Raw genomic sequence first — 144179 nt, forward strand, 5'->3', positions numbered from 1 at the left:
TTCACATGACATGGACTCCTGCAAGCTATTTTCTCTTGGATCCAGAGAAGCAGCCTGGGTAAGAAGAACGAATACTCCAGAACTGACCTCCTCACTCACACACCTTCCTCTTTAAATGCCCCAGTCAGCTGCTGGCCAAGAACCAAGGAGCAGGTATCTGCAGTTACTGGCATTTCTGCAGCTGTTGTTCCTGGTCCCAAATTAAGCTGGTTTGTCTTTTGGGTTTTTTTCCATTTGTTTTTCAAGAGAGAAAAGGCAGGACAATGGCAAGGTCAAAAGAGCAGCAAGGCAGGTGTTATAATAGTGTGTCAAAGGAAAGTACACAGCATTCTGGCAGCAGGGGTTAGTCTTCTCTGTTAGGAAGTAACACTAAAATTTTTGGTTGATTTCTGAGCTTGGGTGGGGGTTTTTTAATGGTCTGTACAAACCTCTGTTTACTTATTTATTTATGGCTTACTGCTACAATATGTGTTTAAGGACAGATTCAGTTTAGACTTCAAGTATACATTGCAGTGAGCAGACTGACCTCTTTTCAGGTGGGAGAAAGAGGTGGCAAAGGTGGGAGAGAGAGGTGGCACTGCTGGTGGGCAGGAATCATCAAGCATATCATTGTTGGTGCCAGGCAACATTAGCATATGCAATTAACACTTCATTTCCAGTACTAAGTAAAATCCTATTTTCTCTCCCTTGTGTAATAGGAATTTAGGCCAGGCTGCATGGAACTCTGAGCAATCTGCTCTAGTGAAATGTGTCCCTGCCCACAGCAGGGGGTTTGGAACCGCATGATCTGTAAGTTCCCTTCCAAGCCAAACCATTCTATGATTCTGTAAGAACTCACAGTCAGTAAGCTGTGGTTTTGCTTTGAAAAAGCAGTTGACTAACTCAGTAAGCGAACTGCATGGCTGATGATTCTCATAACATTTTTTTTCCCTAAAGACATTTTTTCTTATGTTTGTGAAGAAGTGTAGTAGCCAACAGTCATTGCCAAAGACCAGCTTCCTTCCTAACAATCTTATCTGGACCTCAGCCATGTTCCTTCCCTGTTACTCTCTCATTTCCCTGAAACTGTTTTGCTCATTCTGCTTCCTTTTGGTTGCAAATACTGTTAATGAGAGAGTGAAGCTCTTAAAGAATATGTAAAACTCCATTATGTTTACTTCATGCTCTGATCAAAACAGCAAAGCTGCACCATTTTATAACAATTAATTACAGCCTTTTGAAACAATGAAATTTGAGTTGAAGTGTTTCTGCTGAGTTTAACAGGACATAAGGGCACCTAGGAAAAATGCAACGAACAATCAGTAACTAATCAATTCTGCTAGCATTCCTTTACTTCAGGGTAGTAGGAAGGATTAAATCAGACTAAGAAAATAGATGCCTCTCCTGACATCTTGAAAATATATCATTGCAGGTTGCTCACATTAAAAAGTAAAAATGTTTACATGAGCTCCCCTATGCTACTTTGTTGGTAATGTTCATTTTTAGAAACGAAACCCTTTGCTCCTTATCTATGAATCACTTTGGTTACCCTTGAATTTTATAAATAATGTCTTGCTCTCTGCTGGTCAGATAGCCTACTTTCAGATCAGGAGAGCAAGAGCAATGTTCCTATGATGTAAAATAAAACTTGCAAAAATTGCTAGCTGCTTTCCTTTTAGTTTCTAGGTGACTTCTGAAACTCAACTGATATCAAAAAGTGATGTAAGAATTGTTTTAAAAAATGAAGGAACTGCTTTCCCCACAGCATTTTAAGTTTAATCATGTCCTGATTTTTCCTTTGTAACCAGAAGCATTGATCAGCTTTGATTCATGTAAAAATCATCTTCTGGCATGCTTCTTTCTTGTGATGTGATGGATATAGCCTACTTTTCTAAAACCCAATATGCTTGTTTACAAGCAGAAGTTTCTTTCTTCATTCTTGCTCCACTCCAGCCCCTACCCCCCAAATGTGTACATTTCCTCTGTTCAGCAATCAAACATAACATTTGCAGCAATATGTGCCATAGCCTAGCTTCATGGTCAGGGTATAGTGATCCTGATGTTATGATCACAGACAGGTCTGGGACTATGACATGATTTTCCTTTTCCTCTCTGAGGCCAGATATGAATAAAGTCCTGAATTCATTTCTCATACATCATAGGGTCACGGTCTGGAAAAAACAAGGATCACCACTGAATAATGCAAAGAGAGGTCATGAGTAACACCACTGTCAAAAATGAGGCGGTAAATATGCTGTCTTTAATAATGAAGCACACTTAAGTTTCTCATCCTGAAGTTCCTTCTGTCCCTTCCTCTCTCCTTGCCCCCCCCCCCAACTTTTCTCAATCAGATCACTAAAATAGAGTAAGTTTCAAAAAAATGGGTCTTGGAGGAGAAAATGTTACTTTTAACCTGGACACAGACAACTATGCATCATGAACATCTAACAGCTTACTGCTACTAAGAGGGGACAGCAAATAACGGTATTACCATGTGTGTATGAAAGGGATAATTTATTAAGCCTGTTTCACCTTCAAATATATTTTATCACGGATGTACTCTATGAAAATTGTGTGCCCAACTACTTAAGGTCTCTGCATTTAAAACAAGAAGAGACAAATGTTATCCTTGGTGTTGTTGTAAAATTCAAAATGCCCTTGACATTTATTATACTAGAATTATGATGAGTCTAATTTGTAGTAGACTTGTCAAAGTCTTGAAAAGCATACATCATTCCAGTAATATTTTCTCTAGGCTTTTAATAAGACATCCACATTCTAGATCTAGATTCCTCATAGGAAATAAAAAGGACACAGACGTCGCTCAAAAAGACACAGACCTCACTCATTCTATTGTTTCTCCCAAGCTTTGCTGCTCATGAAGTTTCTTTCTGTAAGAACACCTTGTCTCTTCCTCAGCCTTAAGACACATTAAAATACTTTTTATAACCCAATATATTGCCAGCAAGAACTCCTTGTTCCAACTGGAAGGCAAAGCAGATGAATTCCACATCACTGAGTATATTCCTAGAGCATGAATACTTTTACAATCCCATTTGAGACTCTATATAGTACTTTTTATTTGAGCAAGTCTAGTGATGCAACTTTTTTCCTGGTAATATATTCACTTCCTTATTGCCTGACACAATTTTGCTGCTATCTGCAAGTCCTACATGAAAGTGCCATGAGCAATTTCTTTGCCACGATGTTTTGCCATTTTTGAGAATATTGGGTTTAGGCCTCATTTTTTCAAATCAGTTAACAGTTTGAGATGTCCAACCCAAACCTCTCTACATGTCTTATTTCAGAGGAAGGCAGATGATATTTTCTAAGACTATCAGCAGCTTATCAAGATAAAAGAAGTTAACATAGGCCATGAACAGGCAATGAATTTGTCATTCAACTGTAACAATTCATGTACATACTTTGCCTCTTATAAACATTTTTTTTCAAGAGTCAGTGAGAAAGGGTAATCAATCATTCACTGAGGTGGCTGGTGTGGGGTCTGTAGCTCAGACCCAGGAAGCTGTGACTGGTCCGGAGAGATGGTCCCATGAGGAACCGTCTTCCCAAGGCCCGGTGTCTTCCCTCAGCTGTAGCTGGAGTGCCTGTGCAGAGAGGCTGTCAGCTCTTTACTGATTCTCAGCTCGTGATTTCAGCTCTTGCTCTGCGAGGCAATCTCCAGGCCAGACCAGGAGGAGAGAGACGAGAGACCCATAGAACAGTTCCGCATGGGGCAGCTTTATTAGTCCGCACCCCACGAAGGGGAGGCCAGGGACGAGCTCTCTCTGCCCTCGCAGGGGCAGAGGGCTAGATCTTATAGGGATACAGGGGGTGGGTGTCAGAGGGTAAAATCCAATGGGTTACAAAGGATCTGCGTAGGGTCTCCCAGAGGATTCTGGGTCTGCCTTCTTCTCACCATAACTGAAAGTGGTTGCCTTTCCAGGGGAGTTCTCCCTGGAAGTTATGCAATCTCCTTATCTCAGCAGGCCTCCCTCCAGGGCAGAGGCTGGGCGTACCCCACAATTCACTTGTTTCTAGATAAGAGCAGAGTTTTTGGCAGCTATTGAACAATCTGCTATGCTACAAATTAACAGATGAATTCCATAGTGACTTCTCTATAGGTCCATACCTTCGCAACAAAAATGCTCTGTATTTGCCACCCTGAAAGATAGGAACCCAAAATTATCAGAAAAAGTCTACATATGGGAAGCCTACTACTCATGCTCAAAGTGTTTCAATGGCTAGCCATATCCTCATGAGTCTCAGGCCTTAATTTCCAGACAACAAAAAGTGATGTGAAAACTTCAACTAGATGAACAGAAATTAGTTTTGGAAATGTTACGCAGTGCTGTTGGGCTTCAGGAAAGAACAGATTTTCAGCTTTATCAATAGGCATATGGAAATGTAATATACATGTGGGAAATTGACATAACAGAGCAAGAACAAGGTAATCTCTTAGTGCACATGATGTCTAGCTTTGTGTTATGCTGTATCAAAACAGCATTATGTGAAAGAATGCCGAAATTTAAGTAGTTAGATAACCACCTCAAAATCATCTCAGACTTTGGAGAAATCAATCTACAATCTAAAACTTTGGGGTACCTTATGAAAGTCAAATAACAGTCCTATTATCTGTCTGTGGGTTACAGTATCTTTCAGCCTGTGGATCTCCTCAGCTTTTCCAGTAGATCTTTGTGTCACTTTAAATTTTCATATTCATTGTGTTATTGCATAACAAATACTGCTTATACTGCAAATCCTTACTAAGTGATCTATATATCTGTAGCTTGCTCTTAACTGCAGAGCACCCTTTTATCTTGTTTTGTTATGTTTTGAACAGTCTGACAAAGTTGCTGACTCTTCTTAGAGGTTTCATTGTATTCTGATGATCCAAATATATTTTATCTCTGTCTTGATGAAAGAGAAATTAGAATCCAACTTCAAACAACTGAAAAGTAAATGGGTTAATCTTTAGTGCTCCCAAGTCTCCCATATGCCATTTACCTTCTTCCTTATAATCCATTCCTGAATTTTTTTCCATTTAATATTAGCTGGCCCATAATAATTACTAGCTTCACTAGAATTGCATAAAAGATTAATTTGGTCTCTCATGACCAAAAATATATGATGAGCAATAGAAACAATCAAAATGGGTTTGCTCTACTTGAACATAAATGGACATTTACCTAACATGTCAGTTGTTCCTTTGCTGCTTTCCTACAACCTACTTGGATATGTACTGAGAGTTAACACTTAGTTCTGCTGCACTTCTTCCACCATTTACTGTGATAACAGGTTAGCTAAGCAGAGCTGGAAGTATGCAAAACCTTTTTGCAGTTCTTAGTCTAGATGCTGTTCAAACGTATCTGAAAAAGAGGGGGGAAATGGACAAACAGAATTAAATCAATTTTCAGGATCAATCATTTTATTAGAGTGTACCACACAAAAAGGCATTAAATAATAAGAATTCCAGTCAACTCTATCAGTAACTTTTGTAAATGCTGCACTAAAAAAACTAAGTGTTTTGTAGCATTCTGGAAGACCGCATTCCTAGTAGTAAACTATTCACAGAATTTTAGAATATCCCAAGTTGGAAGGGACCCATAAAGATCATTGCATTCAACTCCCTGCTCCTCACAGAACAATAAAATTAACCATATGACTAAGAGCATCGACCAGGCACTCCTTCAACTTTGTTAGGCTTAGTGCTGTGACCACTTCCCTCAGGAGCCTGTTCCAGTAACCAACCACCCTCTCAGACCCTTTTCCTAAGTCCAGTCTGAACTTCCCTTGACACAGCTTCATTCCACTTCCATGTGTCCTATTGCTGGTCACCAGAGAGAGATAAGCATTTCACTCTCTGCTGCCTGCCTTGAGAAAGGTTTAGATTGCCAAGAGGTCACCTTTCCAGGTTCTTCTCCAGGCCAAACAAGCCAAGTGATCTCAGCTGCTTCTCCTAAGTCTTGCCCTCAAGAACTTTCAGTGTCCCTGGTCGCCCTTGCCTGGAGACTCTCTAATACTTTGATGTCCTTCTCATATTGAGATACACAAAACTGAACACAATAGTGTGGGGGCTGCAGCAGTGAAGTGTTGAGAAGGACAATCACCTCCCTTGAGTGGCTGGCAGTGCTGTTCCTGATGCACCCCAGGACACAGTTCACCCTTTCAGCTTCCAGGGCACTACTGACTCATATTTAACTTGCCATCATCAGTGTTGAAAACAGGCAAAAAAAGGTATTAAACGTTTCTTCTTTGTCTATGTCCCTGCTTAGGAGGTGACTGACCCCAACAGCAACAGACCAATATTACTTCAGATTCTCCTTTTGCTATTAACGTATTTTTGAAAGCCCTTTTTGTTGCCCTTCCAAACTCTAATCAAGATTTGGTAACAAGAATTTTATCCCTACAGTGGTGACCATCATCTCTGTACTCCTCCCATGTTGCCTGTCCTTATCTCCAATGGCCATACATTTTCCTCCTCTTCCTAAGATCTAGAAGAAATCCCTGTTCAGCCAAGCCAGCCCTCTGTGCCACTTGACTTCTGACATTTTGAAATTGCCTGCCCTGCCTGTCTGTCCTGAAAAGCCTGTAACTGTCCGTCGCAGCACCCCAGTCATAGGACTCATCCCAACATGTTTATCTTATGCCAGTGATTTCATATATATGGGACAGGGTCAAAGCTTCTATTTCTTCTTTCTTATTCCTCAGGCTGTGCACATTTGTATAAGGACATTTCAAATGTACTCCATGTAATGAGCACATCATGGACCTCATCAGCACATGGTCCTTCAAAACTTGGCATGCCACCCCTCCACTTATCTCTAAGGAGACTGGTTTTATCCCCTTCCCATTTTAAATCTAGTTTAAAGCTCATTCAGTGAGCTCTGCAAACTGCTATGCAAAGATCATTTTCCCCTTTGTGACAGGTGTATGCCATCTGTTGCCAGCAGGCTCAGTGTCATGTAGACAAACCCAAAATTCTGCCAGTGACACCAGGCTCAGAGCCAGGTACTGATTTGCTGGTTCTTCCAGTTTCTTCCCTCATCATTTCCTGCAACTGGAATGATTATGAACACTACTTCTGCTCCTGATCCCTTAATTTGTTGTGCCAAGGCCCTGAAGTCTCTCCTGATTGCCCTCAGGCTCCTTGTTGCAAGCTCACCATTGCCTACATGAAAAATCAGTAAATGATCTGAGAGTCATACCAGGGTATGAAGTTTTCTCATCACATCACAACCCAGGTCCCAGAAATGCAGCAGGCCTGTTCTTCTCTACAAGATCGGGTTGCAGGTGGTTTTGTTCCAGGTGTTTTGTTCCACCTTTAGAACACTGTCCTGGTCTACAGCACAAGGTGAAAGATGGCATGGACCAGTTCCACAACACCTTACACTGGTCCAAGTCAGATGAGCTTCCGCTCCTGCTTTGATAATGTGGCCCTGTCCCCTGCTTTGCACAGGCTCAGAAAGTCATGCACTGACTTAATTCAGGGAGGTGATCTAATTCCTAGAATTAAAGGATAAATCCAGTTGGAAGGGATCTCGGGAATTTGTCTAGTCAGGTACAATACTGAGATAATATTTGCTTGGGTCTTTGTGCACTGTGCTCTCGAACACTTCCAAGAACAGATATTCCACAACCCCTCTGGGCAACCTGCTCCATTGCTTGGCCCAGTTACCTCAGTCTCTCCTCAAAGGACAAAGGTTACAGTCATCCTGATGCCCTTTCACTGAACTTACTCCCATTTCCCCATGTCTTCCCTGTACAGAAAGAACCCAAACCACACTTTATTATTGCCAGAAGTCCTTCCTGTTCAGGTGCAGGACTTTGGATCCTTGCTCAATTTAACAAGGTTCCCATCAGCCCATTCAAGTCCCTCTGAATGGCAGTCTTAAACTCAGGAGTACTGACATTACTCCTCAGTTGGAGTCACTCACAAACTTAATGAATTCCTTTCTTACAGCATCAAGGCTCTCACAACCTGAAACTTTGAAAATGCCAAAATATGTATTCCCAGTCAGAGTTTATCTAACCTAGTATCCTGTCTCAGAGTTTCAACCTATTTATGGTTTCAGGATTTCCTGAACTAAGCATTATGTGAAATACTTAGTAACCCACCTGAATTCTGTGACCACTTCTGTCAGCCACAACACCCAGGTGCTAGGAGTTCTACTGTTTAAGTTCCTCTTGTGTGGAAAAAACCCCCACCTTTTTGTTATGAATATGACTTCTACTGACTTCTTTTGATGCCTGTATGTTATTGGGAAAAGAGAGCAAACAGCCTCTCCCCAGTATCCTTATCCAGGTCACTCATCAGTTTGTACACCCCTTTTTACACACCCACCCCCACTTAGCTGTTTTCCAGACAATACTGAGGCCTGCTAAACCATACAGAATCTATCACATACCTCTGCTCACACCAGTCACCCTTCTCTGAACCTGAATTCTACTATATCCTACTTAACTTGGGAGACAAGTTTTGTTGACAGGATGTAGGCAAACTATAGTTACAAGTATAGTAATATTCCTTGTTTTGCTGCCTATTCCCAAAGAGACAGTAACAGAAAGCTCCTTTCCTGTGTATACCACTTCATCCTTAGTACAAGCTAGAAGATCTAGTTGGCAAGTAAAGCACTTCAGATGCCTTTAAATGAGATTTGGTCATTCATGTCAGGGAGATATAAGTTCACACCATTGTTCTCTTTGCTGTGTCCACTGCTTCTGGATCTGAGTCAGCTGCAGCAAATGTGAGTCCTGCTTCAGTTCACAGCCTGAACTCCAAATTTACCCTACCATCACTTTTCCTGAGACTCAGTAAGCTGTGGAGCTCACAGTAGGAGATGGAAACCTTAAATTGCTCTCACATATTCAAGCAAGACCTGCCTAAACATATGCAAGAGGACCGTGTTTTTAAACAGTATCTTTTGGGCTGCTTTGCCAAGTGTGAGTAAGATCATGAAGCATTGGGGATACTCGTTGTTAATGCTGTCCTCAGACCTGCATCTCCATCAGAGATGTAAGAAAAGCAAGAAGCCTGTGTTCAGTAGTCCAGTTCTATATTGCTTGGGAAAATCACAAAGCTTCACAGCAGAATTTTAGTACAAAGGTTAGATAAACTGGCTTTTCCACCCCTTCACAGCTGCAGTCTTAGCCTGAACTGCAGGCAGTGAAAACTGCTCAGAGGGGAAATGCATAAGCCTTCCATGCCATCATGAACAACACAGACACCTGCTTATCAGCATGTTGTTGAGTCATACTCTCAATTACATGATGGGCTGCTGTTTTTTCAGCATGTTGCTGTCTTTTTCTTCCACAATAGGCCTTTGGGGTCAGAGTGCGTCAAAGAAATTGTCTTACTGGGTGAGTTAAAACTTAACAAGGATAGGTCTCTATCTTAGTATCACTGTTTCACAAACGCAAAATAAAGCTGGTGCTGTGTCAGCACATTAGCTGTGGATATAAAAACAGTGATTTCTTAAATTACAGGGTAGAAAAAGAAAATAAAATTGGTCACTGCCTCAGCTGAAAGAAAAAAGTATTAACTGCTTTTTCATTTCCTGAAAAAGGTCTCATACTTCCTTCACATCATCTTCTTAATCATGAACTTCACATTGGAAAATGAACAAAATCATCTCATCGATGAGAGCATTCAACAATTTCATAAGACTACGCAATCCATAATGTTACACTTTCTTTGTGACAGGAAATAAATGTCCCTCATAATTTTTCCCATGTTCCGTAAAACACAAATAAGGACTGAGAGTAGCAGTAAAGGTTTTTTGACAATGACAAATACACATACATCTGACAAGCATATGCAACTTTTTTTTCCAAATATTGCTCACAATGGCTATTAGAAAGCTGTTTTTTCTTTGGGTTTTTTTCTTACTAATATGTACTAATAGTCTACATAATATATACTAACATAAACAGGGAAAATATGAGATAGGAATTTCTTCTTGTCTGTTTATAATGAACTTCTGCAAAACAGAAGTGGAAAGTTAAAACATGCCCATCAGCCAGCCAAAGGAGGAAAACAGGAAAACAGGAAGAAAACAAGCCACTGTCGGCAATCTCAGGAGGCATTCTGCTTGTGGAGAGGGAAAGAGACTGGAATGCCTCTGAGGCTACTGAGGTGTGACTCCTCTATCCTGTTGTCCTGGTTTAAAAGACAGGTGTCTGCCAAGGAAGGCAGGAACCTTACTGGAATGGAAAACGTGACCCCCTTCCCTCCAAATTATTATAACTTTGAAATTATGGGGCTTTCAGGCAAGGATATAGGCAAAGGAATAATAGTTCTTTACTAGAATACATATAACAAGACAAACAAACAACAATAACACCAGCAACAACAAACAAAACTGGAGACCCAACCACAGCCCTCTCGGCCATCAAGCAACCTCACCTTGGGTGCAGTTACGGTCACAGCCAGCAGGGGCGCTGGTGGCTCCCGGCCGGGCAGGGCAGGTGCGATGATTCCCCCACACCTGCAGGCGGCACTGTGGCGCGAGCTCAGCCACATCTCCACACGGGTGATGGCAGGCGTAGCTGGGGGGAGAGATGGAAAAGGGCTTCCTTTACTAATTGGAAACTAATAAACAAACAGCTACAATCCTGGAGCTCATGAGCTGGAAAAATTAGTCCATCACAGAATAGGTATGTGGTCCTGAGAAAAGGATCCTGGGGGGAAGTATGTAAAGTATATCTGTCAGTCCAGTATTACTGGCACAGAACACGGCCGCCAAAACACTGCACAGTTTTGTATGCTACTTTAAAAATCCACACTCAAACTGAAACAGGCATAGACAAGAACTGTTAGGCTTACTGAGAAAATGAGGAGTCTACCTTGTCAGAGGAGACAATGACAGTTGATGTGGACAATCAGAGCTGATTTCTGCAGCTTCCTCCATGAAGGCAGCATGCAAATTTGTACCTGGTCCAAGCACTTCTTCCACCTCCGCATCTGGAATGGTCAAGTGGCATTGTAGAGATGATAACTCCAGTTTTTATACAAGTGTTTAGGTCTTAAATACACAAACTGACTGACAGGGATTTACTACTTTAGAGGAAGCAGCTGTCTATCTGGGAGATAACTCACACTTGGAAATTTAAGATTAAAAAAAATAAATACAAAAGGTTAAAGCTGTTGTTTGCACAAACTGGAAATAGGCTCATAAATCCACCCAACCAAATAAACAAACAAACGCTACCCAATAATCAATATACAAAATCAGATTTTACTTAATAATAGCAAACCTCCTCATTTGTTCTAGGAATCTTTCATATGCTTAATGTCAAGTCCCAGGGAGTAATACATAGCCCACCATCTGAACTCTATGCCTGAGAAATTGTTTCTGTGATACAGCTTTACAAAATACCATCCCAAAGTTCACACCCAATTTATGGCAATAAATTAAGGGCTGGCTGAGAAGGAATCTTTTGAATTACCAAAGAAACACTTGAGAATACAGCCCTTTTTTATATTTTACCTAAATCTGGAAAATGACTGAATTGCTGGATTTTATTTTTTAGCTTTTCAAGACTGTTTGGATGGCTAGGAAACATTTATGTGTTTATACGACTTTTACTTTTTTGGGACTATTACTTCTTTTTGATTAAGAGGTCAACTGAAATGTAACTTTCACAGTTCCTTCCTTTCTCAACATAATTAACCTGTAAAACTCTTTCTTCCTAGTGCAGCATTCTATAACCTGTATGTCCTAGTAAGTACTGACTGTAGAGAAATCATGTCAATATAATACTTAATGCTATATTCCTAGCTTTATAGACACCATGAAATTGCATATCATCAAGCCAAATAACAAGGCTATTTAGAGGGCATTTACATTATGTTTACTTAATGTAAATAAGCCCCATTCATTGCCACTTTCAGGAGTTCACTGTGGTATGAAAGCTAAAACACCCTGATGTATTCAAACCGGCAAAATAGCAGCTGTAAAAATATAGTGCTGCTTTCTGTAAGTACTAGAGGATGATAAATGCTGAGGAGTAACTGACAGCAAGACAATACTGGCACAAGAACAGACAACTATGAACTACCAGTGGAATTCTGAAAGTTTAGTCACCATCTGAGAATTAAGTTCTTGCAAACCCTAAAGTAAGTCTGAGGTCAAAACTCCAACCATTTAAGACAAAACTGTACAACTGTGGGACAGTTTCAGTATTCTGTGTATTCATTTCCATGATAAAAAGGTGGACATCCCAAACCCAGTGTTCTCATGAGTAGTCCTAGTCTGCTCTGATAATGAATTACATCTTCTTGCAATTACTACTCTTCATTGTCTCTCAGTGTAGAATCAGAGCATACAGGTATAATTGCACGTTTCAGCATATTTGCCTTTAGCATCTATAAAACCTGCTACTACCTTTCAGCTAAAGGCTCAAACACAGCCTGTGGGTTTTTTACGAGGGTTGTCATGTACATTTAAATCTTCCCCCACCTCCACTTCTGGAATTGCCTTCAGATCAGTGTTCATAGACACTGCATTAAGACAAGACTCCCTTTTCCTTGAGGCACAGTTGAGAACCTCGGTAAAAATATTTTATTATCTGCTAGCAAAGAACTGTGTAACATACTGACAGAAGTACAAAGGATACATAAATACAAACAAACATATATATGTAGATTGACTGGTTACTTTATACACAGAGTGAATACATAAATGAAAGAAAGTCTGTCGCACATTCAGCAGAGGAAGCACCCAAGAACTAATGCTCAACACTTGCCACAGGTCTAGTGCCATACCAATGCCCTCAAAATTAAACAAATTATCAATGCCAAAATATTGCATACTAGACTAACATATCTTAAAAAGCATTAGTATAGCCATCTGCTTGGTAGATTCCTAGGAGTCAAGATCTGAGTCTCTCCACAAAAGTAAGAATGGGCATAATGGACCACACCAAAACCTCTTTAGGTCAGCACTGTCTCTCCAGTGGAAAATTACTGAAAAAAAAAAAAGAGAGGAAAGAAAAAACCAAAGTATTCCCTTTACCTTCTCAGAGTCCAGCAATATACAGTTCAGGGCTTTACTGAGGGAAAGGTGGTTTTGTACATTTTTGATAGTCTTAAAATGGTTTTCAAATATTTGCTGGATTTGCTTCAGAAACCATGTAGTTTGCCAGCACTCTGAACACTTCCACAACCTCATGAGGTGCAATGTGGAAATACACGTTCTGAGAAGACCCCATCTGGTAGTCTCTTTTGGTGCTCACTGGCTCTTTTTGGGAATGCTCCATGTTCGCCTTCTGCACATACTCATGATTTTAAGGACCTCAAGTACATCCCCCTTCCACCATTTCTTTTCCAAGCTGACAAGTCCTTGTCTGAATAGCAATTTCTCATACGGAAATCATTTAGTATCCTTGTTTTGCATCTCTGTTGTTCTTCCATGTCAGCTACATTATTTTTCAGATGAGGAAATTAGCATTACACATTAAAGAATTCAGAACAGCACCAATTTGTACAACCATATAGTAACTCCTGAGCTCCGTGAGTTGCATAATAAAGCTGTGCAGCACCATTTTCCTTGATGTGCTCCTTCTTTCTCACGATAAATCTCCTTACACTCACTAATTCCCTTACTTTATTATACATTTTACCATTTTTCCCTGGGGAAGTCATGAGTTTTTCTCTAACTTCCCTCTAGTATCATGTTTGCTACACTCCACTCTTCAAGCACAAAAGCCAGTTAGGGTTCCCTGACCACAGTTAATAGTACAGTTGCGCTCAAGCAGTTTTACATGCTTTGGTAAATACTGCCTCACAGTGCTCTTTGCTAACCCCTATTTTGCTGGCTTTTTCTGTTGTTTTCTCACTTCAGACACTGCAGTTTGGGCCACCAGAGAGTTGAGAGACCAGCAGTTCTCTGATCCACTTTCCTACAAACTAAAATTCTTCAGGACTGCCTCTTTGGGACTCCTTATGGTGACCAGTGACACAGAAAATTCATTTGGTATTTGGCTTTGTCAAACCTTCATGGCATCCTGGCCTCTGTCAGCAGTAGTGTGGCCAGCAGGACCAGGACCAGTGATTCTCCCCCTGTACTGAGCACGGGTGAGGCCACACCTTGAGTGCTGCGTCCAGGTCTGGGCCCCTCAATTCAGAAACGACATTGAGGTGCTGGAGTGACTCCATAGAAGGAGAGCAGAGCTGGTGAAGTGTCTGGACCACAAGTCCTGTGTGGAGCGCCTGAGGGAGCTGGGGGTGTTTAGTCTGGAGGAGGCTCAGGAGGGACCTTATTGCTCTCTACAACTACCTGAAAGGAGGTTATAGCCACCCGAGGGTTGGTCTCTTGTCCCAGGAACTAGTGACAGGATGCGAGGACATAGTCTTAAACTGTGCCAGGGGCAGTTTAGGCTTAATATTAGGAAGAATTTTTTAATAGGAAGGGTGATTAGATATTGGAATGGGCTGCCCAGGGAAGTGGTGGAGTTACTGTCCCTGGAGATGTTTACGGAAAGACTCAATGCCATGGTCTAGTTCACCAGGTGGTGTTGGGTCATAGGTTGGACTCGATGATCTCAGAGGTCTTTTCCAACCTAATTAACTCTGTGACACTGTATCCAGCAGCATTCGGCTGTGCCAAGCCTCCACCGGCGCCGGGCAGGGCCGGAGCTAGGCCGAGCACGCCCCATTTCCGACCAGGCCCACGGGACGGCACAGCCGCTCCGCGCCCCGCAGCTGTACGGGCACGGCCGGGCCGCCGCCCGCCCCTTCTGCGCAGGCGCAGCAGGGCCGTGCGCGGAGGCGGGTTTGAACTGTGGCGGGCGCTGTAAGCAGCCGGGCTGTGCCGCCAATGGAGCCCGTCCTGAAAGGTACCGGCTTGGCCGCCGTGCGGTGGCTTCTCCCGGCGCGGGCTCCGCGCTGCCCCTGCCCCCTGTCTCCTTGCGGCCCTTGTCTTGGCGCTTCCCGGCAGGGCGGGTGACGGGCCGCTGTGGGGGCCCGGCCCGCCGTCGCGGAGTAGTCAGGGCTCCCCCGCGGGCTGCTCTGACTCGCCGCGAACCCGCCCGATCCCGGCGGCGCGGCCTGGTCGGCCCCGGCTGGAAGCGGCTGTGCCCGGGCGCAGGGGCGGGCAGGGCCGGGCTCTTGCCTCCGCTCGGGCTGCCCCTTTAGGGTGGCTCCCAGTGGGGCACTGCCTGGCGACCCCTCTGCTCTTCCCACCCCGGTCGATCGTGGCTTTCTTCTGCATCTCAAAATTTCTGCCTCCCCAAGTTGCCCTCTCATGGCCATTTTCCTCTGCGATCACCGCCTTCTCTGAGACCTTCTAAGGCTGGCGTTTACAAGAACCCATCTCTACTCAGAGCTCTTCTAGTTCAAAAAAGCGCCCAGCACTTCCACATTTTTCTTTCCATCAACTGTACAAAAACTCCTGTCTTTTGCTGGAATATATTTGATTAGCTAAAATAGTCTAATTATTGTAAAATACACATTTGATCCTACTGCATGTGCATGGAGCTTTGAAGTAGCATCCCTTTAAGTTCCTAGTTAGACCTTTACTGAAATGTTCCGATCTGTTTTCCTAGGAGAATTTTAGCTGTGAAAGTTCTAAAATATTTGATGTAAGAGGAAGATACTATCTTTTCAAATGCAAGTGAAATGTTTTTCACAATTGAACAATCAAGAGAAAAAGCAACTCTGGCAGAATCTGCCCCAGTCTAGTAGTAGAATGAATACAGTTAAAAGCACATTGGAGCAGACTTGTCTTAAATTCCCATTTATATCTGAAGTACTGATAATAAGATTTTTCCCAGTGCTTTGTGTGAAGCAGTGGTTTATGTTTCATATTTCTCTTGTATGACAAAAATGTTTCTAGTAATTGTAAAAATATTTTAATCTTTGTAAAAGATACTTCTATTATTGGAGCATTATTCTGGTTTTCATTTATAAAGAAGACAGATGAGACTGCATAATAATTAATCAGAAGAACATGCTTAATTATCTTAGTAGCTAAGATAATTAAGCAATATTTGCTAAGGATGACCCTTTTAAATTGAAACTCTCAGTTTTATTCATGAGTTCTGAGAGTTGCCTGGCCTGCAGTTTGCATGAAGTTGTTTTTCCTGAACTGCCATTTCTCCAGTTTTTGGAATTTTCCTGATTTGTCATTCAAAATGGGAAAGTGGCATGGCCAGTGGAACTGTAGGTCACTTTAGTGCCTGTCCTATGTAAAATCAATGAAGGGATTGTTATGAGTTTTATTTGCTTATCCCTCCTTGTCAGTACTTCTGTCTTTGGTTGGTTGGTTGAAGATATTCTCAACCAAGGCTGATTTGATCCCTTGAAGAGTTTATTAGTCTGCTTAATAAAGCAAGCTAATTAAATCTGAATACCTAAAGTTGCATAAGGCAACAGACATTAAATTTTATTAGTTGCTGTTGTATGAACTTAATTTTGGGTGTTTCAATACAAATAAAGTGACAATTGAAGCCAATTGGAAACTGTTACATGATATTTCTGCAAAATTTTCTGGGAGTTTGGGCAAGGAATAATTCTATTGTGGTGATTCTATTTTGTTCTGTAAGTTGTGTTATATCAACTAGTTTTCAAATTTTTAATTAAAGATTAACAGTGATTAAATAATGGTAAGGCTGAGCAGTCAGGTAAAGATAACGTATTGCTTGTTAAGCTGGTAGTGTGTTTTAAACAGATGAAGTGAAAAGTCAGACTTCTAAGTTATTTCCATTACAACTAATTTAGGGGACATAAATACACTAAAAAAATTCTGCTGCTAAAATCTGACACTCAGTTTACTAAAAGCTGTATTTGCAACTGAATGTGATCTGTATAAAAGAAACTTCTATTGAAAAGGCAGTTTGACCAGTTTTACCATGGTATGTGCTTCATAAGTTGTTGTGTTCTCTCTTCTGATCCAGGTATTTCTGCATTTGTGGAAGTTTGGTCATCTAGCAGAACAGAAAATTACTCAAAAACCTTCGAACAGCAACTTCTTGATATGGGAGCAAAAGTAAGGAGACTATTTTGAAATAAATAGAATAGGAAAGATCTTAATTATAAATTAGCGTGCTTGTTCTGCTTGTCACGTATATTTCTATTTAATATGAGTTTTTAAAGGGCAGGAAGGGAGAAAATCAGAGACCTTAGAATAGACCAACATACTGTAAAATTCTTGCTACTGACGGATGGGAAATGCATCTAGAGCCTTTCTACATCTACAGACCTCTTTGCATATTAATGTGATAGCATGCATTTCTTGGGAAGTATTGGGTTTGCCACATACTGTGGGCAAAGCAAATCTAAGTGTTGAAAACCTGTGGTTTACAAGTATGTACCTTATATTGTTCTGTTTTCATCCACTTGTAAGCAGCTGTTCTGCTATTAGTACAATATTTTCTAACTCAAGTACCATGATGTTTTATTCTTCCATTCACTCGCCCACATATTTGGATCAATTCCAGAAAGTGCTAGTAAAAATACATCTAAGAGTTTCAGTATATGTCTCAATGATTTTTTCCATACCAGATATAGTTGACTTGTAGGTGCAAAACATGTTTAATTGCCAGCTGTAACATTTCAACCAGAGACCAAAGTCAAACTGGCATCTTCCCTTCTTGCACATTATCACTGGTTAAGGGAGATTTTTACAACCCACATCATGCTCTAAAAATTACTTGTGTGGACTCCCAGAGCTCTTTAAATGGGCATGTTTAGATGTCTCTTACAGTAATTTAGGAAATCATGCTGATCTCCCTCCCCAAATCCTCTTTCTGTATGAAGTTAGCTGAGTGAGTGTGACCAGAACAGTAGGATAACTGGTTTTATTATTAAAGCAAACATGACTCTCAATAAATCACTTGAGTGAAAAGAACAAGAAATATTTCTATGCTGTACTATCAGACCTGTGTAATTCTATTCTGATGATGCTAGATTTTTTCTCACAGAAAATATGGCAGAAGCATAAGGCTTCAAAATTCTTCAAAATGATCAAAATAACCAAATATGGTGCAGGCAGGTGATACAAATGAGCCTGTTTAGCAGATCCCTATGACTGAATAGGGATGGTCATGCCCCTTCCCTATTCCAGACACTTCCCTGTTCTTGGCTGAGCACATGATAGTAAGCTGCCTTGGTTCGCTATGTCAGGAAATTAAATTCTAAATTAGTTTTTCACTAGATTGTTGATTCAGACATCTCAAAGTAAGTTCAGCTGAGCAGCAGAAGATGCGCAGCGTAAGGAGAAGAGGTGGGAAAGGAGAGAAGGAGGTGTAGGGTGGTGCTTCTCCATAATTTGGAGGCAAAGCTGCATCAGTCATCCTTAGGACATGGACTGTGAGGCAGATACTGGTAAAAGTAAGCAAGCAATTGCAGCTGGAGTCATAATTTATTGTATAAGAGATTAATGGATCATTGTATACCTAGATACTTAAATATCATGGGGTTTTATCTTCTAAGAAGTCATAATCAGCTTGCCACCAGCAATGTTTAGAAAAGACAAATAGTTTTCTTAAAGCTAAGCACAGACCCAGCATGCTGTAAGCCAAGTATAATGATGCAACTGAGGGTGCAACAGAAAGCTGCGGAGCCATTTCCATTTGCTGGGGGAGATGCCGCAGTAAAAAATGAGTTCTTTAGATCTCGCCAGGTCAAAAATCTCAACTGATCAAGCAGTTCTGTGTAGGGTCCTTAGTCTCCACAAAGGAAACCTTGTTTGTGAAGAATGGAGTACTTAGAACTGAAAACATCACTTGCCTATGGAGGCTGATAACTGAAAATTTGATCATCTGTGCTACTTTAATTTTCTGTATTTCCCATTTTTCAAAGCATTCCCATTTAATTTTTGTTTGTAGTATCTTCAGCCTTCCCTCAAAACAAAAAGTGATTTTTATTGACAAAAATTAGTTTAAAAATTGAGGTTATCTGTACTCTTTAAGCCTGAGTTCTTTACTGCCTAAAAGATATTTTGTTATTTCTTTGGATAGTGGCATCTGCTTTCTATACTGGCTGATGCATGAGAAATTATGTTGCACTACATAAATAAACATGTTGCAAAATTAGTAATACACATAGAGTAGGAAGTTGAAAACAGTAACCTCGGGCAGTTTGAAAACAAAAGGCTACTCCATGTCTTTAGCCTGCATCAGCTTGACTAATGAGACTGGAGTTTTTATTGCTTGAGTCTTTGTGTGAATTTGGGAAAGATCAAAAGAGTCCTTGACATAATGTTTAAAATAAATTTTTACGCTAATGGTTTATACACTAAAACTGGACTACACTAGCTGGTTTCATTAGCATTTTCCAATTATCAGACTTAAATATGAGCTCTCTGTGTATTTCTGCAGGTTTCAAAAACTTTGAACAAGCATGTGACCCATGTAGTCTTCAAAGATGGACGTTTGACTACATGGAAAAAGGCACAGAAGATGGGTGTAAAAATAGTTTCTGTACTCTGGGTGGAAAAGTGAGTACTCGTGGTTATAATGAATATGGCCTATTTCAGAGATAATAGATTCTAGTATTGGTTTATTGAAAAACTTAAATACGGAAACCATTTTATTAATGTACTTGAAATAGTGATAAATATATGAGTAAATTACAACTTTCCTTTGACATTATTCCTATTATAAACCATGTGACTCACATAAAAAGGTAAAACGTTAACTCTTAAAAAATGAATGTGTTCAACTAATTTCATAGTATATTTGTTAACAGTGTTCTGCTCCTGTACTCTCAGATTGTATGCATAGGCAATGAAGGCCATACTTATATTGAATAGAATTCTTCCATTTTCATAAGAAAAAGCACATTTCACCAAGGGCATTGTATTGTTTCTATACTTAAATCCTGTAAACAGAATATATCCTAGCAAGACAGAAGAAGATCCTTATATATGCTGGTTTTTAAGGTATTTGGCAAGTTCAGGACAGAACCACATGAAGATTCTCTACTACCATATGGAAAAAGTTAAATTTATTTTTTAAAAAATTAAAGAAAAATTTAATCTGTGCAACCAGTCCTTTAGAATTTGCTACTCCATAGCTGCGTCTCTGAGTTTACAAAGTGCTTGTGAGGCCTAACTAAAATTTCAAATGAAGTGTAAAACACAGTTTATGAATATGCATGTGTTAAACACTCCAATCGATAAATCAATGAGATGATGGAAATTAGAATATAAATCAAGTAAAGAGGGCCTTACCTATACCAATTGTAATATGCATGGAGTGGTCTAAGTGCAAACATTTTGGGCTTGTTTTTTTTTAAAAAGTGTGGGCACAAGGAGGGAGGGCAAATCTGGGGTCTACAGGCACTTAAATGTAGGCCAGTACAACTCGAAAACTTGTGATGCAAGTCTGTTAGCCAAAAAAGAAATTCATGCAGATCTGCAGAAGAAGGATTTTTCTTTTTTTTTTTAAGTGTGTCAAATAGAGAAGCTTCAGCCACACAGCCCAGCCAGCTTTAACACCAAGCAAGAAATACCTTTAGTTCCCTAAAATGAGGGCAATGCAAAATTTTATTTATGTGAATGTATCTTTCTGGGACCTGGTGCTGTTTGAATGTGTGACAATGATGAGGATTTCAATGCAGTTGTAAAATTAAATATGCTCTTCAAGTGGCAAAGTGTATAAATACAGAATTTGAAATCTTAGTCACATGAACTATAAACTATTTGAGGACTTGGATGTGCTGTAGTAAAAAGGATCTCATGAAAGTCCAGGTGAATAGAATCAGCAATGGAAGAATGAGAGTGCTTTACAGGGGAGAGTCTAGGATATGTCATACAGAAACACTCTTTCTGTAATAGCAATGCCACCACAAGAATCTCCTCTGCATGGCTGTAAGGCATTGAGTGGATGAACTCTGTAGAAAGCTGAAGCATAGAAACAACTGAATGTGTGATACTCTAGGGGACAGCATGGAGCTTTGAAATCCAGTTGTAAAAGCCTCAAGAAACTTTAAATTTTGCTGGATAACAGCAACAAAGGAAAAGACAAGAGAAAGCATCTAGAGGGAAAACTTAGGCTGTTTGGTAGGAAACAGAAGGCTAGCATCTTCCTGGTATTTTTCAAGTGTTCCTATCATCACTTTCTGACCAAAGCAAGGTCTTGGTGCATGGCTTAGAAGATGAAGTTTGTTGGAACTGGGGGAATCATCTGAAATAGATGTATTTTATTGCAGAGGAGGACCCAAGCTGTGAATTATGATTGAACTTCTCTGTAATTTTTTTCTTCTGCCCTTCAGTTTAAGGTAAATGCCAAAAGGTACAGATGAACATACAGCTTAGATTGGTGTATACTGTAAGCAGAATTCATGAAAATATCATGTCCTTGGACAAAGTATAGGTTAGGAGCAGTAGATGCTTATATAAGTGATAGTAATGAATATTCTTACTGGTCATGGGGTTATTCAAATGAGGCACAGGCAGTACAAAGTTAAAATGAATCTGTGCTAGTATACATGCGAATTTTTGGTTTTTGTAATAAGATGAGAGAACCACAATGCCTGACTAAATTACATGTCTAGTATATCCATGTCTCAAACATGGATATACTAGACTGGTAGGCAGAAGACAGTCTATTGAACCCTGGAACAATATAAATAGGAAGGACTGAATAATATGTACCAGTAAAATTGTGGTCCTGTGTGAATGGAAACTTAGTTTGAACCTGATAACTGTGTAAGCAAATCATGCAGGGTTCCTATGAGTTTTATTCTTGCTAAAAAAGATGGCTTGATTAACCAGCTGCTTCATTCAGTAGCAAGCGGAATATTCTCAAAAAGGTCAGAAATGCTGTGAAATGTTATCTCAGCAAATGTAATACTATGTGTCAACTTTCTGGTGTAGACTGGGGGTTGGTGACTCCTGTAGAGTGCAGTGCAAAACCAAGTATGTTAATTATTGCTTGGTCTTAATTGGTTTGTGGATTGTTGTTCAAACTATGTCAGAGGACCTTCTCGTAAGTATGTCTACAGTATAAAATAGGTGTTCCTACTGGAACACCAAACCCAAGAAATTCTATGAATGCTTAAATTTTAAAAGGAGTCTACTTAAAATGGAAGAAGTACTGTTAAGAAGCTAAGACTGAAGGGAATAAAATTCTTGCTGATGTCAAGGAGACTGTTTAAAGCAGTCCTCTTAAGCATATCAGAAAGATGGTCGTCACACTTTGGGACTTAGAGTAGACATTTTCATAGCATTGTCACCTCATCAGTAGTCAAAAGTCAAATTAAATAGAACATAAAGCTTCGTATAGTGGAATGACGGCATTTTATTGTGGCTATATTGGGAATGTTGCCAGAGGATGGCAATGAGCTTGACTGAAGTTGTAAAATAGTTTTCTTACAAGATGTGATTGAAGAGACAGTCTGGAAAAGAAGTAGGAGTGGAGGAGGCAGTCTACTGTGATGACAAAGGTTTGTGTAGAGAGGCTGAATGGGAAATGAATGTATATTTTCCTTTCCAGCAGAAGAATCGGAAAGTGTTACATCAATACACATGGAGACAGATTCAGAGAAAACAGTAAATGATGGGGTTTTAATAACACAGGGTTAGGCTATAGAACTCCTTGTTGCAGAATCATAGTGAGCAAAGATTTTCATGGGTTTAAAAAATTGCTGAAGCAATTAAACAGTTCATTTTATCAAAACCCAAATATAGTATTGCATCTGACCATCTGACAACCAGAAATCTGTGGAACACAGTAAACTGAGAATGTTTGGCTGTGTTTTTATGTTCTTACATGCACTTGGGAATCTTGATATTGGAGGATATTGCAGGATGCTGCGGTATATGATATTTAATCTGGATGCTACTTTTTGATGTTTGAAAATACCAGACAAGGAAGGAAATAATATATACAATTATTCCAGCATTTTCTGGTTCTTCCGCTTTGTGGAAAATACTCTCGCATTTAACAGCTAGTGGACCCCTACTTCCAACCTGTTAGACTTAGACCCTAGTGTTGCCTTCCCCTGAGCAGTGCTTGAGCCTCTCAGAGGAATATGCCCTATGAGCTGAAAAGTGCTGTAATACTTAGATTTCTCCATAAAAGCCTGAAACGTTTGAATGGTTTGTGCAGTATTTAGTGATCATTGCCTTGTTGAACTCTTACTGGATTTCTAGTGCTCTCTCCAATGATCTGCCTCAAACTTTTATTGGAAGCTTCTGCTCTATAGTACAAGCATCTATTTGAGCCTAAACTGTGTATGCAGTTCTACAGTTTAGGAAGTAATTTGAGAAGACAACTCTTTAAGATGAAAATTGAAAATCAAAAAAATTCGTAACTGCAGAGTAAAGTTATTTTAATTTTCTTTTTAAATTGTTAATACATATGTCTAACTTTAAAAATAGCAAACAAAAGTCATGGACTTGCTGTCATGCAAATAAATTTAAAGTTTAGTGCAAAATGAGTGACAGCTTTACAATCACTGAGAAAAAGTTTTTTACTGCTTCTTCAACACAAACACTTCAGTGAGCATCCTAAAATAAAAATCAAAACCCAGAACAAAAAGAACCTGATATAAGATGAAATTGCAACAATCTGTCCAAATTATGAACACTTAATACTTCCACATCAAACACATAATTGTGAAGCTCTACCTGTGTTTTCTTAGTAGGGTAACTCATCCCACAAATAAGTTAAAGAAATCATTTACATTCAAATTTTTCTGCGAAGTAAAGAATTCTTAGATTTAATGGTAAATTTTTCATCACTTTAGATTCTCTGAATCAATAAAATCTCTGAATTAATGTAACTTTTCATGTAGTCTACATCTGTGCTGATTATTATCCAGAATTTAATAACTGTCACTGAAGTCCAGCTGCTGAATCTCTGTCTTTGATGCTCCTGAGAACTCTAAATTCAGTGAGTTTGACAAATACTTGCAGTGGTTTGTCCTTCTCATCCATTCAAACGCAAGTAAGGATGAGGCTGTAACTACAGTGCAGGCTCACACTGTGTAGCAGTTCCATCGCTAGGTGTCACCAGAGCCACACGAGCGGCTGCTGGGAGCACAGTCCGAAAACTTGGAAAGGTGTGGAAAATAACGAGTGGGAATCTTGCTGTTTCAGAACTGCAATTTGGAGGGCATCATTGGCACAAAAAATTGTATCACATATTTGGCGTGTAATAAACAGAAGCAGAGAGTGAGGGTAATATTATGGTACTTACCTTAAAAGTTACACACTTAAGAAGAGCTGGTGTTTCATTATCGGAGGGCTTAAAGAACTCTTCTTGCAATAAAGGTCTCATTCTTAAAACCAAACAAAACCAAGAGACAAAACCTCCACCAAACCTTCTTTAATTTGTTGTGCAGGTGTCAAGAAACTGGAGTCCATGTTGATGAATCCCTATTTCCTGCAGTAGACACTAATAAAGGATTTCTACTACCAATCAAAAAAGTAAGTGTCTGATTTTTTTTTTTTTTTAATGGGCCTAGAATAATAAACTTTAAAGTTTGAACTTGACTTTTTGACCTCAGACATTTGAACTGTTTATTTTCAGAACATTCTGTAAACCCTACCTATCCATCTGAGTAAGAGTTTAAAGATAGTCTATTGCTGTACTCATGTGACATCTTATCTGAAGAAAGTATACTAAAAATCACGTTTCTGTATTGGTGATTTAAAAAATGAAGATTTAAATTCAAATTATATAATGATGACTAATCAGAAAAACATGACTACTATGTGGCTTATGTTTCACAGAGTTGCAACAAATACTAGTATTTAAAAAACTACCTTTAAATCTTTAACTTTGCCACAAGCAAAAAAAAAGATTTGTTAGGGTCTTTCTTATTTAATATTAAAGCTTATTTTGCAAAATGTTAACTTCTATAATTACCTGTGACTCTCAAGGAGGTGATAAGCGGGATAAATATCAATAATAAATACTGTGACAAAGTGATAGGCAAAATAGGAGGTGTAGTTATTTTGACAGTTTTATACATATAATTAATAGTTTTGCCTGTCTTGTAGCACAAATGTATGCAGCCAAAAGACTATGTTGAAAAAACTCCAGAAAATAATAGAAAGCTTCAGAGAAGACTGAGCCAAATAGCTAAAGAATTGGCTCTACAAAAAACAGCAGTTAATGCTGGTAAGAACTATTTTTTACTAAGATTCAAATATGTGAAGTTATTTCTTTAAAGCACTTGATGGGGTCTTGGTGTTTGTTGGCTGGGGGTTTTTTTGAGTCTTGCATCTTGCCATGAGAAATGAAGTTGATGTAATTTTTACAGAGTTCTTTGCAATTCTGTTGTGTTAAGGCATCTGTAATGATCTTAGATCTAAGAAAACTCTTTATTTTTGGCAAGTTTTTTTGAAAAAAGAAAAGAGACTTCATCTGAAGCTGTTACAGTATTTAAATATTAATACATAAATACAATTTCTTTGTGTAGAAACAGATGTACCGGTTTTATTGTTTGAAGACAACGGTTCACTTATATACAGCCCTGTTAATAAGATAAAAGATCAATGCAATGCAATGGAAAGAAGAATAAAGGATATGAGGGAAAGAAGAGAGAATCCTTCTACTGGTAAGAAGTTAAATTTTACTTACTTATGAAGATGCACAAATGGCTGCTGGTTTTATCGCTGACTTTTTTGTGTGCTTGTTGTGCTCTCGCCTTTAGAATTTTTTAATATCTTGATTTCATGTCTGGAGCACAGTGGTTGCAAAATAATTTTTTTATCACTAGTCTGCTCAAGAGGACTAATGTTTAAGCTAGACTTTCTAGCTGTGTAAATTGATATTATCACCTCTTGATTAAACTTTACAGCGAGACACTAAATCTTGTTTCCTGTTAAAGTATAAATTTTATTACTCCCACATCAACAGTTTAAAAAGTAGCCCAAAACTGATGCGGTATCTGTCCAGGTGCTGAAGAATGGGACTTAAAAAAGAAATAAATTTGATTAACCTAATTAAATAAATCTAGTTGATTTTTAAATGCATATTCTGATAAACTAAATCCAGATTGTAGTTTTCGGATATTTTTTTGGTGTTTGCATTACCTTACTGAGAAAATATTAGGGTCTAAGTTATTAGGTTTTGCCAGTTACTATAAAAAGTGTTGAATGTGGAACATCTTTTGGTGGGGGGAGGAAACTGTAGTACTCGAAGTTTTAAGATGCACATGTCAGCTAGACTGTCAATTTCTAATTTCAAAAACAGTTGTGAAAGTAATGAAACAGTAATACATGGATGAAAAATTAAATATCAGTTTATTTTAGTGAGGCTTGTATTTATTTTCTGTTTGAATTTTAAGGTAAACCTTTAAAAATTTTAAAAGCATTTTTGCTATATCAAGACTTGGCTGCCAGTTGCAAGTTTTCACAGATTATTTAGTGAAATGCCTCAGCAGGCCTTAAAAATATCAGTAATAATTTCTAAATGGTTTGACATCATTCTTTCCTTTCAGAAAAATGTGCTGCTGAGTTACCTAGAAAAAATGCTTGCAAATATCTCATTGGTTTTTTGTATTCCTAGGTTCACAAATGACTCAAACACTTCCAAGTAGCTTACCAGGAGACTGCCCACTTTCTACTTGTGTCTTAACTAATTCAGAAGATGTGCTGCTACCAGGTAACTAACACAACTTGATATATATTACAGAAATTACAAATAATTCATGGCCTTTATATCTTACTTTGGAAAGTACAGTATACTGAAATGGGAACTGTAGCTATTTTCTCTTTTATATTTAAAGCTGAATTATCTTAGTTTTTCTTAACTAAAGAAAGTATGTTGTACTAAGAACTCGAGAAAAATGGAGCAAGAGGAATACCACTGGATAAATATTCTGCCTTACTGCTGTATTGCCTGCCTCACTGCATCCTCTTTACTCATACCATTCCCTGTTAATAACTTCTTGTCCTGACATGGTCTCAATCTTCTCTGCTCTTAGCAGTGATCATATATATAACACAGAGTGCACATCAAATAGTGTGATGTGAGAAGCTAAAAAGAGATCTGAATGAGGGTAAGACCACAAAGAACTGAAATGTCTTCCAAATTTTCAATTGAAAAACTCAAATTTGAAAGTTAGCCTAATGTATTTTTCAGCTTAAGTAGTCGGGTTTGAAGAAAAACAAGAGTAAAAATAAATTGGCTTTTTAAATGTTTTATGGTTTCAGATGGATTAAAATAATTTGTTAGCAAGGTAAGAACCTCATAAAGTTATTCTTGTAAAGTTAGGGGTTTGTTCCTGTGTTTTGGTGTATTAGCAGGGCATAGGAGAGAAGATTATTGTGAAGTCTGTTGAGCTGCATCAGTGAACAGCTCATTAATCTTAATAGTATTGATTATGTAGGCGATTGGTGTGTGCTTCAAACCTCGTGTCATCTGTCAGTCACAGGGACAAAAAGCGCAAGTCAGATGCTGGCCTTAATCTCAATAGAAGAATAAGTAGAAGGGAGTCTTTAGAATTTGTAATGAGGGCCACTAGAGCAGTTTCTCTGCAGCTTTTGTAATACAGTTTTAAAAGTCCTTCAAGAAAATGTTTAAGTCATAGACTGTAATATTTCAGTCTCTGACAGGATACAATAGCTAAAACTGTTGCAGGTTCTTATAGAATTTGCTTTGTTTCTAATCCATTTTCTGTTTAGTTTTTGTTGACTTGCCATATAATATCCAGAGAAGTGACTAAATCTTTGTTTCTTCAGTTCAGGAATTCCATATATATTTCACTAAGAAATTGCTACACTTTTTGTTTGGTTTAATACATTTATATTGCCACTTTTTTGTTTTGCAGAAGAACAAATGGAAGACTGCTTGAACTCAAGTTGTGATTATCTTTGCGGAACTGAGAAATCAAAGAGACAGAGGACAGAGGTAGCAAAACATGCCTGTCATACTTGGACTGATATTCATATATCCATGAGCGCATCAGTGAATTCTCCGTCGCATGGCAATGAGCAGAAGAGCTTAACACCAAAACGACATGCCAGAAGTTTAACAAAGAAACAGATTATACAGCACACTTTGGATGACAGATTGTCTTTAGGAAAGAAACATTTAAAGTTTCCAAAGAAAAATCAGAAAAATGAGACATGCAAGACTACTTCAATTGCAAATGAAAGTTCTCTTCTTGAGGGCTTTGGTCATATTAGTCCTTCCAAAAAAATAGTCCAGTTAAATACTGCTCCTGCTTTGATTGACAGTTTCTCTAATTCAGCTATGAATAGTGAAGACTTAGATGCATGTTCACTGGATAAAAGCTTCCCTGTTGACAGAAATTATTATATTCTTGAAGACAAGAAGAGGAAGAAACTACAAACATTACCAGGTTTGAAGCTGGCTACCTCAGAACTGGGTACATCATGCTCTAAGGGGTTCTTGCAAGCAGTTACTATGTATAGCAAGTCTTACTGCGCTGAAGAGGCTTCTTATGAAGACTTCTTTTCATCATCTAATTCAAATGAAAATGAAGTACAAATACAAGTACCAAAGGAATCACAGAATCCTTCTGAAGTTTGTTGTAAATACTCTTTTACAAGCATGGACCTACATGATGTGAGTTTCTGTGAGCTACGTAATACTGGCAGGAAAAGTAGGAAGAAGTCTATTTCAGTGAATGATTTTCCACTAAAGAAAAAAATCAAACCAGCTAAACGTCCTGGAAGCATACCATTAAATATATCAGGTGGTGAAAAAGATGACATTGAAGAAGCTGTAGATTCTGATGATGTGAGTAGGCTGCCACAGCATGCTCATGAAAAATTCTACAACAATGTGAATTACTGTGCTCATACTACTGGTAAGTTACTACATAGAGCTAGAAAATCAAAAGATATCATACTGCATTAGATATACTAATGCAATGAAATTGCAAAATGAACTGCCATTCCAAAAGGAAAAATATTTCAGAAATACACCAAAAGAAGAAAATACTGTGGTACTGACTTTATTATTGAGTAAAATAAATGAGTCCATAGAATTCAAAAGAACACCTATTTGTTTTCCCATACCTTACAAACACAAAGTCGTAAGAGATAAGGAAACTGCTCTCTGTGCACAACAAAAGTAATGTTGAGCCTTCTTTTCTCCTAATCTCCTAACTTTCTGTAGCAGTTCAAAATCTGTTTGAGAAACCAAGGTCTTTCTGTTTTACATGTTACGGTGCTCTTGTAAATTGTTTATTAGTAACTCCTCATCATAGGTTCCCTTGTTCAAACTATTTTCAATTCACAAGTAAAAATTGTTACCAGAATTGCAGTTAGGATCATAAAATCTCTGGTGGAAAAAAACATTTGAGTTAGCAGTTTCTAACTTGTGCAGTGATGAAGATGAAATAAGACCTGCAAGAGTTGCAGTGTAAGTGTCTTGTTGACCCATGACTTTTTTATATGGAACTGACCTTAATTTTTAATAATAATTTTAAGACTATTTTTTATATTTAAGCATTTTCAAGTTGGTTTAGTATAAGATATTTTTATGTAAATGTATACTAAAATACTGAATCTCAGGAACTTCACTGGATGATGCTCCTAACTTGCATTGGGGTAATCATTTTCAGATTTTGATGTTTTGAGCTTTGTCAAGCTTTACATAACTTTTGTAATTATAATTGTATATTTTAGTAATTTATTTTCCCTAGAAAATTCTGTAGAAGTGTGTCAATTGATTATATAAAACTAATTATTAACTTAAAGGGCTCGACAAACTTGTTATCAGACTTATGAAATCCAGTGGAAATGTTGAACCATGACTGTGCCTATATGTGTGAGTAATAAGTTACTGAACTGTGAGCTGCTATTTTGAGTTCTCTACACCTGTATTTTAATATCTGGAATGCATCATTTCTAACACAGTTAAAAAACCAGTGGATGCAGGCATATGTTATACAGGTAAAAATGTACACCCATAAATGACAACTTTCTGCTCCAAGGGGTAGATGAGCCATAAAGTTGAGGTGTCTATGTTGGATCTTGTTCTCACCAACAAGAAGGTGCTGGTGAGGAATGTGAAGCTCAAGGACAGCCTTGGCTGCAGTGACCATGAAATGTTGGAGTTCAAGATCCTTGGAGCAGGGAGGAGGGCATACAGTAAGCTTACTACCCTGGACTTCAAGAGGGCAGACTTAGGCCTCACCAGTGATTTTCTTGCTAGAGTACCATGGAAATAGGTACCCAAGGTATATTCAAGGATTGTCTCCTCCAGACTGGAGAACAACGCATCTCTACAAAGAGGGAATCATGGAAAAATGCCAGCAGGCCTGCGTGGATGAACATGGAGCTCCTGGACAATCTTAAACAAACAGGTAGCTTTCAGAGAGCAGAAGCAGGGAAAGGTAGCCAGGGAGGAAGACAGAGAAATCGAACAGCCATGGATCTGATTAGGAAGGCTAAAGCACTATCAGAAGGAAATCCACCCAAGGATATGAAGGGTAAACAAAAAAAGCTTTAGGTGCATCAGCAACAAACGAAATACTAGGGAAAATAATGGGTCCTCTCAGGAGTGACAGAACTAGTTACCCAGGTTGTAGAGAAGGCTGACAAACTCAGCATGGTTTTTTCCCCAGGCTTCACCAGCAAGTGCTTCAGCCACACCACCTGTGTTGCAGCAGGTGAAAGCAGGGATTGGGGGAATGAAGAAACTGCCTGCTGTAGGAGAAATCCAGGTTTGAGACCTCCAGCTCTGGAGCCCCCAGAACAAGAAAGAAGTTGACCTCTTGGAACAAGCCCAGAGCAGGCCACAAAGATGATCACAGGACTGGAGCACCTCTTGTATGAAGACAGACTGAGAAAGTTGGGGATGTTTAGGCTGGAGAAGAGAAGGCTCTGAGGAAACCTAAGAGGAGCTTTCCAGTGCCTAAAGGGGGCTTACAAGAAAGCTGTAGAGGGACTTTTCTTGGGGGTATGTAGTGATGGGCCAAGGGGGAACAGTCTTGAAATGAAAAAGAATAGATTTAGGTTAGATATTAGGAAGAAATTCTTTACTCTTTAGTGTGCTGAGGCACTGGGACAGGTAGCCCAGAGAAGTTGTGAATGCTTCATCCTTGGAAGTGTTCAAGGTGAGTTTGGATGGAGCTCTGAGTAACCTGGTCTGGTGGAAGGTGTCCTTGTCTATTGCGCTAGAGTTGGAACTAGATGATCTCTAAGGTTCCTTCTAACCCAAACCATTCTATGATTCTGTGAAATAGATGAACTCACTGTAAGAGGTTTTTTGCCATGTGTCAATGTACTAGAAGATGATCCTTAAATGCTGTAGGTCCTAATGTCAAAGAACAGTCTGGTTTTCATTAAACAGTCATGGAAACAAGGAGAAAAATCACAGAGTATTCTGAGCTGGAAGGCAGGGACCCACAAGTGTCACCGAAGTCCAGCTCCTGGCCATGTACAGGACAGCCCCAAGAATCACACCATTGCCTGAGAGCATTGTCCAAATGCTTCTTGAACTCCATCAGGCTTATTTGCTATGTTTAAACTTAGGTATTCCAGTTAATTTTAGATTTAATTATAACTTTTAAATTCTAACAACTAAATTATGATCTCTGTTCATGTGTGATGTCATGCTTTTATTTTCATGCTGGACAACTTTTTTAAAATAATAGTTTTTAGAGGACAGAAAAAAAAAGGAATAACATTCAGCAAACATAAGTTATCCAGTGTTTATACTTTTAATCCTTTTTGTTAGTTCCAATTTGTGTTTGTAGTGATTTTAATAGTATTTGTGTTTTATCAGTGATGGCCCTTTTCCCAAATATGGTATATTCAGCTTTGTGCGTCTTTTGTGTAGTCAAGTAGGACCTCAGGTCTGACAGCTTGAATAAGCTCACTTAAAAATTGAATGAATCAATAATTTAAGCGAAGTTGTGTTTTCCCTAATAATGCAAGGTTTGTGGAAGAAAATGAAAATCTTGTATTGCACTTACTCCTGTGATTCTCTATGATGGAATAATTGATTTTTATTAATTGTGGATTAAGCATTTCCTTTTTTTAATTAAATGTAATTTGTTTCTTGTCCCTATTAGTAAATAAAGGGTAAATTGGTGGGGTTTTTTCTGTATATTGTACATTATTTGAAAACCGGTAAATCCAGTATATTTTTAAAAACGAATGAATTCTCTTTGTTTGTCATATACATATATATGGTTAGGAGTAATCAAATAGCTATATAAAATATTATATCTGTAAATGTTTTAAATATCAAACATTTTTCTTGCCCATTTTTTTGTTGTGATTTTATGTCAGTGGCACTTTCACCCAGTATCTTTAATGACAAGAAGATTTGATAAGCTTTCTTTCCATAGACTACTTGGAACATTTCATTTTAAAGTAGAAGTGTAATATGCAGGCTTGTCTGAAACCAAATTTTCAAGGCCTAACGCTTATGTGGTAGCAAGCTTCAGGTTCCTTTGTAGGGCACATTCAAGACTGCCCAGTTGTTCTGCTGAAATAAGTACTGCTACTTAATTTCCTCTTACTCCAGGTCATGAGACTCTTCATCTGAAAGCTACAACAATAAATAATAATGGACAAGGAATGCAAGAGTATACTCTCTTAAGCTTTTATCATACTAAAATAATTTAGAAATTTGAACTCAGACTTAGCATTAGTTCCAGACTTAAAAATAAACTTAAGGCTTATCTGAGTGAATTTTATATATTTATGGTAATGTGGAAGGCAAATATTATCTTAATTGGCAAAAAGACTTAAATGAAGAACCATTTTACTGTAATTAATGTAGTTCAGTGTTAAGCTGGGAAATCTGGAATATCATTCTGGTGCAAGAAATCATTGTGTTTAATTTAGATTAATGAGTTTTGCCTGAGTTTCTAGGTGCTATGGGGCTTAATGCTGCAAAAATACTTTTTATGTCTTTAAAGCACACATGTGAAAACTTCCTTAGATTGATGTGCCTTTTGTTTTTTTCCAGCTTTGGAAGAAGATAGGCTTACTAAAAATATTGTCTAATGTCCTCTTGATGCCTTAGGTTTTAACTTTTATATTTTTCAAATTCTGTACTGCTTGGTGCATGACTCTGAAGTTTCTTGTAGCCTGTTAATTTCTGCTCTCTCATGCTAGGTAGACATAACAAAGCCTCTCTGGCCCTGCTTTCCAAGGACACCAAGACTGTCCTAGGCCAAAAATATAAACCAGAGAGCCACTAAGGGGGGGGAAAGGTGAGGGGAAAACTGGAGTTTTAATTGGAGGATTAACCCTGCTATGCAAATGAACCAAACCTATAAAAGGGTGAAGAACTCATGAGCTGGGGTCCGTCTTGGGGTCCATTTTGAGAATAGCTTCAGAGTCCCCAGGGTGTACCTTTGAAAGCCTTTCAAATAAATACCTACTTTTATTCCCTTACTCCTGTCTAGTCTCTGTTTCTGGGAGGCCTCTTAAAGCATCACTCTTGATATTTTATTATGTCCTTGTGAAAAACAAGTGAGGCATGAAGAGGAAAACTTTTTTCCTTGATTCCTTCTTTTGTTTATCTTCACAAAAAGTTGAATTGTAACTATTAAAAGAAAAAAGGAAAAGTATTTTTGAATACAGGAATAGGTTGAGGATTATTTTGATGTAGTCAAATTTGCAAAGCCTGATGATACTTGTCCTAGAGCATATAACAAACTACATAAAACTTTTATAAATGATTAACAGGCTCTCTCTGAGGACCTGGGGGTTTTCAGCAGACTTGAAGAAATTAAGTTCTGTATAATAAAAACTTGGTGTTTGCCCATGCTTCAGTAATATCTATAGTAATAATAACAACACAAGTTATTAAATATGCTGTGCATATGTACCTGAAGGATTATTAATGATGACAAATTTGGACTTAATTTCTTCATAGTTGGGGTAAATACCTCTATGGATAAGTACAAAATAGTAGATACAATATAACTTAATTTAAGTGACACTTCATAACAATATTTTTAAAGTAGAGAACTGATACTATAGAAAAAAATTTTATTAGATAGATGTGGTTTATTTGATCGAGCAGAACTAGCTCATTTTGCCTAATCATTGCTTTTTAAATCAATGGAAATATCAAATGGAATTTTGAAGATAATATTCTGGTTCAAAACTTCTCATTAGTGTTAAAATGATCATGAATGAGTAGAAATTTAAATTGCAAAGTAAAATCACTCTAATTTGTGATAATGCTTCAGAGGGCTCAGTTGTTGATTTTGGTGCCAATCATTGAGCAGTGTTTTGGAAAAACATTTAGGGGATCTCCTGGACCACAGTGTCAGGAGTTACCTGCATGTTTGAACTTAGTTTAGGGATAACTAATGCTGGATGCAATTGCTTCAAAAAGTTCCATCAACTTTAAAGTTCTCTAGGAAAAGCTACTAAAGATGAAAACTCATTATTTGTGCCTGAGTGACTGCTTCAAAAAGAAGTAATCAGGAAAAGACAGAAAATAGTGAAGCTTGAGACCTATAGGATGGAGAACCTGGAAAGTGCTTGAGAAGTCCTGATAGACAGGAATAGCAAAGAATAGTCCTTATTAATGTAGTGCCTAAGATCCGTGAACTGGTAATCAGAGATAAGGGACATTATCTGGTCTTCCTGCTTTCCTGTAAATATGAAGAACCCACAGAAGTGAACCCTAACTGGAAAGAAGTCCAAGAATACAGGTCTTAAGACTTTAAGCCCAAGTGCTGTGGAGCATGAGCATTCAGGCCAAGAATAGTAAAAGGAATATTATAGCACTTTTCACTGCTGGCCCCCAACCCAAGCTACCCCTCAAAAAAAAAAAGAAAAAAAACAAACCTGAAATAACCTAATGGAAATTAACAGAGACTACTTTGGGTAAAGCAGTGGAGTACACGATCTCCTTACATCCTATGCAGTCACGTTGTTAGGGTTTTTTTAAGGTTCAAAATACATCTTTAAAAGTTCTGTTTTTCATGGAAAAAGAGGTCATTTTTTTTTTCTTTATTGTGTGTTTTCTCCTCTTCTACTTGCCATCAGTCTTCCTCAGTGATTAAAAACAATGGGTCTCAGTGCAATACTAAATAAAATTAGCGTAGTTATTAGTTATCTCTTTATTACATGACACTATGTGTCATTCGAATATTGAATTTAAATCAACAATTGTACCTGAAAATCAGGTTTACATTTATTACACAAAGATTGCTGGAATAAATTTTTGACTAGTTTAAAGATTATAATTTTAAGATGAGTTATCAGTAACGGATTGTAATTTGATGTTATGTTAAATCAAGGATTAAGAGTTTAAGTAGCTGACAGAGAAAAAATTATTCGTAGTTATATATGCATACTAAATAAAGATAGTACTCTTCAGGATGTTCCAAAAGTAATCAAAGCAACTTAGTTAGCAGGAGCTAAATTTAGGCCACTTTAATCACTAATTAAACTTTCTTTAACTGATCTCATCCATTTCTTTGAAATGAAAAATTAACAAATGCTCTAAAGTAGACTTTATTGAACGACATTTGGGAAAAATTCTTTCCTTAAATTTTGAATAATTAAAGCTTAATTGTTTAAAAGATACATCAAATTATTTCATCTTAGGCAAGCTAATTTCTCAAATGATTCTGAAGTTTATTATTTAGTTCTTATAAAAGTCATCCTGACAGTATTGAAGAATTAAATGTCTTAATTCATAAAATACATAACGAAAAATAGTGCTTTTTGACAGAGTGCGTTCTTATGGATGGTGCCTTTTGATATATAATAGGTCTGATATGCCTGCATGTGCACAGAATCCTTGCCTGCTAACAGTTTGCTAGATTTGCTTGCAAAGCATTTGAGAACAAGTTTCAGACCTTCAGGTCATTTTAGATAAACAAAGTGTGTACCAAAAGCATTGATTTTTAATAAGAAAATCTAGCCACTGATGCTTCATATGCAGATATCTCTATGCAGAGAAATTGCATGTTTTGTAATAAATAGAAAGCAGTTTAGCAGATTCTCCACTTGTAGTTAATACATGGTTTTCAAAATATAGGAAATTGGGAGTTTTACAACTCATTTATTTCCAAGAAGAGATACTGAAAGATGAAGTCAGATGCTTGAGTGTCATTCCTTTACCCTAACTGAAATACAGTGAAAAAATAACTGGTACAACTTATTAACGAGTATCTTAAGTGTACATAGCACTGTGATATGATAAAATAATTGGTGGCAGTTCCATTTCATAAGATTGCATTTTTCATTTTAAGTTTCTAAATTTGGTTTCTAGGTGATGAAAATGAAGTTTCAGAATGTCATGTTACTGATGGCTCTTGCAAAGTTTTTAACAAACGAAAGAGTAAGCACACTGGGGGGCTTAAGAAAAGCTGGAAGACTCCAAAAGGTTAGTTTGACTGGACATTTGCTTTGTTAAACTCTTTTGTGGAGGATCATTGACCGACTTCGTATGTACAAAAATTAAAATAAATTCTCTTTGCAGTATCAATTTTAAAACTTTTCCTGAATCTTTTCTTGATATAATATGCTGATGGTCTTGGTGTATAACCATAAAACTCAGCTTCTGGTAACTTGTGGTGACAGAGTCCATGCCAAGCTGACACCATAAAGGAGGTTGGTAAGCCAGCTCAAACTGAAAAAAGCTGAAAAGCCACTGAAGTTACCTGAAAAGATGCCTGTTCCTTTTGGAGGAGTTACTAAATGCAACAGGTTTTTTATTTGTTTTATACTGGATCATCACCAGTGGATGTTTCTGCAGAATAAAGATTTATGCATGATTTTCTTTTAGGTTCTGGTAAAAGTAAATTTCTCAATTTGGTATTTGAGCTCAATTTGGCTGTAAAAAAGGGAGAGAGGATTGAGTCAGCACTGAATCTTTTTTTTAAGTGTTTTTCCTTTGTAAAAGTCTTTTAAGTAAATATAAAACTGATCAGGAAAATAAATATTAGTTCTTTTAATCAGTAAGTAGCAAGTCAATTGAAATGAGTGCTGAGTTCTTTTGAGAATGGAAAGTCCTAAAGCACTAAATGATATCTGCTGTCATTAACTATATGAAATGCGTTAGGTGTTTCATTGGTAGGTACTGGTGGAGTTTCAAAGAGACTGATCACCGATTTTGATACTTTTTTATGTAATAGTTTTGTGCAGATGCAATTACTAAGTTGTTCAACATTTTAAACATCCTGAAGAGAGGATATTAATCTCCATGGGCCAGTGATCTCTGGATTAAAATGATTATTTGACTTGTCTGCATTTTGCTACTTTTACGTTTTTTAAATATTTATTCCCTTTATTTTCCTAAATATATTATGTGTAAAATTAATATCTAGAATGTAGAATGTATAAATCACTCTAGATCCATGTCCTATAGAAGCATTTAAGATAGTGCTATCTCTAGGCTAAAATATCTCTCCAGAATAGTTTCATCTCCTGGCACAGAAATCTGACTGAAGCTGCTACATATAAATCCACAAACCACACTCAGTGGCTCTTTCTAAGGCTATTTGCAGAAAGTGTGCTTGGTGACTTGTCAGCTTTGTTGGTACTGATTCCTTCTCCAGTGAAATTACTCAACAAGAGCATTATACATCAGTGCTAAATTTGACTCATTTCTCTTAAGATCCCAACATAATGAATATATAATGAAGAGAAAGAAAAAGCAATATGAAATTCTATTTTACTGTTCCTCTTTGTCAGATCTGGCCTTGCAGTCAGAGGTATCTTTAAATGGTTCTACTTGGTGTCTGCTTGCAAAGCATGCTCTGTGAGGTGTTTAACAGTAGGAAAGTTAAGTGGGTGCTAGAGAAAATTTCTATTGAGTGTTTTGAGATTACTTCTTTTATCCATTCATTTTATCTTGCTGATAATACCATTTCACTCAAATATCAATAAAATAGCAGTGTATAGTTTCATTCATGTCAAGAATGCTTTTTAAAACTAATTTTAAAGGTTTTCATTGTCAGCGTGACTATGCAGATTCATATAGAGACAATTTTGGGGAAGGACAGGTATTTGACTGAAAAATAAAAAAAAAAATTCACAAAAAGCTGCCATGTGATTAACCAGGTGCTATGTCTGGCAATGAGACTGGTGCTCTGAAAAGTTTAAATTTTAAGAGAATATTGTTTTGAACAAAATAAGACTCTGTAAATTTTTGTAACTAATTATGTTGCAAAACCTCTCTAGTACCAATCAGAATATGTTCTTGAAGCTTTATAAAAACAACCAAACATTATACACCATTTTTATTTAATACATTTTTCCAGTGGCTACAGTTTAAACATTGCAACATTTTGCTAACTTTTGGCAATGTAAAAGTTAAGTTAGAAAATGTTAGTTGGTTTCCTTTGCATAAAGAAAGAAGTGGGAGAGAAATGGCACAAATATCTTTAAAAATATTATTTTATTGAATCATAGTATTATGAAGAATTTCCTAACTTAATTTAAATCTTAAAAGAAACTTTTTGCTAAAAGCAAAACTGCAGAAGAAATGCCATTTCCTAGATATTTTCATGGATGAACATTTCCACAAACGTGACTATGTGAATCTTGAGACAGACCATATTGCTGGGAATCTGTTGTAAGTGTGATCTCTTAAATTCATTACTTTGCTTCCTAAAATAAGAGACAGCTATGTAAATTGCAGCTATCTTTTTTATAGAAAAAGAGTTTGGAATGTAATACCTCCTTAAAAATATTTTAGATGCTTGCTGAATGTAATTCCCAGATAATATCGAAACCGAAACTTCTTAGTGTACTTTAGTTATAACTCATTCACTGTGGTGTATGCTACAGTGAACACTACAATTCTAACTCATTCAGTACAGTGAACGCATGTCAGTAGGCCTTTGGAGTTCACTATGTGATGGTAAATATTAAAAAAGCCATGGAAAAATATCTTTAGGAAATAGGACTAGGTCTAAGTCTTAACATTATTTACTTCTCTGGTTCTTTCAATTTTTCATTTGTAGTTTCTTTAATAGAAACCAAGCCATAGGTTCTGTATTTCTCTGCTGTGCTATTGTGTTATGCTTTTGTTTTCTTCAAAACATCATGCAGGTTGAGTTTCTTGTATTTTGTTTTAGCTGAAGTCAAAACCAAGAATGACTTTGTTTAGATACTTGTGATGCCATGATGATTTTTGCCTTTTCTTTTATACCCATTATACCTTTTTACAGCTTCTGTATTCCTAATGCTTTTTGCCTACATTCTTGGACTTGTTTGTCAAGCTGAGAGACTAAACATTTTAGAAGCTTCGTAGTTAGGGATCAGTGTGCCCCAGACCCCAAGGTCCTCTCCAGAACACATTCTGTAAACCAAGACAGAACCATCCAGGGGAAGGTTCCTTGGGGAGGGGGGTTCACTTGAGCCTCTCATTGGGGAATCTTTGATAGATATGCTAATTAGTGAGACCTATAATGTTATACCCAATGTTGGGGGGGTTCATCTCGATGCACATGACCTGGATGTGTGCACCTAAGGATCCTTACAATAAATACCAAGGTAAAATCCCTTTTCCCCTTCTAACCGTGTCTGACTCTTGATTTTAAGACCAGGAAAAGGCATCACTTGTATATCACAATTTTAGATTAAAGTACTCATAATTTCTTTATCTATACTCTTTATGTCGGCGTGCATATTGCACTGTTAATGTGGAAGATGTCTAATCAAATACATGTAAAATTGTAATGTCAACAAACAAAAGCCACAAAGACAGAACAGTTTATAATGGCAGCTGCAGGTGTGTTTGGGGAAGATAAGTAAGATTTTCAGGAATCTTTAATGGCTTCAGGAAACAAATTTTGGATTTAAAACAACACCACCACCCCGAAACCAAGACTTTTGGTAAGTTCAAAGGCAGCACATATAGACAAATTTATAAAATTGACTCTTAGTTTTGAGGCAGAGTTGGTAAGGATAAGTGCTGTCGATTAATGCTTGTGAATGTCAGCAGGTGGCTTCCCTGGTCTAGAAATCTAAGTTGATGCTACTGGATTGCAGGGATAAAATAAACCCTTTTTGCATTGTGATTTGTTTTTCAATTATTCCATGAAATTGGATTCATAATTCTGTGTTGCTTTGCACAGGGAGGACAAAGTGAAAAAACTAAAATTCATCTTAAAGCCGAAAATGTATTCAAGAAAGTTATTTACAGTAGTGGTGAACTACTGGTATGAGGTTGAGTGCTCATTTTATTGCTTATTGTCACAAAAAAGGTTACGTTTATCACAGCGCCTGTTGCATGCCACAAGTTAAATATCTTGTACTTTAAAAAGATCAGAGACTCATTATTATTAACCAGTTAACTGCCATTTTTATCCAAATAAAAATTTGTTTTATAGTTTTAGAGGGATAGGAGAAGTGATGAATGTCTTTTAAAGCATCTAAGAGTTTCACGTCACTAGAAATACAATTGGAATAAATTTTAAAATGAAAAAAACCCTTAAAATACTGTTTTCTGAGTGAAAAGAAGAAACTCTTTAACCATGTGAAAAAATGTTTTTTTCACGAGAGATAATTAAAAACATATTTTCACAAAGAAGACAGTATGGACTTAACTGAAATTCCTTCAGTTTTGTTTTTAAACAGATTCATCTTGGCTCATATTTCTGTAGCTCTTGGATTTGGGTGAAGGTACATCAGCACTGATCTTAAGAGATTTTTTGAGAGAAGATTTTTACAAGCAATCTAAGCTCATGCTGTGGAACAAATAGGGTGAAGCAGGCCATTGTGAGATCCTGTTATCAGAATCCTTTTTTAAATTACTTTATTCATGACAAAACAAATTTTAATATCCTGAAAAATCTGTTACTATGAAACATGAAGCATCTTGCCAGATATTCAGGAAAGTAACTTTATGACTATATTTTATATGTGCATGCATAGACTTGTCTTAGATTGTGTTGGTTTAGGGGACAACATAATTTTATGTTTTCCTTCCAGTTTTGATTTGTAGTTGCTTTGAATAGGTACATATTTTAAATACTGATACTTGAAATGTTACTGGCTTAGAGGCACAAATGAATAGGACAGTGAATTAGACAAGGTGGAAGCATGCAAGCTCTTTTAGAGTTAACAATGAAGAAACTGGAACTACCTACCTTTATGGTTTGGGGAAAATGCTTGATGTAATGGGGGTGGTCAGAGGATAGCACTGTGAAGGATGCCTATGAATCCCATGGTTTGAGACAGTTTTAAAAATACTTCTGTATGATTAATCCCATGACTATTTTCACTCAACCTTTGCGAGGCAGTTCTGGTTCTGGACTTCCTCCAGCTAGTGAATTTGTCCCCCACACTTCTCCCACATCAAGTTGAGGGCTTCCAGGACAGGAGCCATACTCTTGGCAACTGCTGCTATACCTTACAGTGCATGCTTTGGGCCATATCCTAATGTCAACAGTTTTGTTATCACCCCTTAGGGGTGCTACCATGCCTGACAGGATTATCTCCTGTAGATGAACCCAGTGGGTTGATTCATGACCTTGGGTCACTAGAAATCATTCTCTTTATGACAGGTTTCATATTAGCTATTTGGGACTACCTACTGAAGTGCTGTGGTCTATTTCTTAAAAGTGTCTTGTAAAATCAGTACCTTTCTATGGCAAAAGGCACATGCTCCTCTCAGCTCAAGCTGTTTCCTGTTGTTCCAGGGACACTGGCAGCTGGTGTTCACACTCTTGTATGTGTTGCTGTTTGGAACACTGGAAATGTGCTGTGACAGTGAAACAGGAGGTGGTTGACTGTAGCTTGTCATCTTAGCAGGCAGGATAGTAAAGATCCAGGAACTGAATTTTCCTAAGTTTTTATATTAAATTGTCACTAAATTTCTGTTTTCTCAACAAATCACCATATTGATTATTTTTCAGACCCTTCTTCTAAAAGAAGACATAGAGGATTAAGTAGATGGAGAGTTTTGGGTTTTTTTGTCCACATAGAATTAAGGAAAAAAAAACACCGTTTCTTTTTTTTCCCCAGAAGATTGGTAGGTTTGGTGACTTTTTATGAGGAGACTGTTTATGAGGCTTCATGTAAAGTCAGAACATATTTTTTATTACTACTTTTAGGCAAGTAGGAAATTGCTCAAGATCTATTCACAGTGAATGGTAGATAAGGATAAGCACCAAGAATAACATCCTGGAATATCAAGTTATTTGAAGTACATCTATGTCATCTCCATCCTTTTGAATAAAAGTCTGTGGCATTCTTGGATTTAATGGTGGAAGGAAGGCTTAGGTACAAGAAGCAAATGCAGCTCTTTCTGGCTCAGAGCATGAGGGGAACAGTACATAAACCTTGTGCAAGAAGTCAGATCATAGAGTCCATGCTTGAAGCATACCTCATTGCTGAAGATATGTATGTATGCTGTTCTTTTCCAGTTTTGAGGTACACTGTGTTCACAACCATCATGCCAGAAAACCAAATAATCCACTGGACTGCAGCTGACTTGGCAGAGAATAACTGTAAAATTGAAACTGTTTTCCCTCTTGGCATCAGGAACTATCAGGAGGAAAAGCAACTGCTGCTTAGATCCTCTTTTTTTTTCTTTTTTTTTTCTTTTTTTTTTATTTAGCTCTTGGGAAAATGAACACCCTACTTAAACCTGCTGGTATCTGGAATGACTCTATAGGCTGGAAATCCTTTTGTTAATGGGTCTCCTTTCTAAATTATAGTCTTGCAGCTCATGAAAATTGTTGAAAATCAATCTGAACAAAAGATTTCCTAAACTCCATTTCATCAGCATCAGTGTCTTCATCAAGTTTTTGTGGTAATAATTTGACAAATATTACCATTCTGTTCTTCATTGGAATTAAACATTTGATAGATTATTGGTGTGATCTTTGTAGAATTGAATTACGAGTTTACAAACAAATCTGTATGGAACAGAAATATAAATAGGCAGTCAGTCAAATAGGAAAAAATCTTGCAACACATTACATATGCACTACAAAAATCTTTCGTTTTTCGAAGATTTGTCTGCAAGTATGATTAATTCATAATCCTTCAAGATTCTAAAAAAATATTTGGGGGGGGCATGGTTAAAAAATTTTTATTCTACCCTTCCTAATATTGCTGTTGCTCTTTAAAGCATGACATAAATATTGTTCAGTTGTTTACCATATGGTCTAGAGGGCTGTAAAGCTTTAAGTCAGGTTGTTGGCTATGTGCCAGTTTGGACAAATTTGGAGGAAAATATCCTCTGATAGAAGCCAGGTTACAACCACTCTTCTCCTACCAGGTTCAGGAAAAAAGAAATTTTCCTTGGAGGAAAGTAAAAGAGGTACAAACTATTTATTTAACAAACACGCAGGAAAAGGATAATAATGCTAAATAATAAAACCTCTCGCCATGGAGAGAAACCTGGGAAAATTTCAGATTTCTTCTGTAGATGTAGTCTCTCTCATCCTTGGAGCTGGGTCGGTGTGGGCCCACCTCTGTGGCCTTGGTGGAAAATTCTCCCAATGTGTTCTGATGTTGAAGCAGTCCAGAAGAGAAGAAGGGAAAAACCAAAGTCCCAGGAAAACAAAGTTCAGCTCTCCATCTCCCTCTGGAGAAAAGGAGCTGAAAGCTGGCTGAAAAGCAAGAAGGGTGCTTCCTCCACTCTTGCTGCTGCAGAAAAAGAGGAGTGTGTATCTGTGTCCTTGAACAACTGTTTTGAAAAGTTCGCTTGGTTTTTTCTCTCTCCCCCCTCTCAGGCTCTGTTTAAAGGCACAAAAAAGCACAAAATTAATTTCTAGGGATAGAGCAGCGATAGGGGATACACATCATAAAGTCACCCCAAGACAATTATCATCAACAAGTGGCTTAAAATCTTGTCAGCAAAGTATTTACTGAAGTTTACAATCTTGTATCTTAACACAAAGTTAACATAAATCCTGGCTTGAGTCTTTTGGGCTGCAAACATATTCAGGATTATCTTCACCTCAAATTCCACTCATTGTTGCATAGTTGGCAGTCTCCAGAAGACTTAAACTATCCAAATTAACTTCACACTGCTAATAATTGTGCAAACCCACCACATAACAGTTGGGGTAAAGCAAAATGGTTTTTTCCCCTCTTAAAATGGTTCCATACCTACAGCTTGCACAACGGAAATGTGTCTCTGTGTCTCAGTTCTTCTGCCCAATGACCCATTGTGAGCAGAGTTAATGAGCCACTGATGTCTCCAGTGAAGTAGCTGAGGCAAACATTGATTTCTAATGAACCGTCGATGATGGGTGACAACCATCATGACCAAAACTTGAATGCATGGCTTGACAAGGTCTTAAATATCAAGCAATTAATTTCACTGGAGCTACTCTACTGTTGCCCACTACCCTTGTGGCTTCTTTTTTTATCTCACAATAAGGCCATATAAATCTGAAGCTTTATAAAGTGCTTTTAATTGGTCATAAGTCAGCTGTCTGGAGGCATTGTTCACTTCATTAGATCATTATGAGAGTGTAATCAATTTTTTTGTTTGAACAGATGAAACAGATTCATTCTATAGCATACTCTTTTTTTGTTGGAATTATTTATAGAAGGGTACAAACTAGTTTTCTTAACCTTGGTGAGGCTGGAGTTAAGGGGTGAAGTTCATCTTGCCTAAAATTTCAGCAGAAAAAAATTAACTGTGCATGACTTTCTCACATATCATTTGGGAAGGTGAGTATACATTGGGCATTATTTGGTACTAATGACAGAATTAATTTGCTCCTTAGTGTTGTCTTTAAAATGTTTCTTTTTGCCTATACCAGTTTTCTCTGTAACATAGTGTTGCCCCATGATAGCCCTGGTTCCTCTTCGTCCTGTCTTTTGACTTTTTTGGGGTAAACATGTACCATTCCTTCACCTGAGCTTTCATCCTAGAATCTAATCATGTTAGAATCTAAACTATAACGTTCCTTTCTCCTCCCCTTAGCATTCCACTTCTTGAGATTCGCTTCTGTCACATTGGTAATCCTGCTGGCTCTTTCTGATACTAGAAAAACGTTCTTCACCCAGAGGGTGGTTGGGCGCTGGAACAGGCTCCCCAGAGAAGTGGTCACAGCACCAAGCCTGACAGAGTTCGAGAAGTATTTGAACAAGACACTCGGGCACACAGTGTGACTCTTGGGATGTCCTGTGCAGGGCCAGGAGTTGGACTTTGATGATCCTTCTGGGTGCCTTCCAACCAAGGATATTCTATGGTTCTATGATTTCCTCAGGTTTCACATAATAAGGTAAAGACATGAAACTTTCCTGGTAAAATACAGTTGAGAACTGGACTGCTGCTTTTCCTGAGTGATGCTGACCAGGAAGTCAGTCCCTAATTTGTACCTGTTGGAAAGGCTTGAGCTTGGAATGAGAATCACTACTGCCTGTGCTTGTAGAATTGATAATGTCACGCTGATTGATGTAGGAGTTTTTTGGTTGCAGTCAAATGATTGGGAAGGAGCATCTCCTCTCCCCTTAATCTTTGGCTATCCTAACAGAAAAAGTCCCTCTCCAGTTTTGCTAATGATCACAGATGGGTAAACCTGTCCTTCAAAGTTGCAGAATGCTGGGAAAGCTATCCCTTGCTACAAAGTTATGCATTCCTATGGTTGGGGGTTTTTTATTTTTCTTAAATATAGTTGTTAGCTATGATTGGGTTGCATGTGGAAAACTGAAAATGTCAGAAAGTTGTAAACTCTCACACTGTTGTCTGAAAAGTCTGAAGCTACTCATTCTCTCTTATCTTGCAAACACGAGTTCTAGGGGTTCCTATGTCTTCAATTACAGGATTTCTCATTATTTTCTTGTATTTGGCAGTGAAGGAAAAATGATGCCCAGGCACCTGTCACGTCATCTAATTTCTCGGTCTTCTAATAGACTGCTTTGTTTTTCATCTTTCCACATGGCAATATTTGATTTAGTTAGGATGGGCTCATTTTTTCATATCTTTCTAGGACCAAAGCAGAGGTACTATATTTGGTGAAGAAATTACAGTTGAAATTGACTTTTGCAGCCAGAGGAAACTTGAAAAATATCAGTATCAAAGGATTGGTAAGAGAAAGGTCAGCCAGAAAGTAAATTACAGCTTTGAATAATTGCTGTTTAAAAATACTGAATAGTAATAATTCATTCCAATTACCAATTATTTTCAGCTATGAGCCACAATTACTTGAACAAATTAATGTTATACTACTTATAATATGTTTCTAAAAACAGCTTTAAAGTTTTGGGTCCTCATTACAACGTTCTTAGATAGAGGCAGAGTGAAATTAACCTGATATTTTTAATATTCCTATACTACACACAGCTCTGTCTTTTGGCTCATATACTATTAAGACTGAAGATTATTACTTCTGAAATGGAGTTGTAAAGACAAAATTGATTATAAGTGTACTAAACCAATTTCAGAACCAGCTGATGGACTTCTTTGGAATAGCCAAAGAAAGGGATTTGAAGATTATAAAACAGTATAATATACTCTCCCTTACACTTTCTTTGCTCACACATGCACTGTTTTTTTCCTGCCTGCCTCCCACCCTCCAAAAGTTCTTTATCCCTTGTATATTGGCCAACCCACGTAGGGTATCTTGTTGAGTCTGAAGTTGAAGATCTTTTTTCACTCCACTAAAACACATATCTGAGTTTGAGACTACTCTGAGGCTTATTTCTTTCAGAACTTCAGTCAACTCTAAGGCACAAGAGGAGCACTTGGACTAAGTAATATGCAATCTAAAAGTGCTATTTATTGGTTGAAATAATTTCTTGAAAAATATTTGAGACATGGGTTCTTGACTGAAAGACACAATGAGGCCTAATATACATAGGCTTGAATTTTATCAGTCACAAATCTAAATGTATTCCTATCAAATTAATTCTTTGCATAAATACACTTTATTCTTGAGAACTAGTCTGGAAAAACATTTTATGGTCTCATTTTCATTCATTTGTCACTTATGAAAAAAAAACTCATGACAAGCTTAATGAAGCAAAATTTGAGTTCACCTTCTTGAAAAGCAGGTTTTACAAAACAGGACTTTTTTCTTCTTGTCCTTCATCTCCAGGAAACACCAGCTAAAATTTAGAAGAGAGAAAGAATACATTTTGATGTTGGATACCTCTTTTGTGGTGTAGGTCAGTTAACATATAGGAAGTATCACTTTTAAGTACTGGGGAGATTTACTAATACTGTTTCCTTCTAGCTACTGAAATGAATGTTTTCTGTTTCAGATGACTTAGAAAAATCTTGTTGTTGGCAGACAGTAAAGAAGTACTTAATACAACTGTGCTTCTAAGAAATATATAAAGGAAAGCTGAAGCTGTCATTTATAACAAAGTCTGTATTCCAGACCTCAAAAATAACTCAGAAAGGAGTGTGTGCTCTGACTCAGGGTATGGATATGCAACTCTTCAGGATTCAGAGATTAATGGTAAATAAAAGGACCAGTTAACTTAATACCACCTTTTCCAGTGTTTTATTAATAATAATCCTCCTATAAAACATGCATTAGAACTCATAATGATGCTCACCAGATGTCTTTTTGCTGGTCAGAAAAGTAAATGCTAACTCTTTTTTTTTTCAATAAAAGCAACATGTAAAATGAAACAGACACAAAAAGCACAGAAGAAAAATTGCATATTGGGGGGTGGGGGAGAAAGCAATTAACTTGAAAAATGTAGAACTGAAAATTAGAACATAGTTTGGCTAAGTTTTCCACTTGGTAACTGTAATTAAAGAGAACTGCTTGTCTTATTGAAGCAATAAAACAAAATATTGTCTGCTTAGCAAATGACCTTTAACTTGCAAAAATATGCAGTTCTGAATGCAAATGGAATAATAGCTTGGAAGAAATTAAATTTATTTCCAATTTCTACATTTTGTGTGCACCCTCCTGCATTCTTAAGTCTTTGAATCACTTCTAAGTGCACTGACAAGACATTTGTTCAGAATACTCACTGCATCATCTTGTACACGATGTGTTGTAATATAAAATCTGCAATTCAAAAGCTGACCTTGCAAGGTAAGGTCAGGACAGGCTGTAGATTTCCCGATTTGTGTGGATCCAGTATTTTTTGTGACCTATAGACAAGGTATTAAGGAACTGCTAACAAGCATTTTTGCTCTGAAACTGAAGAAGCAGCTGTAGGATCTCAGGCTGCTCTGGCCTTGGTTTATAGTATTGCTTCTTTTTTACCCAAGTTTGGCAAAAATAGTGGTATGATTAGTAATACTTTCATAACATTTATAAAAAAAATGCGAGAAAGGATATTTTTCTGCACATTCTGAACTGACACATCAGGATTTAGCTTTAGAGCTAATACTATACAAAGACCCTCAAGAACCTAGTGCAATTTCTTTGTGTGGATTTAACTCCAGACTTTTAGACAAGGAGGTTGATTGTGATGGCAATGAGGCTTGGCTGCAGGTAGTAAAGGAGAATGTCATGACCGTGCTGAAACATACACATTTGACGTAGATGAGTTCTTCCACCCAGAAAGACTGGATAGATCAAAGCAAAAGCTTGCTTTTAAGCCTTGTTTTTGGCCTTCCCAGGCTGTTACATCCCAGAATCCTTTAATGCTCATGAGTTTATGGAGATCCTACCATGTGTATTAAGACAGTATGAGGCATATACTCATAACTGTATAATGTGGCATCACGTCTGATTCTAATCATCTGACCTAACCTGTGCAGTAGTGTACAGTCCTTTGGACACAAGAACCCTTACTCATTGTGTTACTAGATGCCCTTTTTGAGTGTTTATTCTCAAATGTTGTGTATGTAACTTAATACGATAGATATATTTGATGTATCTTGTTGCGTTGTCATTATTTTTATTCAAATTCTTTATGTGTAAAACTCCAGTGTAGAATTGAGTTGGAACTTCCAAGAGCAATTAAATGTGACTGCTTGTTTGGAGTTGGAAGTAATGCAGTAGAAATTCTTTTGGCTAAGAATAGAACCAAATTTTATCAAGATAAATGCATATTATCTTCTTTTCAACTGTCAGTCTATCACTAGAGTAAGATTTCATCAGTAAGTATTGCTGGTAATAAGTTAGAATTTGGAAACTTTATTTCCAAAAAATACTGCATAGAATTTCTTTCAAATATTTCAGTGCAAAAGTTTCGTCCTTTTTTCTTTTGAAGTTTTATTCCATTTTACTGTTATTTGGGTTTATATTTTCACATTGTATACATATTCAGTGTGAAGTATTCAGTAGAGCTTACATAGTCTGGTCTGAGTGCATGTTTATCATGAATTTAAAAAATTATTGAATATGCTGCATTACATTGCTTCTGAAGACTTAAATAGTATCTGGATTTTGTGGTTGAAATTACCGTGTTGTGTTGAAATGACTACTACTTGAGTTATCATTAATACCTGCCTTGTCAATGGAATCTAAATTGTGTTTTATTTATGCAAAGAGTGTTCATATAATGAACAGTCATGATGCACATAATTTGTCTACATTCTGTTAGTCTAATAGTCTACACAGATAATTTCAACTCCATTCTTAAATGTGAAAGTTTACTTGGTCTTTCAATAGAGAACAGTTCTGTACTGATAACAGAGGTCAGATGGAATTGCATCAGAGTTCTCTCATTTGTTCTTTGATTCATTACTGGATAAAATGAGTTCCCTGAATTTTTTTTTCCTGTGCTCACAATTCGAAATATTTTTGTGCTCTCAGCTCAGTATATTACTCAAAGGAAACTGAATTTTAGCAGAGACTTTGGGAGCTTACCACTTGTGGTTGTGTTAATATATTGGGGGGCAGAAGTGGGAATTAGTATTTCATATGGAGCCGTAGCTATCTGGAAAAATAATTTAAATTCATATAATGGTTTTGAAAATTAGGAGTTTTTTGAAATCATTGTATAAAATTCAGTCAGTCTGTTTTTTCTACAAAATTAAAATGTTTGTGTATATTTATTTGTGCATGTTCATGTAGCTACAAGTAATTCTTAGCTAAGATGATCAAAACCTCTTACATGTGTTTTTGATTACCATGTTCTGTATAGTTATGTATTTCTCTGATACTGCTAAAAGTCATGTTCTATCCTGCCTCTGTGCATACTGGAGGCTTTCATGGTCAGTGGTGATGAACTTCCTCCTCTTCTGACCTCTGTAATAATAATTCCTCCCAAGCTTATTTAAAGTCCATAGGGGGCAAACATTCCTCCTTCTCACATAAGCTATGGGGGGTATTGCAGGAGAAGAGAAGGGTGCTTTTTAAGGTGTCTAAGAATTGCTGATTTGAGGATTGCTGTATTCTTTGAGTATACCCTGTGTGTTACATTACTTGGACAACTTTTATTCACTAGAAAATACTGAAGAGTGAAAGAATGTTTACTTAACCTTGACATAAAATAGTGATGTTGTGCCAAAACCCAAAAAAAATACACTATCAAAATAAAAACAAAATAATTAAAATTATATTTTACAATAAATATGCTCTTGTTTCTGAAGCATCCCAGCCAGTTTCTGCCTTTCTTTTGGAATAAACTGGAATTTTAAATTACAGGTTTTCTTTGTTGTAGGTAAGCTACCTTTTCCTTTCCATCTGATGAAAAGGAAAAGTCAGTAGACCAATACTGTTCTTATTTCTATGGCATCTCAGGCTGGAAATCCTTTGCTTTTTGTTTTTACTAAAAAAAGCATTCCTGTCTTCTGCTATATTGTATGCTGTGACATAAAACATGATTGAAGAGTTTTGCTTCCTTCCATGTCCTCAAAGTTTAATATTTCTAGAATATTTGTTAATTAGTATAGACTCTTCTCCAGGTGATACTATAATTATGGAGTAGTTTACACCTTTTAATATAACATTTTCTAACTTGAGGTTTTTTCAGATTTTTGATGTTTTCTTGTTTCTTTCATGTCTCTTCCCAACAAGGACACTAGTTGCAACAAATATGTCTTCTGAGTAAGTATTAACCATTTTGACTCTTTATTCAGCCCACCATTTAAATTTGAATGTTGATAATTTTTTTAAGCCTATAGAAAATGAAATTTATCTTTAGGCTCTGCACTTTATTTCTTTCTGTATTCTAGCTAGGAACTTGTACATGCATGCATATGTCATTGTTATTTGGACTGTATATGTATGCCTTTGATGCAATGGTGCAGACTGAAGCGGTTCCATAGGTGAGTTCAACAGGGCTTCAGAGCAATAAAACTAAAATCTTAAGCAAGTTTTGAATTTTTATGAAGGAAATGTAAATAGTAGTTGTGAAGAGTAAATGGTTCAGTCCAACACAGCCTTTTCACCATACATTTTAATTATTTCTATTTAAAAAGTCATAATCTGAAACATCAGTTTAAAATGTTTTATTTCATATGAATAGTTGCAGAATAAATATCAGTTGTAGGCTTTTTAGCAACTTAGTTTCAAAACATTAGAAGCAACTGCCACTGCATATTTTGGGGGAGAGTTAATAATTTTCTGGCATGCTCTTATCATTCTCTTAAAAGTCTTACAGCATAAGGAACATCCAACAAAAACATGATTCCATATTTTATACTACACTTGCTTACAGTTTTTGAATTCTTTTTCAAAACTCAGGATATTTATACTACCCAAAAATCTGTTTCAGGTTTGATATAACTAAATGCTGACAGTAACACAGATAAAAATACTCAGAAACAGTACTTAGTGGCTATGCTTTCAGAAGTTTTTTGTAAAAGGTCGTCAATAGCTATTAACAAGTATACTTATGTATGTCAGAAACATAAAATGGAATTAATAGTTTTCTTCTGTTTAATGTGCCTGGATGCTAGTAACACCAAGACTATAAAATGAACTTCACAAGTCATGCAATGCAGGATCACAGTAGAGGAGGTAAAGATCATCTCTACAGTGCAGATAGTAGGGGAAAACAGAGGCTGTGGTCTGCCTAAAAGAGGGGAACAAATCCTGGTTCAGCTGGGTATTTTTTTTTTTTTAAGAGGTCATTAATATATTATTTCTTTTATGTTCTTATATGTTGACTTTTCCCACTACCCAATTACTATTTCATTAAATTAAATTGTCTGGGGATAACAATTGCTTTTCATCAGAACCTTTTCATTAAGACTGCTTTTGGCTGACTACAGTTGTAGGCATTCATCAACTTGTAAATGGGTGAAGGGAAAGGGAGTGCTTCTGAAAGAACTAAAGAACAGAAAAGAGTCCTCCAAAGTACAACCCAGTGGTCAAAAGCCAATTCTACTTACCAGTAGCTACAGCCACAAAAGCGGTTCATTAGAATTTACATTTTAAGATGCATGAGTTCAATGGTTTCATGGCATTGGGTTTTGAGATTATATTAAATGCTGCTCACTGATTCACAGCCACCAGCTACCTAATTTTCTGATTTAAAAATTGAGTGAAATTTTGCTGTAAATTTTCCTCCACCAGTTTTTGCAGCTGTCTCAAGTATAAACTGGTGAGTTTTCTCTGCAGTTTGTAAGACATCTTCAATTCAAGAAGATGTACAATTCAATTCTGTACAACAGAAGTTTTTCTTCACATTGTAAGGAATTTTGTGTAGATACAGGAAGAACTAAGAAAAGGTTCAGGTAGGGCATGGGAGCACGCAGGGCTAGCCCCTATGGGTTGCAATATTGCAAAAACATTCACTTGTAGGCTATGCCAAGCTAAACCTCACAAAATGAAAAGGGAATACTAAATACTCTAGTAACAATCAAAGCTGTATAGCCAAGGCCAGCATTCATACCAGAGAGAGGGTCAGTCATTTGATTTTTTAAAGTATTTCAACATACAATATCACCTTTTGACTTAATTGTGAGATTAATTTGCTGCACTGTTTTCACTACTCATTTTTTTGTTTTAAACTTCTTGAAAAATAGATTGCTCCAATTTTTGTGGAGAATTTTTTTTGCAGTTTTGTTGGGATTCTGCTATGTAGTGTTTGTTTTAGCTGGGATATTTTGGGAGTTTTAACAGACTTCTTTTCTGTGGAGTTAAATGTAGTGAGAATGAAACGACCCCAGAGGTTTCTGGAGAAGCTCTGATTGCACTTGCATTGTGTCCGTGATTAATTTACATGTTTTGCCTTAAAGGGTCACCACTGTGATAGATGTGACTGTGTTCAAGGTTGTGCCTAATTGCTTTATCTTGTGTTACATGGACATTTCAAAGTCAGTGTGGGGAGCAGAGGGACCACCAGAATTTTGCTTTCATTTACAGATTTTAACAATCATTTATAATTGTAAAAATAATCATTAATAAGAGCAGTAAATTATTATCATGCAACAGCTTTTCTCTGATGATACCAAGGTCTTTCTGCTTTCATGATTATATATTTATGTGCTCCTGCTTAGCTACATAGAGAGCTCAAATTAGAATTCCAGTTATAGGTGGCCATTCTGGAGTTTATGTTTAATTTTATAGATTTCATTATAATTGTATTTAAGGATAAGTGAATTTTTAATTGAAACATTAGGACTTCTCTCTAAATTTAGACACAGAATTATTCAGATGCTGAAAATCTGGTGCTTCCTAATGAAAAACTGTTAAGTGCGCTGTGTCGAAATGTTTGCATTTCTTGGTAATATTTTTTTTATAGTACTACAAAAGAAACCAAGAATTAGGCTCTGTTGTGTTGGGCATTGTACATAAACAACATAATAGATAATTCTGCACTCAAAAGCTTTTATTTAAACAGACAAGATAGTATGAGGGGCAAAAGGGCTTTGATGAGCAAGTAGATGTTGATGCCTTTTCTTGGTCTTAAAATCAAGAGTAAAACATGGTTAGAAGGGAAAAAGGGATTTTACCTTGGTATTTAATAAAGGATCCTTAAGTGCACACGTCCAGGTCGAATGCACCAAAATGCACACCACAATGCCCACCCACAATAGATCTGGTCTAACATTATAGGTCTCACTAATTAGCATATCTATCAAAAATTCCCCAATGAGAGGCTTGAATGAGGCCCCCCCCCCCACCCTCCAAGGAACCTTCCCCTGGATGGTTCTATCGTAGTTTACAGAATGTGTTCTGGAGAGGACCTTGGGGTCTGGGGCACACTGATCCCTAGCTACGAAGCTTCTAAAATGTTTACTCTCCTAGCTGAACAAACAAGTCTAAGAATGTAGGAAAAAAACACTAAGAATACAGAAGTTGTAAAAAAGGTATAACAGGGGTATAAAAGAAAAGGCAAAAAATCATCATGGCATCATGTGATTGTGTGATAATGGAAGAAGGTCTGTTTGGACTCTGTGGAGAGGCTAGTGAATTTAGGGCTAGCAAGTGGGTAGAGGCTTAGTGAGAAAAGGATAAAAAATGATTGGGGGGAAAGACATGAGGTGAATTTGAGTTAATTTGTATTGTGTGTATATGATTTTATAATTCTGCCTTCCTCCATCCAATGTTGTATGGGTTTTTTTACCTTTTCTTCTTTTTAGGAAGCAAAATACAGTAATTCAGGTAGTGAATAAACTGGGAGACTTTTTGTTCTCAGATGAAGTGTGTGAAACAAGTCACGTAGTTACTGGGAGTCCTTGTCATACCTTGAATGTTATGCTGGGAATTGCTCGTGGATGTTGGATTGTTTCTTATGAATGTGTAAGAAATGCTTTTTAATTCTACTACACAATAAATTAATTTTGTATAGCTGAAATATCAACCATGTTTGTGTCCATATTACATACAATATTGCCAATGTTAAGATATTCAGGCTTATGTAGAGTTAGTTCAATTAGATGAAATTTGTCTGCGTGAAGATCCGTTAGTTACAGTTTTTCAGTGCTTAATTTAGCCAAAGTATTTCTGTATTGTACCTCATTATGTATTTTAGAAAGGCCCAAGGTCTTATCTCATGGATGAGAAACTCATGTCCCATGCATTATTTTTGGACAGATTAATTTCTGCTCAACATTAGCCAACTCACATTATTCAGATTGACTTTTTTATATCCTGATATAATATACTTCTGTTATGTTCTGAAACATTTATTGTATTCAGCATTGGTAAAAATGAAGGGAAATTCTTAGATATTTTGCTGCAAGTGGGAAAAAATGTAGAATAGAAATAGTAGTGACTGGGTGGGGAACTTATCTGTCAACCCAGCCTTAAGCCATCTCAACTGCTCACAGTAATAATAGAGATTAACCACTCAATCTGACATTGCAGATGACTGTTTCTCAGCTTTCCTCATGTTTCCAGAGCTATAAAACATAGATGTTGAAATTTATATGGAAATAGCTCTTCGTCTTATACAGAAAAGAGTTGTTGAAAAAATAAATTTCTTGGTTTCCTCTTTCTTATAAATACTTCAAAATTTTCTTGTTGGGTAGAAAATAAACTGCCGCCTTTTTGTTTTCAAGATGTCTGGCACTTACCAGTATGAAGCTTGTCCTATGTGATATATATGTAGTTATCTGAAGTTGTTGTGGCATACTTCAGGTTTTTCAGAAATTCTTGGTGATTAATTTCTCTTGGAATAGAGGGCTTGCATCTTTGGTCACATTAAGGATCCAGTAATGTGCCTTTGTGGCAAAAGAAGACTAATAGTATCCTTGGCTGCATTCAGAGGAACATATTTAAGCAGGGGGTTTGGAGAAGAAAATCTCCACAGACTCATTCCAGCCTACTGTATGATTCCTTGCATCTACTAAGTAAATACACTGAATTATCCATCCCACACTTCGCTTTGTATGGAGCATTCAACAAGTCACAACATAATTGCTGTAAATTACTTTTTCATAACAAGGTACTCAAACATGAAAGCTGCATTCTTCCTTGAGAAAAAGCTTCATATAACTACTATGATAGCTAGAGATGGAGAAAACTACTACAAAATAGTTTCCTGTCTTTGTACATAAGGCAGTATTTGGATAATCAATTTTCCAACAAGTGCTGTCCTAGAATTTCATTGCCCTTTTTATGCTCTGCACTTCTGTGAACAAATGCATGGTGAAAATATCTATCTATGCTCTTCATAGACCAGTATAGATTGGAAATGTTGTCCTCCTGTCTTATTACCTTGTAGACTCATCACAGGATCATCTGTAGCCCTCAGATAATACCAGTAAGTTGAATGAAATTGTTCCAAGGATTAGTTTTTTTCCTGTAGATGTTATTGGATCAAATGCTGATGCTGCTTTCACTCATTTTATTGAGCTGCTATTTAAAGTTCTGAAGTTACTGGGAGAGACACATGAGAAAGAACTAGAGAAGAGCTCCAGATCTCCAGATCAAAAGTTCATTTAATCCTGTAGTATCTGCTTATCTGGAAGATTACTATTTTTAGTATTTTTAGAACTGTGCTTATATCTTTCACCAAGACTGGGTCCAACTTTGCCCATAAATGTCTATTCCCTCAATTAATTAATTAATTAATTTCACTGAAATAAAACTGTGCTTTGAACTTTTTTAAAAAATTATTTCTTAGCCTGGTTAAATCACTGAATCATATCATGTAAGAGCATTATTGTCTTATTTCTAGTTCTGTCAATGGCATCATTTTGCCATCTTTTTACCCAAACTGGTTAACTAGAAAAGAGAAAACTGAAGCCTTACCTAGCCAGAATGAGGAATTCAGTAGAAAATTTTAGTCAGGAAAATTTTATTTAAGAAAATAATCATCTCCTTTTATTGATGCTGCATAACTCAATCCTTTAAATGTAATGAATCCTACCATTAGTATTCTCACTGATAAAATAGTTCAAATTGGACAAATAAAATAATCAATCAATCTGGAGAAATTAATAATACCTTTATAACATGATATCCCTTTTGAGCAGTGATGATTGTCTTTTGGAAGATGTTTATCAGCATTTTAAGAAGCTGTTTGCCTCTGCCTTTTGACTTGTAATGTGGAGGTAATTTAGGCTGAAGGGTTTTTTTCTTCTGAGAAAAACTTAAAATGTTATTTTTAAAGATGGATGTTGGAGAAATACCAAATTTAACATCAGACATTTAATCTTCATAGCACTCCATTTGCGTATTTCAAGATGAATTATTCAAGTACAAATACCATATGATCATCATTCAGTGTGCTAGCTGGATAGGTAAGAGACTTTGAATAATAACTAATCACATGGTGTGTTTTCAGACCCTGGAGAACCTGATGTTTGCTATACCATTTCCTATATGTTGTGAATAAAAGAACATAGCTGATATGGATATGCAGATGAAAATTCTTCCCCAAAGCTAAACTTGTTGCTGTATAACCTGCAGGACACTTGTTGGAGCTCCATGCCATACAGGTTGCGTGCTGCCAAGTTAGACAAAATAGCCCATACTTGAGCATGAAGTAACAGATTAATCACTTTGATTCTAGAGTCCAAAGCCAAAGGAAAACATTCTTTAACTTTGTAAGAAGTCCACAGAAAAACTGTGCTTTTCCCACTCTTGTCTTCCCCCCCCATATCCTCCTAACTTTGATTCTCCATGACCAGCAGGACTATTCTACTAGAATCTGATACATTCTTAATATCTCAGTGTTATCTTTAATTTTCCTAACTTCCGATACTCCTATATCCAGCATTCATATCTGAGCCTTACTGTACTGCTTTATCATTACATTTTAAGCTAACTCTTTTGTAACTGCACCTTTGAAAACTTCTAAATAGCTCTTTCTTCTCAATAGAAACACTGAAAGAAACACTGAAGAATTTCAGTTGAGAATAATATTGCCAATCTTAACTCCTTTTTGAATTACATGAATCTGAAGCTTTTTTTGGTGTTGCTGTGAAAATATACTGGTAGAAAATTTGCCAGAGTCAGAATCAAACTTTCAGTGACTTGGAATGAAAAGCTCTTGTCTTTGTTTTCATGAAAACTGAATGTTTTAGTGAGTGGTGACCTAATTATTTACTGCAGGACCTGTTCATGAACTCAGCATCTAATTTTCTTTTCATCTAGGAAAGTAGATACGATGCCTTTGTACTCACTTCCAGAACCATGATAGACAAGCATTAATCCATCTTTTGTTAAGACAAACAAATTTCATTTCTAAACAAAATTCTGTAAATACTACAAGGGTTGATAGAGGTCATGGCTGTAGAATTGGCCTGGAAAGTGAAATAGGATTACTTAATCATAACTAATCTTTTGGGTTTACATTTTAATCTATTTGGGTTGTTTGCCAGCTACTTTTGATACAAACATAATTTTCGTACTATAAGGACATGATGTATGTGTAATACAGCATGGTACATCTGTTCCTGCTCAAGTTTATTTATGAAGAATTTATTTTAATGTAGCATGTCTCTATGAATTTTATTAAAAGTTACAATTTTCTTGGTTCAGTTAAAGTTGATTTATATTGTGATTAAAAGAGAAATTACTCACATTAACAAGTTTCTTTTGTGTTCAATAAATATATACAGCTATAAGTATAAAGCTAAGAGGCTTTGATATTCTTACTGTAAATTGTTAAAAGTAATTGTAAAAAATATACACAGGTACCACCCTAAAATTTCTATTTTACAATCCTAAGTTGCATTCTTAACTGTATGTTTTTAAGAAGTTACCATACTTTTCTTAGCTGAACACTGCAGTGCATTGTTAGGTTTTGAATATTTTTTAAAGGTCATTGATTTATTAATGTGCTTAACTCTTATTTTCATGTTTGGTATGATATAATGACTAGAAATTATTTTCTCTTTTTTTACAGCTGTTGCATTTTCAAATATTTGATTGTTCTTTTTTTAAAAGTAAACATAATATTCTTTGGATGTTTTGTAACCGAGTTTAGCAAGAAGTCTAAAGATATGCTGCTTTTTATTATCAGCAAAAAATCACTGTTCATTTCCAATAGCCTGCAAGATTGGACATCTCTCCTCACAAGTCAAACATCTCTTGTCACATCACACAAGGTACCAGCTTTTGTAGAAGTTCACATTAGAGGTTATTGGTGTCCCTGGAAGTCATCAGGCATAAGACACTTTAGACTGAAAACTACAGAACTTACTTAGAAAATAATTTTTTTATGAAAACTGAGCTTGAAATTTACTTCTTGTAGCAACAGATTTGGGGCAAAAGAGCCCTTTACAGAAACTTATTTTCTTACATACAATTAGGCCATTTTATAAGGTTTACATTGCTAGTTCATGATCAATCTGTTCAGCTTAGAATTTTCCATTAGTGAGCTGTAACATTGTAAAGGATAACTGTACCATGCTTAAAATATATAACGACAGTTTTTATCTATGGGGAATATTTCATAGACTTGCTCATGAATTTTGTGAGGTAACATTTTATAATTTAAATTTAAACTGCATTTGCATGGCAGAGTATTTCAGTTATTGTGAATCAAGCATGGGAAAAAATTTGAGGCACTGATGAAATTCAGCTTGTTCTAAGATGAATAAGACAACTGTTTAATAGTGCATGGCTGTGCTAACAGACTTCATCTATTTGAAATGGCTAGAGAACTATTTAGGAAAAATATGAGAGAGGTAGAATTATCCTAAAACAGGGATTTGCTTTCTGATAAATTCCATATATCCTATTTTGGGGGGTAGATGTATGCTTCTTGTTCAGTTAGCTTAGCTTGCTCTAGGAACAGCAGGGTGTCCCACTGCTGGTTGGTAACATTTCTTTTTTTGACTCCAACTTAAGGGGTGCCAGATGGCAACTATAGAAGAGATATTGTGAAGCTCAAATACCTGTAAAAGGGAAAAGATGTTGTATTGAGTGACAGTGGACAAACTTGGCAAAGAAGATACAAGTGTTTTACCTCTCTGAGAAGCTTCATGGCTCACCACTGATAAAACCAATAAGGAAAATAATCTCATCTTCCTTTAGAATGGGCTTCAGAATTTAGACTATCTACAAATTAGGAGTCCTTTATATGACTCGAGGGTGGAGCCAATTTAGGACTGTGTCTTTTTCCATTTTCCCATTAAGACAGTGCTTTACCAATTGAGAGATAGTATTTGAATACTCTCCATGGGGCTTTTAATATTATAGTCAACCAACTGCAAGTTATGATAAATTGTTCTGAAGAATGTTTTGAAAATCAATCCGTAAAAAATGCTGGATGGAGTAGTTTGGGGAACGTTTTGCCAAAAAAAATAATAAAAATACTGTATTTCAGAAATTGAAAATACAGCCATTTTAAGTTGTTTTTTTCTGTTAAGCATTTGGTGCTGGCCCTGATGAGAACAGAAGTCTGCAAGTAGTCCACAGTTTTAGGATTACTAGCCTCTAAAGATCATATTGATCCAGTGTTTCAGAGCTCAGTTGAACACAAATGATTATGTATTTTCTAGAGAGTCAGTGTTCTGCAGTCTTTTTTTGCTCTAGAGTATGACACTGATAAAGGAGGATACCAAGGAGAAAGAAATTGGGTTATTCTTGTTTGCAGGATGATTTATATATGTAGTGTGGATTCTATGCAATAGTTGCATAATCCTTGTCAGTAGTAGGGATCCAGTATTGTTTGACATCTTCATTTATGATCTGGATGATGGGGAAGAATGCACCCTCAGCAAGTTTGCAGATGTTAGAAAACTGTGAGGAGTATTTGATACACCAGATGGGTGTTCCTGTTCAGAGGGACTTTGACAAGCTGGAGAAATGAGCCAACAGGAACCTTGTGAAGTTCAGTGATTACTGAGCTGAGAGAACAAAACTGATATATTATGACTTTCCTTTTCAAATTTTTGCTCTATGTATTGTGATTTTAGAATAGTTGACTTTTCTAATATCCTCACACTGTTTTAAAATTTAATATAGCTATCCATAGAAGTACGACTGATATTTCAATGGTTTGTTTTAGTTATAAAATTGGTATCTTTCTGATTTCTTGATTTTTCAGCAAATCATTTGTTTTGGGTAAATGAAATAGCAAACCAACTATTGTAACAGCACTGTCACTTCTAACTGCACATTCAAAAAGTTTATTTTAGAAATTTTAAGCTTCTACTTACCACTTATTTTATTTTAGGTTCTGTGGTCTTTGGAATTAGGCCATTGGATCTCAGAGGAGCCATATGAGCTTTCATCCAGCTTCCCTGCGGCTCCTGTAAGTGTAATGGTCCTTTAAGCTTGTGAACCTTCTTTTGTTTATCTGGGAAATGATTTGTCCTCTAACTAGGTTTTGTGAATAAGAAAGCCTACTAGAAAAATATTTTTTTAAAGCAAGTACTGTGAGGAGTTATTTTCTTCTTCATCCACTACTTTTTGAAATGTGTGCAAAAACTTTGGTACATGTGGAAAATGCAAAATATTGATTCACCAATTAACACCTGAATAAACCAGCATCTTATTGAAGTATTAATGTACTTTAATTTTATTTCTATCTGTACGTGTGTACAAACTGAAGAGGCACGTTATTGCCAAATGGAAAGATTTTCAGGTCATGAAGGTCTCAATTTTTTTGGCCCAGAATTTACTTGGGCAATGGAAAATTACTGTGGTCTTCTAGAACTGCTAAGTAGGAAAAAATGAAGCATTTTTCCTGCCTCTAATAGTCATTCTCAAGTACTGAAATGGGAACCAGTGCAAAAGAGGGTATGTGGGGGCATGATGTACCTGTGTAGGCCTCAGTCCACTTCACGTATTGTAATTGATTAAACAGGAATTTTATTTTGGTTTCAAAACAAGTAGAATTCTAGTTGGTTACTAGTCAATCATTCCAATAATTTTCCCTCTACTAAATTCATGTCTGTAATTTATTTCTCAAAGTTTCATACAGACTTTGAAGAAAGAACAGTTAATGGGGTATGAAATTTATTTTTACTGTAATTTTATTAACTTCTGTTTAAGATTCTTTCTAAATCTATAACTCAGGTAAATTTACATATTCAACATGAAGCTTTATTTCATGATTGTAAGTTGTATGTTCTCAAAGTTTAGGTAAACTTTAGCAGTTATTCTCAAATAAGCCTAAAGAAATTAATTATTCATTATAATTTCATATTTTTTCTAAGAGGAGAAAGTAGATTGTTTTATATATTCAAATAGAGTAAGAATGGTAAAAGTGTGAAAAATAAATAAGAAGCATGTTCTTTTTTTTCCCCTTTTCTGTATTTCTATGAAAAAATCAACACTGAATTTCATGTTAAGTTGCTTTGAGTTTTCTATTTCTTTTCAGACTACCTTGATTAATAATAAAGTATGCTATCAGTAACAATGTACATAGCATTCTTTACAAGTGATTCCTCTTGGGGCTGTTTTTTAGATTCCATTTAGAGGTTTTATTCCTAAAGCAGAAGTAAGCAGAATTTGAGAGATGGTGAGAATGTAAAATTGAGGGAGGTTAGGGTTGTGCTGAATCACTTCTATTTGCAATCTGCTGTTCTTGCAAAGGAACAAAGTTGGTGTCCAAGGTGGTATTTCCATTACTGTTCCAATCATTCCCTTCTTTGGTCACTCTCATTTCTTACTGTAACAGATACCTTATTTTTTTAAAGATGCAATTATTATTTGAACATGAATGGTGGTTTTATTTGCTTTTTTTCCCTTGTTTCTTTCCTAAAAAGTACTTAGGGAAAATGGAAGTGCATTCTAGTTTCACATGCTGTTTATTTGATTACAGGAAGGAATTAAAAGTAGAGGTTACCTTGCTGTTATGTTTTAATTGTTTGTACCAAGTCCAAAGCAGTTGTTGCAGCCTTCTGTTTCCTTTTATTGCCTTCCATCTGACATGTCCTCCTGTTGCTTCACTGTGGCGTTTGGAATTCAAGCCATGCAATTTTCTTTAGATTAAATGTCATTTAAAGACATTCACTCTAAAATTTTACATTTGTGCTGATAAATTGATCCTTTTTCCCCCAAAATGAAGTCTCATTAAACAATTTATTCAATGTCTACATCCATATTTTTGATCACTTTCCCAGAACAGTCATCGGAAAGCATCAAATTTTATAAACTTTTTTTCAACAAATTAAAACTAGCCATGCAATATTAAATTATTTTTGTCATACAGTGTTTTCTTACTAAAATAAAGAAATTTAATGTCAACCAGAAGTTAGCACTACTTTTCTTTACCAGGTTGACCATTCAGATTCCATCATGGTTTTTAAGAATGTTTTGGGGGATTTTTTGTTTGTTTTTATCAGCTTTTTGGATATGCTTACTATCTCAAATATTGGGAGTATTTTCTTTAGTTGTCTGATTAAATGTAGCAACACAGGAAATGGAATAATGTAGACTCAGCATTTCTATTCAATTTCATAGAATCATAAAATGTTTTAGATTAGCAGGGACCTCTGAAGGTTGTCTAGTTCAACACTCTGCTCCAAGGGACTTGTCCAATCCACCCTCATGGTAATAAATGAATAAATGAAAAGAAAAATTTACTTTCCCCAATTCCAAATTGTACTTACTGCCTCTTGTCCCTGTCTCTTGCCTCATAGCAGAGCACCTCCAGTAAGGGTCTGGCTTGGTCCTCTCTATGTCCTCAATCAGGCAGTTGTGGGCACCATTAAGGTCTCTCCCCTTCCCCTTTCCTCCTCTAGGCTGAAAAATGACAGCTCTTTGGGTGTCTCTTGGCATGCTGTGTGCTTGTTGGTATGTGTAGCTCCTCTAGTAGTGTGATGACTCTTCTAGACTTGCTCTCTAAGACATTTCTTGGAAATTCTTGAAGGCAATTTTTTTAGTTTTTTAGTCCTTACAAGTTTGCTGTGAAAACCAATAAAATACTAAGCAATAATTTCAAATACATTGAGATTATTTTATGCAACTCTTCAGACAGTGACTATTAATTTACATTCTTTAGGTTTATATAAAATCAGATCATGAAGTACTATTAGAAATATTATTTTGTCTCTGCTACACTTTAGTAATGGTGAGTGACACATTTGCAGTGAAGAAGAAGAAGGGTGGTGGTGTGAGTGGTTGAGTACTCTTGACAGCAGCTTTAATGTCAGTATAGAATATAGAGATTTCTTCCATCTTTCTCAAAATCATTTACTTTTTTCAAGATAGAATCATAGAATCATCAAGGCTGGGAGAGACCTACAGGATCATCCAGTCCAACTATCCACCCAGCACTTCCACTGTAACCCCTAAACCACATCTCTCGCCAGATCCAGACGCCTCTAAAACACCTCCAGGGATAGTGACTCCACAACCTCTCTGAGCAACCTATTCCAATGCCTGACCACTGTAACACTGATTTTTTTTTCTAATATCTGATCTGAATCTCCCCTGTGGGAGATTAATGGCTTAAGGCCATCTCTTCTGGGCTTCTTGCTGCAGGCACAGTAGAAGAGAGACCAGACCCCACCTCACTGCAACCTCCTTTCAGGTGATTGTAGGGAGTGACGAGGTCCCCCCTGAAACTCCTCCATCTAAACAACCCCAGATCCCTCACCCCCTCCTCATAAGATATTTTTTCTAGACCCTTCAGAAGCCTTGTTGCCCTTACAGTACCTTTTGTTAAGTCAGCCTCCAGAAATGTGTCTGGGGTTTTTGGTTTGTTTTGGGTTAAGTTCTTGCATTGTAACTAATTCAGTCATCTGCTGAAATCAAAGTTTTACAAAAATATTAAGCAAAGACTAAGCAGGAGAATAAAAAGCTAAACTTAATTTGGAGAGAAACCTCCACTAAATTATTGTGATTTATGGAGAAATTCCTTCTCAATCTGAACTGCAGTGTTTAGTACACAATTTTAAAGCATATAGTAATAAAATTAAGGAAAAAAAAAAGCAAAGATCACCCAGTAGAGTAATTTATTCACATTGTGGTGTACATTGAGGGCCTACCTACAGAGAATTTTTAGGGAGAAGTCCTAACCTTACTGAAAAAAAACATAGTGTGACCTTAGGTAACTTTCAGATTATTTTTCTTCCTGTTTTTAAAATGTAGTAATTTGTATCTTAAGTTATAAGCATAAATTTAATTGTATCAAAGAACATGCATATGTTTTTCAGTTAGGTTATTTTTACAAAACATATAGATATATTACAGCACCAGGTGATAAATGATTGTCATAGACAATCGGACATCTGGTGTTAATGCCGTTGTCTCAGTTTATAAAATACTGCTCAGTTATTTTACAGGTAAATGACAAGGGAAGAAAAAAAGTGCAATCTTCATAAAAATGTGTAGGAATACATGCTCTATTTTAATTTGTAGGGATTTTTGTAATTTAAAGATAGTGACTGAAATAGACTGAAAAAAATGATGATTTTTGTAAATGGTATTTCCCAAGAATAAATGCAAACTACTTAAATGCTATTTGTCCTCTGTTAAACATTGTCATACAGGCTATTGGAAAAAAATCCTCAAATAAGTGTAAGAAGTTGCTTAGGAGACTATGGGGGAAAAGAATGTATTCCCTTACTACACTATTGAGCTAATTACAGGGAAGTATTTTTTTTATGTACATAAAGGGCACACATGACACAGAAAGATAAATAGTTCTAGATCTAGCTAAGTGTTTTATATTAATGTTTAAAGTTCAGTGGTGAGGCAAAATGCGTATTTCTAAAACTATTTTAGGGTTTTTTCACAGTTCCAGTTATTTACTATCACATACATAACATAAATGATCAGTAAAACAGAGTCCTTAAGTTGTCTGATGGTTTCTTGGATGTTCTTTTTATTGAGTCATTTGGCCAAATCACTGTTATATCAGGTTGATGCTTTAGACTTTGTGTCTGGTTGAATAATATGAGCTGGAGCTGATCAAGGCGATTGCAATTCAGGAACTGTACTGAACTGACCCCTTCAGAACACTAGTGCATGTTTCTGGGCTTGAAAAAATGAGACAAGTTGCTTGGTAAAATAAGTCTTTGAAGACTGTACAATACATAATTCACATAATGACAAAGCATTTAGAAATCTGCTGGTCGAATCATCATAGTCGTAGCTTTGAGCGAGTATCCCGAGCCCTTCCAGTAGTACCACTTGATCCCGTTAAACTTGTTGTTATTCTGTCGTAATGGATAATACATTCCATTGAGGTTAGAAGGACCACATGCGTCAAACCACCATCCTGCAAGACAGAAGACAAACATCAGCAGAAGTAATTCTCAAAATAGCATATAAGGTCACTTTGTTGTCTGGAAATGGGAAAGAAATCTAAACCCAGTTTTTTGTTCTTATGATTTGGAAGTGTCAGTATAAAATACTTGCCTCAAACTCAGGAAAGAAGTGTATTTATGTATCAACTACATATTCTTGAATCTTATGCAATACATTGTATTTGAAATTTGAGAAGGGAAAGTCTTCAATCCATTTATTATCCACATCAAACACTGTTGACAGTCTGAGAGTGGAACACAACTTGAACTATAATGATATTGAGTTGCCTTTGGTTTTATCTATTCCTTGGTAAACTCCTGTTCTTCACAGACTTAAACTCCTTTCTTAATTCTTTCTAGAGGAATTATTCAGTTCTCTGTGCGGGTCAGTTCAAAACCTCCTGGAACTTGGGAAGAAGGAAAAGGAGAAAAAAGCAGCCCAAACCTATTTTGTATCCCTATAGTCCTGACCTGTTAGTGGGTCAGAAGAAAAAATTGTTTTTATTAATATAATAATATTTTTATATTTCTGTTATGGTGGCAATAGTGTGTGTGTTCTGTTTTGCAGGGCAGCATTCCAATTATCCTTTTGGATAAACCAAAGCTGTCTTTTTTTCTTGCAACTTGTGCTGTAGGAAAATGAACAATTGCTTAAAAGATAACAGGAAGAGAAGCCAAATTTACAATGCAGTTGTTTACATTTCAGAATGTGGAATTTTAGATTAACAAATTATATAGAATTACTTGTGTAGTTGAAGATAAAAATACCACCTAGAACTCAAATATAACTAGTGAAAAATCATTAGAAAAATGTAGATATATCTGTAATGTATCTTTACCACTTGATAACTATATTGAAAAAAGGAATTAAATTCGTGTACCCTTCTGTGGCACATGCAGTACACAGCAGCTCTTGGGGTTTTTCTTCTTGGGTAGTTAGGGAAAGGGTTTATGCTTAAAGAATCAGGAGCCATTTCACTGACAAGCTGAATCTCTGAAACAGGTTTTTTGCAGGGAGTTGTGTTTTGATCTCTGAATGTTACCTCATTCCTTGAAAGAGGAATCTGCTCTGTCTCTGATTAGTTCCACAATTACAGATTTTCTTGTACCCCAACTTCAGAGACTTATTTTGCCTCCAGTTTTAACTTCTCTTGTTTTATTTTAACTAACTTTTGTCAAATGATAAAATACTTCATTTGGAGTCACCATACTAGTATTTCTATCCATGAGTTTTGAACTTTTTTAATAGTCAAAATTATCACTATTTATCTCGTAGACAATTTCAGTGCCAATAAAAATAGGAAGACTGAGAAACATAAAAACATTCGTACCTCCTGTTAGCATTTGTGAACATTTGCAAATACATTTGTCATTGTCTGCATCCTTTGTGCTAAAATCATTTCCTGGTTGGCTTATACTACTTATTTTGCCTGCTGTCCCAGTAAGTCCTTTAAGGTAAATCCTGTAGAAGTGAGAAATGGAAAAACAATTATTACGTGGAAGTTGATGGTAGTTGTCTGCAAAATAATGATGGAATAATTTGCAATAAATATCCTGTTCAAATAGTTTAGTTCTTTTCTGGCCAATGTCCTGCTGTAAGATGTTTTTCAGCACAATGTTTTTATATGAACAGAAATGGTCAGCACAATATTCTAATGAACATGTGTTTGTTCATGTCATATTAGAAGAAAACAAGAACAAGTAGATAGTAACTCTTACGATTTTTCATGTATTTATTAATACTGAAAGTACATTGTTGTACTTCAATGCAACAGCACAGGCAATTTTTTTTATTAAGTTCAAAAGTTTATAACAAAACTGTTTTGATTCCTACTTTTGCTGTTAGGACAACACAGCAATTTAGCATGACAACCCCACATATATGAGGTAACAGCATTACCAAGAGTATTAATTATGAGCTAGTAAATTATATTTTAGAAGTTTCTCAGTATTTCCCTTTCCATTTTCCTAATGACTTATCCTTTTCACATCATTCATAAATTTTAGTGTTAACTCACCACAAGTATTTCAGTTTGCTTCAATTCCCTGGTAGGGTAAGCTTTCAGTGAGGCTGCTGCTGTTGGGATCTGCTTGCACGGGTGCCAATGGAATCTCGATGGGGAGAAACACAGGGCACTGAACCGGGCAGGGCAATTACACAGCTATTCCTGTGTTACCTTGAATTGGAAGAACTTGAACCCTCTACGGTGACTGCATTTCTGTATCAAATAGCTTGTGCTTCTCAGAGGTATTCTATTTGTTTAAAGAGGAGGTCTGACTCTCTGAGGAGAATTACCTTGTTCCTCAATCAGTCTTCATCTTGCAGGTAATTCTCTGCTTATGACAGAAGTTTTCTTTGGTAGTTTAACAAATTATTTTAACCCATTTTATATTCCCTATTTTTAAATGTAATAAATTAATTAATTTTTATTCATTTAGGATCAGTTCATTACAGATTTTCTTTAAAATGTCTTTAAAAAAATTACTGGTTTTCCTTAAGATGAGTTCAAAATTATGTAAGCCAATTTCTAACATATATTGTATTAAAGGTTCCAAGTATAATGTATGAGCCTAGGCTGGGTCTTCAAATATCATTTGAAGTCTAATATAAACATAGTATTATTTACTTATTATTAATAATAAATTTTTTTAGGTACAGTCTAGTATAACAGAAGATGAGAGGCCATGGATAGAAATTGAAATGAGATGTTCTGACTGGATATCAGAAAAACTTTTTACCATGAGGAAAGAAAAGTAAGTTGTGCCCCCACCTTTGGAGGTTATCAAGACCCAAATGAAAAACCCTGAGCAACCTGGTTTGATGTCATAGTTTGAGATCAGGAAGTTTGATTCAAACAAAGTCCATTCTGATCTCAGTTTAATATGAAGAAATTTCAGTTTTATGGCCCAACTCATAATCTTTCCAGCATTCAGAATGTATTAATTTTTTTAATATAATGGATCACAGAATCATAGAATTGTTTAAGTTGGAAAGGACCTTAAAGATCATCTAGATCCAACCCCTTTGCCATGGGCAGGGACACCTTCCACTAGATCAGGCTGCTCAAAGCCCCATCCAACCTGGCCTTGAACACTGCCAGAGATGGGGCATGGAAAATGTTCTTAACTGAATACTTTCTTTGGTTTTTTCTTTTTCATGATGTTAAATATATTCTTTAAAGCACTCAGTTGTATGATGAATTCCTTGTTTGGTTGCATATTGTAATAAAATTGCTTTTACTATCTTAGTTTTCAGTAATTATATTTTAATATTGTAAATGGACAAGGGTAATCACCCATTTTGCAAAGGTTGCCTTTCTAAGTATTTTAAAGCATTACTTAAAAAAAAAAATCTCTGCTGTAGATTCTGACTGTTTCCAGATGAAAAAATATTTACTTTGGAGTTGAGACAACTAAATACTACCAAGGCATTAAGATCTAACGTTTTGTGGGGGACAGATGCCGATAGTTTTGAATTGCTTTGTTTGCATATAAGCCCTGAGTTGAAATAACAGCATCAGTTCTCTCAGGTGTCAGGTCGACTTTATTTACAACAAATAGTTGCTAGAGATCTTGGAGAAATTCATCTAAATGGAGACAATTTTTCTGTCCAGTCACCCAAAACTCCATGAATCCATAAGACTCTTACAAAGAAACATTTCATGGACCCTGTAGTAGGAAAGCATCTGTTATACTGTGAAGTCTTTAGTTTCTTCTATAATAAATCTAACTATTTATTGCATTTACAGAGAGGCTGGTGAATGAACTATGAACTGCCCATATATTTCAGCTGTGGCTGATACTATTTCAAAATGTATAATGCTATGATACTATTTAAAGTGTATAATACTATGATAATATTTATATAAAGTATTTATCTAAAATTTGTATTATTTCTTATTTAAACCAAGAATTAAGAAGAAATTGTGAACCTTTACATTTTACAGGATTAGAGGATAAATAATAGGTCCATTAAATTGACAAGTTGTTGGTGAGTGAAATACACATTTACTCCATTTTCACAAGTAGGAGAGTTATTGAGAATCTAAGCCAGCAGGTCGTGGAAGGATAAGGCCACATCACCTCGGTGTGCTCTTTATGACAACAGAACAGTTCCTCGAAGTCACTGACAAGGAAAATCCTTGCAGTATAATTCATCTTAGTCATCCACCTTCTGGAAATGTATTTATTGCAGGGAATCAGGATCTGATAGCAGCTGCAGACAGGTTCCTATTGTCCTAATGACTGTGCACTGTCACCCTCTGTATTGGCACATGTATCCTATCTTATTCCATACTATCTCATTATCTTTGCATTTTCTGTGTAATTGGAAAATAATAATGATTTGTATGAAATAAGGCCATGCATCTACACAGTTTAGAAAGATTACTATCAGAACTTTTTTTTATTTAGATCTGATTTTTCCTGCTTACCTGTATTTTTGTTCTTCACTTGCTAGAGAGAAGTGGTCATACAATGAATATGCCTCATTTCCTTCCCAGTCTTTCAGGTGTATTTTAAGAACATAACGCTTCTGATTAGTCAGTTGAGAAACAAACTCATTTCCCAGCCAGTACTCCCCAGCAGGATCACCAAATCCCTGTAATTCAAGTTGTATATTTAAATAGCTTTGTTTGGGTGGATTTTTTTCCTTTGAGTTTGAAATTATCACTTCATCAGTTTTTAAGTTTAATAGTTTTCAGCCTGTCAACTAAGAATTTTACTGTGTCCATGAGGGTTATTGATCTGTAATATTTCAAAAAATTGATTTCAGCAAGGACAACCTCAGGAATCTGAAACAGTGAATCAATATTACTTAGTAGATTTGGAGTAGTTTCTACTGTTGCCACTAGAAACACAAATATAAACAACTCAAAAATGTAGACATATGATGGAACAGTTGATTAAAGAAAACTAAGGTTTCTCTTTAAAAACAAATAACACACTTGCAAGTCTGCTTAGGCAAACAACTTACACTACTCTGACATTTTCTAAATGAGCATCTGAGGATAAATACAGCTTTTTAAAGTTGCTTACATTCTAAGGATGCTATTAATATAATTTTAGTATATTAGATTTCAAATAACAATAACAACTAATATTAAGGCTTCAGAGAACACTGTTTACCATCTTGTACTCTTTCCATGTCCGGTGGAAGTCCACACTGCCATCTTCTCGTTTCTGAATAACTGTCCAACCTCCTCCACCAGTTTCCATGTCACAGTAGGCCTACCAGAGTAAGCATGTAACAGCCTAAGTGCATGCATTTACAGTAAAACAAAACCAGAAATCATGTACTTTGCATAATTCTATATAGTGGCAAGTTGTGTGCAAAATATGAGTTAACCTAAAAATGCAGGTTTTCGTAGCTTTCATATGAATCAGTTGTGGTTGTCCACAAAAAGATGTGATTCCTCAGTAAATATCACACTTAGCAGAATACCTTAACAAATTACACCTTTCACTTCTCTTTTTTGTGAGAGATCCATTCAAAAATCCCATGACTTGTCAGAGTATAGATACTGTTATATTCAGGCAATGAGCAAACTGAAATACATTTTTATTACCATAGTACATTCTTCAATGCCTTTGCAAATGATCTGACTCCAAAGTTAAATCTAAGTGTATTACCTGAAAGTTGTATCTTAAAGCCATGTTATTATACAGACTGCAATGAACATCTTCTGTGCTCGAACAAAAAAGTAACAACTATGCTTCCAAATATTCATAAATTACCTTTGAACTTACCAAGTTACTGCTAAAAATTTGAAAAGACTGACATGTAATAAGCAGTTCATTGAACTCAGTTTTAGAATACCCAATAAATGCATCCCTGGCACAGTAAAATTCAAGTTTATAGGTGACTTCTTCAATCAATCTCCCAGATTAAATTACTTTAGTGTCAGAGGTGAAAGGTAATACTGAAAGTGCCAATATACTGTGGAGGTGCTGATGGGAAAAAAAGCTTTTGAAAATGAATGGGAATTTTGGAGTGATGTTTGGGAGAAGTAGGGGATAAATTAAGAAGAAAATTTTGTGAATATTAGAATATCTAGTACAATTTTTCCTGAGGAAGGATTTCAAATTGTTGCATCTAATTCTGCTTTTCTGAAACTAACAGAACTTATAACTAGATGTGTGAAGTCAGTGGAGCTGAGCTGGTGTAAGACAGTACAGTGAAAGTCCAACTGAAGTCACTATCTATTTAAATTGCATGTTAGTATCAATACTATCTTTAAGAAAGATACTGAATTTCTTGTCAAAGTATTCCTGTTTGGAGAGTTCTCAGTTAATGTTTTCTCATTTGGAAGTTTAATTTTTTTGACCACTTTCTGCCAAGATACTGAAGTTCAGAGCCTTCTTCAGAATCACTTCACATCTTTGAAAACTTCTGAATTCTAGTTTGGGTATTAAACTACATTAACTTCTAATCTGTATTCTAGATCTTTCATCCATTAAGTCAAGTTGTGTCTTCTCATTTATAGTAGTATAGGCAAGATCTGACTTCTTACACTTTGATAGGATATTTCATCTGTAGAGTAATTAAATAAATAATTTTAAAATAAACTAGGCAAGTATTTCATTATGAATTTTGATGTTTCCTTCTTTGTTTAACAGTTCTCTCAGTAGTCTTACTTCTTGCCTAACTGCTGCTTGTCACAACATGCCTATAAAATTCCCCAAATTATGACTGGGTGACACTGAAGCTGTATGTCTTTTTCATCATCTTCTATGGGTGACTGTCTTATAAGTGTTAGCAGTTAGCAGATTTGAGCTCTTTGAATTGTTAGACATGCTGGAAATTCATTGAAAAAGTATGACTTCAGAGAAGCCAGTTTCCTTTTGTCCTGTGGTAGTGTTATATGTGTCATTTTGGGAAGTGAAGTGTGCTCCTTACTAAGTTTTCAGTATAGTTGGCTCTTTTAGGGTATGTGTATTGCATGTATGTTGTACACACACATATATATTTATATAAATCAAACAGAGTATTTATAATTCAAGCAGTGTCATATATACACTTGAAAGGCATCAGACCTTTGAAGGGAAAGAAAGTATTTAGAGCTGCAAATATCAAATATATTGGTGTTTCAATAGGCTGTAGCACACTGGAAATCCAAAGCCCATACTGTACTTTAAGCATGCAGTAGACTTTTTTAACATCAGAGAATCACAAGACATTCAGTTGGAGATTTTTAGGGAAGATAAAATAAATAAGGAAAAGAGTTGGATAAGGGATTACTTTTTAAAGTGTGTCTTGTGAATGGAATTTAATTGAAAGCAGCAACCTCATTTTATACTGATGTATGCAATTCCTTACACCTCAAAGCCTGTTTTTTGTTTGGCTTTACTAACATCTCAATTTAACGACTGGTAAAAATTTGATAATAGCATATAAATTAATTTAGTAAAAAAAAAAAAAAATCCCTTCAAAGGAAAGTCTGAAGATAAGGTATTGTAAGTGAAGATCAATCTGTTTTAGAAGGCTAACTCATGATGTGTAATGTATATGTGAAAACTAATTTCCACAGAGGGCTATAGAGGGATACTAGGAAGGGGCTAAAGCAGATGCAGATACTTTTTTTAAACATCAAAACAAGTTAAAAATCTGATTTTACAATGATCAGATATCATTGGTTGTAGATAAAGTTGTTGACTCCGAAGCTTAACCCCACTTAAAAGAACAGTATAAGCAGCCAGATGGAGACTAGAACTGTTTCACCCTTCTCTGATATATGCAGTTTTTAACTATATACAGTGGAAGGCCATGTATCAATTTATTTGAGCCGTGGGTTCAGTCTGATATTGCTATTGTAGATGTTAATTGATGGTTATTGAATGTTACATGCAATTTCCCTTATGCCTCTTGTCTAAATTTCAATTTAGTTGGAATTGATACTTTGAAGAAATCAGTGCCTTTAAATAGCACTTTATTTTGTTCTAATGAGATTAAAATAGAAATAATAAATGGTTCTGAATGTCTTTCATAAAATATTCCTGTTACAGGCAGTATCCATTTTTTTAAGTGAATGGTAAGACAACTAGCTTTAAGAGACATTATAGATCCTTGAGATAAATGCTGGGGTACTGCAAATTTGTTCCCAAAGAAAAAAGCAACTCACTAGGAACTGAAAAAGATAATGAGAAATTGAAGAAGAGATGACCATAAAAATCTCATGTAGATTTTTCTTACCAGTAACAATTTTTAAAAGTATATGTAAATTTGGGAGTATAATTTTTCCACACCAAAATAATTTCATGTCAATCAAGTCTAAGTCTTTCACTTAACACTCATTACTAGAACAGAACTTTTCTGACCTTTCAACCTATTCTAGGTTTTATATTCAAAAGAAAGATATGTAACATTTCATAAAACTAGTAAAAATAGATACCAAGATTAGGCAGGCAGCAGGAGTCTTCAAACAGATGCCAAAAAGAATAAAGAGATTAACCTCTCAAGTTACAACAAATTGGAACGGGCAGTTATTTGATGTATCTTGTGAACTGCTTCAGTACTTACAGTTCTAGCAGCTGTAGCACTGTAAGAAGATATTTGGGGTGTTTTCAGACCTACTTTGAGAATGTTAAGGCTCAGGCTGAGATATCAGTATAAAGAGCCACTGCAGTTTTTATACCAAAGCAAGTGCAATATCCACATCTTTGCAGTCACCCTGCTGGCTGTTGTCTGAACACTTTGGAGTTATTATGTTCAATGATTTTGTATTCTGCTATCTCTGTCTCCTAGAGATGTGACTAGATAAGAACTACAATGTAATTGGTTCATGAGGTTGCTGTATATATAAAACTATTGACTTTTCATAGTTTTGCCTCTGCCATTTTTCCTTGTGTCAGCAATATTTTGCTGTTTTTATTCAGTGTTTTTAAAAGGGCTTAGCTTTTGTCCTGGTGCAGAACAGGAAAGTTTGAAAATATTAATGGAATTAAATAATTGTTTTCCTCTCAGTTGTCATATGCAATTCCTTAGTTTTGGATTATGATGGGAGACAAGTTAGTAACGTGGGATCAGTTACAGATTACACAGAAGTTGTTTATAAGCCTGTTGGGAGGTCAGAAGGTGTTACAAGAGGAAAAGATGAAAACATAAACAGCAGTGCAGCACTTTTGGCAAATAAAAAAGGTCACTCTGTTTCCTGGTCTGAGTAGCCATCCACATCATAAACAGTTGAAAATGCTGTAACATGTTGATTATCCCTAAACCTTCACTTCCCTTGACAACTCCTCTTATGCATTCATATTTGTACAAAAAAATCAGCATCAGGTTAAAACTTTTTAGTCTCTTATTTTCAGTGTCATACGGTAAGTAAAACATTCCCTATCTTTTTCTATCTGAAATGGACAGAATAAGATTTAAATTCTTTCATATTATTAAATGGCTGATTTAATACTAAGTGAAATTATTACGTTTTAACTATGTTTTTTAACCTAGCAAGCTACCAAAATGGGTATTTACATAAAGTATTTTGAGCCTTCATATTCAAATGTAGAGCATTTAATATCTTATAGTCTAGGGAATTTGTACTTTTGTGCTTTTGAAAATGCAGTGTTAGTGTTTATGACATAAATTTTTCATTCTGTAATACATCATGCACTTGTGTCTGCTTTTAGAAAATATGCATGTTCTATATACTATATTTGACAGTAAAATTAAAACCAAAGATAAAAGCTTGAGACAAGTAATAGTAAGGGATCCAAGGAATGTAAAACTTCCTGAGATGTCTAACAAAGACTGCTGCATTCTATTACTCTAGAGATTCAGTAGCTTTCCTCTCCTTTAGATTTTAAAATTGTGATTGTAGATATCTATGCTATTAGATGCCATTCAGCTTCATGTGTAATAAAACACTTCATTGCGTCTTATGTAACTAATTTTCTTTAGAAATGGATGTATTTAGACTAGATTATTCCAAAGGAAAACCAGCTTTTTTTTTTTTCCCAAGAGAAGCAGACTCTTGAATAATTTCTCTAGAGCATATCTACAAAAAAATTGCAAGTTTTATCTGTTGTATTTTATAGATCTTACCCAAACAAATTGCTTATTTCCTTTAGCTGAGCGCTTTGTAAGTGTAAAGATCACAGTCTGGCTTGGGCTAAATGAAGTTCTGGCACTTCAAAGGCTAGTCACCAGTGAACTTCATTTCTAAACCTTTGCTTGAGAAAAAAAATGCTTTCTCTATCTTCACCAATTCCTTTTCCACATTGCACCTCTTTTTTCACTGCTTTTTTACCTTTTTTGTTAATTTTTATGATGGAATAAAGTAGACCCTTAGGAATTCCATAAAATATTTCCTTCTCTTGTGTAAAGGAAATATCTACAGTAGAAATTAGAAAATAAAAACATCAGGAAATTATTTAGTGTTTGTCTAAGAAATATATTATTCATATGTCCCTTAGCCTCCTCAGCCTGCTATGCCTTCATCATCTGAGCCCCACTCCTCCGAATGCTCACTCCAGGTTTTTTGGTTCTTTATCCTCACAATCCACCTGGGACGTTTCTCCCTTTCAGATTCTATTGATTGTTTCAACTGAATTATACTGTCTGAAGCTTTATCATTTTATTTACTTCAGCAGATGGAACATCTCTGTGAGGCATCCAGGTTATCATCCACTGAGTGCCATTTTTAGCTCAAGGTCTCTTCTACAGAGGTATGAGATACTGCTTTAACTTAAATTGACATTGAAGTTCATTTCAGTTAAACACATAGGGGAAAAAATATCCATAGAGAAATTTAAACTGATCTAGTGAAACCACTGCAAACTCATCTGTTATAATAAGCAGTAGTAGTATTTTCCAGAGCAGTATTTTCCAGAAAAGTCCTCTCTGTTAGACAGTATCTAACTGTTAACCTAGTTGTTACACAAATGTCCTTAAAACTCTCTGTTACAAAGAACTGAAACCCATACATGAGTCCAGTACTAGTAGATTGCTTTCATGAGTATAAATCCATGAGTAATCTTCCATGCCCCTGACTTTACCTCCTTTTGCCACCTGAACAGCCTTGGGCATATGAAGGAGCTAAGAACTTAGAGGAGACAGGAGTCTGCTGATCATGCAGAGCAACTCTGTTGGAGTTACAGATTTTATAAAGAAATTACAGTATCTTATTGATTTAATTACATTAATTATGTGGAGGAAAAGAGTGGAATTCTGGCATGATGAAGCAAACAACAAAATGTTATTAATTTAACTGAGCCAAGATTTCACCTGAAGGACTTTTTCTTCCTGTGAGATACTCAGATCTAGGAGTGATGAAATGCTTATAAAAAAACTTGGTAAGTAGTAAACTTCATTGTTAACTAGCCTTTAAAATAGCATATTTGCCAGATCAAATAACTTTTAACATGCAGTATGCAGCTCTTTATAGTCATCCTACCTTCTTCTCTTGTGCAGTGTTTGAAACTGTTAAAGTGTAGATTCCACTTGTTGTCAGTCCAGATTTGAAAGCTTCAGCACAGTCTTTGAAGCTGATCTGCTCCTCTTTGGCTATGAAGTTGTTTTTAGCTGTTAAAAATACAATAGAAATTGAAGGCATTAAGAGGAGATGAATGAAAGTTACTAAGAATTATTTTATGGTCTAATTGGCTTAAAGCAGTTCCAAAAAAAAGTCTGACCCTGGAAGAAACAACAGATCAAGGTACTTATTATGTGTGTTGATACTTTGTATCATTTAGAGACATTATTCTGATAGGACTGTGGTTGTTTGATAGGTTGAAAAGTGCCAACACTTATTAATATGTTGAATGAGAAAACTCAAGGTATTGCATCTCATTCAGTTGAACAGTTTCTGCTTCCACTCATTGCCCTTGCTGGACTCCTACATGCATTACAACCTATGCATGCATTGACTACTATTACATACATAACTAAGTAGCAAATGATTATGTTAATAATGACTTTTGGCCAGTAGTCTAATATTGTGAAATGAGTTATGAAACCTTTTATAATGCAGCAGTCTGGTGGAACTACCCTTTCAAAGTTTTAAGCTATTTTTTTGCCCCTGCGCTGAGCAGAAACAACTTTGTATGTACCAAGCTGAAGCTTGGTAGCTCAGCCCAACTTACTAAAGAGACATACCTTCTGGAATTCATTTGTGTAAAAAATACATTTTCACATGTCTAAGCCTTCTTATTCAACAGAACAATCTAAGGCTCGTCTTTTTGTTCAGTTCTTTATTAACTATGGAGGTTGGAATTTCCTGGCATTTTGCCTGCTGACTGATATTTCATATTTGACCCTTTTGGGGTTGGTTCTGTGTATTTTCCCTTTTAATTTAATCTAACAATCACAGGCAGTTACTACAAAGGTTTAGCTGCCATACAAATACATGCTTATATTACAGTTGCTTATTATGTTCTTTTAAGCTTGCTTATTCATTATTTACCTGTTTAAGTGCTTTGCCTTAAATAGAAAAATAACACATTCAGTGTTTTAATTGCTTTTCCACACTCTATTGTTTGCATACTGTCTTAGAAGCTTTCCCTGCTAATTTTGTCTTTTTGGCAAACACTCATTATTTTTTCCACTCTGGGTTTAATGGTGCTGTAGCCAACATGACTTTGACTTGTTTACTTATTTGTGCACTAGCATAGCAGATAACATCAGCAGGAACATGTACAGCTTTGGTATTTAAGGGAATAGCGTCAGTTATTAAGAAAAAACTTGGAATTTACTTTGCTTAGAAAAACCTAAAATAACATATAGGACAATACTAAAAGTGAGGACTTCCAAATACCCTTTTCCTTATCTGTGATCCACCTTACAGTAGCGTATCATAGACCACCTGTATTTTAAGTTGTAATGCAAACTTTTAAATATTTTTCCCAGTATTTAATTTTGAATCCTTTTTAGGGGTTCTGTATGCTTGTGTATCTTCAGCCCTGAGAACTTTACAGGCAAATGTGACAGATTCTAGGGTCTTTTAGAACAGCTTCTTAGTTTGTCCAGGTTCTATATCAGACATGAAATTCGGGGCAGGGAATGTTTAAATCCTGTATAGCCATAACTTTCAGTTTATGGCTTGTGTGGGTTTTTTATGGAGCACATGAATCTGCATGAATCTGGAAGCTCTGCTTGGTGGCTATGATTTGTTGCAGGGTTATCAGGCATTTAGGGGTGAGATTATTGCCTATAAAGTTTTCTAGGCTGAGGGATTTTTAGGATGAATGAGGAAACCTTGGTGAAGAACTTTTGGGAGTACCTGCTGCCCTGGCCTGGTGCTTTCTTGTTTTGAGGGCTAAAAACTATGCCTGTGCTGATTCCTTTGCCTTTAGTAGCCACTATAATTCATCCTTTCTTTGTTAAACTCCATGTGCATAGAGCAATGAGAGGTGGCAGAAACAATCTCTGTGAGCCAGGAAGAAAAGTTGCAGGCCTACAATATGCAGTTTCACCTAGATATATGGTTAAGGGAGTGTATGTTGCCATGCATATGGATGCCATGTGAGATGAATGATACTTGACAGCTCTGTATTTTGTTGAACCACTGGAGAATTGGTTCAACAAAATAGAGAAGATAAACAAACTAGAGGAGATAAACAAAATGTTGAAAAGAAATCACATAAACATGGCTGTTTCTCCCACTCCCCTAAAAAGTAGGTTAATTAACTCAGATGCAGAATTCAAGGCAAAGAAATACAGACTTTGTGAGAAGCAGAAGTGTGTCAGAACTAGTTGTAAGACTTTATAGGTACTAATGGACACAAATTAGGAAATAGCACTGAAATAATATAGGCATGTCTGCTTTAACTTACAGTTTGGTGTCGATATCATGGTAAGCAAGCTATGAACCGTCTCCATCAGATCGTGTTGCTGTTTTTGCAGAACTGAATTGTTTACTGTAGCTGTAACTAACTGTTTTTCTAGTTCTTCTATAATAGAATTCTGTCTGGCTACTAGGACTTGAAGCTGATCTTTTTCATCTTTTATTGACTTCAGCTGAAGCATGTGCTTGTCTTCCATCTCAAGAACTCTTTTTTCTAGAAAGCTAAATAAAAGATTACAGTTAGGCTCTCCAGAAACAATTCTGAGCTGATGTCAAGGGAATCAAGCCTGCTATATAAATTTCTTTCTTCATAAACACTCGACTTCATTCTCTGATGCTATGCATGCAGTAGACAACTAAATGAAAGTTTAGTTTGATACATATGCTGTCATTTATTATATAAGCGCACAAATAACATTATCTATTACAGTGTGTATTGCAGGCTTTAAAAGTATAATAATTGGGTGTTTGATAATTCAACATTCTTAAAGGAAAGATAAGTGACTGAGTTCTCATGGGTTTACCCTATTAAAAGATGAAACTTATTTGAAGATGTAACTATGAACTTTCCAAATATCCTATAATTATAATAAAATATATACTTAACATAAATGCCATAAATGTTATGGCATTAGGACAGGGAAATGTACAAATAGTTACCTGAAGATGTGTTACCTTTCTCCAGTTTTGGAGCTGGTATTATTAGGGAACTGCCTGGGAACATTATTTCTCTGCTAATTGTTCTGATATAGACTCTGAGAAAGCTGATGTTAAAAGATGCATAGCCAGAAGAGAGAAGTTCACCTAAAATCCATCGCTGTTACTGAAAAAAATAATCCTGAACCTTATATATAATTATGTTTCAAGTGGACTAGCTCAATGCAGATTGTATTTTGTTAGGTGAGAAACAATGCTTTTGTGTTTTATATGGATGTTACAAGGGTAGTCTATAGTCTGATGAGTTCAACACCAAAAAACATGACCTTTTAAAAATCAGTATTTCCTTTGCTTTCCATTTGATAAGGATGCTTGTTTTTCTTAAGCTGCTAGATTAAACGTTTAGGGAACATATATAAATGTAGTAGAGTAGTGAACAAAAATGTCAAAACATGTCTCCTGGGTTTCTTAAGCTAATTCTTTCAAAGAAAAAGCACTTTGCACATATGGTTCTCATTGAAAAACTTGCTTTGAAGGAGAAAACTTACTGTTATTGCTGCTTTTATATTTCTCTAAAAGCAATAATAGTAAACTATTTATTGCCAAAAGTAAAATAAGACTGTGGTGATATGGAAATGAAACTAGCTGAAAAAAGGTATGAGCCTTTGGACCACAGCCAAGTACAGAAAAGGATAGGAGTAATAGTTGTATATTGGTCAATTTCGAAACATTGACTCTTAAGGAGCGTTGAATATGATTAGTGTTTTATTTTTCTCACTACATTAGATAAAAATTGTAGCAATGACCTGGTTAATCATTAGGATAGCTGTGTACTACATGGAAATCAAATTTTGGAAATGTGGTTACACTCAATTACTTTGAATCAGGTTACATCAACTTCATCTGGATAAGTCTAAAGAAGAATATAAATTGGGTACAACTGAAGTACTGTTTCAGTTTTAGCTTTAAGTTCCTCACATAAAGGAGAACTTTAGATAGTGAAGAACAATATATAAACAATGCAAGAATAAACCTGCATGAATCTCCTATGCTTTAAGTAATATATGACCTTTGTAATGAGTGTGGGTAACACTTTGTAATGGGTTTGAGCTTGTGTACCAACCCTTATTTTCCTACTTGAGCACATTTGTTTCTAAAACTGTTAAAAGGGCACTTAATGGAGTAGTGTTTTATTGGGCTATGCAAACTTACCTGTTTTTTTCTTGCAATTTAGTTATCTCATTGGTCTGATCTGAAATCTGTCTTTCTAGTTTGTTTGTTGAAAGAGAGTGTTCCAAAAGCTGAAGTTCAAGTCTGGTTGTCTGGTTTAATACCTAAAAAAAATTTACAAAAAAAAATACTTCTTTTAAAAATACTTCTTTTAAATAAATTGTAATTTTGTTACGTTGTGAAAGCATGCAAGTCTCTATGTGCACCTATGATTAAAAAATATTTTTCAACACTTAATTTAGGCACAAATAATTGTACAATCAGAATGAAGAAGAATACACAGAGTTACACTAATTTTTTTATTACACTACCGTATATCATTGGGAATATTTCAGTAGTATGCTACATTTCTGACAGGAGAAAACTGATGAAAGTTACTATGTACTTTAGCTTTGTTGTTATACCTTCCCTTCTGTTATGACAATTTTTATTTCATTACTGGAACTATCATGGTTGTGGCTCAAAGAATGAGTTGTTTTCTCCATCTGGTGTTGAATGTAAGTCTCTCACTGAAATCTTGGCCCAGTCCTGAAATCACTTGGTAGGTCTCTCCTAGCTATTTTACTCAATCCCAAATTATATCTTGAAGTGTTTATCATGTGAACCACACTTTAGTCAATTCATTCTTTGCATTTTAATATTACCTGTTCTCTATGTATTGTTTACACTTTATTTGCATCTTTAAATGAAGAAATGCATATACTAGGAAACATGGAAGATACTTTATGCTTTGTATTGGATTGCATTACTTTGAGGCATGTTTTCTAGAAATATTTTCTCATTGTTTTAGAATTGCTTTTTTTAATTCAACAGAATTTGGCTTTTCTTGACAGGAAGAATAGATTACTCATGTCCTTCATGTTAAACAGTTATTCAGGACATGATTTCACACTTAAGTGTAATTGAAAACTATTGCCAAAAGTAAGTGTCCTTGAGAGAGCAATTGTTTGGTTAATTTCCTTATGTTGCTAATTAAGCCTTAACCCAGTCACCAGTAATTTCAAGCAGAGAAGGAAAGTTACAGTGATGATTTTCTTCCTCTAAGCAGAAAATAACTGAGTAATTTCCATAAAGACATTACTGTGAATGAATAAATACATTCTCTCAACATGTGCAAAATATTAGGCTCCTGAATAATGCAATCAGAAAATTGAATTCAGTATGACTAAGAGCTGTGAATTATCAGTTTATCAAAGAGTTCTCAAAGTCTTGGTTTAGGTTAAAAAATATAATTTAATTCCTTGGATGAATTCTACAGACAGTAAAGTGTCTAACAAGGATTTTAGGCTTTGCATACTTTTTTATATTATACAAAATGTTATGTGCTGCATGATATATCCATTATGTGTTTTGGCAATTATAGATCTCCATCTTTCTACCATGTCTGCAAAACTACAAATACTTACCGCTCTACATTGATTGGACTTGTCCTTCTACTAATATCTGCATTCTGTTTAACAGAATGCCTTATTGTACTTAATGCTATTCAATTAAAACCCCTTTGTTTTTGTTTGAAGTAAGTTAAGAAATGTACAGTATACAGGTTTACTTCTATGTGAATATACATTTCTAGCAGCCTCCTAATTTCATTTTTTTTGATTCATCTCAGATTTGTTTATGTATGCCTTTGTTAACCACAATACAGTGCATTGTGCTGGAAATGAACCATTATCCCACTTAGAGTATCTGTGAAAACATTAATTAAAAAGATATCGTTCTCTTGATAAGTTTAAAAAAATAAAAAAGGAAAGATTCAGTTTAAAAAAGCAATTAAGCTGGTAAATGGAACAAAGACATTTTGAAGAGACTCGTTTAGCTAAGACCTGGTGATGAGAGGGTTGTATAAAAGCACATTAAGACCCAATGGATGCCTGGATATAGTAGTTTTAAATACATTCTCTTTAAAGATTAATTTAACAATTGTCTTTCTCGACTTACATAAAATACTACTGTAATGAAAATCACTCAAGTGACAACACTGGGCTTGAGATGAAACTATGTATTTCCAAATACTAATGTTTCCTTAAGCTGGCTAGAGCTGTGGGTGATAACGATTGACTTCTAATTGTTGAACAGAAGCGTGTAATACCAAACAGTGTTAAATGTATAGCTGTAGTATTTGGGAAGCAGAAGCATTTTTAGGTTGAAATTCTTTACTTACTTGTGCTTCAACATCTGTTAATTTGCGGGTCTGTTCAGCTGTTTGATTTAGCAAGTTTGTGCCTATTTCAATCATTACTGCAGTCTGGTTCTGCACTGCAGTTTGCTGGATCTCTACCATTTCTTTCTTCATACTGTCTTGGATGTAATTCTCAAGCTACATGGGAAAGGAAAGAGAGAAGATAGTTGCATTCTTTAAATGTTGGAAAGGGGGTAGTACAGTAAGCCTGCTGGCAGCCTTGCTAAACAAATTTGGTCCTTGTCTGTTATGTATTTATGTTAAGTTTCCCAATGTTAAGCTCTGTGAGAGGAAGACCAAGTGTGACAAGGAATGTGTGGCCACTTGTTTTCTAAAGGCAGGAATAGAGATTTGCAGGAGGTAGATAGTAGGTACAGTGGTGAGAGTGCTTGTGGGCACTTGGAAGCCTTTCTGCCCTCGTGCTCCCACCATTGTAACCATCAGAGGAGTTTCACCAGCTTTGGCAGCGATGGGAAATTTTTAGAAGATAAAAGTTTAGGAGTTTAGTCATCTTCCTGTATTTACACTTAACTATTTTAAAAGCATTTTTCATCACATGACTAGAAGTCAGAGAAGAGGTCAAATGTCATTTAACACTGTTATGTGCACATTTTTATCAGGGAGAATTTCAAATAAAGACGCAAAACAGTAGAAAAACCTATAAATACTTTAAATGCTTAATATTAAGGAATGCAAAAGTTGTTTAAAATACTTGACTCTGAAGTAATTTCTGTCTAAACTAATAAGGCTTTTTTAGTAGTCATTTTATAGCAGAGTACCCTGCTTTCAAGGGAAGTGATGAGAAAATAAGTAGCAAGGAGAAAATTAAAGTAGCCTTTTGCATAAATCTTTCTACCTATCTGGATTCTGAAAAAGCAGTCTGATTTTTCATCACACTTCTTTACTTCTTCTCAGTAATTGCAAATATTTCCTATTTCTTTAATGTGTCATTGTTTATGTTTCAATTCATAAAAGTCCAGGCCACAAGACTTCATTTTTTTCTATTGCCTGAGGAAATTTGTAGAATCAAACTTCTACTTCACTCCGAAACTGTTTTAGCAAGGGAACCATAATAAATTTTGAGCTTCTTGCTGTACCTACAAGGAGGATACTAGTTAATAACAAATAGCTAGTGTCATTAAGCACAAATGGTAATACATCACCAATTCCTAAACTAAGTAAAATGGTAAAACAGGTTGATATCTTGATTTTTTTAAAAATACTATTTTGATAGTGCTATCTTGATATGAATGATGTCTTGTGGTAAGGAGACACTTTGAACATTATTTTACAGCTACTTTCCGTATCAGTGAGGAAAAAGCATCTTGTGATTTAATATTCTATAAACCACTATTCAGATAAAACCATTTCACTTCCAACCAGCTAAAGATCAATGGGCAGATCTATCAGCTTTGAATATTTAATAATTCCCCCTTAAATATTACTTGAGCAAGGACTGGGTTAATTTTTCATACTCCACAGTTGTTTTTTAAAGGTGGCAAATGAAGAAAACATATTAAAAAATAAAAACCTCTAAAACTGGTAGTATATGCTGACGTTTGAAGTGACCATTATATCTTGATGCCCAGTGTGACCAAACTGTCAGAGCAGTATTTGTTCACTCCAGTCTCCCCATGCAGCTGGTGAACTGCAATGCACAACAGGGAAATTTCTGACTTGGCATAAGCTTTGACCCACATCTACTGTTCTGCTCCATCAGCGTACTTACTTCTCAAGTGTACCACAAAGATTTAAAACTAGCCTTTAGGCAGCCTCTTTGCATAATGATCTTTTTGAATATAAAAAGTAAACATACAATCAACTGGGTTTTGGCATAAAAATTTAACAGGGGTATCTTCAATTGCCATCATACTATGGTAATTAGAATTGTTCACTATTCATAGGGCTGATTCTTAAATGTTACCATTTGCTCCAGGCTATTCCTCATTTTCAAAAGCTTCTCCAGACAGAGACAAATCTAATTTGACCAAACATGTTGGACTGGACATCATTATAGATAACATGAAAAAAAAACTTTGCTCAAATGCAACTCTGTTAAAAGAATATGTAGGGAGATCTCCAGAATGCATTTTATTTGCCTCAATGTCACAGTTAAGTACTGAAATCTTTATCAAGATCAAGGATATGGCCTCACCTGACAGATTCAATGCATTGAAAATGTTGCATCATCTTTAATTTAGAAAAAAAGGCCCAAAAATAAAAAGAAATACAGCAATAATAGATCAACAAAGAAAGATTGTTCGCAAGCTTTGATTCTTTCATTAAGTAATTGTGGATATTTAACCTCATTCTTCAAGGTTCCTTGTTCACCAAAGAGAGAGCAGAATGAAAATCTGAGCAAAGACATCTCTGCATATAGGATTACAGAACTGCATGGCTTCTTTGAAAATGTTATCGCTGAAAACACACTACTAGAAAATTAGTTAATTCTGGGCTTAAAGGTAAGGTAAACATTTTATGGTAGGCTTAGGCAATTGCCCAGTTCAAACGCACAGATGTAAGGTTGCTCCGAATACAGTACGCAAAACCCGTGATTACAGTTGAAGGCATCTGGTGGTTCTGGTTGCCAGATTTTTATACCCCTTGTCACTGTGCTTGCAACCTTGGAAAGCAGTTTTGTTTGGACACACAGATCTGCATTTTCATAATTTATCTTATTTGAATATCTTTAAGTGTAAGTGTATCTCCAAGTATCTGATCTCTTTCAAATAATTTCTCATTTATGTGGGGAATTCCCAATCACTGAAATATACTCTTGACTCCAGTTTAAGTTTGTCTTCACATCTGTTTTTCAACTTAAAAATATTAAATATGTAATTTAGGGAATATGGTATCTGTGCTTGCTTCAAAGCATGAAATGTGAACACCAAAAGGGATTTATATTAAGATTTAAAGCCAGTTTCATTATCTGACATTTATTCTAATTTAGATCAACATGAAGCATCAAAATTATAATGACCTATTAAGTGGCTTTGGAGCTTCTTGTGGCTTTTTCCCTTAAAATTATACAAAGCATGATTACATAAAACCCTTCTGTTTTTTCCTTCATATTCACTAATCCTCGCCCACTTTTGTACATTCTCTGCATGTACACATCATAAAATCTCTTTTCCTGACTTGAACCAAGATACACATTGATCCCTCTCTGCTTATTTCCCCTCTCTCATCATCACACAATGGAAAACTGTAGAAAGTAGCACTTTGTACAACTACAACTTCCTAATTTTTTTTTTAGTGGCGGATGCTTGCTTTCATCTTTCTTCAAAGAGGAATAAAAGAACGACTTTCATCAAAAATGCCGCGCCATCTCCCACTGACCTTAGTGACAGCAGAACATGTTCCCACTGCATACCCTGGGCAAGTAAGGCCCTTGGGTTTCCCTGAGAGGGTGGTGGAACACGGGCTCCAGTTCCCACTGCCACAGCTGAGCTACACTGACAACACTGAGGATTAGCAGCCATTTTGCAAGACTGCAGTTCTTTGTGGCACATTTCTTTGTAGAGTACTATTCATCAGCTCCTGCCAAGGAGCCTCCTTCCTTTGTAAGCAGCAGCACACTCAGAGTTTCTGAAGGAGGAAGAGGTCAAAAAAAGGTTTAAAAGAGGGAAGGACACAGGAATGAATGACTCAGTCCCCATCCATCACTTGGGAAGCTTGGCAGTTTGGTTTGAACAGCATGTCTGTCTTCTTCAATATTTTGCTCAAATTTGGAAGGTGAAACGGATTATTTGCCAGATTCCTCCTTTGCCACTTGGCTAGTTATGGTTTAATCTCTTTTTAATTCAAATAGTATTTGGCATATAAGAATTGAGTTAACCATGATTACATTATTGTTATTTTGAACAAAGTAAATGTTAAAACCTAATAGCTGACTATTAGTGATGCATCTTCTTTCAGGAATTTTGCTTTTGAGGGAGCAAGTCAATCAATGAATTCTATCTTAAAGATAATACAAGGGAGAGGGAATATTTGAAAGGAGGAATAGTTAGTTGATAGCATTTCAGTGATTTTTCTTGGGATTTTTCCATTAAACATTCTATCTTTTGTGTAAGAATTTGGCTGGCATGTATTCTTGAACAAAGTAAATATAAAAATGAAAGCACAGATGGGAAAAAACATGTCTTAAAGTATGCTTAAATTGCAAAAACAGCTGGGAAAATTGAAATACTTTCACAGTTAAGATTTGTTATAGAGTTATAGTGATGCATTTTTAGAGAGAAAAAATTCTCTAAGGTCATCACTTTGGGGCTGTGTCCTGCTTTATTACTTCAAATCATATAAAATCATAAAATTTGATGAAAATACTTCAGCTAAGTTGCCAGAAAAACAAGGACAGGTCACTAATATTGGAGCACATTCCAACACATTGCTTTTATAGCCAAGACTTTTTTTTTAAACAAGCTTTAAATTGGCAAGAAAGAAAAGACAACATGTAGACTATGCACTAAAAGAAGTATGTTTTCTAACTATTGGCAGAGATAGTATTATTCCATTATGAAGGATTATCAATACTCAGTTAAATGAAAAGTCTTCCTGATTGTATAGTTTGTATCCATGTTACAGAATTTTTCAAAGCTTCAGCAACTTACTCGTGCACTTTATAGACATTTGACTTACCATTATTTCCCTTTTAAGTTATGAATGATGTCTTGCATTTGTTCTTTGCTGCCAAATGTTTAATTTATACTAATTAAACAGTCATGTTCATGGCAGCATTTATGCTCCATGAATACATACATCCCTCTTTTGCCAAATGCCACCCCATATAAATGGTACACATAGTACTGGATGCTTGTTCTATTTTATAGAATTTTTCAGTTATTGGAGCAGGATTTCCAAGTAAAGTTTGGTGATTTTCTTAATGTTTATAGTCTGATTCTATCAACTCTAACATTTATTTCCAGCAAGAGGTAATGTTAATCGTGAGTTTCTATATAATGCTGTGTCCTATGTGAACAGGTTGTGTTACAATGCATATTGCATGCTTAGTCATCCAATAAAGACACAGAGAAAACTGCAGGGCTAATGACACATATGTAGTGATTTCCCTCTACCTTTTGTTTTGGATTTACAAAAGTGGAGTAGATCCTGTAGAAAACCTAGCAACAAAAAATACATTTACAGTTAGATACCTTTTAAATATGCATTGAAGCTACAGTTTGGCATACTGTAAAAGCCTGGGAAGTAAGGAGTTAATGCATTGTTATGCCTCAAACGCTGATGGCTATTCAAGTGGGCAAATAAGAACAGGATGTGGCTGGAAAGAGGGACTGTTGGAAAGTAGGGCAGCACCTTTCTGGAACCCACTTCCCTGTTCTGGTCCATGGTGACATAAAGGACAGCAGATGTGCAGAAATAGGATCAAGAATCAGGCATGAGCTGTCAACTTAGGGTCAATCCAGTAGAGGGGGATCAAGACCATCAAAAGATCTTCAAAGACCCTCAACCCATTTCCAGAAAGGTCCAGAAGAATGGACTGCATGTGCTCACTTATTTACATGAAGAATGAGAAACCTAATCCCAGGGGAGGAAAACTTGCCTATAAAATGATCCCCTGACAAGGCCCGGGTGGCACCAGGACCTTGGACACCCTATTGGCTGGATCAGTGCTGGACCCAGAACTGGTGATCCCCTTTCCTCTCCTATTTCTCTTTATAGGAGCAAACATATTTCCGTGCCAAGTGTGTCGTCTGTTAATAACATTTTGTGCGCGTTTTTCTTTTGGACCCTTTTGGCTCTTGCCACTCTATTTTGACCAAAGGCATTGAGGAATTTTGCATGCTCCCTTCCACGAAGGAGTGAGATGTGGCACATATATTAAGTTGTCAAAAGCTTTGAGTTATGGTTCTCACATCCCTAATAAAAATGTCCTGTGCTTTATTCAAAACTTACCTTTGCAAATTTAAACCATTGGAGTTTAATTAGCCCTTCCAATACCTGTGATCATCATCCTGGTACTTTATGCACTAAGATGTTCATTATACACACAGAAGTGAGCAAAATGGAAAAGGTACTTAAGCATCCATAATCAGATTTGCTTAGTTTTAGTAACAGGAAAAAGTAAGAAAACTGTTGAGTCTCATTAGTTCCTTTGGGAATACTTTTTCAGAGTGTAGATACTTCTATACTTCTATAGATGCTTCCTGCTTCTTATACTCCAGATGTCTTCAGGTATCTTTAACCTAGTAATGCTTGGTCTTAGTTGTCCTGCCCGTTTTTCAGAGTGGCAGTGTTCTTTGGATTATGGCCATATCTGATTTCTTCATAAGTCATCTGAAGTAGAATTTAGCCCATAATTTGGAACATTTTTTTTCAAATGTTGTGCCAACGTGCGGTTTTCTGACTGTAAAAGGTTATCCTTATATGCCACAAAAGACTTAAGTTTCTCATTCACAGATATATTTTTTAATATAAAGACAAAAATATAGTTTTTTCAAAGACTATTTTAACAGACTTAATTTTCAATTAAAATACTAAATATTTAAATTGTTTCTTGTAGTATAATTGAAGCCTGTACATTTAGAAGGGTTTTCTTGGGATGAGCCACCTTGGATCCTACTGGACATGGATAACAGTGAAATGTAATGTAGTCTTTAAAAAAGAAGAAAACACTGTCTCAATCACAGCAGTTCACATAGGCAGTATGTAGTATTTTACCGACATACATATGCTACCCATGCTCCTTAATGTGCATGTATGTAACCATATTGCCAGGTGCTCCATGTGCACCTGTATTTGTGTTTCCACATCCCTATAATGTATTGGTGTTATGAAGGCAAAATACTGTCAAAATTTCAATTTTGCAGACAGTTTTGTTCTTTTTAAAATAGCTTTTCATACTTATGTTCAGTCTGTCAATGTTGCTACTGCTTAAAGTCAGAATGGAAATAGAAGAATGACTACCCTTTCCAAGAGTCATTTATCTTGACAGACCTAAGGGAACACATTTTTAAGGGCATTGCATCAATCCCCATCAATCAGACCTTAAGCTATTTTAAATCAGCTTTTAATAAAATAATTTATTTCTCCATGTTTTCTGGAAGTCAGGTATCAATTTTAGGAGCTTATCAGTACACTGCAGAAATAAAAAGGAATCATGTCTCAAAAAGAGACATTTAAAATCGCGGTTTTTTTTCCCCTAGAGCAGGAAGTCCCGATGGTCTACAAGTTGTTTCTCAAGGGAGGGAAAAAAATCTTTTGGGAATGTATATGGGAATGCCTGAGATGTCTCTACGCTATTAGATTCCTACATGCCCCATCAAACATGTCTGCCTGTGCAGACCTCCAGCTAAGATTTTTCTCTTATCTCATTTTCCTCTCAGCAAACAAAAGGTGAAAGTAACAGCATAAATGAATGCTATCTGGAAGTGAGCTGTGATTTACTGGAAAATAGTCAAGCTAAAATTGTGTAATAAAATACTGAAAATTTAAATGCTAAACCTTAAAATAGTAAATACAGACTTTAAAGTAAATGATATGCAGATGGTTCTGGTAGAGACACTTGTGCACTAAATGGAAGCTTACCAGCTTATTCTCCTGTCTGATTACATTACATTTAGAGGAATTTTTATAATTTATACTTGCTAGCAGAAGAAAAAATTCCCCCCCTCCTTTACTGGCAAAACTCTATTTAAATAAAAACTAAATTTTCATTAATATAACATGAAGCAAAATGTATTAAATGTCTTCATTTTCTATGCAAATATTTATGAAGAATGACTTTCAATCTGTGTTCTTGAATGGAAGTACTTTGTACCTAATTCTAAAAGTTATTACACCATGATTGTACTTTCTACTGTATGTTTTGAACTAACTATGAATGTTAAAATCCAAGTGATGATGTAGAAAAAGCAAAGGAGCATATATGAAAAGGGAAGAGACTCTGACAGCTGAAACACTCCCAAAGGCTGTCGTAGAGTTGATCTCCCACCATTCCAGACACTGAGCTTATTTTGTACACCTAATACTACACTACTGCTTTCCTACCTCCACATGTGTTTTGTCATTTGGAGGATGATGTGGGTGGGTTCTTTGTACTATATATGATGCATGTACTTTCTGTGGTGCATTTTTAGGGAGTTGTACATTAAACTGCAAATGAAAAATACTCTTTTCAAAAAAACGCTGTTAATGGAAACTAAATAGTCAACTTGACAAACAGCTTAACAGTGTGAATTTCTATATAGCTAAGTAAATAATTTTAAAAAACCAAAATTTAGCAAGAGTAGCTTCAAAATTAAAATCAATCATTTGGTAATTACCCATACTCATTAAGAGTTAAGGCTGTTCATTAAGGCGGTAATTTAAGATTCTGGATCACCATTTTTCAGGATCATAGCTAAGTGGTATTTCTCTTCAAAATCAGGGAAGGAATTCGTAAAGTTCCCATTAGTCTAAAAATAAAGAATAAATAAATAAATAGTGTGAGTCATGAATGGCATTTTCCCGAAGTTCAGTAGCGCTGCAGCCAGGAAGACAAGAAGCCGGTGATGCTTCTGCCATTCACTGAAATGCATATAAATATTCTTCATTATACACAACAAGCCACCAATACTCAAAATTAGGATTCCTTATTTATAAACAGTATACAAAATACTGCTAATCAATATTTAAATTTTAAATACTATGTTATGGCATTGTGCTATTGATGCCTTTTCCTGGTCTTAAAATCAAGAGTCAGACACGGTTAGAAGGGGAAAAGGTATTTTACCTTGGTATTTATTTTAAGGATCCTTAGGTGCACACATCCAGGTCATGTGCATTGAGATGCACCCCCCAGAGTCTATCCCCCCCCAGCATTGGGTATAACATTATAGGTTTTACTAATTAGCATATCTATCAAAGATTCCCCAATGAGAGGCTCAAGTGAGCCCCCCTGCCCAAGGAGCCTTCCCCTGGACGGTTCTATCTTGGTTTACAGAATGTGTTCTGGAGAGGACCTTGGGGTCTGGGGCACGCTGATCCCTAACTACGAAGCTTCTAAAATGTTTAGTCTCTTAGCTTGACAAACAAGTCCAAGAATGTAGGCAAAAAGCATTAGGAATACAGAAGTTGTAAAAAGGTATAACAGGGGTATAAAAGAAAACGCAAAAATCTTCATGGCATCACTATAATTTCACAAATCGAATATCCAAACTTTCTGGAGATAAGCCTACATGTTTTCAATCAGATTTTGGACTTGCATGCTGCCATTAGGGAATCAGGACTATACCACATCAGTGTAAGGACGAGATGACATCTGAATAAACACTTGCTATCCCAGATCTCAATAATACTTTCTCATTTATGTATTTTTTCCATTCCACTGAGTAATAGGCAGCTGAAATAAAATTATTCTCAGATATGCTGGTGACATTTTTCATGAAAAACATTGTCCATGTAGCCTCATAAACTTTACAGAATATTTAGCAAATGTATCTGTCACAGTTAAAGCCATTTATCTTTTTTATCTCAACTTACAATATCACGTGGTTTTTTACTCTTCTTTCAACTGGACAGTCTATTTTAGAGAATAGCTCATGATGTGGTGAAGCAAATCAGATTTCAAGTTTTTGACGAAATATGAAGCAAATTCCACTTCTCAAAACATGTTATTGGGGAAGTGAAAAAGAGCTAGGCATTTACAGTTCATTCTCAGCATTGCTTTCTAGGGAAGCAGTCATCTTGCATTCCATTTCCAACCGGAAGGAAGAATGATTTGGAATTCAAGGATCAAACTAGTTAGGAAGCTATGGTACACAATTAGTCCATTTTGTAAGCTATAAAACTGGGTGTCTCCAGTTTCAAAGCTGTGTTCACAGAGCATCTTTCAGCATGACAAAAATTAGATTTTTTTTTTTAAGTTCATGGGTTAAGGAAACTGAAAGCATTTTAAGTAGTTCTTAAACTTTGCAATATACTGGCATCTAATTATAGTTTATTGAGCTTTTATAGGACCTTTTTCTCGTAGAAGAAGCCTCAATGATGCTACCAAGTGACAACCAGTCATTTCAGCTGAAGGCCTGACAAATTTTGAATGCTTAAGACTTTGGGGAAGCACATGTCAGCTGCTGTATTCAGTCTTGAGGGACTAAATTTCTTTACTGAGAACCCGTTCACTGATTTTGGAGAGGGGGAAAAGAAAGTAATTTCTGCTCAAGTACTACAGCTCTTTTTTTAAGACGTGCTGATCTTTCTCACTACTGTTTCCATTGATAATATGTTATATGGACTGGGGAGGTGGGGTGTCTAGCTGCTACATTTACATCACCAGCTTAAAAATTCCTCACTTGCTGGACCAAACCTTTCAGAGAACTTCCCAAAGGTTTCCAAAACACTGGGCGGGAGAAGCAGGACCCAAAAACCAAACTGGCCTTAACTGTGACTACAGAAATCACGAAAGGCTCCCTGAAATAAGAGAAGCTCATGTGGTCACCTCTGCTTAGTTAAAAAAATGAGCATCCTTGTATGTTCTTGTCAAATGCTGTTTATTTATTTCTCTGAACTGTTCCATTAGCCCAGTTAAGGGTCTTTAATGCAAAAGCTTCTGAGAAATTCCATGCTTGAAAGATAAAACAGAAAGCTACTGTGTTAGAAGTGGGCAAACAAAAATATCTGGAAGCAAGATCAGAACATATAGGCAGCATATTGCAGAAACAAAATGTAGTGTGTGATGCAGAAAAAAAAAATTATGTAATCCTTATTTAAAATACTTTTTTTTGTCTCAATAGCTGGAATTATCCATCTAAAAGCAGGTAGTTTCATTTTTTGGAACAGAAACAAGATGACAAGTCTTTCCATCCATTGCTTCCAAAATTTCCTCTTTGTCTCTGGTACCCCCTGAGCATTCAGGTAGTGATGGAGTCACCTCTTGAGCTGAGCTCCAGTCAGTGCTCCTGAAAGCCTGACACCAGGCAGCTGCCAGTCTTCTATGAAGACCAAATCCAGATCCTCTCAAAACAAATGATGCTACTGGCATTAACCATAAGAGAAGAGGAGAAACTCTCAGAAAGAATGGCTGAGAACCAAAGCTATACATTATAGGATGGGTATTTTATGAGAGGACACTCTTCCCTGTCTGTCAAGATCTAGCAAGAAGGGCCACTGAAGAGGGAGACTTTTAAATACCCTTTCCAGAGACTCTCTTGGATGTAAAACTCTGCTGTCAAGATGACTAAGCACATTAGCAATGGAGAAAGTACAATGACATTGATACTATATGCACCTAGGCAGAAAAGGAAGTTGTCTGTCTTAGATTTGAGAGGTGGGCCCATGCAAACATCATAAATTTCAGTAAGGCCAAGTGCAAGGTCCTGAACCTGGGTCAGGGTAATCCCAAGCATAAGCACAGGCTGGGTGGTGAAGGGATTGAGAGCAGCCCTGACAAGAAGGACTTAGGGGTGCTGGTGGAGGAGAGGCTGAACATGCCCCAGCAATGTGTTCTCACAGGCCAGAAAGCCAAATGTATCCTGGGCTGCATCCAAAGAACGTGGCAAGGGAGGGGATTCTGCCCCTCTACTCTGCTCTGGAGACACCCCACCTGGAGTGCTACATCCAGCCCTGGGTTCCACAGCATTAGAAGGGATTTGATCGGGTCCAGAGGAAGGCCACAAAGATGATCCCATGGCTGAAGCACCTCTCCTGTGAAGACAGGTTGAGACAGTTGGGATTTTTCAGTCTGGAGAAGAGAAGGTTTTGGGACACCTTAGAGCACATTTCCAGTGCCTAAATGGGGCTTATGAGAAAGCTGAAGAGGGACTTTTTCACATGGACAGTGACAGGACAAGAGGGAATGGCCTTAAACTGAAAGAGAGTAGGTTTAGATTAGACATTAGGAAGAAATTCTTTACAGTGAGGGTAGTGAGGCACTGGCACAGGTTGCCCAGAGAAGTTGTGGACACACCATTCCTGGAAGTGTTCAACCCCAGGCTGCATGGAGCTCTGAGTGACCTGGTCTAGTGGAAGTTGTCCCTGCCTACAGCAGGGGAGTTGAAGCTAGATAACTTTATAGGTCCCTTCCAACCAAAACCATTCTACGGTTCTGTGAATACGCAGGAAAGTATGCACAGAAGGTTAAAAACAAATTTAGCTATAAGGACAAAAGAATCCAGCACTGAGAATTCTGAATGAGAACGAATATAGAGGAAAGGGACATCTAGGAAGCCACATAACTTTAACAGAAGGAAAGAAAGGAAATGAATCTCTGTGAGCAGAATTTTAAAAGTGGATGTATCAGGGATAGGAATTCTTAATGACAATAAGCTGTAAAAGGGGACTGGAAGGCTGATCTTAAAGCCAGCTGAGGGAATGAATTCTCTAGTTTGCTTGAAGTTTAAAAACACTGTGAAGTTGGGAGAAAATTCACTGAGGAAAATGGTAAGTGCAAAGGACTTGACTGGATAAGACTCTTGGGAGATGTTACTCCCACATGGACTAGAGAGGGACAAGAACAGGAAAATGTTTATTTCCTTGTGATGAAAATTATTACTCATTTTTCTATTCCAATAGCATCTTCACATAGTTAGAGGTAGTCCACATGGAATAAGCCTTAAAGCAGACATCTGATTTACTAGTGTACTCCATTATCAACTTCAAATACTTTTTCAATATTTTTTTCTATTAATACTTACTTAGTGAAACTAAGTATTTTTAGTTTCACTAAGAAGTCAGTGGGAATTTTTCTACTTGTTTGGAGCAGAGCTAGGTTTTTGTATGCTGTCCTCAGAGCCTTTTTTAAATAATAAAGTTTACCATAACAAAGAAGCTGAACTCAAGACATGGCTAAGGTTTTTCTAGAGTCAAGTCAAATAAACTTATGTGTCAGGGGAAAAAATTAGGGTATTTTTAACACTATTTAAACTTTCTTCCCTAGCTGGTAAACTGTAGTTGTCAGAATCCTTGCTTGTATGTGCTAAGATTTCAACAGGGTCAGATTGTTTATATTTGTTGCAGTTTATAGTCTTTGTAAGGGCTAGGTTATTAGTCTATGAGCTTACTTTCTAGTTATTTGAACTTTGTTTCATCATGTCAGAGTAGTTTTCAGAAAACATTCCCAGCTAGGTTCCAGTAGCAGTTACAATAGGGTTTTTTAATTTACTATTACTTTATAGGCAAATTTTATATCAGACAGAAAATGTGGCATCAGGATGACAGTTTAACATAAGTGAAAACACAGGGATAGTTAATATGGTCAAAGTTCAGACCTCATGCAAGGAAGCTTAGGGGTTTTTAAAGTCAATTCCTTAGAAGCAGAAAAACACAAGATTTTTTTTATTTTTTACTTATTCACTTAAGCTGTCTTTTGCCTACTTTATCCACTTTTTAAGTTGTACTAAGAAACTGGAAACTAGTGTTTCATTTGAATAGTTAAATTACCCTGTTTGTAAAACATCGTTCTGAAAAGAAAAGCAAAAATATGGAAGTTTTTTCATTAGGTCTTCACCAGGGTATTTTCTTGAGTAAGAAAACATCTGAATGGACAGGGTACTTGTTAATGCAATTTGAAGTATGGCAAGTGCGTTTTCCATTAATATGTGTATTTCAGTCTTGATCTGCAGCTTTTTGGTGTTTGAATGTTAACACTTTGCACAGCTGAAATTGTCAGTTGACAGCTGATACCCTGGAAAAATGAGGCTATTGCTTCTTGGCTGAATGGCATATTCTCCTTAAGCTGCTGGTTTATATTGCATTCTGAAACTGTGGGTTTGAACTAGTATCTTGCAGGTAGTTACACCTTGTAAATGGAAAATGAGGAAAATTGTTGCATAGAACATAATGTAGTTCATGGGAAACAACCTAAAGCAAGTATATAATGTGTCATAACATGATGCCTACAAGTTCTGTCAAGGAAGACAGAACTAAAATTTTTAGGTGGCTGGGATCAAAATTAAACCTCTCAGCTTACTCAGGTACCTCACATCAGGTCACATGATGAGCAGCAGCCCTGCGGCACACGGATATCACACCATGTGTGGGGGAGCTGCTATGGGGGCTACAGCTATTGCCCAGGAAATGTCCTTTCCACTTAGCTGGGTGTCTCCCCATTCCCACACCCTGACAGAATGGAACAAAGAGGCTTTTTCCTTCCAGGATCACGCACATCAGGTGCAGGCCTGAACCAAAAAGCAAGCATAGCGATGAAGCTGATACCGTGAGTGCAGGAGGTGAATGACTCTTAGTGCCTGCAGCATGAGAATGAACAGGTCTGCAGAGCTGTTGTTTGCACAGGGCTTAAGACACTGCTCAGTCATTTTTATACTAGAGATTTTCACAAGATCCTACTATTTTTAAGTGGATACAATTATTTTCTCCAAAGATGAGAACTTTTAGATTTTCTCCCCATCAAAAAGTTCTTTTAAGTGGAGTGATAAAGATCAAACATTTGCTTAGTGTGCTTTCCTGTGGTTTTGACAAACAGTTTATTCAAAAAAACATACTAAAATATTGCTTCTGAAGTACACAAATTATGGCAGTTGTTTGAGTGATTATGCTGTACCACACTGGAATGCTCTAACAGGATAGTTTTGATTTTATACTGAACTACTCTGGTCCTCATCAATGCTTTAGTACAGCTTTTGAAATGCACAGAGCTAGTTTCCATCTCTTGATAATTCTATTACTAAAAGATGCTATACAGTCTAAAAATTGAATGCCTATTAAAAGAATTTCATTTGCTGATATTGAGAGAGGTGTAATAAATCAAGCAAGGCTTTTTTTCCCCCTTTTGTAAAGTTATTATTTAAGTCATTGTAGCTAGCTGTTCAATAAAATAGTTTGTTAAGCTCTCAGTTGTGTTACCATAACACACTGATTTTAATACCTGAGCAAAATCAATGAGAGAAATTTGATATGTTGTTTCCCAGAGGGTAAAGGAACTCTGTATAGTTGGGGTTTTTATTTTAAAACTCTGTCATGAGGCTTGAGACCTAAATACAAGTATAAAACTAAAAAGATCATTTTTTTCCCTACAGTATTAAAGGGAGTTTGAGCAAAGCTTGGACACTTGCATGCTGCTTGGGTTTAACAAGAAATCTCTAGAGACAGCTGAATTGGAAAAAAAGTTGCTGCCATCTAAGAATTCTGAAGTATTTGCTCTTCTACAGAGGAAACATTTCCTTACAGCTTCTGTGAATAGTGTAGCTGTGAAGAAAACTAGATTTCCATCCATACTTTTATTAACAGAGAGAGAAGTTAACAGACAGAGGATTGCATATTCTATCAGCCTTCCCTTTTTAGTTGTAAGACTTTTTTATGACCTTAGTAGGCCCCGGGAAGATTGTTAGCTAAACTGATAAAGCTTCATATGGGCAGTATAAAGACAGCAGAAAAGTTCCTGTAGCTTCCTGCTCCCTCTCTTCAGACTAAGCCATAATGTGCTGGAAGTTGGAAAGAAAACAGATAGATATCATTTAATCATACAAATTGTAGGATACATTTGCTGAGCTTTGTAAATAACATCTTAATTTTAGGGTTAACCTGTTCCATAAACAGATAAAAACTAACAGGATTTTCAGTAATTACTTGGATCAAAGTAAGAACTTTTTTTAAAAAAGCTTTTAAGGAGTAGTAATGTCTTTCCCTAGGCAGCTTAAAAACTGACACAGTGAGTGTTTGCAGAACCATCTAGGTGTGGGATTTTTTTTGTACAAAACATAGATCTGGATTTTGTAACCTGAAGAATTCTTTAACGTCTCCTCTGAGCTTTGTTTACTTGGAATAGACATCAGCTTCACCAAAAAGTATTTTTTATTCTCACTAGGGAGTAAGTAAAATTCTTTTTTCCTCTGTCCCATTTCCTAGAAATATATCTGGTCAAGGAAATGAAATGATCATGGTACTTCCAGTTGTAAAGTACTTTTTAACTTACTGTGTGTATTAGGTTATTTGGTTTAACGCTGTATAATGTGCATATCTTTAAAGCATTTTCAGGTATTAAATTACTGAGCTATACTTTTTCTCTCCCCAGATGTTTTGCCTTTTTAAATTACCTGAGGTTCCTATTATTTTCCCACCGCTAGTTTTTATTTTGCTAGTCTGAGAAATTCAAATAATAAAATGGCAGATAAAATTCAGTGCTTATTTCTGAAACTTCTTATTCAGTGCCATAGAAACTCTCCTTTTCTTGAAGGATCTAGTGATACTTATAGTCCACTGACACATTGTTTTCACTGTTATTACCAGTGAGATAGTTCCTAGGGTGCATTTGGACTACCAAAATATTTTCTGTGCATGACATCCTTGTTTCAGGTACTAGTATATGCATGAATTTTTTTTTTTTTTTTTTTTTTTAAGAGCCATCTTCTCCTATTTTCCCTTGTGCAGTCTCTGTACAGGTATCTTCAAGGTTCCTATTAGTATCTTAACTAGTATTTTAACACGTTAACTAGATGCTAGAACCATTTATCTCTGAAGTACAACTTGCATCTCCACTTCCAGGAAGAATTTTTTTTTTTTTTTTTTTTTAAACAGTAGGAGTGGTGACATGCTGAAACAGGCTGCCTTGGGAAGTTGTGGACGCCCCATCCCAGGAAGTGTTCAAGGTTTGGCTGGATAGGGCTTTGAGCAACTTGATCTGCAAGATGGCCCTGCCCACAGCAGAGGGGTTGGAACTAGATGATCTCTGAAAATCCCTTCCAAACTAAGCCAGTCTGCAATTCTGTGATTCTGTCAGGATGTGGGAATAGGAAGACACCAAAGTCTTATGGAAAAGCCATCAATCCTGATTTGACTCTTGTACTCAAGCTGTTTTTTAACAAGTGGGAAGCATAATGGTTATCTGTATATTCATATAGTATTTGCAGTCTAGTCCACAGTTCTACCTTCTACCTATTGTCTCTGGATTCTGAGACCTACAAACTTCAGTGCTAAAGCAGTATGTCAGGATGAGAGCCATACAGCATGCCAGCTTTTGTAAGTTCTTCAGCAATGCTGATAAATCTGCCTCTTCCAGGAGGGTTTCTGTTAAGTTTTCCATTCCTCTATTTGTCTCTCTCAGGCTGAAAAGGCTGATTGAACTTACTCTAGGAAGCTAATTAATATAGACTGAGGCACCTGATGAAACTCTGGGTTTGCAAAGTTCCAAAGATCCAAGAGTGGCACCTCTCTGTTGTAGACACTAATGTAAGATATAAGACTGTGTTTTCTAAATCAGTTGGCAACATTTTGCATGTCTAGCCCTATAATAATAGTGGGGGAAGACCATCTTACTTTGCCCCCACCCTGGCTTTCAGCCAAAGCTGTGTAGAAGCCCATGAAATGACAGATGCAGCAGGAGGTTCTTGCATTAAAGTATGTAAAAAGTTGTTTAAAAATAATGGTTAACTAAGCTGATTAATATTGTAAATCAAAGAATATGGTACATTTTCAAAAGCAAGTACTGTAGTATGTAAAAGACAGTATTAAACAGTCACTAAAGGTACTAGCTGTCATATTTTGAAGGTTAGAAACAGGTATCTGTGTCTTTTAGGGTAACTTCCATTCTAAGCAATACATACATGATAGCTTAGGAATCAAGCAAGTGATACTATTTTACTTGGTAAATTAAGGTGAGATGCAAATTACTGATTTTTTTCATAATCAACAAGGAAAAAGGAGCAGTAACAATAATTGTCTGTAAAAGAAACACCATTCTCAACTTCAGTCTCTCTGACAAAGTATCAAAGATATTCCAATGGTTATGCTGTTAAATTCCATGTATTAAGTGGGTATGCAAACAAAAAGGACTGGAAACTGGCAATTCAAGCATCTTCAAGCTAATTTCCTATAGTACACTTGAAGGAAGAAAAGAAAAAGAAAAGAAAGAAATTAAAAAAGGAAATCAAGCACTTAATGTCAATAATTGATGGAGAAAATCTCCCAGTTTGCTGTTTGGACCAGTCAAAGATGACAAGTTTATGATCATGTTAATAACAAACAAAGCACAGGAAAATATATCTTGAATGCTAGCAAGAGACTGGTTCTGTAAAACAAGCCTCTATTTATCACATTTTTTTACTGAAAACATCTTGGAGAAGTTGAATCCTCTATTTCGATTTTGTCTTGTAGATCCGTGCAAGAAAATCTCATCTTCTTTGTTGATTTTGTACAATTTCATACCTGTATCACCAATTTGGTATTTGCAGAATGATGCAGAAATGGTCTCTACAACACAGTTTTTAAACACATGCAAAAGAATCATTTCAAATCCTTTAACTGAAATTTACCTACAGGAGATACAACAATAAACTGTGTAATTATATCATCCAGAGTAGTGTGGAAACTTTAACTGGTAACATACCAATCTGAAAGTAAGAAAGTATTTTCTTTTGAGTCCTGCCAGTATTCTTTTGCTTAGCAAATACATTGTTGATAGACAGAAACAAGAATTTTCACAATAAGTAAAAATAGATGCATTACTTAAGAAAGGAATGCAGGATTCAGAGTCAGAATCATCTCTTTCGTACTTCAAAATTCAATACTGTTCAATATAGTTGTCCTTATCCATTGTGTGCTGGGGCTTTGGATGGCAGCATGTCAAAGTATCCTTTTGTATTTGGCAAATGACATTCAGTACAACAATAATTATAACTTTTCAGGGTATCAAGACAAGGGAAAATGAATCTCAGTTAAGAGTATCCAAAGATACTGCATTTCTATCAGCAGTGCATCCCCCTCCTAGTCTGCTGTGATGGTTCAGGATGAAGCCCTGGTCTTTGATTTAAATGCTGACTCCTGACACAGACTTTTATTTTCTAGTCTTTTGATCTGCTGATAAACTAGAAATAAATCACCTGTATTCCAGATGCTATCATCAAATTGATCATACATTGTTTTCAGCTGTTTGTAACAGGAAAGACTAAGAAAATAGGACCTGTTTCTTTTACACTATTGCTTTGGACAGTCATATCTCCTGAGTCATAGGATCCAGTCAATATACTAAGAAGCAAATTCAAGTCAACATTAAGTTATTTCAATATCTTAAAAATGCAGTTCCTTGAGTACAAGTGTTGTGATCCAAATGGTAAAGCTGTCATTTTTTCAGATAGAAGTAGTCTAATTGTTGACCCTAAGGGATTGCCTGTCTTTTAGGAATATCTGAAAACCTGGTGTTTTATATAAAAAGTTCCCAAGTATAATAGCCAACATATATGTCTATATTTAAAATTTCCAGTCTTGTATCTCAGCTGCATACCAACTTCCTATCGTCTCAAGTTAATTGAAAATTTTATTATTGAGAGCTTTATTCTCCCTGCTCACACACACGTTAGAAAAAAAATCATACACCAGTATACAAATTGATCCCAAGATAGGAAAAGTCAAAGAGGAAAGTTCATTTCAGGTATATTGCTGCACAGCTGATCTAGGGTTTTGGCCTTTGCTTCACAGTATCACTTACTGACTTACTGCTAAAGAGTGGATTAGGTGGAATTTGTTCTAGTTTGTCATCTGAATGCTTAAACATAATCTGCTTTTCAAAAGACATTCTCCAGTTTTATGTATGGCACACGCAATAGTGGCATAATGCATTATTAAAGTTCAGATTGAAAAGAATGTGTTTTCATGAAGAAGCAATTTGTAATAACTGTAGAAAAAAGTCTTCTGCTTCCTATGCAGGAGCAGATCAGAAAAGAACCTGGACATATCTAACTCATTTTCTTCCCATTGTGTTTGCCCATTAAGCAGATGAAGCGCACACTTCCCATGCTGTTCCATTCATACAGCCCAGTGTTCATTCAGAAACAGAACGTTTCCTTTAGTTGATGGATTAAAGGCAGGAGAGGGGGAGGTGTGTAAAAATGTTTGGGGATTTGCAATATTTCAGGAACAATGTTTAAAGGTTAATTCACACTTGAAGTTTGTAATGTATATTTTACACAACTTTAAAACAAAACAGGTTCTGCCTCTTGAAAGAACAAAAATAAATTTTAAAGATCAAGACCTAATGAAGTTTTTTGGGCAATTGCTGAGAAGCTAAATGTCAGGTTATTTTTAAAAGCAATCTTGTATTACACTTTCCATACACTAAAAAATTAAGCAAATACAATTTTTTCACCCCACATTGACTGACCTTGCATTATATTTTGGGAGGTTGAAATATGAACCTAAGAATGTGTATTAATGACCTTATAAAAACAACAAGTAAACTCTGTAAGCAGCTTTAAAGGTTATTGTTTGCTTTTTATCTTCACTTGCAGACCAGGTGTCTCTAGCAAAGTAAATCTGAGGAAAAGCTACTTTTTGTTGGAGGCTCTTTGTGAACAAAACAGATGGCATAGAGAGCAGGTGTTAAAATAGTGAAAAAGGCAAACAGCAGATATTTTACAGGATGTTTAGCTATGGAAGAGCTAGGGAAAAAAAAAAAACCAGGCTGTTCTAAAGCATCTTATTTAGAAGTCTTTGCTCAAATACAAGAAACACTTCTCTGTCTTGTAAATCAGAATCTGTCTTTTGATCCCCCAAAGAATGGGTTAGAGATACTTATTCTATTCCTCTTGGCACTGATTTCCCAGGGACTGACAGGAAAAAGCATAGTTTTTACTAAATAAGGATGCTGGAATTTGTTTACCTGATGTCACTTATGATACTGTGTTTGTCTGCTTAAGTGGCATTTAGGACTGAAGTGTTGTGTGATTTTACTATTTATGTTAGGAAATTGCTTAGCAGCTGGGTAAATTAGGCTGTTCTACATTGTGTGGTTTTCATCCTACATTGCACATCTGTTAATTTTCATCTTAACATTACAATGGTGAGCATTGTAAATTAATAAGTAGAAAGGTAAGTAAGTGAAGGAAAGTAAGTTTGCCTGCTTAAGAAAACAAAAACTACTCAACTGACATTATTTGTGTCTCTAAGTTAAGCATTCTAAACATCTAAAGAGAGATTTAGAGTTCCACACTGGAGCCTTCAAGTGTATGCATTTTGGATTTAAGCTTCAAGGCTCATTTCAGGTTGATGAAAACCCTGCACTGTTTGTTCTGGAATGTGACTTTTAACACTGACAAATTCGCCAGCAGGTTTCATTGGTTGTATCACAGGAGTTCTGTAACTTTGTAACTGATGAGAGTAGTGAACCCGAATACAAAATTATTTTATAACTATGTATGAAATGACTATTCATTGTAAAAAACTGAATTCTCTCCATTCACAACACAGATTTCTTTCGCTATGAAGAAACCATTATGACATCACTGGAACACTTATTGGGAAATACAATGCCAAATCCTCGAAACATTTATTGCTTAGGAAATAGGCATCTTGGTACAAAACATAAATGTTTGTTTATAAATATACTCTGCAGTTAGATTATATTATCACACTTTTCCAAATAGTAGCAAAATAAAGGTTTTTTAAGTCAAAATCTGTTGAACTGCATAGCATTTTGAATCAAATGAATTTCTATAAAAATGTGAAATAGTGATCAGATTAATTCTCCAGTAATACTAAGAATATATGCTGTAAAAATTTTTTTCTGCTCTTTCAGGTACAGATGTTGCCACTTTGGCAATAAACATGTCATTTTCCCTTAGTTCCAATGGAATTGCACTAAAAGAAGTTCTGTGATATCTGCAGCACATTTTCCAGCCATTTTTTCCTTGAATATTGTACATGTCACTGAAAATGTTACAAGATGCAAAGGATATCTGCTAAAGAATTTTCTTGAAATTCTATCACTTCACAAGGCTAATTTCACTGCAAGTCAGACTTGCAGTCTTTGCTGGAACTACAGTTCTTTTTTTAGTGGGGTTTAATAGGTTAATTTCTGCATCCAGGTTTTGAAATCACATTTCAGATAGTATTTTTCAGGCATGACTCAGATAAAGGTACATTCTAGGTTCTTTAAATAGAGCTAAAATAGCCCTTGCCAGATAGTTATAAATTAGTAGATGCTTCTCGCATGTCAGAAACTTCAGACATGCCCACGGTCCATCTGTGTAATTTGTCCAAGCAACTCAGATGTAATGACAAACTTTAAAGCACATTCTCTGCAGAACTGTGCAGTTCATTCTTCCTTTCTAGTTAAAATTATGTTCCCAGACTTCAAAATAACTTTTGATTGAAAGGTAATTCAGGAATTTAGGTTAGACAATGCACTCTGTGAATTTAGGCACTGTTCAAGGAAAAAAAGAAGTCACACTGAAACAGATAACAGGATGTCAAGTTTCTGGGATAGAAATTATATTAACCTACCTTCATTAGCCACTGAGTGTTGTTTTCCATGATGTTCTCAAGTAGCTGCAGTCTTTGAACTGAATCATCATAGTCCAGAGGTGCATCCCTTTGCACCGCGTTGGACACGTACGGAGTCGAGGAGCGGCAGTTGTCCGCCTCAGGCAGAAGGAAGGTGTAGCTGCACGACCCGTGCTGAACTTGGTACTGCTTCTTGCCTATCGTCTCCATGCTCTTACTGAAGGAGTTGTATCCTGAAGCTAAGAATATGCCGCAGCCCAAAAAGAAGCAGGCGGCCAGCTGCATTTTAATCCCTGCGGTAACTCGGCGGACCTAGAGAGCCTGGGTGCGCTGGCCAGAGCCCGGCCCTAGCTAACCTGCGGCGCAGCCGAGCGCTCCGCTGCCATGTGCCGTCAGGCGAGGGCTGGGCTGGCCTGCGTGCCCCCGGCGGGCCGGAGGTGCGGCCGCTGCCGCGCCGTGCCCGCGGCTGTCAGGCGCGGGAAGCAGCTGCGGCCGGCCCCGCCTGGCCCGCTGCCTTCCTGCGCCGCGCCGCGCCCCCGCCGCGCAGCCACCCGAGTCAATCGCTCCCCTGCCCTTATAGCTGGGTTGGTAGGAGCAGGCACACATGTGGAGCGGAGCCGCTCCTCCCTCCCGGGCTCGCCAGTGCCGGGGGGCACCGCACAGCGGCTAGCGGGAGCGGGGCGGCGAGAGGAAACCCCAGGGAGGAGCCGGCAGCGGCAGGACCCCTGCGAATTCCTGCAGTACGGCTCTCATTAAGGGTTTCCTAGACAGAGCAATCAGTTCCGATAGCCTCCAACTATGCTAGTAAATTATTTGCGTAATCATTTTTAGCACTTTCCCCTCGAACCCCCTCCCTTCCCCCACCTACATACAGAAGTCTATGGGCTTGTTTGTTCTTAATTTATTTTCTTTAAAATGTGCTGAACCAAGGTGTAATTTAGTTAGTGTGTAATACATTGTGGAATTACAGAGAAAGACACTGTCCCAAGCATACAAAAGCAGGCTTGGGTACGTCCTCGCAAAGAGAGCAAGAGGAGCAGTAATTAGGGGTTTTCAGCTGAACACAGACTTTGTATTTTACTGAATCTCTGAAATGAATACTCATGTTTAGGCACGTCTTTCAATAGTTAAGCATTCACAAGCTTTTTATTTTTTATTTTAAAGGCTTTTTTTGTCTTATGACATGGCTAACTTTGGAAGTGCTAATGTTAATAAAAGAGTTAGAAATCACAAGTCAGCTGGTACTGGAAGAGGAAAAACGATCCAGAGTCAGTGGCAGTAAGGCATGGCTCAGGAAGTGGCATGGCTGAATAGGAATTACCCTGTTAGTTCTCCCTAGCCCAATTCTGTGCCCTTGGGAGTGGGAAATACCCATAAAAGGGGAGGGGAAATTCTAATAAAGTATTTGAAATGTATATGTAAGAGTAAAAAGGAGCTTCCCCTACTTCCCAACTCCCATGGTCTCTGCAATGATCGGTCATCTTGAAAAAGCGGAAAATTGCTAGCCAACTAACCAGACCCTGGGAAAGAGTCCATTCCACTGAAATTTTGGAAAAGTTTACTTCTCTGTAGGAAGAAGTTGTTTTCTTGAAACCAGCATGATAGGATACTGACTGCCTGAGATTTTGGCTAGGTCTGGATCTGGAAACGATAGATTTTTCTTAATTAAAGTAAACAAAGGGAATGCCGTGCTAGTCAAACTAACATGAATTACTGACCAAAGTTTCTCATATTCAAGGAAAATCCCAGCATGTCTCGTGATCTCTTAGGACAGACTCCTACACAACTTGCTGTATCTCATATAGTGTATTAATGTGGCTTTACATTTTTATATCATGGAAATTGCATTCAGGGGCTGTCAAAAATAATTGTAGCAGTTAAAATTCATGTTTTAGATTGTTGGAAGCTGCTGATCTTTCTTTACATAGTTACCTTTGGAAAGGAAAATCTCCAGAATTAAATTCTGGAGAATTCCAGAAAGATTCTGATTATATTTGGACTGTGATGAGTGGAACAAATTTGTCAGATTTTTTCCTGTGGAGTATTCATATGCCGTTGTTCATTCTTCTAACCAGAGGAAACAGAAGAATATGTTTGGAAGAGTCAAGATTATTTGCAACAAAATATATGTATGTGAAGGGTTTGGTATATGAAGTATGCATTCTCCATCCCTTCAGTTTTGTATTGCAATAAGAAAGCAGATTAATGTGACAGCTACTTGCATTGATAACAAAGTTTCCAACTTGTTGTATACTGATTTATAATTTTCAATGAACTGAAGTCTTTGAAAGAATGTTTAATTCCATGTGAATAACAGTCTTTTGCAAGACACTTGACCAACCTACTATTATCCAATGAAGAATATAGCATTCAATTAATGCACTAGACTGTGTGAAGCATTTCTAGGTATCTAACCAGACATTCCAATTCAGTATCTTCTGTTATTTGGGTACTTTAATTAATTTGCTAAGTTAAATAGGAATTTCCCATTACGATTTGTCCTTAAATTGGTCTGTTCCCTGTTTTCCTTGCACACCTAGCCCAAAAAATTACAGGGCCATATTTTACTAGTCATCCTTCCTTTCACCACTATGTGCTTATGCTCAACAGAGTAGTGCTGAAAATTAGATTGCTCCAGCCCTGAACATATCTGTCTCTTAATGAGGAAGAACTGGAGGATAATCTTTATTTTTCTGATTATATTGTCATGGATTTTTTTTTAATTCTTTTGTTAGATATTAAATGAAAATATGAAACTGAGCAGTGTAGTCTTTTAGACATTTTCTTTTTAATTATTAGAACTCTATTCAAGGGACTGAACACATATAAAATACAAGATTTAAGAGAGAATCTGCTGAGAATTCATTAGATAGGATCTCCATGAGAGGCTTAATTAAATCAGTAGTTTTTGAATGGCTATAAAGTTTGCCATCTGTGTGCCACACCAGTGAGTCAGATCACCATTGTAATCTGGCAGCTCAGTTTTGCTGGGTTTCTGAGGAGAGAGGAGTGTCTCTAAAGGTTTGAACTGGAGTCTGTTTTCCTTTATGAAAGGCCAAAGCATGACCCTGGGAGGCCCTTGTGCTGTAATGAGGCCAGGACAAAAACTGAATTTGGAGACTGCCTAGGAAGCCTTGCTGTATCCTGGGCCTCCACTAGGGAGAACTGTGGTTGTAGGAATACTGGAAAGAGAAACAAGTTCACCTTTTACTGTGTTTTAAGCTGGGTTTGGTTTTTGTGTCTTGGTTTTTTTGTTGTTGTTGTGAATGAATGAATGAATGAATGTATGAATGAGTAAATGGCCAGTTGCTGCAGCAGCTGTCTGCAGTTCAGGGAAAAGGTATGGAAAGCACAGGTATCATTCTAAGAAGTGACAACAAACCCCTAATGGAATACTCTTACCAGCACAACAGGCACCCCCAGTTAGCTACTACTCACTGTGCTTCTCATCTAGCTCTTGGAGTAACACCCTGAGGTTCACCATGGTAATGTTTTCCCCAACCTTTCATTGATAATCCCAGGCTGTAGGGGCAGTGACTGGAATACAACCCCCACACACACACATAACTGAGAGAGGGTTTTGCTGTTTCCCCATCTGGGTCCAAAGGATTCATATTGCTTTAATGAGGTGCTCTTTCCCAATGTCCAGGAAAGTTAGTGAATGTTCACCTTGCCAACGAAATAAATATACATCCCTTTAACCCTTCGCTACAGCATAGTGCCGTATTTGGTGCATCTTTTGGAGCAGTTGATTGTGATCCTTCACCCTTTCTATCCCTTTGGGAGCAGCTTTCCCAGCTGTGGAGGAGGAAGTGGTCTTCTCTGCCTCTCCAGGGAGTCAAAGCCAGTCAGAGTTCAGGGGGAAAGAAAGTAGTAACAGCTAAATTTAGAAAACTGGTGTGAAAAGTAAGGCAAGTTAAATCCATTTTTGTCCTTGAAATTTGAGGAAGAGGAAGGAAGATGCCTGAATACAGCCTTTTCGCTGAGCCTTAGAGGCATTTTAACAAGTCTGCTTGAAGGGGAGGGCTTATTCTGAAAACTGAATGACTGAGAAGATCTGTCCCTGTCAGTTATGAGAAGGACCATTTCTTTGTTAGACATGTTGAAGTAGGGAGGAATTTAAATAATGTGGCATGGAGTCTTATAAATGTCAGAAACTGAGTAAAAAGTTTTATCTCAGACTAGTCACATCCTCTCAGTATTTCTTTCATGTTCATTGTTGTCTTCATCTTTCATTTCTGCTGTCGATACGGAGTGTTGTATTTACATTCGCGATACATTTTTCCTGTAAACTAAAATATAGCTTTAGCCTGTGAGTTCCCGCTTGCTGTAGAGCCAAGTGTATACAATATATGCCATAAAAAAGCGAATAGTGGATTGGCATATTTAAAGTACAAATTAGATCATTCCCTTTTTAGAAAGAAGATACCCATTCTACAGAACTCACCTTATAAGCAGAGCTGAAATGTATATTTTGTCAAAACTAAACATTTAGAACATTTTGCCAGATGTGTGCAGGCAATTTCCTTTCCTGGGAAACAGTAAATTCCCTTACTGAGCCAATCCTGGGTTTCTTCCATACAGCATATGACTAGGCTGCTTTGAGAGAGATGCCTGAATTCTACTAACATTATCTTTCCAATTATCATTTTACTTACAGCTGTGCAGCTTCTGTTTGACAGGCAGATACAGAGCTCTTGTGAGATCGCTGATAGAAAAGGAAGTATATAAACTTCTTAAGTAATATGAGAAAATGTTGACTTGGCTTTAGTCTGCTATCTGCAAACTTTGCCACCTAAAACTTTCAGGACGTTGATTTAGTAGGTAAGTTCTCATTTCAGCAGTTTTCTCATTTTAGGAAGGGAAAACTACGCAATAAAATATGTGCAAACTAAAGGCAAAACCCTGTAAACAAGTAGGTTTGGTGCTGCATTCTTACAGGGATATTTGATCTACATATATAAATGAAAATGCTGCAATGTGAGAACATGTAACTTCAAAATCAAATCTGAGATGAAAAAGATTCTGAAACGTGGAATAAATTAATAAAGTATTTTATCTATTTCTGGTATTTACATTCCTCACATTTTGTCACTCAGTGTTAAGTCCCCACCTTTGGTTCCTGGTACTTCAATATTAGTTTATGATACTTCCATTTGCTGTCTTCAAAATATTTTCTTTCACTGTGAGTAGTTTAGCATTTTTCTCAGGAACAAATGTCAACAAGAACAAGACTCATGAACTTGTAACTTAAAAAACAGGGGACAGGATCCAGGACTCTACTGGAATTTTAGTCTGCTGAAAATCTTGTCTGTTTTTAGATCTTACACTCTTTTTGAAAGAGAGAAGTGACAGGTTATTATGTTTTTCTATAAACCAAAAAATTTCTTTTCATCAAGACCCATAGTTCAGATTTTTAGCACTTTAATGATAATATCTTTGCACTTATTCTGACTTTCCCCACCATTTGCACATTATCTTTTTTTATTTAGTCTGAGCTTCTGCACCAGTCTCGCAAGACTTCTTTAACAAAGTCTCAGGATTCCACTCACTTTCTCAGCTGCAGCTTATTTCTAATCACTCAGAACATCTGGTGTACCACCTTGTGAATTCATAATCATCTCTATGTTCCATCTCTGACGTTCCAGCATGTCTCCTTTGAGTGCCCTTCCTTACAAGGGAGGGCATTTGCCCAATAGTTCTCATATTGTACTTCTGCTGAAGGGACAAGAGGTCAATAATCTGATCCGCTGGAAATTTCAGTTACCACTCTGTCTTGGTGACTCAGTCTGTTTGTTCCCATCTTGCCTTGTAATATCCAATCCATCATTTCAGTACACAGTATTTTTCCTAGATGTCACAGCACTAGTGGAAGCATAATGCAGCCAAAACCAAACTTTGTGTATTCCCTTGGAAATGCTTGCATGCTCCCTTTTTCTCTTTGACAATTGATACTGCCACCATCCTTCAACACATTTAAATCTATAATCTGCAAGTTATGTTTCCTTTGTTTCTTTGATGTTTTATTGTCTCCCTTTTTTGATGCTATGCTTTCATTAATGTGTCTAAAATTCCCATCTTGGTCCTTATAATCAAGTTACTGAATTTTTTAACATAATCTGTCTGGCTCCTTCATAATATTTGAAATGTGACTTGCTTATGAAGCTTGTTTTATTAGTTCTGCCTCGGTAAATTACATTCAACTTTGCTATCATAAGGATAGTTAGAGAACTATCAGATCTTCACAAAAGTAGATTATGTACTTAATTGCTTCAAATTTGGAAGGTCTAAATTCAGCACCTCTCCTACCAATATGTCAACTTCATTGCTTTCTTTGTAGCCACTGGCTGGATTGGCTTTCCTGGACTATCTTGGGTTAAACTTGGGCTATCTTTTCTCAGATAATTGGATATTTAATGTGATCATATTTTCAAATTATAGGCTTATTTTGGTGTCCCACTTTTTTTAATATAACATTTTCTCAAGTTTTTTTCATTGAGATTGTATTAACATCAAAAGACATTATATATTTTATATATACATAATTATATCTGTATAAATGTGTGTGCTTAGTATGTTGTTGATGCTACTGTACCTAAAATATAATTGGTCATGTTAATTTAGATTGGGACTTTATGATATCACATCTTGAGTAATAACAATAACATTAATTAATGGGGTTTTTAAAATTCCTTTCGTTGTCATTTCCACATTCCAAAACTGTGTTTAATACAAAATGCTTCTTATTTCTGCTGTTTCATTACTTTTATAGTGATTTCTTTCTTCAGTCCAAATTTTCTAGTGATATCTAAAGTAGAATTCACAAGAATCTATGGAACACTAGTCTATACAAATAAGTAGGCACATATCTAAGAAGACTCTCACTGTGCATTAATGAAGTTCCTGTTTGTAGGACGGCTGGTAGTGTCTTTCACTGTGAGCATTTTCTGATAATGAATGTTATTTTAATCTTTGAAAGATGAGTCATCCACATACAGAAGTAGGAAGTGAGTCCCAGGATTATGAAGAATAGTTGCTACATGCCCTTCCTCCTTAACATTTTTATGTAGTTTGGCTATAGTGCCCAAAGGCTGTGCTTATTCTCTTCAAAGTTAGGTGATGACAGCAAACTTTAGCTGGTAACAAGTATAATTACATTTTAAACTCAAATTGCACAAGTTAAAAACTAACATGGAAATTACAGCTAATGTTAAGGATCTTACAACTGCACTGCTGAATATCTGACAGTGTTAAGTGCTGTGCTCTGTGTATCTCCCATACTGGGCAAAGCATAATATAGCACTTGTTTAAACAGATTATCATTGGTTTGAAACTGAATGAGATAACTTGTGTACTAATGTGTAGCAACTAGCTCTAGTAAAGCCTTTAAAACCTGTTTTTAAAAATTGTTCCCATAGCACTTGTGGATTTACTCTTAACTGTTGAATTGTAAGTGAAAAAACTTAACAGATGTTATTACTCTGTATGCTTATATACTATTTCTATGCTTTGAAAAATGTCTTTTTAATTATAATTTTGTGCATTTGGACAATTTAAACCTAAAATCTTTATGTAAGGTTTTGACTTTTGTTGTATTATGTGAATGCTGTACTATGTTGATGTGAAAAGGCAGCAGACTCTGAAAGAATCCAGAAGGCTTTTGGAAAATGAGAAATCTGCCTTACTGACATCCTAAAGAAAAATGCATGTGCCGTTTGTTTAAAGGAATGTATTTTTAAAAGGTCTAAGCAGCTGACAGTAAGATAGCCTTACAAATCACCCCAGTCGCTGTGATTTAAATCCTTCCTCTTGTAAGCAGTCATGCAGGTTAGCGGAAGGTCCTCTCATCTGGTAATAGCACACTTACTTGCTAATAACAGCATGTCATACTTCCAAAGAGCATGTTCAAGTTAAGAATCTGAATTCAAAGATAAACTGATGTCAAAGAGGGAATGAAAAGGAAGTGAAAAACTGTGTAAGAGGAATAAACAACGTTTCAGAGAGTGAGAGGACATTTACGGCAACAGTAAGGTACCTAGTTCCTGACATCTGTTTCCCTCAAGAAAAAAACACAGTGCATGCACTAACCTTTTTATGGAGAGTGCAAGAAAAATATTTGCAGCATGTTTTCATACATTTATATTTGTTGAACTGTATTATGGATATATAATTTGAAGAGGACAAAGCAAGTGCAAACTATTTTTGCACTCCATAAAGATAAATATTTTCCTTTTTTCAGTACCAATAAACATAGTTCAGTAATAGTTCTCAAAAACATTGCCCACCCTCTTGCTGATTCTACCACAAAAACTGGGCATTCTTTTCATTGTTGGTCCTACCGCTGTATAACCAAAGGAAGGAATTAAAGTGGGTTATTTTCCCTGGTTAGTGAGGCATCAGAACCGATGATGGGACAGGACAAAGTTACCAAGATTAGGGCTTCTTTGAGTTTGGACTCCTTGCCTCCATACAACTTACTGCTCTGTAAATATCAACATAAGTACCTCACCGGCTGAGTAACAGTCTGTTCTTTATCTCTCCAAATAAATCCTTTGCTGGAAAGATAATCCTCCATCTCCAGTGGAATATGTAGACAAGGTCAAATCTCTTATAGGTATCCTATAACTAAACTGGGATATTGTCTTCCCAACACAAACCAATTAGAAATTCCTTTTACTGGACTTTTATCTAAATCTGAATTATTACTTGAGTAATTTCCCTACACAGGAAATTCAAATCTTTAAAAATCTGTATTCTGTCTCACTAGAAGTATATGTACAGGAAATTTGGAGACAACATTGGTGATCTCTGTATTGTTTGAATGTGATTCCATGTTCAGGCTAGCCACAGCCAAAGTGGCTTTCATTTACAAATCAATTAGTTCAATCTTAGCTTATTAGCTTGAGTTTAAACTTGATTATAGAACACCTTGCTTGTAGTTGTATGTTCTTACTTGAATATTATGTCAATATTTTCAATCAAATCTGTGATCAAATTCTATTATAAATAATTAATAAAGCTTCACCTTTGGTTTTAAATGAAACATTATGATTTGTTACTGTTTCAGCAATGTGGCCTGAGCCTTAATAGCAATGTCCAGCAAATAGCATTTTCTTGAACATAAATAACTTTATTTCTAGTTCATCAAATTAGTTATCAGCTGATGTTCTACTAATTTCTCCCTTCCTTTGCCTGTTCACCCACTTGAGTATCATTTTTAGAAAGCAAAATCCATGCATTAAAATATTTACTAGATGATGTCATGAAATTACAGTATCTCCTAACTCAGCCAGCTTAGAATATTTTCTTTTTGCATTAATGAAGATTGTATCCTTGTGTAGGGTGTTAAGGTGCCCTTCTTTGACTAAATGCAAAAATCAGGTCAACCAAGATTTCTTTGTGGAGTCAGAAAAATTTCTCTCTGTTAGTCAGAAGGAGACTCTTGGGTAACAAGTTCAGATGTCAGCACCAGAAGTTAGGTGAAATGAATGTCATGAGACTTATGGAAAAAAGTGACAGTTATTGGAGATTTCAAATGTGTTTTATTGTCTCATCTTAAAGTGCTGTTGTTAATATATTATCAGTATTTTTCATTTTATTACAGTTTTCAGACTATTGTATCCAAACTATTGTTTTGCCTCTCTTTTGGTAATGGATTCACTTGGACTGTGAATTGATTAAAAAAAAAACCAAGCCAGAAAGAAATTGGGTCTAAATAGATTATTCACCCTGGAAAGATAATTCTTTTACACTGTGGCCACATTTTGCAAGGTTAAGAGCACTTACTTTGGTAAATGTCAATTGAAATGTTTAAGCAGGGACTTTTCTGGAACCCAGTGCAGCCCATGTTGAGGAAGGATGGACTAGCAATGGACCGAGTTTTTGGCCAGCTGTGAAGTATTCCAGGTAGGACTACAGCAGGCAGGGAAACTGTAGGGAGTCATGGCCTAAACTTTGTTTTAATTTCGTACAGAGTATAAGGATATATCTTCTGAAGCTAAGATCTATGAGACTGTAGAAAAGCCTCTCATGAGAAGCGGTGGAATCCCTGTTGTATGAATAATACAGATGGCAAAACACTGAAAAATGGAAAATCCTGCACTGGCAGCAGTATGAATTAAGTGATTTAGTAAGCTTTTTCATCTCTTAATTTCTCTCATCAAACCTCATCACTCTGATGAAAGAAAGAAAAATGTTTATGTTGGACCTCCATGTGAAAAGTGCTTACAGGAAAAAAATATCCCTCTTCAGATGATAAAAATATAATTAATATATTTGAAATAATTCTTGCATTTTCTCACAGACATAAAATTAAACCTATCAGGCACAAGCTAATATTAATGCCTACAAACTGTTAAGCACAATTATTCCAATATAATGCAGCAGCGGGTTTCATATTGGAAATTTTTATAGTTTCAGATTTCTTTGCAATATTGGGACAACTTCATTTTATATTATTAATTCCATCAATTACATGCAAAAGAATACAGCTATTCCAATTGCTAAAAGCATCAGAGTGAGGCTGTGCTTCATAGACTATTATTGCCCACATGAAAACCTTCTTGGCTGACTGAGAAGTTTGCAACCAGACAAATTATTCTCAATTATCAATGGCTTAATTGCTACTTCTGTTTTCAGATTTTTTTTTACAAAGAAAACTTATTTAAACATATTTAAAGTGAATAATAATTTAATTAGTGAATAATTTTTTTTAAGATGCACTTCATGGACATCATGAACTTAACAAGCCACAAATTTCTCTACTTTTAAAACCTCTATTTTGGAACATTTATTTCATGTGAAGTGGGCTCCTTTGTATTCACTTGCTTTTTACCTTGCTGATTCTGCAATGGGGGCAGAAAATCTGCACTCACTTAACTCTGACCTAACTCTGCTGGCCCACAGTTTTAGACTACAGTACACCCAATAAAGAAAAATAACACTTGCTTTTAAGATAGCTATTTCAATAAACTGATAGCCTCAAGGACTAAGAAAAAAAGTGATGCTTTAAAGGCGAACTGGGGCCTTCTCATTTAGAAGACTTTCCTAGTATCAGTCAGAACCTTTTTGTGATATGTCTGTCATGGAAAATGATCAGAAGCTGCTGAAGTAAACAAAACGTGAGTCTGTTCTGCATTATTGTAATTTGCAGATACCCTGTGCCTGCTTATAGAGGATGGCCAGAGGCTTTTAAACCTGTTAATGACATGAACAGTAGCCAAGAACTGTCTTCATTTGAAATACAAGTGTATTTTTAAAATAAACCAGAATGTGTGAATCCTCAAGCAGTTGACATTTGCATTAGCTTTAAACAGTGAGAATTTCTTTTAAAGATACAGATTTCTCACCAAACATTCTGTAGACTAGTTAAACAACTGGAAGCATTTTCAAGAGGTGTTACCACTACTTAAAATATTGGCTTTCATGACTGCTGTAAATCAGGCTTTACAATAAGTGACACTTGGCTCCTTTTCATTGATTTCTCAGTGTTCATAAATTCATTAAATGTTCATTCATCAAATTCTATCTCTTTTCTGGCTCTTCCATGTCAGAAGGAGGCACCTGTTTCCAAAAAAAATGAATTGGCAGATGGCTTAGTAAGTATTGCACCATATCACAGCTGGTGGAATGAAGTAATGTTAATAAAGAGAAGACAAACAGAAATTAATATATTCAGGATTAGAAATAAGGGAGAGAGGATTTTTTATCTTGTTCTTTTCTTTTTCTTCTTTTTTTTTAATTAATATTCTTCTATAAAAGTAGAGCTGTGAATCCTAAATACTAATTGTTGAAATACAGGACAGTTTGGGACTGTGTAACATCTCTGCACATGGACATCAAATACACTGTAGTGCATCTGCTGTACATGCTGGTTTTATCCATGTATGCGCTGTGTCATTTTTCCAGTTTACTAGGCATCTGAAAACCAGCCTGGTTTTAATGAAAATACGTGGAAAGCCATGTTCCATATGCTTTTCATATGAGACATGAGATTTGACTGTGTAATACTGGACATCCTCCATTCTGTGGGACATCTGCCAAGCTCAGCAGAAATAAAAGTTACAGGCAGGAGAATAAAACCAGAGGAATAAGTGATTACTAAAACCTTATTCTGTTTTTAATTTTTATATTCTACTCTGGTCTCAGCTGTTATATTTAACTTTTAACAATGTCTCTAGCTGGAATAGCCATGTATTCTGTACTTTAAAATGCTTTGTGGTTAAAACTTTAAAATGTTTAATGTTCATAAATGAATGACAAAAGTTCTCAGCGTAGGTTTAGAGACTTCCAAAAATCCTAGTGTGTCTCCCTTTGCATCTTTAGGTAAGAATGTATCTCTGATCTATGAGTTTGAAAAAGCCTAAGAGTCTTTTAATATGCATGAGTAGTTTAGATTGTAATTGAAATGTAAACTGCAGCTGTTACAAATTCTCTCAAGAAAGATCTTACCTTGTTTTTGAGTGTTGCCAGTGATTATGTTACTCTGTCCTTTTGGTCTGTTATGTCCTAGATTGTGAACTAATGAGATTAAGAAAGAAATGATAGCTTAAATTTAGGGGAAATAATTCTATTCCTCATGGTTACAGAAGCATGAAAATGTTCCTCTGAAAAATGGCAATAGAAAGCGGCAAATAAATAAAAACCTTTTTTTTTAGCATGATTTTGAAAGCCAGAATCCTGGTTTCTGTATAGTCAGTTAGCAGTCCCAGAAATGTAAATTCCAAAGTCCCATTTTAAGGCCTTCCTTTCACATTTCCAGAATGTAAAAGTAAATACTGATACCGTCTACATATTTGGCATTGCTTTCAAGATGTTGTTTTCTTGTATCTATTTATACATCTAATACTGTTCAACTCCTTTTTATTGCCATGTATGTGTTTGTTATACCTAATGAGAAGCAAGTCCTCTCAACACCTTAGATGCTGTAGAAAACTTCAAATTAAACTGGAATTGGGTGTCCTGTCTACCATACAATCCACAGTCACATCCAGGTTTCACTTGCTAAAACTTACTGTGGCTGTAGGTAGAAATTTTATAATGTTCAGGTTAATGCATGTGGAGGATTTTTTAAGCACTTCAACTCCCAGTCTCATGGAAAGAACCTGAGAATATTTACCTTCATTTATCATGCTTTCAGTATTAGTAATTAACTATATTACAAGAGATGGCATAAATCACCTACTTGGCATTGTCTCACTTTAGTGAGACACCCTAAGTTAGAAAAGGTCCTACTAGGCTATCACTTTCTGCAGGCTATATGCTGCTTCCCTAATATTCTAGTACTCCACTGCTGTTGCTTTGTCTGTGTTACATCTGTGAAACTTGGAATAATCCCTGTATGTGATACATTGCTACAGACAAGAAAGAAAGGAAATTTTACATATTCAGGATGCGAATGTAAATTACTATTTTTATTTAATAAAGACAGATTGTTGAGCCTGGCACTAATTTTATCCTTTATTACCAGTGAAGACATGAGAACTTGAAGTACATCCTGCTTCCATACCGGGGAAATTGGCTCAAACTGGAAGGAGGAAGACATAGCATCGTTTTTTTGTGGAATATGTCCTTTAAATGTTAGTTTACAAAGACATGCTGAGTAAAAAGCCCAATTTTATCCAAAAGTTGTTCTTAAAGATGTAGTATACTCAGATATACATAGCATACTCAGACAAAATAGCCCAGATAAAACAGTTTTAGAAACTTGTTGGACTTTATGGATGCATCTGATTATTGCTCAGGAGCCCATTTTGGGAAGGAGATCCACCTACTTCTGTGGCTTCTCTGGCTGATGTGCTTAATCTATGCGCTTGGGCACACAATTATGTCCTGCAATGACTTAAAAATAACTTCTAACACCCCAATTAGCTTCCAAAAAGACCTCTGTTTTATCTACATTTTTAATTTTTCCAGGATGAAAATCAGTTCTACAATTCCTTTTCACCACTCTGTAGTCCTTGCTTGTAGTACGATGGCCTCATATATCTCCCTAATAGGATCTTGCTGCCTTGGTACACTTTGGTCATATAAACTTTTCACTGGTTACTTTGCTTGTAATTGTGATGTATGCCACCAGTTTCCTCTCTGCATTTGACTAGTTTGGACTAACATGGAAATGAAAAATGAGTGAATGTAAATTTTTTGCTAAAAGAAGGTCTTAAGTGTTGACAGGACAGCTTGTTCCAGCCCAGAATTTTCTCTGCACATAAACATAGAATACATTTCACAAATCAAAAATGCAGTTTTTGTTTGTTTGCTTTTGGGTTGTTTTCAGAGTTTCTTGAAAGGACGTAATTCTTAAATGAAAAGAAACACTAGGATGTGTTTAAAAGGGAAATACTGGGATAACAAAATACCAGAAGAGCAAGCAAAGCTTGCAGTAAGGAAGCTGAAACTAGTATACAGGTAATAAGAACAGTGCCAGGCCCAGTCATCTTTGCAGCTAATATTAATTGTGAGGAAGAACAGAGGTTTATGTTGTCCTGTTGATGTAGATTTGGTAAATTTCTGCTTTGCTGCAATTGTAACACATTACATGTGCATTACACATGCTTTTACATTGTCATCTGAACTGTAATCTTGCACTTCTAGAAAATCAGCACATGGGGAAACTGTGTTATCATTTAAAAACACAATCAAAGTTTTACTTTGATCTTTTTTCCAGAGTAGAAAAAAAAAGGTTAAGTTTATGTGCCTTTTCTCTTCTGGGGATGTTGCACTGTGATTGTGTTTGCCTGCATGATTCATTACAAGCTCACTGGCAGATGGTCACGTACACTTTGCAAAAGTGCTTGATGCTAATAATCAGCTTTTAGCTTTAATATTCTTTTCCTAGGGTAAGTAATGTATATTGTCCTAATGCCTAGAAATATCATGGTTGTTTTAGTCACCGCCATCTAAATACCTTTATCCTTCAGTAAAAAAGGCTTCTCTGTACATGTTCAGTATTTTATGAGTGAAACCTACTGCATGTATGGATGGTAGTGATAGAAAAAGTGGTCTTCTGTCTTCCATATATGAACAAAATGGAAGACTAAGGGTTTCATGAGACCAGAATGTGCTAGAAAACCTCCTGGCTCCTGCATATAATGATTTTTTTTGTTGGTTAAGCCATTGGAGCCCCACAGGGGTTATATAGCTAAAGCTTCAGAAATCCTGTTTTGTCTTACTTGATCCTCATACTTGTTACGGTAGAAGGAAATTGTTTATGTGTATTTTATTTGTTTATGTATATTTTATTGCATAACAGTAAATCAGGCTTATATGCAGTGTTTATCTGTAATAGTTAAAATGCTGTCAGTCCAAAATACATTCCATTTATTTAAAAGGTGAAATTGTAGAGAACTGCTTCTATGTAGCACAGAAGAATGTGTATATCAAGAAATTGTTTTATAAGAGGAAAAATGTGTTGAATTATTGGCTCTTATCATTATATTATCATTTGTTTAACAGTAGTTGTAGATGGAATAGCTGAAGAAGCCAAAATATGGTGGAACTTTATGGGGACCCCTTTATAGCTATGTTAGGAAGGGAAAATTTCTGGTCTGGCAGTTTTAGTGGAGACAGTTGTTGAGATGCTCTTGTTGGCTTTTGTTTATTATAGTTGTAGTACACTATATCCAGGCAATAAAATTAGTTACAAATCTGACTCCCTCAAAACACAATGTCATTCAGTGGTTCCAGCAAAAGTGAATCTTATTTATTTAATTTAAGTTCCCTTATTTTTAATAAATTCCTTGCTGTTTCTTCATTTAATCATAAGCAAAAGGTTGTACTGAACTCTGTTCATGTTCTTGGAAGAGAATATGACACTGAAGTCCATGGCAATATCACTGCAGGGTAGGATCATGGCCTACAGATCTGATATTTTTCTGAATATATTTCTCAGTTACCTCTCCTGAGAGCATTACATTTTAGTACATTTTAGCTGATACAGCTTGTCTTCTCAGGCACTTTTATAAGTGTGCCTAAGGTACAGTCTTAACTGCCGAATTCTGTCCTCCAAAATTGAGGCTTAAGTAATTCACAGCTAATATGAAGAAAATACTCCATGGATATGTGCCAGATTTTGTCCTATTACTCTTAGTTTCCCTGATATAACCATTTTAATAGGCTCCTTTGGTTCCTAACTCCCATACCTTTGCTCCAACCACACAAACACCAAAAAATTCAATTTTAAAATGTATTCATAAGATACTTGTCAAACTAAATTCCATCTTCAGCTGATTTACTTTGCAATTATTTTTACTTATTGTGCTTGTGAGTATATGTTTTTGTATATGAACATACTTCTGTACTTGTTCTTACTGTTTTGTGATTTATTCTGTGTTGATGAGACTCTGTTGTAGACCTTGGAGGTTTTTTCAAAGGCAAGAAGTTCCACTGCCATGATTTTCTTACAATGATTTATGTCTTGTGTATTGAAGTTATTTATCAGAAGTATTTAAAAGATGGTCTAAATTTATGATTTTTAAAAAGTATTATTTAATATTTGCCTGAAGTTGGTCCCAGAGGCTGCAATGAAAAAAGAGCCTCACTTTGCTAGTCAGTATATTACTATTACAAAGGTAGTATTTCTTTATTTTTTTCCACTGAACATAAAACCAAAACAAAGGATGGTGTCTGCACCAGGGACCTTTTGATCTTCAGAAGAATATTTCTGTCCTTTCTTTTTTTTCCCAATCTGACTGAAAGGTCACACTTTACTCATATTTCATTCTACCAGATTTATTTGTGGCCTGGAGGCTTTATCAAATTCATTTCAAGCAGAAAAGTTCACATGAGAGACTTTTACCTGTGGAGATGAGGCAGGTGATTCTGGTCACCTTCAACAGTCTTTGCTGCATGTCATGCCTGCTTTTAAATCTATTCTAGAGAGAGAAGTCTAACAGCAGTATGCTTGCCTGAGGGACAGGAATTTTATGGGTAGTCTGAATGGGATGGGATTTTCTTGGCCATTTTAATAGTAACTATTAATTAGTATCTATCTTTTAGACTAATATGTTTTGGACAATCCAGGCAAAAAGTGTAAAAATTCTGTTTACTACTAACTTTCTAAAATCAAAGGAAATACACATTTAAGAATCAGTTTAAAGGGGTCCTCACTACCATGTTAAAACTGAAAAACTTGTCCCAAAATTTTAGTGATCTACCAAAAGTTTTGCCTGGCCTCAGAGATTCCTGCCTGAATCAAGGTACGTTTATAAGCACCTTGAAACAGCTGCAGTTTCAACACAAAGCAGAGCCAAACTCTACAGTTTTTATTGAGTGCTGTTATTGAAGTTCTGGGTTTAGTCTAACATGAAGGAGGTAGATAACTATGATGTTAATTAAGAAGTTTTGCACAAACCTTTACTATGTGGAACGATATAGTTGAGTCGATTGTGGCTTAGAAGAGAAACTATAAAATAGGAATGGCATAAATAATTGAAAGATCTGTTTGTCCCATCCCATTGGGTTTTTGGTCAGGCTAAGCTCATACTTATGAAACAAAAGATGTGCTTCTTGAAGCAGTACAACAGTGTGGTCCCATTATTATTATTCTCTGTGTGATGTGGATTGGGCTGGTTGCTGCTTACTCATGTAGGAGATGCTGAAGGACACATAGTGGTTCATCTGATATTAAAAATAGACAGTATTTTTTCTTGGGTTTTTTGCTTTGGGTTTGTTTGTTGGTTTTGGTTTTTTGTTTGGGATTTTTTTGGTTGGTTTTTTCCTGGAGGTTCATAGAATCACAAAATGGTTTGGTTTGGAAGAGGCCTTAAAGATCACCACGCTGTAACCCCCTCCACCATGGACAGGGACACCTCCTTCCACTAGACCAGGTTGCTCAAAGCCCCATCCAATCTGGCCTTGGACACTTCCACGGATGGAGCATCCACAACTTTGGACAAGCTGTTCCTGTGCCTCACCACCCTCACAGTAAAGAATTTCTTCCTAGTATCTAATCTAAACCTACCCTCCTTCATCTTAAGGCCATTCCACTTGTCCTATCACTACATGCCCTTGTAAAAAGTCTCTCTCCAGCTCTCCTGTAGCCCCCTTTAAAGTACTGGAAGGCTGTTCTAAGGTCTCCCAGGAGCCTTCTCCTCTTCCAGGCTGAGCAATCCCAACTCTCTCAGCCTGGCTTCATAGGAGAGGTGCTCCAGCCTTCTGGTCACCTTTGTGACCTCCTCTGGACTTGCTCCAAGAGTTCCATGCCTTTCTTATGCTGAGGACTCCAGAGCTGGATGCAGCACTCCAGGTGGGGTCTCAAGAGGGCAGAGCAGAGGGGCAGAATCCCCTCCCTTGCCCTGCTGGTCACACTGCTTTTGATGCAGCCCAGGATATTGTTGGCTCTCTGGGCTGTGAGCGTACACTGCCATCCGATCTCCTGTTGTGTGCTTTCCCCTAGAGCATCTCACCACTGCTCTTGGGATGCTGGCTTCTCAACAACACTGCCAAGTCATTCTCCTTTTTGATGAGATAATTTCTCAAACTTACAGTTTTTCCAGGATTAACTGCACTATTTCTATTTTCATGCTGCCTTTGGAGGGTGCTGCAGACATTGTGGTGGTTATTTTTTTACCAGAAGATTTCAGCACCCTCTGCTGACTTTAACCATCTACAGTGGATGTTTTTTCTACTGAATTCCAGATTTGTCTAGAACACAACCCTGAGCAGCTGACTGGGCTTTTAACTTCATTTCCTGGAAGCCTTTGATTTAAAAGACAAAGAAGCAATGCTCTCCATAAAGATACAATGTGCACATGGTCTTATCCAAAATGACATTTGTTTGATTAATTATAACTCCTGTTATAGTGTCATTTTAAGTTTGAGTTTCTGCCTTGGTGAATCAGCACTTCCAATTCTGTGGTTAAATAAATTTAGGCAAGAAACCACATGTAATGTATAGGCTGTATTGTATTTAAGCAGACAATTACATTGTGCTGTGCTTGCAGGTCTGGTATTTACCTTTTCATGGGAATTTGTCTTTCTCATGGTTAGTTGCAAATGAAGTAGACAGAGGTCTTTCATCTGGAATCTAACATTAACAAAAACTGAAAATTAAGGAAAGAGGACATTGGAAAGGATTCTTATTTCTCTTATCTTATAGATCATGCTGAGGAAAACACAGGAACATTTCCACTTTAAAAAATTTCAAATGATAAGTCAAAGAATACTGTATTTCAAGTATTATGGCATTCTAAAAATATTTTTTAATTACTTTACACAGGTGGTATTACATTTGTATGGCATTAGAGGAATTATTACCTTTAATAGCTTTCATGAGACAATATTAGTGGAAACCCTGTTACCCATGTTTTATCTCAGAGAACTGCATGCCATAATTAAGTGCACTTTAAAAGCCAAATTAAACTGAATGAACAAGTAACCGGTAAGGATGTTCTCTTGAGCATTCATTCTTACCATGATGAATGATGCTTGTTTTTCTCTTCTCTTTAATTAGAATGTTTCTACATTTGCCAAAGAAAATGTTGGAATGTGGACAAAAACTGAAATTATAGGAACAGGGTTTGATGTAATAGCTTATTTGTAAAGGAAACACAACTTGTTTGGTATTTTATTGAAACAGGAAGTTCAGAACCTCAGTACACACAAGCACAACAAATTCTCAGGTGCTAGTTGAGTCATCTGTTGTTGGAAGTAGCCTCATAGAAGGCTTCCCCTTGATTTAGTTTTAATCTTCAATTAACAAAGGGAAGGAAATTACATACAGATTTAGTTTTAGATTATGTGCAAAGCTCTCTGTTGCTTTTTAGCTGTCACCCTGATGTGCATGCTTTGTGACTGTATCATGCTGGCTCTACTGGAGTGTGTCTCAGTGAATATATTCAACATTTAATGAGCATAAGAGACGTGATGTATTCCTTTTATTTATGAAATATTACAAAACTTGCCTAGTCAAAGTATTTTGATTTTTCCTTCTCTAGTCCCCTCATACCTGATTTCAGCTTTACTTCAAACTGGAGAAGTAATAAGGTGGTAAGGTGATAAGGTTGTAATTGATAAAACTACGGTTTTAAGTTCAGTATGGGATTCTTTAATTTTCAATTGTCATATTTGTTTTTAATAAGGGGTCTGTTATATAGCAGAAAAGAGCATGACAATACCATATAGTTTTGTTTAGCTGTGAAATCATTAAAAACCACTTTGTCATTTATGTGTGTATCTTCTCAGGGGAAGATTTAGCTTTCCCTGTCCTTCTGTATGACACTGGCCTTTTCTTAATAAGAAGGATTTATTGAATTCCCTCCAAATCACATCATTACTGTTTCTCTGTTTAACCCCAGGAGTATTCCAGTGTTGTGCAGTGAGTTCTTGCCCCCATTAACAGTCTGAGCAATGATGTCTATATAGCTCTCCCAGTATCAGTCCACAGCATAAGGATAAATGCATTACACTTTAATCAATAATGTCATTTGGAGAAAATTTCCATGGGTAGCATTAGAACTACCATGTTAGCACCTCAATTTTAAACCTAACAGAATTTTAAAATAAAAATAAAAACATGATCCAGTAAGTGTGCAGGACATTTTTAAACTTTTTCCCTTATGCAGGACTAGCTAGATTAGATTATTTTCCCTCATTCTCTGACTAGTATATATACTTTAGTATAGTATGTGTGCAAACAAACAGTACCTTCTGTTACATCATGAGAGTTTGCATTGATATAAGGACTACAGCTGTATTCCTGATACACCCACCTTATTCCCATGGATTTTAGTGGGAATTCTGGATTGGGACGGAGCCAGATATGAAAAATATTTATTTACATACATTTAGTAGAAAACTAGTTGGCAGGACAGTTGTTGTTGAGCATTTGTATTGTATCTAAGATATCCAGATGTGTGACTAGAAAATTACTAGTAGTTTTGCTTGAAGACTGTGACTATTTCTGTGCTTCAGAGTATTTATCTTGCATGTAAGCTCAAATCCCAGTTGCTCATATTTTATGTACAGTACTTGCTCAGTATCCTTTGGTTTTCAAATTGGAACTGCTTGCATATGCAATGACAGTCTCTTGAAAAGGCTTTCTGCTATCACGAAAGCTAAAGCACTTCAGTAAAATCCAGATAGACTAGAAAGTAGTAGACACTCGATCCTGTGCCATTCTTAGATGAAGAACAGCAGGAATATAGGAAAGGAACTCAGAAAGGAGGACCGGGTCAGGAGTTTGACCCTACAAACTTTGCCCAGCTAGCACAAGAAGTCACTGAAAGTCCACTACCATAATAAGTCTGCCTAGTTCTCTGCATTTAACTGCATCATAACTGTCACATTCAAATTTAAAACAAACCCAAATTCCATATGGAATTTACAAGAATTTTTTTTTTTTTTAAAAAAAGGGTTTTTAGAAGATCACCATTACCTTTTCAGTAAACAGAAGTGGACTTTCTTGTGAATTGATTTTAGATTGCCACTTCAGATTTGCACTTCAATAGCTTCACCTTTAGAATCATAATTTTATTTTATCTTCATTAAGACAGTTCCTGCAAGACCAAATGCAAATATCAAATAAGTCAAATTAATATTGTCCCATTATCTTTGTCATTAAAAAAAAGTTAAATTAGAAATAAGTGATAGAAAAGAAAAAAAGTGGAAATGGTATTACATATTGAAATCCCAAATACATCTGAAATCCTCATCAGGAGTAAGATTATATTCTAAATAAGGCTTATGTTTCAAACTTCTTGCTCTCAGCAATGTTAGACTTCTGTTTTCCTCCAGCATTTGATCAGGTTACTGACACAGTGTCTGCTCTGCCTCCTGTAAACTCTTAAGAAGAAAACAGTAGGGCAATCCTCTGTAAATGTGTTTGGTGTGTTAGCTCACAAGTTGGTAAGCATCAGTTCCTTAAGCAGATACTGGAATCAGTTATTTTTAGAAGAGCATAATTTGTTACCATGCACAACTTGCCACTGTGGTTTGTGAAGTCAGTTTTTCACTTCATTAAAACAAATCCTTTTCAAATGCTCATCCTTAACTTGGGAAATAAGAAGAGCAAAGAGAATAAATTTAGTGTCAGGTACTCAGCCATTACTCTACCAATTTTCATAGCTTTAAATTTACTCTAGATTCACAACATAAATATTTCTCCCTCAGCTGTATAGAAGACCGTCCCAGCTTGCTGTTGCAATATACTCAGTTTTTATATTATTGTCATGTTAAAAAGTACAATAGTTCATGAAAATAATCTTCAAATATAAATCGTTTTCATGTCTTTTGTTTAGCCCCTATGAAGAAAATGGTCCTCTCCAAAAAACTTTTCTTGAGAAATGGTAATTTTAAAACGTAATTGATAAAAAGCACCTGGTCAAATATTTGAACACCTAGGGGGTTGTTTTGCTCTGTGTGTGCTGGCAACTCCACTTGCTACTTCTAGTGCTGGAGGATTAAATGTCTCTGCTTTCCGTTCTTCCTATGGGATCTTCCAATTTGTGACATAGATTAAGTGAAGAGGAGATGTTATTACACATAAAGAGGTATTCCTGCCAAGGAGTACTACTCAGGGAAGTTATAGGCCAGAGGTAATCACAATAGCAGTTCTTTTGGGAGTTTCTGAGAGCAACACAAATCAGGTCTATTTTTGCAGTTGGCAGCATTCTACAGCAGTGGCACCATGTGTGGTGCCAGGTAATCTTTTAGAGTGGACTCATTTTTGTGATTCTCAGACAGTTTTAAAGACTTTTCTCTGTTGGACTTCAATGTAATTTCAGCTGACCCTTTAGTTCATATTTTAGAAACCAAGCATTCCCTGCTAATTATCATTGTAGTGCATGTGTTTCCCTTAAGTAGAGAGTTTGCATGGGACTTCTGAATGCAGCTCTCCAGGTTTCTGTTGTGCTTAGTCATTACAAACAATTTAAGAAAAAAATATCTTTTAATTATACATCACATTTTCGTTAATATTTGGTCTGGTATGTTGTAATATATTGTGTGCTAAACAGAAACATTTTGTGGTTTTTTTGATGAGGAAATACTTTAGGCTGCCTGACTTAGTTTTTCCTCTGTTGATACCAAAAAAAAATTAAAATGAGAAAGCAACTTTAAAAAAAAACTAATTTGCCAATGCCTGATTTTTTAAAGCCAAGTCCTTTTTATTTGTTTCTCTGCAGCATATCAAAAAAGATTGAGAAAAGTCAGCCCTCAGAAATTTGAAGGAAAACGAATTCACTGCGTTCAAGCTTTGACATATTTCATAAAGCTGTTGAAAACCAAAACATGAAAGCCAGATTTATGAGCTTTTTCAAAGTTATTTGTAGATTCCCAAGACGATTGTGTTCCCATCACTTACTGTAGCCTCTAAAACTCAAATGATGCTTAAAAATATTCATGTTTGGCACACACTGAGTTACTTCTGGGCGTTGCAATGGCATTCAGCTAAAACTGAGAAGTAGAGAGAAGAATGTACTCTGCCTTCATGTAAAACATTTCAGCCTGTTGAGACACAGCAAAAGGACTCACATTTTCATATTTTAAAGATAAAACTAGCAATTATTTTTAATGTTAAGATTACTTTTATTATGGGTTAATACAACTGTTTTGGGAATGAGCCTTTTGGGATCGTCTATGTAACCCTTCACATTTGCCAGGCTTTTCCTTTCAACAAGATCACTCACTTTGTTATTACTGGAATAGAAAATTCTTTTATTTATCAAAGTATTATTCATCTGCACATTGCCAGGTATAGCAAATCTGTTGACAGCACTGGATTTAACATTTACTGTTAAAGGCAAATGGAAGGATTCCCCACTTCCCTAAGCCAGCAAAACAAATGTCATTCTTGAAACTCACTGCACAGTATCCTGTGTTGATTAAAAAAGAGTTGGACTGTCCAAAATGATTCAATATCTAAAATACCTAAGGTAGTTGAAACGAGCTTATAATTTTTAAATTTTTTTATTTAATGCAAATACTGGGCTTCCAAGCCTTGTGTCTTCATTATTTGTAGTATTTAACCATGGGGAGTATCAAGTTGTTTTTCATTAAGTGCAGCATGTTATTAGCTCTTGGAATTTCTGTTTCAGTGTGGTCTTTCATCACTGAAATATAGTTATCTGGAAATGTATTCTGTGAAAATGCAGATGTGTTTACTCCCATATGATTAAACATTGCTATTTACTTCATTAATACTTCATTCCTTAAGCTACTCTGCTGAAATTAATAACATACTGGTCTCATGCAATAGGCACTGTTCTGCTTAAAACAAAAATCCAACAAACAATTTGCCTTATGTGGATTGGGAGACTTCAGTAAGCCTAGAGGATACCTTATATAAAATATGGGTAAATGGTTGCAATATGAGGGAATAAATGCCAAACTACAACTAATCTTTCTCCTTCTTGTTGTTGTATGAGAATGAACTATGAGATACCAATATGGGTAAGTTGCAACTGTTAAAAGATAGGCTACAATTAGTTGAGGTCATTATTTTTGTGTAGTTAATAATTCCATTTGAAAGAAGCATCCCATACCTATATCGCTACCCCATTACATCTGCCAGAAGTGACTCCATGCTCTCTGGTGCCTGTGTCTAGGAGTCAGTAATCCAGACAAAGGGAAAGGGATCTGCAGAGTGTGTGAGTGAGTGCTGAGAGCACCATGGGCACCACACACACTTCAGGCCCTGGGCTTGTTCCAGCCTGCTCCCCAGAACCGAGCCCATCTTCTGAGTGTTTTCCATCCAAACAGAGCACAGCCTGTGCCCCGATGGCTGCTCCACTGTGAGAACTTAAAGTACACTCAATGGGAATGACTTACAGATTAGTTTCAAAATTGCCAGTAAAAATGTAAGCATCATTTTGCCAAAGGTCCTGTGAGGATAGATCCATCAAAAATAGACCTCTGTCAGCTGTGAGGAAAAATAGGTCCATGTATATATTACATATCTTTTAAAGTCATGGCTGGTTGTCTAAATCAAATTATTTGGAGGCTGAGATTTTCTTGCTTTGTATGTGGTCTCAACTGCTTTTGTTCAACTGTCAGCTTAATCAAGGGAAGAAACTTTCTGTTCTTGCTTTGTTTCCTTTGTGTTTTTGAGACATACGAGCTAGCATGCATTTACAAACTGAGTTAGTTGGAGAGTCCTACCAATAATGCTGGATTATAAACGGTAGATTCAACATTGCTCACTTAGATGTCCTGCACAGAAGGTCCATATATGCTCACATAAGCTCTTTGTCATAAACATAATGAGTCCACCACACCAGCACATGTAGGAACCATTGGCATAAAACATACAGCTATTCCATCCTTATACTGTTATTTATTGTCTAGGCTTTTGCTAAGCTACCAGGCTGTAAAATCTGATTAATCATGACCTAAAGTAGTGGAACTGGAGATTCACTCTGTCAGTCCTTTAATTACTAAACTGTCTTCATCTCACCTCTTGAGTTTTCTCACTTTCATCCTTGTGAATTTCCTCCCTCCCAACATCCCACAGAGTGGGGAAGCAAGTGGCTCTGTGGTGCTTAGCTGCCATCAGGGCTAAGCTACAACAGATTGAAATTAAAATAACCTTGAGAGATAGAAGGAATGGTCAGAAATAAGTATGATGGAGTTCAGTAAAGACAAGTGCAAAGGCAGAGAAATAATCACGTGCAGAGTGACAATGCAGTATTTCTGCCCAAAGAGTAGCTCGGTATTTTAGAGGATCTGAACCAATATATGTAACCTCTGTCATACTCAGATAAAAGAAGCAGGCATACAAGGATGTGTTAACAGGAATGCTAAGCATAAGAAACATGAATTGTTTCTCTCTGCAGTGTGCAGAGAGCAGTGGTGGGGCCTGAGCTGGAATACTGTGTCTAGTTTTGGGCACTGCACTTCAGGAAAGATGTGGGATCCATTGGCAAAAATCCAGGGGAGAGTAACAAAATTATCAGAGGTCTACAAAATATAACCCCAGAGCAAAGACTGAAAGAACTGTGTTTGTTTAGTCTAGAGGAGACTGAGTGGAGACATGATAACTGTCTTCAAATATTTAAAGGTTGTTGCAAAGAGGAAAAGAAGAAATTATTCTCCATGTCCCTTGGCATTAGGACAAGAAATAATGGGCTGAAAATGCATCAGAGGCAATTTAGGTTATATCATTAAGGAAAGCTTTCTAACTGTGAGAGAAGATAAGCATTGGACTAGATTGTGTATGGATGTGAAAGATTTCTACCTTCGAATTTTACTGGGATTCTTGGGGACTTGTCACACGTAGTACAGGTAACTCTCACAGTATGCCACTGGTGCAGGGCTCAGAGGTGCATGTGCCACACTCATATACTACTGTGGCATGAGGCATGGAACAGGGCTGCTTTATTGATATTCTGGTGAGGAAAACACTGCCCAATTATAATTGGTAATTATTTGCACAATTTTGACATAAAATTTTGCAATTTCAATTTGCATTCTTATCACTGCATGGTATCAGTTGAGTTCTCTTGAAATAAGACAAAATGGAGGAAGTACAAGTTTTGAGGTATTTCTGAAGAAAGATTTAAATTTCTAGTCCTGAAAAATCCTTCCTTCATTAGCTAATTTGTAAGTAAAGGATTTTTTTAGTTTCAAAAATAATTAGTTTGTGTTGAAACAAAATGCAAATATATTTATTTCAGAATATTTTTGAAGTTGTAAAGAAATAGTTATAGTAAAGTGACCATATCTTACTGATTATTATCTGAGTGTTTTTAAATTATATATATATATTGGAAATATAGCTCCTTGATTTGCAAGTCATAGTTACTCTCAAAAGGGAAAAGACTTATTGCTTTACCCTGGTTTGTTTTTATTAATCTATAGTTGATTACATTGAATTATGTAGTTTTTAAAAATAGTTTTATCTCTGGAAAACAAGGAAATTAAACTAAAAATAAGTGAATTTGGTTTTTTTTTCCCTACAAAAATTTGCTATGCCAGAAAAGAAATGGCTCAGACATCTTCCAGTATAATTTTGAATATCCGCCAAACAGTAGATTTATTTGCCAAACATTTTCATATAGTATTCCCACTGGAACTCAGTCTTCCAGAGAATAAATTGGTGAAATTAACTTTTCTTATCAGTCTGTGGGATTTGAGAGAAGCACTGTTGTCTGCCAAACTCAGTACAAAGAAACAATATCAGCTAAATTGTCTGGATTCAAGTGTTCTTCCTTTCGCCCTTGCCTTGGCCAGGAAACTTTTATATGAGGGAGTATCAGAGGAGGGGAAGAAACTGTTTTGAAGAACTTTCCAGATAATACAGTCTTGACTGCATGCCATTTCTCCTTTTACTTTCCTTTTTATTTTTCAAGACCAGACATTGAAGGTTTCTTTTTTCTGGACCAAATTTTCCACTCCATCCTCTCCCAGTTTTGGCTCTGGCTCGGAGCACCAGCCATCTCCTACTGCAGAAACCTGTGGCCAGTTTTCCTGTACACAATCTCTGTGTATGTGCATGTGCTGGGGTGGTGATGTTCTCACTTCTGGCTGTCTGAAGGCTTGACAGACAGGGAGCTTCTATTTCAGCCAAAGGATATCGATAACCAATGAGAAAGCATTGTTTCAATAAATAGTCAGAGATAAAGATGCAATATTTGTAATTAACATTGCATGAATGTTGCAAGCTGAGTTTTGCTCTGAGAACGAAAAACATCACTAACAATAACAAATGCATGTCGTACCAAAGAGTGGAAGAAGGTTCTGGGTGCTATTGAGATAATAGTATGGCAGTGTGTCCTGAACCAGTGGGGTCCTGAATCACCACCAGTGGAGTTCCATTAACTTAGACAAGATTCTTCAAAGCTGAGGATCTACTTTTTGTGAAACTGCTTGCTGAAGGAAGTTGTTTCCAGCTCTTAACATGCTCTTTTCTTGCCGGAGAGCACCAATTTATTTGTCTAGTGCAGCATTTCAGTGTAATTTTTAAAGCTTTTAGTGAATATTATTTCAATTTTAGTATTCTCAACATGTTAAAAAAACTCAGCCAAGTGCTAAAATAAAAAAATCAAACTAAATTATGAGCTTTTGGTTAAAGTTGAAAATGTATGGCACACGTTTTTCCTTCAAAAATAGATTGCTGCTTGATTAGTTGCTTCTATCCTATTAAACCTGATATTTAGAAAGATGAAAAAGAAAGCATTTCTTCTTTGTCTTGCAGCAGTACTGCATTGTTAACACAAACCTCCTTGATCCCTGTAGGGTCCTGCAGATTCTGCAAATTCCTCGCTGCAGGATAACTGTATTTTCAGAAGTCTGCACACTGCAATACCCTCCTTTTTATCAGAAGCAGGCTGATGCTCCACTTGTGTGGAGGTAAGACCTTGATCTCTACGTATACACAGGGCTCCACTTATGTGTTCTTCTTTAAAATTTTTACTAAATGGCGGACTGTCCAAAAGTGCATATCACCGTGCAAGTGTAACGATTCCTAACAGAGGTATCATTTTGATTTCATTCCTCACAAGGGCTTCATAAAGAATTATAGTAACTGAAAATGCAAACATTACTTAGACAGTATATTGATCCATACTGACATATTATGAATATTAAAATCTTGGAGCCTAATACTTCCCCAGCAACACCACTAAACTGTATTAAAAGTAATATGCCATTTTATATGTGTTTTATTGTTAAATGTGTACATTATCAAAGCATAAGGCCTGTGGGGTTTGGTGTTCATCAGTTTTATGGGGGTTTTGCCATTTAGTATTTGCAGAGTAGTGAACTAATCCTTCACATTTCAACAGTCAGTTTTCTCTTTACTGAAAATGAGCAATTTCTCATAAATTTCAAATGAAATAATACTCAGTCTTTGGATAGATATAAACCATAAAATATACAATCTTTTCTCTTAAAACTGGTGTCTGCAATTTTATTTTCTGCTGTTTGCATTTAATAGAATATATAAATTATTTTTGCAATTAACAGTAACCAAGACATAACTACAGCTTTCCATGATTTCACACATACTATATTAAGTGCTCAAATATTAATGATAAAATAAATCATAAGGGGTTTTTGTAGATTTATTTATCTCTAGTAAGCAATTGTAATTAAAAATGAAGATAAATAATGCATACATTGATTGTGCAGCACATTCACAAGTTTTCAGACATGTGTAATCATAAAAGATTATATATATATAAATATATACTACATTATATGTATTTTTGAAGCTAGTACTTCACATTATCAATTCTAGGCTACAAATACAATTTCTATTAATTTTAATGAATCATAACCATACTCTCCATTTCATTTTTGTGAAGTATTATTATTCTGATAGCAATTTAGACTGGAAATTTCTTCATGTGCTATTTTCTGGAGCTTGGACACTGAATATTGAGTGCTGTATATAGGAAATTAGCAGTTTCAGTGCTTAAAAATTTCCAAGTACATCCAAAATAATTATTTTATTACATATTGCATGAATTCAGGTATTATTCAGAGATAATACCTTTGTGGCACTTGATAGCTGTCTCCTATGGAGTTTATGGAGTTTTCTGTTTGTTTTGGCACCTCACCCAGCAGGAGCTTTTTTCATACAGTCCTAGACAAAACTACAAAGTTTAGGGGGTTTTACACTATGTGCTCTTTTTGCTCAGGGGATTGAAAATGAGTCACAGGAGGGATAATAGTTGGTGAAATTTTTTTGTGTTTTTTTTTATTTTATAGCAAAGGCTTTATTTATTTGTCAAACATTCTCCTTAAGTTTTACTTCTCTCAACAGTGATTCTTTTTTTCCATTTAAAACTTAGGTTCAAACAAACAACTAAATTAATGGTACATTTATGAGAAATGTATGCACGTAAAAGGTGTCTTACTGCCATTCATCCAGCTGAAAGGATGAGGTTCATGGTTAGAGTCTTACCAAAAAAAATTAAACAGATGTATTTATAACACTTTGTTTTAGTGTCCATCTTCTAAAGAATACCATTGGAAAGGAAAAATCAGTGCTGTCTAATAGGCACTGACACAACTGTAACCATAACTACTGACTTATAGATACACAGTTTGTGGAAATAGTTGCTTTTGGGATCTGATATTTTCCCAGGCTTGGTCTCTGCTAAGGAATTATTTATTTATTTGTAACAGTTTGCATGAAATGTGTATGGTTTCAAAGGGCTGGGAGCACCCCTGGAGTGCCGCAAAGGCTTTGATGTTGCAAAGGCAGCTGAGTCAATTCAGGGGTAAGAGCCTGATTGTGCCCTCTCATCCTCCCACCAAAGCCTGTGTGGTCAGCTGGCTGCCCTTCAGCAGCTGGCTAGCGGTGTAACTTTCAGGCCAGTGGGCCAGAAAGCAAAGTTACCCTTCCAGACTCCTCTCTGAGCTCTGAATGTAAATGCTGTGATTTTTGCCTGTCTCTCTGGCCTGTGAGTAGACCTGGTGTGCTTGAGCAAATCCAGGGACAACTGACTGGGGAAGTGGTGGTGGTGATCCAGACATATGCAGAGATGACATTCCATCTTGAACCTTTCCTCTGGCGTTCCCAATGGGATGTGCTGTGTTCTTACCCTGTCCTTCTCTCCAATGCACTGGTAATGCACCCAGATGGAAGTGCATTAAAGGCAGTTTAGGAAAACCCGCTCTGTGGCAAGTCAGCACTTCCCTTCTCTGGGTACTCTAACTATGTACTGAATGAATAAATAAAGCATGCTAGTTATGGACATGGGCTGAGGTGAGTGCTGTTAGGTCTTTAAAATTTGGGTTTCCTGATTTTATGATTAGCTATGAACACATTTGCTTTAATTTCATCCAACAGCTGTTTCTATAGGAAGATGTATCATATAAATGAGTTTTCATTACAATGGCAGCAAATAAATCCTTTCAAGGGATTTTTTTTAGGAAGCAGGAATACAATTAGCCCTTTTAAATCATATTCCCTAAAATATGTGAAATAGCAGATCACAACAATTTATATTGTGTCTTCTATCTAACACAAGTCCTACTGCCTTCTTAAGATAAAATCTTCTCAATTCTAATAAATTTTACCTTTAAAATCTTAGAGTTTCAGGTTGACAAACCCAGTGTGACTTTTGTCATTTTTAGTTAAATCTAATCTATTGTAGATAAACTAGCACTATACTCTCTTTGGAATTGTCTTTTTTCTATCAGATGCATCTATCTGATTTGTGCCAATAAACAATTCCAAAGAGCTCTGTGTCAGATCAACTAAGATGGCATTGCATTTGTGATGAGGTTGTTATGAGGTTGATACAAAGAGATTCTTATTTTTCACTATAATGCATACTTTAATTTGTTGAAAGTGCTTACAACAAGCACTTTCATAGTTTCACAATTGCACAGTTTTTTAATTAATTAAGATTAAAGATTGCAGTCTAGTAATACCAAAATCACACTGCTCTGTACATCGCAGATTGCAAAGTGGTTTATGTTCCTGACCTTGTCCCCTTTTAGGACAGTGATCATGGCCTCTAAGCCTCACAAGACCCATCACAAATGGTACTCTAAGAGAATTCCAAATCTAATACCATGCACTCAAATAGTACAATTATTAATTTTCTGTTTTTCATGACACCAAGATGCCCAGCAGACAGGTACTCCTAGAAGAGCATTCTGCTCAGATGGAGGTAGGCAGTACACTGAGTCCAAAACCAGATCTGCACGTGCAAGGCATGGGATGCAGGAAGGGCCATCGGATACATTCAGTAAGTTTGGGTCCTCCAAGGTCTGCAGTATAACTCTGCAATGATCCTGTGATCAACAAAATTATTTAGCAGCTATTTGACTTCCATGAGACAGGATTAGGTGTGCCATGCCATTTTTAAACCTAAGTTCACAAAGGAATAGGAAATAGAGGGTATTTTTTAGGTTGTGATTGAGTCTTTTTGGTCCGCTTCATCCATAGCAGTCACTGTCTTTATAACTTACTGAATTCAGAAAGCAAACAATCAACCTGATTTTATTCTCAGGAGATCAACCAAGGAGCTAACAATCAGAGAAAGCTGAATTATTTATTGTTGGAAGAGATCTCAAAATTCAGATTGGGATTGACGTGTCCCAGAATAGCAGAGGCCAGTGACACAGAGCCTCTGAGCTGTGAAGTCTCACGTTAGCATGGGCTTCAGGCTTTGCAGGATCTTCCTCTAGCCAATTGATCAGAAGTGCTACATCAATTTACTTGGACTGTGTTCTGTGAACATGCCATGGAACCATTTGGCTTTATAAACCCCTGTAAATCAGGTGGAGATTCTTACTTTGGCTGCACATCTGCCAAGCACATACATTACCACATTAGATTCTTAAGTGCCTATAGTTTCACAGCATGTTTGTGTCAGGACTGGAGGAAGACTGGTAATTTCTTCCACTGTTCCAGTTACACCTTCTCACTGGCTACAGTTTCATATTCAGATGTCTCATATAAACCAGATATATGCAAAATGACCTTTCCTCCATGCTCATGTTGTCATCTGCATGAAAAATTCCAAGCATTACATAATATGAAACATTTCTTTTTGTTCTCACCTTACAATTAACTCCAGTCTCATTATAAATTTTCCAAACTTTGACAAGTGATACAAAATCAGATCTGTTACATACATTGCACTGGCAGGTCAATGGCAACCTCACGCTAAGAATACAACTTTTTTTTTAAATTTTGGTATGAAAACTTTATTTTGCATACCATGATGTGTACACTTGCTGTATGCACTGCTTTTATGCATATTGTAGTTAAAGCTTTAATTGCTGGAACACTGTTCTGCCAGAGAAGAAAATTTGCCTTATATAGATTAAGCAGATTTTTATTACAATGATCAAATGTTACAAGGTACACAGCATACACAAAGAACTTATTTTGGTTTTGTGGAGACAAAAGGGTTTACAGTAAATGTTTTGCTCTGAGTGCTGGTACATTTGTGTAATTTGTGTATTTCATACATCTGAGTGAAAATACAGTTTGTATCTGTGGAGCACAGGAGGGCAAAAGAGGTCCTAAAGTGGTTTAAACTCCGAGTTACATACGTTTGTAAAACTCCCCAATACAAACCAACAAACACTATATATTATAAAGGCTATCATGGGTTGTGTATGTACTGCAAGACTTTAATTACTTGTAATATCTTTTAAGATTTCTGTGTAATGGACAGTGTTATAAACATAAGAATGTAAGACTATGGTGAAAAATAATATTGTCAAGTGCTTTAAGAAATTTTATAGGTAAAATGTCTGCCCTATAATGAAATAATCTCAAACTCTGGTTTGGGAATTGTACTGATCAAGTAGAGCAAATTCTTTGTATATTTTACCCAAGAATTTCTGATACACTTGAAAAAGTAAAGTTTATACTAATATATTATATATCTTTTTTTTTTTTTCTGAATTATGGAAAACAAGTCTTAGTCTTACTTCGAGTGGAAGTGTAACACATTGGTTAATTAATTTTCTTGTTTCCTCAAATACAGATCTGCAGGCTTCAGCACCATCTATCAACAGGAAAATACCAGCAGAATCTCTTTTCAAACCAGCCTGTCATGTTTGTATCTCCTACCAGTGAGCCATCCTGCAAAAAGCTAATTGAACCTATACAGCTGGCAGGAGGAAAAACATGTAAAGCCTTATGTCAAGCAAAACTCTGTATAGGAAAAAAAAAACAGGAAAGAAGTACCAGGAAATAATATCTTTGTTGGAAAAAAGGGTATTAGGTAAGACACTAAACTTCAACTTATAGAAAATATTGCAGAATATGTATTTAAAAAATTATCGTAAGTATTTCACTAAACTGAGGGAAGCAAATGGAACCAACTGCCACAGCTAGATTTTCAGGAAAGTTGTCTCTGTGGTGAGAACTTTCTCTTACAGTTAAGACTGCTTTATGATGGTCCTGGTACTCACCATTTTGATTTTACCTAGAACAAACATCATTCAAATGTTTTTGAATTTATCTTTTGTATGACGGTTTCATTTAGAACACACTAAATTAAGGGGAAATGCCTATATGAGAAATGCTTTCTAAAACAGCACATATTTCCACTTTAGATGTAGCTTTAACTGGTATAAATTGGCATACCACTACTGAAATATGGTGACTGGCACCCTCTGATAAATTGTCCTGAAAGCTGCATTATACATCTGAAAGACAATTTTTTGCAATCTCTATTTCACTTGCAAAAAGTTTCTTTTTAACATCTGCTGTTACATTTCTGGGAGTTCTTAGTCTATCATTTTTCTGACTCATTTGCAACCACAGTCTGACTGACTCTGTTTTCAGCAAGGGTATTTTCCAAAAAGGGACCTTATTTAGAAAAAGTGAGATTTAATTTTTGTCATATGCTATGTCAAACTCCTCCAGGAAGTGTCTCACTCATACCCTAGCAATAAATGTACCACAGGACTTGATTCTATATGAGAGTAGCCAAGAAAGTGCGAATCTCTTGACCTCTAATGCTGTCAGATCATAATGACTTAAAACCTGGATGAAAATACCATTAAAGAAGAAAGGAAAAGTGATCCATAAGGGAAAAAATACTTATCTAAATGCACATTTTATGTCATACTTAAAGTATAAGATAAAATTGTGAAGATTGACGAGAGAGGTGTAAGAAGGTGCCATTGTTTATTGTACCTTTCTCCAGCTTCAAAGAAGACTTAGAGAGCAAGTGTGCAAAAAAAAAAGTGAGCAGATGATGAAACTAGAGGTTTGTGCAGGACTAAAAATAAGAGTAAGTTAAACACAAAAGTTTCCTATAGTAGTGCTCCAGATGGACAAATGTAATGATCTAAAGTGGTGTGGGATTCATGTGTCTCACTCCTACACTGGTCTTATGAAGGTCTGCCTTATCCCAGGTCAAGGATTTCATGAGCTACCTGCAGCTGGACAGGCCACACTAACAAAAAAAGACGGTGAATTTTTTGTGCCGTTTACAGATTTCTCAGTTCACTTTTGCAGTCTGATTTCTAATCACTACGTCCTGCTCATGAGGCATGGTCATACTCCAGCTAATGGGTTTTAATTCATTTGATGAATCATCAAATCTCAGAAAAAATATTTCTATATGATGCTTTAAAGGAATGATACAGACCTTTGAAGCTCTGCCCCTTTCTCAGCAACTGTGTGCATAATAGTATGAACAGTGTCATGTATAAATTGCTGTCTTAATCAAATAAATCAAGTTTTTTCTAATCTTTGACACTTCACTGTTGCAATCCAGTTGGTTTGTGGCTATCTGCTTTCTGCTACTAATACCAGTTGCCAATAAATTCACTCAAGGTTGACCAGAATAAAAAGCACATAGGTCAATAATACAGCACCTTTTTAAAACTTAAGTAAATGGTAAGTGTTTGCACTATTATCATTTGACTGTTCGCATTTATTTTCTCCCTTTGGGTTCTCAGCTCCACCAAACTGCTTTATACCAGCAACTGCTCTGAAGTACATTGTTGCTTTATCATCTGTTTCTTCTGCATTTTATTTTAAATAATCATGGGGTTTTTTAATTTATTTTAGATTCAATCACTCAGTATACAATATGCCCTATGGAGAACTATATTTTTCAGATGTGAGCTAACTCAAGAGCTTCCATATAGGTTGTAAGGAAGTGAGCCTAGCTTGGATTCAACAAAAAAAATAATCTGTGAAGGAAGTTCCCAAGAAAATGCAAGTTACATACTTATAAATACAGAGGAATGATTTCTATATTTTTAATACTTGTGCAAGTGCTCATCTTGTGAGATCTTTAGTTTTTGAAATAAAGTATTTCCCTAATAAAAGTCATCTTCCTTTTGTTTATTTGTTGAAGACCTTCTGGAACTAAAAAACTAAAATTTGAAGGAATCACTATTCACTGGGAGGAAGTGGAAAGATATTGTCTAGTCTTTAAACAAGGTTGGTCATGTTGTAGTGCAGCTAAAACACGTGCACTCAGTGTGGGTGAGTGTGCCTGCATGTGTGCAGTCAGCAGGAGCTGTGCTCCCAGGGCAGGTGCAGGAATCCTGTTGGCTCCTCTAGTCCGAGTGCCTTTGCACACACCTGAAGGGCCATGTTGCCACATCTTCATGACCATTGCTAAATACATCTCTTTGGTAAAAGGATGAGGTTGCCCATAGTGCTCAACTCACACCTGCTGGTGTAAACTTCTAAACCGAGTTTTCAAAAGTAAGTGAAACTCAGTAATTACACTCAGATGTGTAGTTAAGGTATTGTTTTATTTCAATGCTTTTAAGTGAATCTCAAAATGTGTCTACCTTACACCTAGGCTGAAACCACCATTACTGACTGAGTCAAATGCATTAAGACAGTGCATCATTCAAATGCTGAAATCTGTTGAAAATGGAGCATACTATGAAATCCTTTAGGTAGGCTTGAAAAGTGTATGCAAATTTCTTACATGTTAAATTCCTCTTTAATCTGTAGATGTGTTTTTAGTAGGTACAAAGTGAGGTTTGTATGTAAAGTATGTTGCACTAGCACCTGTTTATCTATAAATGTACAAGCTCCTTCAAAGATTTCCACGTACCATCAAAATAATGTATCATGACAGAGAGCAATGTTATCGAGTAATTTAATGGCAGCTCATAACTCACACTTCCAAACTCAGTGTTCCTTTCAGAGTTCCCTCAGCGTAAGGAAATGCAAACTCTGTACAAAAATTTATTATTATTTTCAGTTAATATTATGGAAAAATCAAAGTACAATGGTTTATTTTTATGTTATTTTTACATTGCCATTATATTGCATTATTCTAACTTCTTGGGCTTTTAAAGAGATTAGAATATAAAAGTTCTGTAAACAAGGATTATACAGTCTTTTTCTTCAAAAGAAGTTCAGCAGTATATGTGGGTGTCAGGGTATTTCAGGTACAAATTGCATTTGTATAGTTGCTCTGTAAAACATTAAATACACTTCTTAATGGAAAAGCTCCAAGTTATGATTCTTTTATGGAAAACTAAACTAATTTTATTTTCTGAAATGCTAAGCACCTGTAACTCAAAAGGTTAAGACCTTATTTTCAAGTGCTATATAGCTGGATTTGGTATATAAACTACAAAATCTAATTTACTGAGGTCTTTTCCTTGCTTGTTTTTCTGATTTGCACATTTTTAACAGTGTCTTATCTAGGAAAAGCATGTTTGATATAAAAATTGGTATGTTCGATACAAAAATTGGTGATCATGTCTGTCTACAAATTGTACTGTTTATCATCAAAAATATTTACCTATTCAGTGCAGAGCACTGGTAACATGTTATCACTCTTCACCCTTGACCTTATGAGCCCCCTTATTAAGAAGGTAGTTGCCAAGTACTATATATTAAAATACAAATATTTATGTATTGTTGTGGCATGTGAACATATGGTTGCCCATAAATAACAGAATCATTTGTTTGAATTATACTGCTTAACTTTGAGTATAACAACCTCCTGGTTTTATTTTGTAGTCATTTCCTAAGTGTACTACCCATAAAAATCTGTTACAATTAATTTATAGAATATAGCACTCCAAATCAGCTTTCTCATAAATCTTCTTAAGATTAGTCTCAGCTATTTAAATTGTAAATTCTTGGATCATCTTGTTGGTCTTTACTAGTCACACATGTAACAGATTTGACAGTGAAAAGTCTAATATCTTTTTTTTCTAAACTAAAATATTTCCAATAAAACAATCTGCCAATTTAGATAATTCACCTTAAATTATATGGTTGATAGAAATCCCTATCTATTGGCTCTTCTTGCAAAATTTGCAGTAGACAGGCAGATACAGCCAGCAGGAAATTGAATTCCTAATTTTGGTCTCACATTCTGGGCAATAGGAGTGCTGTCCACCCTGACTGTTGCTTTCTAAGAGTACAGCCAGCACCAAGAAGCATCAGTGATTCATGAGTAGTTTTGAGCTGGTCAGTGCTGAGGTCTTTGCAACGTGCAGTGGTCAGTGAACTTTCTGCCACAGCACAGATGTGTGCTCTCTCCTCTGCAAATCAGTACTGGCCTCTCCTTATTAGGCATCTACTTAATTGTTATTAATTTCCTTTATTTCTCTCCTTTTTTTCTTTTTTCTTTTCTTTTTTTTTTTTTTCAGGAGAGGTTGTCTTAATTTTGCCATTTGTGAAAATGACTTAGCTTAGCTGCTGTGTCTCCTTCTCAGAGAGCTTCTGTTCCCTGCTAAAGGCTCTTTAGCTCAATCCCATTAGCATGATTAAAGGTCTTTCTAAGATAGCTTAATTTGATTAGAAATCTGTTTAAACTAAAATATATTGAGAAGACAAAATAAGCATTATTCCTCTTTGAGATTCATATTAGCTGAGCTAATTTATAAATGCAGTTTAACTCCCAGCACATTTTAACTCATTTTACTTTCATCAGTGCTATAGGTGGTACCAACTAGGTGCACAGACCACCAATATCCCTCCCATTCTTCCTCTTCCAGAGATAAGAAGAGCTTTTACCACACTTGCATAATTTAGTGGGGACTCACATTGGCAAATACACAAATACTGAGGATAAACACAGGCATGGCCT

At 36.2% G+C, this 144179-nt stretch overlaps 2 protein-coding genes and 1 long non-coding RNA gene across 5 annotated transcripts; 2 read left to right on the top strand and 1 right to left on the bottom strand.

The window, feature by feature from the left end:
• Positions 1 to 14715: 14715 nt before the first annotated feature.
• Positions 14716 to 68476, top strand: MCPH1 (microcephalin 1). Of its 2 annotated transcripts, XM_042016698.1 has the most exons (11): positions 14716 to 14817; positions 16876 to 16967; positions 19300 to 19418; positions 24272 to 24356; positions 24933 to 25053; positions 25355 to 25492; positions 26446 to 26541; positions 27710 to 28714; positions 36112 to 36225; positions 60702 to 60779; positions 68381 to 68476. In XM_042016698.1, exons 1-10 carry the CDS (start codon positions 14799 to 14801, stop codon positions 60749 to 60751), a joined length of 1839 nt encoding a protein of 612 aa, XP_041872632.1. In that variant the 5' UTR covers positions 14716 to 14798; the 3' UTR covers positions 60752 to 60779; positions 68381 to 68476. The 2 variants fall into 2 exon arrangements, with proteins under 2 accessions (XP_041872632.1, XP_041872631.1); XM_042016697.1 differs by lacking the exon at positions 68381 to 68476 and having other exon boundaries at positions 60702 to 61796.
• Positions 64415 to 106210, bottom strand: ANGPT2 (angiopoietin 2). 2 transcript variants are annotated; one of them, XM_042016699.1, is made up of 9 exons: positions 105736 to 106210; positions 83554 to 83709; positions 81375 to 81496; positions 79495 to 79727; positions 77118 to 77245; positions 70855 to 70956; positions 70161 to 70327; positions 67059 to 67189; positions 64415 to 65699 (listed from the first exon to the last, which is right to left on the bottom strand). In XM_042016699.1, exons 1-9 carry the CDS (start codon positions 106018 to 106020, stop codon positions 65539 to 65541), a joined length of 1485 nt encoding a protein of 494 aa, XP_041872633.1. In that variant the 5' UTR covers positions 106021 to 106210; the 3' UTR covers positions 64415 to 65538. The 2 variants fall into 2 exon arrangements, with proteins under 2 accessions (XP_041872633.1, XP_041872634.1); XM_042016700.1 differs by lacking the exon at positions 83554 to 83709 and having other exon boundaries at positions 105736 to 106209.
• Positions 106211 to 132512: 26302 nt separating this feature from the next.
• On the top strand, positions 132513 to 141433 carry LOC121659014. The gene is made up of 2 exons (XR_006014142.1): positions 132513 to 134019; positions 139131 to 141433. It is a non-coding gene; the product is annotated as an uncharacterized LOC121659014 (long non-coding RNA).
• The last annotated feature ends 2746 nt before the right edge of the window (positions 141434 to 144179 follow it).

This window comes from Corvus kubaryi, unplaced genomic scaffold (assembly GCF_017639235.1).
Source record: "Corvus kubaryi isolate FWS band 111438036 unplaced genomic scaffold, C.kubaryi_AGA036_p1.0 split3-73, whole genome shotgun sequence".
Classification (NCBI taxonomy): domain Eukaryota; kingdom Metazoa; phylum Chordata; class Aves; order Passeriformes; family Corvidae; genus Corvus; species Corvus kubaryi.

Bases quoted from the DNA above. Each gene is read 5' to 3' on its own strand.
- MCPH1 (XM_042016698.1), top strand. The intron at 25,054-25,354 runs GTAAGAACTATT...TTCTTTGTGTAG, and splicing joins AAAAACAGCAGTTAATGCTG to AAACAGATGTACCGGTTTTA. The intron at 36,226-60,701 runs GTTAGTTTGACT...ATTTTATTTTAG, and splicing joins AAGCTGGAAGACTCCAAAAG to GTTCTGTGGTCTTTGGAATT.
- ANGPT2 (XM_042016699.1), bottom strand. From the start codon at position 106,020: ATGCAGCTGGCCGCCTGCTTCTTTTTGGGCTGCGGCATATTCTTAGCT. The intron at 81,497-83,553 runs GTAAGTAAAGAA...AATTTTTTTTAG, and splicing joins TAACAGATGTTGAAGCACAA to GTATTAAACCAGACAACCAG. The intron at 77,246-79,494 runs GTAAGTTAAAGC...TATTTTTAACAG, and splicing joins CATGATATCGACACCAAACT to CTAAAAACAACTTCATAGCC.